Source organism: Embiotoca jacksoni, unplaced genomic scaffold (genome assembly GCF_022577435.1).
Source record: "Embiotoca jacksoni isolate LCO1_2020_lvr unplaced genomic scaffold, fEmbJac1.0.p SCAF_9, whole genome shotgun sequence".
Taxonomy (NCBI): Eukaryota; Metazoa; Chordata; class Actinopteri; family Embiotocidae; genus Embiotoca; species Embiotoca jacksoni.
Window position 1 is genome coordinate 20,575,562 of NW_027185447.1, and position 125,301 is coordinate 20,700,862.

The 125,301-nt window shown below is 44.1% G+C and overlaps 5 protein-coding genes across 10 annotated transcripts; 3 read left to right on the plus strand and 2 right to left on the minus strand.

Moving 5' to 3' along the window:
* Positions 1-10,091: 10,091 nt before the first annotated feature.
* olfml3a (olfactomedin-like 3a) lies at positions 10,092-15,786 on the plus strand. The gene is made up of 3 exons (XM_069141650.1): positions 10,092-10,387; positions 12,880-13,192; positions 14,715-15,786. The coding sequence occupies exons 1-3, from the start codon at positions 10,277-10,279 to the stop codon at positions 15,497-15,499; spliced, it is 1,209 nt and encodes a 402-aa protein (XP_068997751.1). The 5' UTR covers positions 10,092-10,276; the 3' UTR covers positions 15,500-15,786.
* Positions 15,787-17,624: 1,838 nt separating this feature from the next.
* On the minus strand, positions 17,625-75,095 carry syt6a (synaptotagmin VIa). Its single transcript, XM_069141649.1, has 7 exons — positions 74,865-75,095; positions 31,161-31,584; positions 29,540-30,101; positions 23,758-23,878; positions 22,488-22,659; positions 20,802-20,952; positions 17,625-19,849 (listed from the first exon to the last, which is right to left on the minus strand). The coding sequence occupies exons 1-7, from the start codon at positions 75,019-75,021 to the stop codon at positions 19,778-19,780; spliced, it is 1,659 nt and encodes a 552-aa protein (XP_068997750.1). The 5' UTR covers positions 75,022-75,095; the 3' UTR covers positions 17,625-19,777.
* An 18,405-nt stretch (positions 75,096-93,500) lies between these two features.
* On the plus strand, positions 93,501-108,202 carry klhl21 (kelch-like family member 21). Of its 3 annotated transcripts, none has more exons than XM_069141576.1 (5): positions 93,501-93,656; positions 101,184-102,266; positions 103,149-103,554; positions 104,600-104,672; positions 105,124-108,202. In XM_069141576.1, exons 2-5 carry the CDS (start codon positions 101,231-101,233, stop codon positions 105,451-105,453), a joined length of 1,845 nt encoding a protein of 614 aa, XP_068997677.1. In that variant the 5' UTR covers positions 93,501-93,656; positions 101,184-101,230; the 3' UTR covers positions 105,454-108,202. The 3 variants fall into 3 exon arrangements, with proteins under 3 accessions (XP_068997677.1, XP_068997679.1, XP_068997678.1); XM_069141577.1 differs by lacking the exon at positions 93,501-93,656 and adding an exon at positions 100,410-100,492; XM_069141578.1 differs by lacking the exon at positions 105,124-108,202 and having other exon boundaries at positions 104,600-105,117.
* Positions 108,203-108,267: 65 nt separating this feature from the next.
* On the minus strand, positions 108,268-116,227 carry zbtb48 (zinc finger and BTB domain containing 48). 4 transcript variants are annotated; one of them, XM_069141572.1, is made up of 12 exons: positions 116,014-116,227; positions 114,862-114,889; positions 113,787-114,523; positions 113,370-113,671; positions 113,186-113,291; positions 113,012-113,104; positions 112,832-112,918; positions 112,567-112,721; positions 111,241-111,377; positions 110,747-110,911; positions 110,547-110,635; positions 108,268-109,761 (listed from the first exon to the last, which is right to left on the minus strand). In XM_069141572.1, the coding sequence occupies exons 3-12, from the start codon at positions 114,501-114,503 to the stop codon at positions 109,327-109,329; spliced, it is 2,286 nt and encodes a 761-aa protein (XP_068997673.1). In that variant the 5' UTR covers positions 114,504-114,523; positions 114,862-114,889; positions 116,014-116,227; the 3' UTR covers positions 108,268-109,326. The 4 variants fall into 4 exon arrangements, with proteins under 4 accessions (XP_068997673.1, XP_068997672.1, XP_068997674.1 ...); XM_069141571.1 differs by lacking the exon at positions 114,862-114,889; XM_069141573.1 differs by lacking the exons at positions 110,547-110,635; positions 114,862-114,889.
* A 207-nt stretch (positions 116,228-116,434) lies between these two features.
* On the plus strand, positions 116,435-123,643 carry nol9 (nucleolar protein 9). The gene is given in 14 exon segments (XM_069141575.1): positions 116,435-116,760; positions 117,097-117,704; positions 117,792-118,002; positions 118,101-118,231; positions 118,382-118,517; positions 118,964-119,060; positions 119,277-119,374; positions 119,918-120,085; positions 120,192-120,444; positions 120,550-120,664; positions 121,241-121,415; positions 122,458-122,573; positions 122,575-122,592; positions 122,708-123,643. Coding segments are annotated over 13 exon segments (2,136 nt in total). The 5' UTR covers positions 116,435-116,760; positions 117,097-117,206; the 3' UTR covers positions 122,828-123,643.
* Positions 123,644-125,301: the final 1,658 nt, after the last annotated feature.

Consider the following 125,301-nt stretch of genomic DNA (forward strand, 5'->3'; position numbering starts at 1 on the left):
ACATTTGGCCAAATATTTTAATCAAGAGTTAACAAAGACTCTCAAAAGACTTCAATTATATTATGAGATAACTTATGAAACTACTTATTAGATGGAAGTGAAAAGAAAAGAAACCCTGGTGCTCCCGAAATATTCAGATAATTTACACAAACCTTCTCTGCAACAATGTTTGTACAATCCCTTACTCGCCCTGCTCTTTTAAATATTACTGACATGCACTTGAATGCATATAAACATCTTTTTATAAGCTGCAAGAAATAAGATATCTTCAGGAAACCCTCCTACAACAGACCAACTTCTTTCACTCCACTGCAAACCCCGGAGATACCAGCGCGCAGACGAGATGGTGGGCTCTCACCGCTCCAAACAATCACCATTAGGTAGGCCATGACAGAGCTTTTCCACACCGTGCAACGGGCTGAAACAGCTGCTGACAAGTCCCGAGTCCGGTCTGCTGCGATGCTGCTTCTCAGGACATACCTCACCATGAAGACTTGATAAACATAAAATATCCAATGACCATCCTTCTGAATCTAATTTAACGTAAGCCCTGGAAATTGTTTCCACGTTGCAGCAGCACACCGCGGCCGACTGGAGCCGCTTCATCGTTTGCGATCTCGGGTTTTAACGCGATGCACTGGATGTCACGGTTGCCGTATTTAAATTTTTTTTTTTTTTTTTTTTTTTTTTTTTTTTTTTGAATGATAATTATAGAGCACTATAAAGTAGATAAATCTCAGGGCAGGATGCATTCATGCTTTCACTGATCCAAACGAGGAGCCACTAAACATGTAATTACCTTATAAAAGAAGTATGCACCATTTACATGCAATCCCCAAAAATGTAAGGACAGATGATGTGGTGATTTTCCAGCCAGATAACAACTTGGATGTGGTGTTTATGCCCTAATCAGTGTTGAGGCCTGTTGCACACAGCTTGCATAATGAACCCGAGTAATTACAGCAGCTGTAATTTCATGTTCTCCTACGCAGACTCTTACCTCATTTTTTTTGTTTTGTTTTGTTTTTTTTGTTTTATTGCTGTGGTGTTTACAGTAAATTAAATATATGTCCTCATGATGTATGGTTAACAAAACATGACGCTGTGTTTTGATGAAAGGGGGGGCAGCTTGGTGAAATTCCCCCCCCCCCTCAGCTTACAGGAACAAATGCATACATTTCTGTTCACTTCATAATTTTGGCAGCCGTAATGTTTGAGGCATTTCACTCAAGTGAGTCATGAGTTGGAGTCGGAGCATGTGTGCCAAGGCTTCGAGCGCCGCGGCGTTTCAGAGATGAGGCGGACAGCATGAGGTGACATGTTTTTGCTGCTATAGAGGACACGGGAGATACTCCTGTAATGAGTGCTTTGTGAGATAATGGTATGCACGAGCCCACCTCATGCTATGTTTCTTCACTCCAAAGGCACACACGAAAAAAAACAAAAAAACAAAACTGCAACAGGAACAACGCCGAAACATGACATGTGGACACGTTGAAGGGTTGGCGGCGTGTGCAGGCAACGTAACCTGATTTCTGCATGGCACACAGTTGTAGAGGGGCTTCGTGGCACTAAATAACACTCAGTGGGGGAAACCCTAGTCCCATTTGTATCTGCCGTGCAAGTTAAAGGAGAAGTTCAAATTTTTTGCATGTTTGTACATTTGACTTCTCCCATCCGTACTGGCATTTTTAAAAAAAAAATGCTATAATCTCTCCTTCTTTTTTTTTTTTTTTTTTTAAAGAAATAACAACAATTTTTATACTAAAAAGACTTGAATTTTGGGGGCGTGTCTGGTTTGATTGACATGCCTGGAATGGAGTGAAGTTGTATAGTTGGGCGGGGCATAGCATCCTCTGATTCTCAGTCAGATCCACTCCCCAACTTGTCCAAATATGGTCACTTGAGGCTCCAGAAAAACAAGATGGTGACAGCTCGGTTTAAAACCTGAAGCCTTTTTATTAACATAAACCTGCAATAAGTGATTTTTGTTTTTGTTTTGTTTTGTTTGGCCACTCGAGGGCAGCAGAAACATGTTGTTTGAAAACAGTTGCTTATTTACATCTCATTTACATCTCAGTCACAGAGGTCACCTGTCAAAGAGTTTACCTCCATTTTTAACTCTGTTTTTGGTCTTTACCAACTTCTCAAGGTGAATATCTGGTTGTTTAGCTGAGAAATACACCCCGATATTCACCAGCTAGTGTCTAGCAATCTCTGTGTTGTTTGATGTTTGCTGTGCAGGAAGCTCAGAGTTTGTGTTTTTTTACAGGTTTTCCCTGAAAACAGCCGCAAATGAAAAAAGTGCGAGCGAACCAAAACTGCGAAGTTGCCGACTAGACGACGAAACGATGAGCCACAACGCGCTAAAAAAAAAGCTCATTTAACAGGTTCATCAGTACAAGTGTCCCAATTTGATGCTCGTTCTTATAAAACCACGGAAAGTGCTTCCTCACGATGAGCTTTGGGATCAATTTTCTACACGTGACTTTTTGTCCCTCAGCTCTCACAAGGAAAGCCCGTTTTGAAGCGATCTCTTGCAGCTCGCCGTCTGTCATCGCATCAAACACGGCGTGAGCGAGCGAAGCGTCCCTTTTTTAAAACCACTTAAAACCCGACGCGGCGCCCTTTCGCCCGCCCGCGACAGCGAGCTTGTGTTTCGCGGTCCGCTCGGCCGACGCCGCGCCGCGAGCGCACGCAGAGAGCAGCGTCTGGACCCGGAGGAGCGGGATGGCCGACAGCTGTGCGCTCCCATCCGGAGACAACTGCCCGTGACGGCATTTCCTTGGATACTCCACTCACATACTGTGTCTTTATTTCCAGCGGTCAAGCTCCCGTGCAGCTCCCACCACGGATAAATGCAGCTTTGTCGAGAGTGACACCCCCCCCCCCCCCCCTCCACCCTCGCAGCTGTCCGCAGCCCCTTGGGTACTCGTCTGCTCGGCAACCCCCCCCCCCCCCCCCCCAAAAAAAAAGCAAGTGCATGTCAGAGAGGGCTAGAAATGAACATTGAAGTTGGAGAGACAGTTTTTCATGATAGAGCGCGGCCTACTTTGGATATCACGTCGAAAAAAAAACCAAAACAACACTTTTGTCACACAAAGCCCCTCCTCCCCCCCTCCCCTCCCCCCATCCCATGCAACACATTCAAATCAGACACACCTGTGTACTTGTGTGTGCTCGACGCGTGTACTTCATGCGCACCTCGTTGAAATCTGGCCGGGGATACACCTCACACCTCAAACCATATTTCACAATTCCTGGTAGTTTCATGACTCACCGATGCTTCCGACGTTCCAGAAGTTGGTTCGTATTCGCGCTAAGCTGTTAACTTTCCCAGATTTTGCAGCCAACAACACAAACACAGAGATCTGGCAGCGCCGCGCCCGAATGTAAACAGAACTTTTACGGAAAATGGGAGATTTTTTTTTTTTTTCTCTTTGCTGACGATAGGGCACAGGCAGACACAGGTTAAAAACGTAACTTGTCCATAGTTACCCTCTATTGATCCCGTAACAGTAACCATACCGGTGCAGTGGTAAGCTGTGACCTGATTTTTCAGATTTAAAGCCGCGGTGCAGGGAAATCATTGAGCTACAATTCCATCATAACCAAACGGTGTGTTGTAGTTCAAATGGTCTGAGGGGAGCGCGAAGACTTCCGCGCCTCCTCTCGGTTCCGTATTCAAGTTTTAGAGACAAATTGTCGAGAAAATATAACCAGGACGGATTTTTTTTTTTTAAGGCACGTGATTTCCAGTTGGCCGTCCCAAAACGTGCAGAAACTAGTGCACTTCAGATATGAAACCTGATTCAATGGCAGAAAATGCCAGGGAAAAGTTATTCTCTAATTGGCAACAAGTAGGAGACATTGAACCTCTCCATTGAACCTCTCCATTGAACCTCTCCATTGAACCTCTCCATTGAACCTCCCCATTGAACCTCTCCATTGAACCTCTCCATTGAACCTCTCCATTGAACCTCTCCATTGAACCTCTCCATTGAACCTCTCCATTGAACCTCTCCATTGAACCTCCCTGTTGAACCTCCCCATTGAACCTCCCTGTTGAACCTCCCCATTGAACCTCCCCCAATTCATCTCTCCTCCTTTTGAGCTGCACGGAGTAGTATGTGGAGTTGGTGGGAGGAAACAGGAGCAGGGACCAAACTAGGGGGTTGTTTAAACTCTGCGATGGTCTGTCTCGCGAGGGCAAGTGGTGGTCTCCACTGGAGGGGGCGGGATGGGAGGGGGGGGGGGGGTTGGTCTGCCGGCGTGGACGAGGGCAATGATAATGGGGAAAGAGGCCCTTGGCAATCTGGAGACAAAGGTGAAGAGAGGCTACAGAACCTTTGCACCTTTGCTTACCCTCGTCTGCTGTTAACTATTTTGGGCCCATTTCTACCCGATTTCACAAAACTCTATTCAACACTGACTTCTCACGCAAACGCTGCAGAATCACGGCTTCAATTGAATAAATCAGTTGATCTATTAAATCTAAAAAGCATAAATGTAATACTTTATTTCTGTTTGAAAATGTAAGACACTGTTTTGCTTCTTTTTTTTAATTTTTTTTTATTCTATCACTGAAACCTCCAAAAACATTGATTATAAACCTCCCCAAGTTGTACATTTTCTGATTCTAGGATGACATATAAAAGCAAAAAAAAAAGTTTTGATGGAGATTTGATGCCTTCGGTTCTTAAAATTCTTTCATTACTTACAAAGTAATCGAAAACAAAACACATTTGAACCTTACGGACTGTAAGCAAGCCTGCATTTATTGGATACAGATCTTAAAGTTTTGGTTAATAAGCAACTGGAAACACATTTTAGATATGATATTTAATGTTGCACCCTGTGGCTCTCAAGATTGATCCCCGCAAAGTCTTTAAAAAAAAAAAAAATCACAAAAAAAAATCAAAAGAAGAAACAAGTTTGGCTTTATAGGTTAAGAAAAACCTCTCGCTGCTGAAAAAAAAAAACCAACCAAAAAAACGTGGCCCTAGCAGCTGAAGGTCTGAAGCCGGGCGGAGCAAGTGTGTCACTAATAAGGCCTTGACTATTACCTGGACTGACAGCCAGAGAATGGGAGGAGAAGGACTGGCTCCACACTGCTCAGTCAGCCAGAAAGCCCCCGAACGGCAGGGCTCACGCAGGTCAAGTGATTTGGCGCCTCGGGTGTATTAAAGCTATTTACAAGGGACTAAAGGATTTACGTTGCTTCACCCATTCGGCCTGCGCTTTTATACGACCTGGCACCGGACTGCTGCGTTTTTTTGTCTGACCCCCTCAATCAATACGAAGGGGTAATAAAGAACGTTGCCTTTACGGGTGTTTGGCTTTTTTGCTTAGCTGCAGAGGAGAGAGGGAGGTTTTTACGGCCGTTCTCCTGATGCCTGGTGTGAAGGCAAACACATGGAGGGACGTGAGATTACATGAGATCCTCTCCGCGCACGCACACACACACACACACACACACACAAAAAGTTACCATTGTTAAGGTCTGGAGCCTTTTAAAATTCACTCAAACTCTTAAACTCTCACCCAATTATTTAGAGTTCATCATCTAACCATGAATCAAACTGTTTTTCATAAACTGTGTTACAAGCGTTGCAACGACTTCACTTTCATAGCATCTTTTTTTTATTGAGCAAATTCCTTCTTTTTTTTTACAAACATCATGGCTTAAACATCATCACAGTGAGTTATGTGGTAACTGATGCAAACTCGAGGGTAGAACAAAGCATTTAAGAACATAAAACAATTTAATCGTAAAATAAAGAAGAAAGAAAAGCCACGTTTTTTTTTGGGGGGGGGGGGGGAGGGTAAATAATATTGTTCCATAATAATATAAGTTTGCATTCTTATTTAAGCCCTTATAGTTTAAGGCTTTTATACAGACAAGAAACTCATCGTTAAACACTTCAAATCTGGGTTCAGCTTCATATATGATTTGTGAAGATTTTTTTCCAATAATCAGAATATTATTGACTAGAAAACCAACTTTTCCATTTTCCATGAAAAAGGTCGTAAACAATATCCTTTTGAGAAAAGTTGTGCAAGTTGGAAACCTCTTCATTATCGTCCCGAAATGCAAAATTATTTGGATATAGGCAAGGAATCATTACAAATTTTAAAATACATTTCTTTTGCCGCTGAACTTAAAGGAATTTTGCGTATTAAGTTTTTAACATTTGACGATTATTTTTTTTTTTTCAGATAGATTTATGAAATGGAATTTCTGTCAGATATTACAGAATAAGGAAATGTAAATCAAACGTATTTCTGATTGTTTTGTTTGGGATTTAAAGTAATGACAACTGGGTTTTTAAATATTTCTTTAAATAAACACTTAATTGAGTCGGAGATTACTTTATTTACAGATTTATATGTGATGTAGTCGTGCGAGCATTTTAAATGACATTAGTTAGCTCGGTAGCATTTTCGCTGCTACATAGCAGGTTAAAGTTTGTTAAAATTTTATTTTGTTGCATTTTATTGCTGTATATGTTTAAGATTGAGCTCATTTTTTAACCGCTTTATACTGTTGGTTGCTTTAATCCACAGCAATTCATCATTATATCTATAAAATAAACGCGTGTTTGTAGCATCGCCGTCCCGGAAGAACCGCGCGGCTCTAAAAAGTCAACTTTTCAGAAGCTTAGAAACATATTTTTTTCCAGCTGATACGAGGGATTTTTAAATACTTTATTTAGCTAAAAAAAAATTAAATAAAAATTTGGGAGACTTTTCTCAAATTTGAGTTTATCAGAAACAGTCAAAAATCAACACGGGAAAGGTGTTTAAAATAATAATCTGCCAGCGGAGTGGAAGTATAAGGCTGCATGGGATGGAAATACTCAAAAAGAAGTACCTCGAATTTGTACTGAAGTTAAAGTACTGCAGTTAATGTACTTGTTTTATCTGAATACTTCCTCTACTGTTCACTGGGCTCCTTTTGTTTTTGTTTTTCCACATGAAGACCGACGCTGCCATCTAGTGGACGACTTTGTAAAGTGCAGAGGGTTTATAAAAGCTCGCCACAGGACCATCTGTCTTCTTCCCCTTGAATTAATTGAATCAACAAGACCCACCCCTAACAAACCGCCTGAGCGACTGGTACACCCCCTCGTCACCCCCTCGTCACCCCCCCCCCCCCCATCACCCCCCCCCCCCCCCAGCCGAAAAGTTATGAGTCTCCAATATGCCAATGTTTAACAGAACATAATGAATGCTGAATGATGCTTTGCCCTTTGATCACATCACAGTAACTCAATGGTGCAATTAAGCCGGTAATTAATAATAGATTAAAAAAAAATGCTCACTGAGTGGCAGGCGTCACGAGACTCACGCTTCAAATCGATTTAGCAAAATGGGAAAGGGGGGGGGGGAAGAAATAGCGGGGCAATAAAACTGTAATTACTCGCATCAATCAAAAATGAAATATGACTATAAACCTCCGGGGCATAAAACACACACACACACACACATAAACACACACACACACACACACACAAACACACATGGTTTTACAGCCGTTGGCCTGTTAGTGCCCTCGTCCGCCAGCTCCAGACAACCTATGTATTCCAGATTAGATCAAACTCCAGGTTGCCCATTTCGAATCTCCTAAAAGCAGCAGTTCTGCACTTTGTTACCATGACGACACTGGCAGGCAGGTCTGCCGGCATATAAATAGCCGGGGGGGGGGGGGGGGGGGGGGGGGGGATAAGGAGGGGGTTCAGGACTCGCTGACACATCATCACCAAAGGATCATAAAAAGAGCATGATTAGACCGCAGTCGCCGGTCCGTCATCAAACTTTGATGGTGCAGCAACAAGCTGCAACAACTTCCTGGTTTGTTTCCTGGTTTGTTTCCTGAAGTGGCCCCGGAAGCTGATTGGACACCTCGGCGCTCCTCACCAGCAACCAAAAATAGATGCAAAACGACGACAAAGACGTACGAAATGACTACAAAGACGAAACACAACCAGGTGTGGCCCCGACTAAAGATCCTCCTGGTCGACCAGAAGTCGTTAATTCGAGCGAAATTGTCGGCACGTGTTGACGACATCAATTTAAATATTCAAATATATATTCGGAGCGTCAGAAAATGGGGCCTTTTATTTCCTTTTCTGGTGCAGAAACCACAATATTTGAATAACTGCTAAAACTAAAACTTAGGGCTAAATACAGTCACCAAAATACCCTAAACTCTTAAATCCAGCTCCGGGGTCAAAGGTCACCCATGGGCGGTAGGTACCAGTGTAATCAAACCCTCATGCACCGATATACGCTGTTTGCTCACATCAGAGAAACGCAATTTCCTCCCGAGTCTGTGGAAACCAGTGGAGCCACAAATGTTTGAATCTTGTTTAGTGAAGCAAATGTTGTCTTTTTAAATAACTGCAGTTCGGTCCAAGTTCAACAGATTGATTTCTTTTTTTTTTTGTCATCAGACTAAAACCTGAAAATTTTTTTTTATATATAAAGGAACGATGATCTGTGGTGATTTTACACTATATATTAATTGTAGTTTCTATGTGTTAATTGGCAGCAACAGCTGCGTCATGGAAAGTGAAACAACATGAGGCCGGTTAATACATGTACTTTAGATAGATGGCCATATTATCCAATAAACTGCAATAAAAGTGTATTTCTGAGTAGAAATGACTTAGATTTAGACTTTATTAATCCCACAGTGTTGAAATTGAGTCGTCACAGCAGCATAGAAACACAAAAAGGCGCACACAATAAGAACAAATGTACAAATACGTATACAGTGGGTACGGAAAGTAGTCAGACCCCTTTACATTTTTCACTCTTTGTTTCATTGCAGCCGTTTGCTAAAATCAAAAAAGTTCATTTTATTTCTCATTAATGTACACTCAGCACCCCATCTTGACAGAAAAAAACAAATGTACAAATTTGTGCAAATTTATTAAAAAAGAAAAACTGAAATATCACATGGTCATAAGTATTCAGACCCTTTGCTGTGACACTCATATTTAACTCGCATGCTGTCCATTTCTTCTGATCCTCCTTGAGATGGTTCTACTCCTTCATTGGAGTCCAGCTGTGTTTAATTAAACTGATTGGACTTGATTAGGAAAGGCACACACCTGTCTATATAAGACCTTATATAGCTCAAAAGGGTGCTTCTACTCAATACTGAGCAAAGGGTCTGAATACTTATGACCATGTGATATTTCAGTTTTTCTTTTTTAATAAATTTGCACAAATTTCTACATTTCTGTTTTTTTCTGTTAAGATGGGGTGCTGAGTGTACATTAATGAGAAATAAAATGAACTTTTTTGATTTTAGCAAATGGCTGCAATGAAACAAAGAGTGAAACATTTAAAGGGGTCTGAATACTTTCCGTACCCACTGTATATAAAATAAGATAGAAAAAAAAAAAAAAAAGAGCAATGAATAAATACACACACACAAACTATATACACAAATAAAATGATTAAATACAGCTTGGGATGAATGAAAAGTGTCAGAATATGCTCATCACCATGGTGACGTGTCGATGACGGGACGTCAACACACATTTAAGTTGTTCTCTGAACAACTGGAAACAGCCGATCTGACGTCATTTTAACAAAAAAAAACAACGATCGACCTCGGGTTCATTTTTTTGGAAACCGTCGGAGTCGTCGACCAACGTTCACCAAACTGGTCTCACCTGGCCGCTGTGGAAAAAAAAAAAAACTAGACTCGTGATTTTAACACGTAAAGAAATTCATGTCCTGAAAAGTTTATGACTTTTACATTTCAGCGTGTGTATTAAGTGATGATTTTGAATCTCAAATTTGAACTCCCATCAAAGCCACGTCACGTCGAGCGCAGCCGTTTCGTTCGGTTCTTGCTCGTGCTGCAGCTGTAAGTTTACACGGCTGAGAAACTGAGTGCAACATGTGCAACAAGCACATTCACTTTTTTTTTTTTTGGGAGGATAGAAAAGGGGTAAAGAGGCACAAGGCTCCTCCCTGAGAGTTTGTGAAAACATTCCAGCAAAGTGAGAGCGGTCAAAGAATTGGAAACTCTCAGAGCGGCCTCTTACTCTCTCCGTCCTTCTCACCTTTTTTTTTAATTTTTTTAATTTTTTTTTAAAAGCACCCCTTTCTGGCGCCGCGTTCGGGTCGTTCATCGGTTCGCGGCGACGCTCTGCTTCTGCAGAGGGAACAACATCAAAGGAGGGAAACCTGAGCGAATCCCCTGGAAATCTGAAACGGACAAAGAAGCCGAGCCGTCCCCGTCGATCGTCTCACAATGAAGCCGCTGTTTGTCCTCCTCGTCTCCACCGCCTGGACTCTCACCGGAGCTCAGCATTACTACCAGGGGCTGATGGATTATCTGGAGAACAGATTGTTGGCTATCGAGGTAGGAAGCAACCCCCTTGTTTTAAAAAGGACTCGCGCTTTACGTCGTAAGTCGGTTTAAAACGCTGGAAAAATGATTATTTTGAATTTAATGTCTTCATTCAAACCAATTAATGCAATCTCTGCCCGGCTCATCAACTTTGCGGGGGGCCCCCTGGGGGAGGGAGGGGGGGGGTCAGTTGATGCATGCAGAGCTCTCCTTCTTCTCATGCATCACACAGCTTCTGCAGTGTTTTTTTTTATTTATTTATTTTTTTTTAAGACAATGACACGCGAGTAATGAGTACAAGCTCGACAACATCCCGACGGCATAATGGGAACGACGTGTTCCTGCAAAGGTAGAACGACGCCGCGTTAAAACACGAGCGCCTCGAGGGAAGAATCAAATTACAGAAGAGTCCGGTATTGTTTTTCTTAACCGGCGGTTTTAAGGCAGCAAACTGTGTCGGTGTCATGAAAGAGGGCAAGTAAACTTTTTTAGTGTGAAACGAAATACGTGTTTGCTTACCGCGGGGGAGTCATTTAAATAATGACTTTTTAAAGTCTTCTTTTTGCAAGACGTTTACAGAATCAGATTTTTTTTTTTTTTTTTTTTTTTTGCTCATCAACTGCGATTCAAAATAAAATGACGATCTGTAAAAACAGTTACAGGCATGAAATGAATTGTCTATTTACGGCTAAATCCGTCGTCCCCCCCCCCCTGCGGCCTCCCTCCGGTCTCGGCTCCAATAACGCCGGCTCAAACTCCCGCATCGATATGAGAACGCCGGCAAATTCATCACCAAGCTTTCCTTGAAGTTTCATTTTCCATTTGACCACAGAGCCCCCCCCCCCCCCCCCCCCCCACGGCAAGCGGAGGAGGGAAATGAAACCGCGGCGCTGTGAAGGAGCAGTCGGTTATTGCGTCTGAATAATTCACCTGTCACTCTCGCCGTCGTCGATCAGTGAAGCACAGTGGTTTTCTGTTTGCCGACGGTGACGATGCTGTGATTCGAACACCCTACGGGATTTAATAAAGTTGGTAAATTAGTTCTGTGAGGCTCTCTGGTAAAAAAAAAAGAAAAAAAAGATCCCCCCCCCTCCTCCACCCCGATGGTTAACCTGGCTTCAGCCAACTATCGCTCAGAGCTTCAGTCCTCTGCTGATTGTAGTCTGGAAATCCTGTTTGCGTGGAGGTTCGCTCACCCAGTCTGGAGGGTGGACCAATCAGGAACCAGCAGGGTAGAATTTCAACTCACGACATACTCGATGCCGATTGGTTAAAGGCCTCTTTTTCAAGATGAACCCGGGGTCTCCACCCAGTAGGATGCAACGACTGGAAACAATCTTAGGTGGAGCGTCTCCAGACCCAAATATTTATTCCGTGAGTTTGGGTCGGGTAACACCAGGCTACCGGGTGGCCAATCAAATTGGCCCGTTTTACAATGACAACTTTAGCCCACCTTAAACCTCCATTAAAGCACCATACGGTGCCAAAAAAAACCAACCTCTTCTAGCTACTGTACAACAGCTGGATACTGTTCCCAACTTAGCGAGTTTGTTGCTGGATTTAGCTTTTATCAAAAGTCGCTTGAGCTCGGTGCTTATGAAAAACAAATTGAGCAAATTTAGCGATCTTTTAGACGAACCTTAGATTTCATTTAATTGTTTTGACTATTATTAGTCACTATTCCAGAGGTTTCGTTTTGGCAGCGCGGCTCGCTCGTGTAGTCGGGCTGTTTGTTCAGCTATTCCAGGGTCTCGTGCCGGCGTCTGTGCTGAACTGAAACAATAAACACATGAACATATTTTAAAACGTTCCTTTATATCCGTTATGTGAAACGCTGCATGTCATTTTTTTTTTGTCAACAAATATCATAACAATAACTTTGTGCTGCATTTCTTGTATGAAGGGTGAAAGTTTATTATTATTATTAGTATTATTATAAAAAATGTTTCTAACCAAAGTCAAAAACCAGGAAGACGGTACCAAAGAATTGTGGCTGGTCAGAACTGCCGCAACCCCCCCCCCCCCCCCCCAAAAAAAAAATCAAGATAAAGACATTGCGGTGGAGATAAGTTGGCGGAGTGGAGCTGGTCGGAGCTAAAAAGAAAAAAAGGTATAAAATAATTAAGTAATGCACCTAAAAATTCCACTTTTGGTGTTTCCCAACCAAAGTGTCTCCTGCTGATCGGCTCCAACGGAAAAAGAGAGAAGACCGCTGATTCTCACTGTCTTCGGTCCTTTTGATTCCTTGGATGACTCGGTGTCGGTGTCCAAGCGAGCACTGGGATCCAGATTCATTATTGTTTAACTTGTTCACTCGCAGTTCATCTCCGAACGCAGCTTTCAGTCTGCACCAAAGCGACGACACCGAAATGGAAAAAGCTCAACAAAGTAAACATAAAATTTTTGTTCGAGTGAAAAGTGGAAAAAAAAAACAAAAAAAAAAAACTAATTTCCGCCGTCCATCGTAACCTTTCGTGTTGTTTTCATCTCTCCGCGTCTCACAGGACGGCATGCAGCTGTGGCACCAGCAATCCCACCGGTACCACGCGGAGATGCTGGATTTCGGGAAGCTGACGGCCGAGGTCGTGGAGGGGCTGAAGAACGAGCACGGCGCGCTGCTCAGAGACCTGGAGGGGGCCGGCGTCCGGGTGGACCGGGCGGAGCGGGAGATGGACTTCGTGGAGGCCCGGACCTCCCCGCGGGCCTGCGCCGCCCGGGCGGACAAGGTGGTGGAGCAGGAGGCCTGGGGGCTGGAGGAGAGCAGGGGGGAAGAGGAGGAAGAGGAAGCGTGGGAGGAGCTGACCTCGAGAGTCTCTGGTGAGCCGCGTGCCCTACGGAGGTTTTCTTTCTTTTTTTTTTTAGTTCACGACGCATTCAGAACCTGTCGAATATGTAGGATATACGGTCTGCACAGTTACATATCCCGACTAGGAACCCCCACTCCCCTCCTTCCCCTCCGCCCCCCCCACCACCACCGCCACCACCACCACCACCCACCTCCTCTCCCTCTGCAGAGCTGCTGTCTTGGAAAAGCCATGCCACTGGAAACTGGGAAACAAACACGGCGCTGTTACAAGTCATTTAGCGGAGCGCTTTGAGTCATGTTTTCCGAGCAGGAACGAGGCTTCGCACAACTCATTTATTTCTGCAGCGCCCCGTTTGAGCACACGCGTTTGTCATTATAATCTTCAGACCCCGAGGCGCGCCGCCATAAGCGACGCCGAGATAACCGCCGCTCTGAGTCATTTACTCAGGTAATACGAGGACTTAAAGCCAATTAAAAAAAAAATTAAAGCGCGACGTCGGGAAATCGGATTCAAATTTCCTCGCCGCGTGTATTTGCGCCGAACGCGAAGCAAAAACAATCAATCTTTTTATTTATTTTTCACTTTTAATGTTCCCCGAAGAAACTCAAATCCCCGCCGACGAATCGTTGAATTGCTTCGGTGCCATTTACTCCTCTTGCAAAAAGCGAATGAAAAAAATATCGACCGCCGTGTGATACCGGCGGACTTAATAAGACGATCGATTAACGCATAAATTTCAAGAAATTACGCAGCGATATCATAAACCTCCTCCGAGCGGAGTCCAGTCTGTTAAATGCAACGTCGATAACGGTACAATGCCCAGGACGGCCGTCTCCGTTGGGATTTCTTTTTTAATGTAAGTGCGCGTGTGTGTGTGTGTGTGTGTGTGTGTGTGTGTGTGTGTGTGTGTGTGTGTCTTGCGCGGTAGGAGGGACAGGAAACTGGCCCGAGGTCAGTGACGTTACTCTCCGAGCTCATGTTCGCAGCACAAAGCGATCCATTGTGAAGAGGTGACCCAGAACGAACCTCCGCTGCATTGTAAGGAGGGGTGGAGGGGAGGGGGGTAGGAGAGGGGAAGGGGGAAGTGAAGGGGGGAAGGAGGGGGGGGGGGGGTTCAGATCTGGGAACATAATGTTAATCTTTGCCCCCCGGACACATCGAGACGGGGGGGGGGGGGGGGGGGGGGGGCGTCTTCTGTTTGTGTGTTTTAGAGGCGGAGATGAGCGTCTCCTCGTACGCTCTCCTTCCACTTCTTGGTTATGAGTCTCGGGTCCAATTCCCCCGACGCCGCATTTTTAATGTCGTGATTCGGAGCCTTCGCTGAGCTGAATAATGATCATAATTGTTGTTGTTGTTGTTTTTTTTAGCTAAAATCAACCATATAATAATCATCATTTTCAATTTTCCAGTATTGTCATTTTAAACGTAATTTTTTTTTTTTTTCCACAATTGTTTCCGTAATCACGAAACCAATCTCTATTTTTCTTCCCCCTCCTCTTTTGTGTTTTTTTTTTGTTCCTCCGATGCTGCAGACTGCGTGGAGATCCTCTCCGGCATCCGGTCGGTGAAGATCCTGAAGCGGGCGGGCGGTCCTAAAGGCATGTGGACCAGAGACCCGCGGTCCTCCACGGTCTACGTCTTCAACGGGACATCAGGTGACGCGATCTACCAGTTCAACTCCGTGCGGGACTTTTCCCGCTCGGCGGGCGTCTCCGGCAGCAGGACCGTCCGGCTGCCCTCCGAGTGGAGCGGCCCGGGCGGCGCCGTCTACAACGGGTACCTGTACTACGTAACGCAGGAGGGCGACGCCGACGTGCGGGTGGTTAAGTACGACCTGCTGAGCGGCTCGGTGGCCGACGTCACCATGTTCCCCGCGGAGAGCCGCGCCGGCGTTTACGGCCTGAACCCGGAGACGGTGGCCGACCTGGCGGCGGACGACGAGGGCCTCTGGCTCCTGTTCGCCCCCAGCGACGACGGGCCGAACATCGGCCTTGCCAAGATGGACGCCGCCACGCTGGACATCGAGCGGATCTGGGACACCCGGTGCCCGCGGGAGAACGCGGAGGCGGCCTTCGTGGTCTGCGGGACCGTCTACGTGGTCTACAACACCCGCCTGGCCAGCCGCTCCCGGGTCCAGTGCGTGTTCGACGTCAACGACGTGGTGGTCAGCGAGGAGGCGCCGCTGCTCTACTTCCCCCGGAGGTACGGAGCCCACGCCAGCCTGAAATACAACCCGGAGGAGAGGCAGCTGTACGGCTGGGACGACGGCTACCAAATCATTTACAGACTGATCATGAAGAGGAAACTTCTGGCTTGACAGCGGAGAGATAAAAAATTTTTTTTTTAAAAAACCTCTCCCGGTCCCGTGTTCCTTTCACTGAGCCGACGTCGGCAACGTAGCGTCTTTTTTTTTTTACCGAGCGGTTTAATGAACGCAGCTCGTCACGACCTTCGAGGAAAAATCTAGTTTTCTCAGGATCTAGTTTGAGGTGATAAACATCTAGTTTGGGATCTAAAGGTAATAAAATGTTTCCTGACCAACCTGAAGCCTAAATTTCACTAATGAACATGTTTTACCCCTTTTTTTTTTATAAAAAAAAAAAAACAAAAAACACTCCAATAATTGTTCATATTTGGATGTAACATCAGAATTATTGAGCTTGATTTTTTTTTGTCCTAAACAAGTTAACAATCGCAGCTGTCGCAATTTATAAACGACAACGGTGCAATTTCTTAAAATCTATTATAAGAAAAAGGAAAATTACAACGCGCTTCGCTCGACGCAACGACTGCGCTTTGTTGAAACGTTGAAAAAAACGCAAACACGCGAGTGCAGATGTCGCCGAGGGATCGAAACATCGCACCGAATGTCGAGGCGCTTCTCCAACAAGAGGACGGCAGCGATTTCAGTCGGTGCCCCGAAATGATTGACGTTCGGGCGCTCCGGAGAAGTTGCCTTATTTTTGCGGGAATAAGACGACGTTTGGGGCGAAGGCCGCTTCTTTTACGTCGCCGTCCCGTCCCGTCCCGTCGCGCGCTCCCGGCGGTACGATCACGTCGTCCTCTTCAGGTCGCGACGGGCTTTTCGATTCCTCCGCGCCGACTCGCCGAGTCCAGCGAAAGGACCGTCCGGGTGCCGCGGGGATCGTGGGAATCGGATGGACACCGACGTCTTTCAGCGACATCTGCATTCACCTCGCGTCCCCGTCGACTCTTTCATTCATCGCATATCCAAAGCGGAGAGAATTCGAGCCGATTAAATCGGCATTTGAACTATTATTTATTCATTTCGGTCCTTATCGAAAGGCCGAACAATGAAAACGTCCTTCGGTTTTTTTTTAATCGCAGCCCGTCAGGTCCCCTTCGTTTCATTTGGCCGTTTGATTCAGACCCAAATCTCCATTTCCTCGGCGCGACTCCTCGCTCGTCGTCGCATGTTTTGCCGGAGGGAAAAAAAAGACGCAGCGCAGAGCTCTGTTTTTGCATAAGTCTTTTAATCAAAGGAAAAAGGAAAAAAAACCATGTCACAGAACCGATAACACGTCACGCCCCGCGGGAGAAAATAAAAACAACAAGCAATCTTCTGACGCTGAGTTTTCAGACTTGTCGGAAAAAACAAAAAACAAAAACCAAACAAACAAACAAAAACAATGACAATTTGGGGTGGAAAATACTGAACGCTACGTCGGTTTACTCGGTCACACACCGGGTCACTCCGATAATGAGTCTCGATGACGATCTAGAATCTAAAAGGAACTCGTAGTAGACGTTTTTTGATTTTAATTTTTTTTTTATATCTGAACTAACATTTTCTCAAACATTTCTATTGGTACAAATACAAAATGTTCAATAAAAAAAAAATTGGAAATTCAGTGCTATCGTAACAGTTGGAAGGGATACGAGATCATATCAAGAAACATTACAATAGTAGGCAAAAGCTAGAGGGTCTCGAAAACGGGCCGTCGACTGAGGCGATTGATTTAACAGGTTTCATCTACCGAGAAAAAAAAAAAAAACACACACACACACACACACACACACACACACACACACACACACACACACACCGTCAGAGAAACACATGATCATCATAAAGCATGTGTTTTTATAAAAGGAGGACCAGAAACCACGTTGTTATTATTATTATTATTATTATTATTCAACCACTTGTTTCAAATTGTACACTTAAAAATAATAACAGAGTAAAAACCGACGAGTTGTTTTTTTTTTGTCCAGAGAGGAATTTCACCGTTTAAAAAAAAAAAAAAAAAAAAAAAAAAAAAACGACGACGACGCGCGAGGCCTCGAGCGGTCCCGCGTCGATGTCGCGAACCGCAATGCGCCGACTCACTTCTCGCCGTCGCAGGTGCCAATTAGAGAAATGCCGCAGCTCTGTAGATGCTGACCCCCCCCCCTCCCTTCCCTCCCCCCTCCCTCCCCCCCACATCTCCGTCGTCTCGGCCTCGAACGCCGAACTGCACTGAACTGGGTAAACTCGGCCCGTTGAAGGAAATGGCTTAAACAGACGCCGGCGCGCGTCTGCCGAACGCATCTGGGGGTGTTTGGTTTGTTTTTTTTCCCCTTCGATGACATTTTCAGGAACTCGGTGATATACGGCCGCGTGTTCGCCGTTCATCGCCGAGCGGTCCGGACCGGTCCGCACGGCAGCGCCCCCCGACAACGTTTGTCGCACGTCAGATTATAAAGTTTGAATTAAAACGCCTTTTCAAATCGACAGAGGAGGCAGAAAACAACTAAATGACGAATAATCCAAAATACTGAGCCTGCGTCGCGTTATATTTTTTAAATTAAACCAGCTGCGTTGATGCTTTTTACTCGAATAAGTGGGAAATCCCTTTCGGGACAGTGAACGAGGACCTGATTTTGTGAATTTTTGTTTTTATCCAACTTTTTTCTTTCCTTTGCCGGGACCCGTGAAAACAATCACAGTAAGAAAACCTTTTTTTTTTTTTCTTTTCATCATCGTCGTATCGAATATCTTTTGTAAATTTGACCACATGTTGTGGATCGGCACCGCGCACACGGCGCCCAACAGTACATCGAGTCACAGAATCAACATCGAGAGAGTTGCACGTTTCTAAAAGAAGACTATGTTCACCTTCATCACCACCAACGAGGCTACATGAATGGAAAATCTTTTTATTTATTTTTTTTAAATCTATTCCTATCGTTATATCTTTTCTGATTTTTAATTTAGATAAACAAAATATACATATAATAACCAGCGGACAACTGTACGTGAAGCTATACGCGTCCACCAAAATCTGAGAAAACAACAACAACAACAACAACAACAACAACAACAAAAAAGCACAATTAGACACAAAAAAAAAAAGTGCTTTTGAAGAGTCGTTTTTTTTTTTTTCTTTTTCTTTTCTGAACGTGAGCGTTTGTGAGGTTTGACCCGGAAAAGAGGGCGAGATTGCTCGGAGGCAAACATCCAACAGAGAAAAGAGGTAAAGGTGTGTAAAGTGTGCTCGCGATTTCCCCGTTTTGCAGAAACCTTCGACCTTCGTTCATCAAAACGACCGTTTTTAATTTTCTGTCTTTTCTATTTACGTTTTTTTTTTTAAATTATTATTATTATTATTACTTAGCAGTCGTGGCTACGTGTGTTTTCGTCAGGAAGTATAACTGCTCTTGCGTTAAAGACTCGACAAAGATTGAAAACCATTTCTCTGAAGCCCCGCTCGTCGGCGGATCCCAATAATCGTCTCCCGTTCTGTGAAACGTCTGCTTTTGAAGACGCGCTGAAGCCTGAAGTCGTCGCGTTGGTTAACGTGTCCGTTTCGGCCCGACCCGGCTTCTCCTTCGACAAGCCGGCGATCGGATAAATTGCTTATTTGAGTGATGAAACTGGAAGTACGGCGGACTCGGCCGCGGCGTCACAAAACAATAGCGAACAATGGAGCGCTTTTCAAGTTCCACGATGCCGCGGATCGGTATCGTTTTCCGCTGACGCAGCACTTTTTAAAATTCAATGCGAGTGAGCTGTCGAGTTTTTAAATAGCTTCAGATCCCCCTTTGAGATCGTCTCTCTTTCTACCCCCGGCCGTGTCCTCGGCTTCCCTCCGTCAAACTTCCCCTCTTGCTTTCAGAGAGAGAACGATATCCGACTGAGGTTTTTCTTTTTCTTTTTTTTTTTTTTTTTTTGCATCAAAGCGTCTGCGGTGCAAAAGCTGAATCTTCAGGGCGCGGAAAGTCTCCCGCGAGGAATCGGCTCGGAGAGCTCGATAATAAATGTCTGCGGGCCGGACTTCCGCCCGGCTCCCTTTCCGAGGACGACGGAGCCGACTTTCTGGGGCCGTCGCGACACCTACGTTTCAAAAACCGACGAGCCGACATTTTAAACCCGAAAAGACCGCGACTTAACTGACTGGCGGGAGTCCCAGATCAGTTCTTGGGAAGTGCTCTGGGATCAGATTTGAGGAAGGGAGAAAGAGAGAGAGAGAGAGAGAAAGGGGGAGGGAGAGACAGTAGGGTTGTGTTTTTCTGCTCAATCAGACAGACAGGAAGTGGATCAGCAGGAGGGAGGAAACCCCCTTCTGGGCCGCTGGGTCACAGGTGGCTCTGCTCAGGGACTGGCGGGGGGCCGGGGTGAAGGGCAGGAGCCCTGGCTGTCGAAGCTGGCCGTCCTCGCCTTCCACTGCAGGACGCAAGAGACACAAGGAAGTGATTCACAGGGCATATGTCGGGTCGGTCGCTCTTCGGTACCGGGGCTCGAAACGTCCGCGTTCGTTCGTTAAAGGAGGGTTCGATAAATGTGACAAGATACCGGCGTGAAATCTCCTTTATCAAAAAAAAAAACCAAACAAACATACAAAATGTCTTCAAAATGTCTCGTCTTTTAGCTCCTTGCAACACTGAAATTATCGCTTCTACCTGTCTTTACTGAGCAGCTTGTCGTATTGAATGATAACGCTTTAATATGCGGATCATTCCACAGCTGGTTTCCTCAATATAATCTGAAACAAACGGGTGTTTAGATGTAAATTACATAATACGCCAATGCAATTTGACACGCGTTAAAATGGAACCGGAGAAAGCTTCTGTATTTTAAAAAAAAAGTTCATAAACTGACATTAATATCTGTTGTATTTGCCTCAAAACGTGAATCGTAACACTTGTTTTTGTATTTTTTTTGTTTTGTTTTTGCACCGAATTCATATTTTAAGAAGAATTTCTCTATCACCTCTATGTTTTATTTTTCCTCTGGCGTATTCATGTCGACGCAAATCAAATGTTCCCGGGCACTTAATATATCCAGAAATCACGCAGTATACTCAAAAGATTTTTGTAGGTGTACTTGGAAGTCTAACAACAACCTCATTTTTCATTTTGGTAGACGATCAAATAAGATAGGTAAAAATACAAGACGAATGAATAAACACACACAAACAGCTGATTTTGCTCCAGTGAAAATAGAAAAATCTGCCAAAACAGAAACACACTTGATGCGTCCTCTAACTTCTTCCCTGCGGCGATATTCTTTCTGAGAATCGGGAGCTAATCCCTCGGGTCGATCCCTCCTCCCAAACCATCGCCACGTGCTCTTTTTAAAAATGCCCCCCCCCCCCCAAAAAAAACCCAAAACGTACCTCCTTCTCAGATTTCTTGGACTCCAGCAGGTGGTGCCAGTGTGCAATGGGCTTCCTCGGATAGGCCAGCATCTCGTTCCAGTGGTCCCTGCCGAGTCCCTCGGCGTGGCATCCGAGCCTCATCACGCCAATGATCTCATTATGACCTACCCTGTGGGGGGGGGGGGGGGACGCGCACGCTGGTATGAATGCGTCTGACTTTAACCCGACCGGACGTCTCGTACATCACGTCGCTGATAATCAAAGGAGACGCGAGTCCGGACGCGAGACGTCGCCGTCGATCGACGCGGCGGACCCGCGGGCCGATCGTCTCCGGCGTGTGAAATGTAAACGAAAGCAGATTTTTATTTATTTTTTTTCTTCTTCATCACGTAAACCCCCAGATTATCGGCACGCTCCGATTTAATCCTCGTATTATAGTAAGGGAAAAACACACGGGGCTCGGCTTCCACTCCTGGAAGTATCCACTGCTTTTATACTGCAGTGAAGAAAAAAAAAAAAATGAAATATAAAAATGTACACAGCCTGACCTTTAACACGTACGCTCTCATTCTGTCAGCACTGCATCCACTTCTTCCCTTTTCCTTTTATAGACTCACTGAAAACATAAAGGTAGCGCTATAATATCTAGCACCGCTCATTTTATGAAGAACCGCACTGGACACCGACAATGCTTTCAATAATAATATAAATCTCTTTACTTAAAAAAAATAAATTAAAAAAAAAAAGCAATTACCTCAACAAAAATCATATCTTTTTTTTATCCAATAAGATATCCAGAATCCATCTGTATATATTTTTCATTTAAAAAAAAAAAATAATAAAAAAGTCCCCTGCTTCACCTCAAATACTCATCTTTTATTGAGCTCCAAACTAGTTTCAATCATCACATTCGCCTTGAATTTAAGGTGAGCGCGAAGCAAAAATGTTCCACCTTCAGCAGATTAATGGAAAAGCAGCTTTCGAGGGTTAAACTCTGCACATATAATATTACAGATAGCAAATTATATCATTTTAAGCGTGATTTTTTTTTTTTTTTAATTTTTTTTTTTGCATCATCTTCTTGGTTTCTTGCCAAATCCAGATTGGTGCAATATATGATTCGTACTACGACACTTTTCATTATCAGTTATTCCACCACTTAATTAATCAAATAAAAAAAAACTCACAACATCACAACTACCGTTTGGCATCTTCAGATGTCTCGTTTTGTTTCGTCAAGATCCACAAACTTTTAAGGATCTTTCGTTTAGATTCATAAGAAAAGCAAACAAAGTTTTATACCCGAGAGAGACAGTGCTTGTCTTTTTGTTTCTCTCGCTATTTTCTGTACGCTGATCGACGAATCATTTCAGTTCTAATATGAACGAGGCATTCGCATTTCAAAAGCAAAAAAATACTGTTCGACATTCGCTGGGATCTTCTCGCCTATTATTTGAAGACGCCACACGTACGAACGCACAAAAACAAAGACCGTATGGCGTCTAATTTCAAAGCGCCACGCCTGCTTTGCCGCAGCCTGGTACAGGCAAAACGGCTTTTAGGCGCACTACCGCCACCTACTGGCAGTAGTAGCGAATTACTACCCGGCGATTTGATTTTTCACGTTTCACGACTGTTTGAAAAATGTAAAAAAAAAAAATAATAATAATAATAATCATCGCCCATCCTTTCTATGTTACTTACAAATCATAGTCCATGACGGAGATGTGCAGGCTGACGTGGTCCATGCTGTCCGGCGGGATGTCAAAGATGATGGCCTCGTTGTAGGTGGGATTCAGAGTGTTCTTTTTAATGCTCGTCTTCTTCTTTTTCAAACGTCTTCCGTCGCAGATGAGCGACACTTTTACGTACGGATCTAAGCGACGAAGAAACACGACTTTATAATTGAACATCATCATCATCATCATCATCATCATCATCTTTTGGACACTCCCCAAGTCGTCATATCTCATTTAGCGACTGCCAGAAGCATTAATTATCATGAAGATCCGGCATCTGGGATTATTAAGAAACAATAAAGCTTCAGTGTTCGACTCGACTGCCAAAATGTCTTTCAAAGATGTCCGCGAAAGATCGAATCATCAGTTTCCTGTTTCATCACCCACTGTGTGTGTGTGTGTGTGTGTGTGTGTGTGTGTGTGGTTTTTTTGGCTTCTACTTAAGCATGAAAGCAACCCTGGAGGACCTGGCAGCAGTAACGCGCATAAAAGTAGTTGAGTCAATGTCTTGTTCTAACAAAGTGGATGGGAGGAACACAGATAGCGGCTAAGTAGCGCGACCGAGAAAAGCTTCCTGAATGCTGTTATCAATCCTCGTCCGTCAGCGATAAATCGCCCGGTACGCTCCATTATGCCACGTTTTTTTTTAGTCGGACGTAAGCTGCCCCGAATCTATAAACAGCAAACAGCCGATTATGCTTGAGGAAACAATTCGATGGCCACGGGATTTTGTTTTTTGTTTGTTTTTTTGTTTTTATGACGTGCAGATTGAAATAACAGCAGAAGCGCTGAAAAACTCAGGGGGATTCAAAAGTATGAGTCACATTAAGATCTTTAAATGTCATTAGACATGGGAGGTGCGGAAAAAAAAAAAAAAAAGGAAAAGAAAATGCCGCGTTCGTTCTGAATTACACCTGAATCCTGGCATTCGAAGCGCAATAAAAGTCACATTTCACAAGTGATATGACTATTTTTGGGAGGCAAAAACCTGGAATTGAAAAAGTGGAAGGAAGTGGCAGTCTATTAAAACAAACAAGGCCCGCCTGCCACTGTTTGCTGACAATGTCTTAATATCGCGCTGAATATTAATAACTGCTGAAATAAACACAACGCCGGAGCACGGCGGGGCTTTCCGCTGTTTGTTCATTTCATTTGCGGTCGGATATTCAAAAAGGGAACGGACGCTTCGCTCTGACTCACCGAAGCTGTGAGTAAATCCCACCCACGCAACGCACCTGAGTATCCGGTGATGTCCATGGCCTTAAGGTTCCTGCACTTGATGACGGTGAGAGTGAGTCTGCCCGCGGTGGGCAAGTAGCATAGTGAGAACATGATCTCGCCGAGGTCGACGCTTTCCTGTCGGGAGAAAAAAAAAAAAAAAAATGAAAAAAGAAAGAAAAATAAATCCCGTTTTGGTTTCACATTTACATTCAGCACCGACGCTTCGATTCCACAATCGGAAGGGATGTACAAGAAGGTCTCCGGCCGAAGGTTCCTGGGATCGACGCCTATGTTTTGTTTACAGTCTGGTCTTTGTAACCGCTACAGCACTCGGCGAAGCGAGGGCTCTCTCATGGATTATTGGGTTATACCGCGTGTTATCCCTCTCGACCTCCGCCGCCAAACTGTAAAAACCTTTTGAAAATGTCCCGGTGGGTTTCTCACAGTTGAGTCTGCTGTGAATACACGGGTCGCACCGAAGGGGAAATCGGGTGCATTCTTCTGGCTTGGGAAAAAAAAAACAAAAGAAGCCTTACGAGCCTGACGATCCTTTTTAAGAGTAGGTGACAGCGAGGATGGATGCAGGCGTATCGTAAACTGTTACTATAGTTTTTACAGTAAGCTGTGTTTCACGATGAATAATACATTTGATCTCTTTTTATTCGACAGAGCCGGCGGAGACACGACAGGAAATGAGAGTGGAGCCGGATTTAAACCGTGGATGTTGTGGTTCATTGTTGACGCTGTAACCTTTTACGCAGCAGAGGAAACTCTCGGTGCTAATTAGCAACTTAAAATATATTTTCCTGAGAAACTAGTCATTTCTATATTCTTGCATAAATTTATTAATTAGATTTATTGCGTTGGAAAGTTGTAAGAAAAGACCTTCGGGTCTAATGCGGGTCTTTTGCTCACATTTGCTTATTACCTCGAAAGATAAAGCACAGCTTGGGGCTGCTGTAAATAGCAAAAGTGTTGTAAAAACTAATTGTGGCCGGATGAAAAGTGAGGCGATCATTAAAGCCGTTAAAATTCACCCCCCAAAGGATCATTAATATCTGTGTCTGAGTTAATGGCGAGCCATCCAGTTGTTGTCGAGACATTTCATTAAAGAAAAACCCAAATGTCATGAAATCTCTAGAAGAAAAGTCAGGAGGATATATCCTCTGGGGACCATGACGTTTTATGTCAATCCATTTGGTAATGAATACAGTCTGGATCATAGATATGCAAAGCCAGAAGTCTCACCAGCATCAGTAGCCAACTTTTTACATTTTTTTTTAAATTGGGCAGTTTTCACTTGAAAAGTTCTTGAAGGTTATCCAGCTGAAACGATTTGGTTTAATTACAAAATGGCCAAACTCCCGATCGAATCAATGATCCGTTCGCCAAACGGTCAATTTAATTATTCTTACTTCCATTACACGTTTAAAAAAAAAACCCCATTCATTTGAATGATATATCCAGATGATCAACATCAACACGAGGTCGGTTGTAAGTTCAGAACAAAACAGAGAACATGTCGGTACTTCGACGCCGCGCGACCCGGTTACCGTCGACGGGAGAAGCCTTAGGGGGAAAAAAAAAGGTTCTTGCCGTCGAGAACTTTCATGGAAGAATCATTTCTACATTCGAAATGACTTTGCAGACAGAAACTTTCCGTCCTCCGGCTAAAATATTAAAACTCCCTCACTTGTATGTACAGACAGATCCGCGGGGGAGTCCTTACCGAACTAATAAGTCTCAAGTGGAATGAGTGTCCGTTATCTGTCCCGCGCGAGGGTCTTAGCTCCATCCCATGAACGGTATTAAGGTCACACAGGCCTCTAATCACGCCGAACGAGCTCGGTGAGAATCCCGCTGATTGGCAAATCCCGACGCGTCTGTCTGAGTGCCGCCGTCTTAACTGTGATTTGTCTTCCTCCCGCTGCGGAAGCGAAGGATTTGCCTCGAAGGGTTGTGAAGGTTCAGTCGCGACGTGAAGAGCACAGCAGAAATGTCGTGTCCTAAAAGCGTAAAGTGACACTTTAATTGTCCTTGTAGAAACACGGGCGGGTTTTGATGCCAGTCAGTGACATCTGCTCTGCTTTAATCTTTTTTTTTTTTTTTTTTTTTTAGCACCGGTCATCTCTTTTGGATAGGACGCCATAAAATGTTGTGAGTACAATCCTTCCGGTAGCTGTTTAGATATTTCACTGAAAGCTATAAAGTGAATATAAAAGAAATGGACACGGTCTCTGAGTCTGAAGAGTGAAGCCAACGCGGAAGTGCAATACCACTAACGGCCAGTAGGGACTAGCTCCAAATAATATCATTCTTAATGTTTCTGACACATGTCAACGATGAGTTATTAGTCATTTAAAACGCCTTTTGTTAAATATTCAATATTGTTCTTATTATAGGTTATTTTCATTTGTCTGTTGCATTAAGTATCAGAAATAGCTTATTTTTCGACGTCGCGGAAACTGCACAAAAAAGTTTGTCGGCCTGCTAAAATTAGCAACGAGCTCAAAGCACTTTGCGCCAAATTCAGCGCGTTCAGAGTCTGGTCTTGCGAACTTAATAACTTACTGTATTTACATGTACATAGCTTTATCTATTCGTACACTATGGCTACCTTAAGAATTCGTCTTTAGTCACTACCACAGTTGGTAGATAATCTCCTCCATTCGTGCCTCCGATTAGCCTCTAAAAACCTTCCCAGAGTAGTTTGTTGACACGAGGAAACAGTCTGCAGTCGAAGTACGTGTTCTCCTTCGGACTCTTTATGACGCTCGTCGGGTTGAAGTTATCGATAAATGTCCCTCATTGATCTTGTGAACCGAGGAGAGCTGCCGCCGGCCGTTTCCCTTCATCCTTCCTCCCTCGCCGCGCCGTCTTTGTCGCTCATTAAGCTGCGCTGAGTCTTACATAGTTTCACGTCGAACAACACTTCTTATTTGTTTTGCTTTGTTCCCGCTGAGCGCCCCCCCCACCCACCCATCCCATCCCACTCCTCCATTACCCCCCCACCATCTGTGCATTCTTTATGTTGCCAATCTTGACTTTAATGTGAGCGAGGGATTTTGTCATAAAATCATTTGGCCGTTCAATAAAGTTTGTGTGCCAAGGAGAAGGCCGCCTGCTTTTCTGCCCACTAAGCAATCATGTTGAGATTATTGAACAACCTCTGAAGGGGTTGAGCAACTGGAGAGGAAAGATTGGGGGGGGGGGGGAGGTCAGGTCATGGGGGGTCAGATGTGAGGGCTCTGAAGCACCTAACAAGGGTCCAGAAACACTTTGTTCCTGAAAATGGCCCTTAGACATCGTCAGCAAACAACAAAGCCAATAAAAAATATATATATATTACATGAGTGAGTTGGAGTCAGAAGGATCCTTTTATGTTTGAGGTGTTAACTTTCGAATACATTTTAATTCGCAGTTTAAAGCTTGACGACGTGGGTTGAAAAGTACTGATTTCTTACAACCGATTTATTTATTTATTGGCCTAAACCGTTTCAATCGCTCAGATTCTTCTCCTAAAATGAAATTATTTGTCGAGACAGAGGCGGCATATAAACACATCGGGCCAAAAAACTGGCAGCCAGTTAAACTAATGACAAAAATATGTAGGTTCAGTCACAGCTGACAGTTTTGGATTTAACATTATATAAGCCATAATGGCCCACTTTGAAAAGTTAGTGCAGTAAATAAGAGATATTGTAAATAATTTATATTCTAAAAAAATTATCGGAAAATCCACACTGCGGCAATGTTCCTGTTTTATTCAGACAAACATTATTATTTAACGTTGATTTGAATACATCTACCAGTAGGAGAGAGTTTAATTGAATAATTTTAGTTACACTCAAAGCATTTTTCTGTGGCAGTAGATTTTTGAACTTCACGTACTTCAAGTTACGTACGTTGAACGCAGAAAAATAGCGTAAAGATGTGCTTTTATTTCACCGGAGCGTAACTCTTGCCGAAGCTGTTTTTTTTTTTTCCTCACCGGTTCTACGGACTAATTAAAACGGCTTATCGGGTTCCCTCTAAACGTGTTTGGAAAAACCTCGACTGAAAACGCCTTCAGCGTGGAACCAGCTTTACTTTTACACTTTCATCAGCTCTTCTAGCTGGCTGGTCGTTAGGGATTATCACTTAAATCTTGTGGCGTCACAGCAGGAAAAGCGCCGGTGTTAACGGCCAACGTTGGTTGGAGCTGGTTCCAGGTTTTGCTGTCGTTCTCGCCGGTTCTCCGGTTCACCTGTGATTTCCTGCTACGACAAACCAAAACGTCTGTCGGGAACTACGGACACCGACTTTGTGGACTGGAGGGCCCGTTTGTCCCTTTGCGGGCCGAACTGCAGAATCTGAACAGCACATGCCGATCTGTGCTTCAAGCCAGCAGCGAAGTTCGACCAAAGGCAAGCGCCGAGAAAAAAACCCCAACACATTTTCAACCAGGGTTTCAATCTATTTCCTTCAATTAGCGCCGGCCGAACGCAGCCTCGAGCTGGAACAGAGGCGCCCGCTTTTTCCTCCTGATTTTTAAATGTATATTTTCAACATTTCAACACTTCGGTGCAGTCTAGATTTAAAGGAAACCAAAACTGTCGCCGCTTGCGGCGTTCGTCGTGCCGCTGTGAAAATAGAGCCCATACGGTCTTAAAAGTACTGGAATTAGCCAATTAAAAAAAAACGCCCAGCTTGTGTACGTTTTAATTGAACATTGTTCCCTCCAGTTGCTGAAGCTGCACAGATACCGTGGTGTTTTCGCTGCTCTCGTGTCTTCTGTTAATTCAGAACTGTTTTAATCAACCTTTCTGCGCGACCTGATTTATAATCCCACGCTTCTCGGGTCAATTTGACCGGCCGCGATGTGCAGCTCAACCCCGCATATAAATCAGCCGGTCCGTTCGGTCCGTAGTTTATTCGGCCGCGTTCTGAACAGCGCCGAATTAAAAGGGATAAAAGGCTGCATCACCGAGGGCAACGAACGCCGGGAGAGGAGAAATCTGGAGCCGCAGATGGCTGTCGAGGGGTCGGACCCTACGTTTTGTCTCTTCTGCAGCAGAATTCAGACTCGCGTCAGAGCCGGCTGGAGTTTTTAGCCACAACATGTAAAATACCGCTCCAATAATATCCAAAACCAGCTCACTTATTTCATAACGTCTCTTTTTGACAGCAGCCATGAGGGTGATGGGAGAAAGGGGAACCGCTGAAACCGCCGACGAGTCAGCCGCAATTACCGTCACGCCAGAAATACCAGCAGTTGTCCGACAGGCGGGTCAAACGTCTGCAGACCTGAGAAATATTACAATTCTCAAATAAATTGGGAGGCAATCAGGCGCTTTAAATCAGGATTAATAGGCGCAATATTCCCTGAGTTTAATCTTCCTGTAAGACTCCAGAAATATTACAGAGGACGTATTTTTCCGGTTGAAACCGTAACGAATGCGTATAAACCGTTTTTTTTTTTTTTCCGATACACAAAAAGACTATCAACGGGTTTTACCTAATTTATGAGCACCTGTTTCTTCTCAGCTCAGTGGGAGAGTTTCTTGCTGCGTTCGAATGAGGTCGTATTTACCGCGTGCACGAGAAGAGTCCGTACGAACGGCGCCCTCTTGTGGTACCGACGACGGTAAAAAAAAAACGCCGAAGCGGGTCGCCAAATATCATAATACGCCCGACACCAACATTTACACTCGAGCTGCACAGTCTGACAGACAAAAAATAACAGGTCAGTAAAAGTATTTCTTACTTGACACCGAACCTAGCAGAGGAATCAGAAAAAAAGTCCGATATTCTTACGGTGGTGGCGTACTGGATGTCCCGCCATACGTTCGTCTCCCTGGAGAGGTCCGACGTCTCGAACAAGTTCTCCAGCACCACCTCCCCGATCATATCGTGCCGTGAAAACCGATCAAAGTCAAAGACGCTCATGTGGAGCTTGCGGGCGGCCAGATCGTCGTAAGGCACGGGGAACTGGAAGCTCTCGCTGAACGTGGGGTTGAGCGTCTTCCGGTGGACGCGGGTCTGGAACTTCTTGCGGTCGGGCAGCAGGTAGATCTTCACGTACGGGTCGGACGTGCCGCACAAGTCCTTGGCGGGCAGGTCGACCGCCTTGAGGATGTTGACGAGGAGGGCCTCGTTCTCGTAGTCGTACTTGAGAGAGAAGTTGATGCTGCCGCAGTTTTTGCTGCTGCCGTTCTTGGACGAGTCCTCCGACTCCGCCGTCTTCTCCTGGTAGAGCTCCGGCTGGATGCGGCCGATGCTGGTGGGCTTTTCGTCCTTGTCCGGCATGTAGTCGTTCCCCAGGTCCAGACTGCACACCTGCATCTGCCTGGGCAGGTGTCTCTTGAATGAATTGTGTCTGTAGGGAACAAAAAAAAAACCAACAACAACAAAAAAAAGACAAGGGATGAAGAAAAGAGTTGTAGTTTGTGTCAACGAGCCGTTTTCACAAGACCGACAGGGAAACCGTTAAATTGAGGAGCCGAGCGACGCCGAGCCGACCTCAAACGACTGAGTGTTGACAAAGGACGGCTGATTGTTGTAGCGTCTTCCGTCGAACCTGCAATTGACCACAAATAACAGCCGGCGGCCAGACCTGTTATTTTCCGCGCGAAGAAGGAAATAATGAGTGACCTTTGACCTGTATTTATGTCGTTTCACTTCAGGAAATCAGGCGACTATTCTCACACCGCTGTCAATCTGGTTGTAAGGTCTGAATACTGATATGTCTGATCGGCATCTGTTCCTCAATTTCGCTCGAGGGCAAATGCTATAAATGGTGTAGGTCAAGGTCCAACGGCGCCAAATTTGTGAAACAACAACAGCTCGATGAGGTCCAGAGGCGGCGAACATGAACGGGAATTTTTGCCTCGTTAGTTCAACAACAAATAGATGATTCTTGGTAGGCAGAATGAACCGCTCGCGTTCACTTATTTACACGCGGTAAACGAACAGATCTGGCGAAGCTTCTCCAAGCTGTGTTTTTTTTCCACTCGATCGCATTCATTCTTATGAGGAAGACGTCACGTATAATTAGCTTTACCAGACGGACCTGCAGAGAGATGCCTCTGAGGCAGAGTTCAACATCCGCAGCGTTTATTGTAATTAACTTTGTAGGTTACCAAATTGCTCCGATAAAAACGGATGCCCTCATTAGAGACGTATTAAGGTTATTTGGTGTCTGCCCTCTGAAAACACCAAGCGCTCCGATTCGCACGCTTTGCTTTGTGCCGGATTGACGGCGCTTTCCACGCCGGACGTCTTGAGCTGGAAATGCACGCTCGCGTGTAACCCCAAAGCATGCTGTCGCGTGGATAACCACGTCACGCAGTCTTGTGTGTGCGTGTGTGTGTGTGTGTGCGCGTGTGTGTGTTTGTGTGTGTGTGTGTGTGTGTGCGTGCGTGCGTGTGCGACTAACCGAGTGGAGGAAGCCGGCTCAGTGGTTTGCCTCTGCATGCGTTGCGTGCGGCGCAGGAAGTGCTCCCTCATGGAGAGCTGCACATCGGTGGGGATGTCGGGGGAAGTGTGGCTTATCTTCACCGCCGCTTCCAGGAAGCCCATCGAGCCCATCAAGCCCGCGGGGTCCTTCGCCTTCTCTGTCGCCATGGTGACCGGCGGCTGCTGCTGCTGCTGCTGGGGACTGGGCGGCGGGAGAGGCGGCGGGAGAGGCGGCCGGATCGGGCGGTGCAGCGGGTCGCGGGCCGGGCTGAGGGACAGCGTGGGGAAGTGGGCCTTCGTCCGCCAAGGCACCCAGCACAGCTTCCAGGAGACGAACGCGAGGAGGCCCAGCAGAGCCAGGCCGCAGACCACAAACACACCGAGCAGGAGGCCAAAAGTAGCGTCTGGTGACGAGCCGCGGGGACCAGAAACGCAGGATCACACAATATGGACAAACAGATGGTGATTACAAGGGTGGACGAGGACACGGAGAGAGAGAGAGAGAGAGAGAGAGAGAGAGAAAGAGACAGAGACAGAGTCTATTAGGACGCGATTTGTCAAACGGCCTGGTGCTATATCAGTGGTTTCTATATAAGACTGAAGCGAATGCACTGGGAGGGCTTCATAAATATTAAAGTAGCTTCCATTAGTCTTTGGTTCATCCGAGGGATAAGGAAAAGAAAGGGAAGTGTAAACAGAATTCAAATGTGGGTATAGTATGCGCTCCTGCACGCACGTGGATGATTCCTCTGACATTATACTCACTGTAGAGGTAAAAGTAATTACAGTGTGACAACGAAACCAAACAATGCAATCCATTTGAATTAGTAAGAAGACTCATGGGAATAGGACGGAGGTGTCGGCAAATCCTCCTCTGGGATTTTTCTTGAACCCAGAAGCAGATCAAAAGGAGCCAGGCACAGTCAAACTAATTTATTTTCCTGGTATGGAAAATGCTTCCTGAGGAACAAGCAGCATACAAAGAGCTGGAGACGAACCAAGAACGCTGACGAGGACTCGGATTCACGTGGACCAGTGGAAAAAATAAAAAAAAATAAGAAAAGGCCAAATGCAGGAAACATACAGTGCTGCATCTCCAGGTTTTTTTTTTTTTTGCCTGCGGGACATTTTTCCTTCAAGTGATTATATTTCTCCACCTGATGCTCGCGGCGTCTCCGACACTCTTCCGCCGGGATTGAATTCAATTCTCTATATTCTGCAGGAGTGTCGGTTTCCCACGTGCCGAAATTGCTCAGATTTATCCACAATAACTTGCACTGAGGAGCGACTCGTGGCCTCTCGCTGGCTCCCTAAACTCCTCTTCTCCCCAACAACAAACGGGCGGATAGCAGGGCGCTTTTTCTCTTTTCTGTTATTTACCCAACTCAACCTTTTCTCTCCGGAGTCAAATATTAGTGTTAACAAGTGCAGAAACCCGCAGGTGAGGTTGTGTTTATTCAGGGTTCGACTTTTAGACACTAAACGGTTTATGTAATTTATTATGAAGATGGACGATCAAAAAAATTGCTTAAAGTATCAGCGGGAATGAACGAAGTGCATTTACATTCAATGCTCCTTTCTGCTTATTTATCTAATCGCTTTAGTTACTGGTTATGGATATGATTTAGAGACACAATTACGAAAGCAAATAAAAATGAAACATTGTGAGCTCATAAATCATGCTATACATTTTTTTTTAAATCAATTGTTTTCAATTCTTTTGGTTTGTGACCTAAAAAAAAAAAGCCTCATAATGCTTCAGATTTGAATGACTCGTTAGTATTTTGTGCCACTCTGACCTGTTTGAGACGTCAAAGTCAAATTATGCCATATCTCGTGCCAAAAAGTAAAAAAATTGCAAATATATCACGATATTTATCCAGATTTGTTTTCTTTTTCTTCTTCTTTCCTCTTCTGCTAATCATCTCCCAACCTCTCGGATTTAATTTGTGACTCTTGGATTGGAAACCACTTGACCAAACTATTAACATTACATCTAAATTATTTAAAGCTATAGCGCCACCTCTAGCAGCTCCAACTGTAAAATCAGTTATTTAATTCGTCATATAAAGTGATATATCAATCACAGGACCCACTTTCCTGCATGATGAGGACTTTTGATACTTTTAACAGTTATTTTGCTGATAATACTTTTGTACTTTTGGAGTATTTTTTCATCGTGAAAGTGGTTTATTCATGAAAAAGATATGCTTCCACCAAAGAAGTACAAATTACGCAGCAGAATGGTTTCCACTGTCACAATAATATAACAATTATTACAGTTATACATTGTAGGTGAAGTTGTAGCTACTTTAAAAATGTTTTCTATACATCTCGGTAAGTGAATCTGTGCAAGTGCATCTTATGTTACAAAGTCATCACCTCTTGTTTGTATAATCATCAGCTAAACGTTTAAAAAAAAAAAGTGCATTCACCTCTACGATCTTGTAAAGTAGGAAAATAAAGCCGAATTAAATGAAGACACTCAAGTGAAGAATATTAGTCATTTAGTCTCCAAGAATAACTCGCTTCATGTGACGACCTACCGCTTTTATTTTTAAACTATTCTTCCTCGTCCAAAAAGTTATGAAAAGGGTGGAATTTGCCACCCGGTTCTGCACAAATGAAGAGCTTTCATGTTCAGAATTCAAACTAAAGGGAGAGTCCACAAAGGAGAATTTATAGCTTAGCCAAGCGGCGGACGTGATTTTCGAGTCTGGAGGATTTGTGCCTGAGGAGGATTTCTCGGCTGTCCGCGGCCCCGGCCTCTCAACGTCATCGGAAATTTCACAGAGCTCTCCTCAAAGCTTCATCTCGACCGGACTGTCGCTGGCAGAGTTTTTCATCCGCCGTCACGGCAAATCGAAGCTGACCCTGCGCCGCGCGCCGAAATATGCCGCCGCACGCCCCCGCGGTGACAATCGCTCGCTGCAAAATACGTCCACAGGTCAGAAATTTTGTATTTTGAGAATTGACAGTGTGGATTGTTTTTACTTTTTCAGCTGCGGCAACAACCTTCAGAGAGACACATCCACTGCAGGTTTTCAGAGTCCCTCAGACAAAAGGTGGATTATTTTTTTTTTTCCCCCACTCCTATTACTCTTTGTCTTATCTACATTTGGCAAATAGTTATCCCCTAATTAAACTGAAGTTCCCATAAAGCTTCGGGGAATATAAACGGGAAGTACAAAAGTTTCCACGCATTCGGTTGGTGAGCTGTCCAAATGGTCGACTCGCGCTAAACCAGCCTCGAAGCGTCAAAGACTAACGGAGCTTTAAGTAAAGCCGAGACGAAAGCCGTCGTCACGGCTGCCTGGCGAGAGCTTCGAGACGTCGGGGAACACAGGACGTCATCTATATCGAATAACCGGAGAGCAAACAATGATATCAAGATCTGAGGTTAGAGCGCAGAGGGGGGGGGTTCACCGGTCCGATGACCTGAATGTGGGAAACATCCATCGGGGCTGCATCGATGCGGATTCGTTAGAAGAAACGGTTGAACGTGTTTATTCGTCGCCGCCGGAAGTAAAGAACACGTCAAGAAAAACTAGCGAAGCAACCAAAGACGTGTGGAGAGAGAGTTTAAAAAAAAAAAATAGGGAGTTAACAGCCCAAATAAAAATGTTCAGTCCGAGGGAAATGGAGAAGTCCAGCAGAGTAGGCTGGGCTGTGATTGGTCCATCAAGACTGTCTGAGCTTCAGCATGAGACTGTCGACCTGTCCGTCAAACTCTTCTTCTTCTGTTTACATCTTTGTAGCCGAACACTTCTTGTTTAGATTATTTGAATTGTAGGTGGTAGTCCGGCGGTTAAATGCTAGATGTCACCCGCCTATAAAAGAAGAAGAAGACGTCTTTTTTTCCGCGATGCCGCTGCAGGTTTTTATGGACGTCGAGCTACGATGAAGATCAGAGATGATGAACGTCACAGTTTGAAAAACCTCTGCGGCAAAGTACGGCTAAAAATAGCAGACATGAAACTTTTTTTTTTTTTTTGAAATGCAGAGTATGCAAGAGTTCGGACTTTGGGAGTTAGAAGTTGACATTTGCAACTCCGGAGTCACAAACGCGTCCGGAGACTCCAGAGGACGGGAGCACTACTTGAAATTGGAGCAGCATCATTCTTGCTGACACCAGCTGGGCTCTGACGAACCCCACTGTGAGTTACTGTGACAAAGAGGTCTCGTCTCAAAGGTCCACAAACAAGACTTTGTTCAAGAAACAGAAAGCCCGTTATCTAATCTCCGTCGATGAAATTTAAACACCGTCCACACCGTTCACTTTTCTTGATGTTTTTTTTTTTTTTTTGCCGGGGCTCTTTGCACATATGAGAACGCCAAAGTCCACGAAGGCCGCCCGTCGTGTTCCCATTCTCATCTCAGGGCCTCAGATGCTGACGATTTGTCGCGTCCTGCCGGTGTTTAAGAAGATACTCAAAAGGTGACCAAAAACCATGAGGTTAGGTCGAGGAAAAGATCGCGGTTTGGGTCAAATGTGGCAGTTGTGTTTGGTTTAGGCACCGAAACTACCAAAACAAACCTGCTCAGGATCAGAAAAAGATGATGGTTTGGGTTCAAATGAGTTGTTTCTTGCAATTTAAAAGAAGTCCATGTTGACTTTGGCTTTCTCACGAACTCAACCATCGGTCTCCCGGGTAAAAGACCCGTGTTTGTTTCATCCAAACTGACCTCCTCCTTTTTCCACTCTTTCTAGTCCATCCTCCATTAAAAACGTGAAACTTCAGACCAGCCGGCAGAAACAAATTACAGAATGCTTGCAGAGATATTGCTGATTGTTCTCAAATAAATAAATTTAAAAAAAAGCAATTAACGGGATAAGCTGAACACATTTCATTAAAAAAAGCTTGGAAGCAGATTCAACAGGTACGTTCCCCCACTGGCAACACAAGAGGTTGGAAACTACCGTTTTGTTGGGTTCACGCTCTTATTACAAAGTAAGGAGCTTCTGTTGCCGTAGTCTCGGTGTTTCTTTTGTGTTTTTTAAAAAAAAAATTTTTAATTTAAATGCTTCACGCAATTTAAATCACGAGGCTTTGCGCTTTTAAACGGTCTAGTTTGTCAAATTGGATCCGGGAACGAGACGAGCGGCGCTGGAAGAAGAAAAAAAATACGCTGAAAAGCTTTCGCGGTGGCTGAAAATCGCCCGACGCCCGACGCGCTCTCGGCCGCGGGCGGACTTCCAACTGGATTTGAACTCTTGATTGATGAAGTGCGCAAGAAGACAGGTTTCCCAGACGAGGCCGCAGATTGAAGAAGAGTCAACCCGTCGCGAGTCGCGGTGTGTAATTACATTTTGTTTTCGTCACAACTCCGGCGATCGCCTTTTTTTTTTTTTTTTTTTTTTTACTTTTACTTTACAGAGATATAAAAAGAAGTAGAAACTGATGTTCTTTTTCTTTATAATAATCGCAGCGACCGGATCCGAATCACGCGCCCTGCCGACTGTTTGCGAGATAAGGTTAATGAGGGAACTCCGGTTTTGCAGTTTCGACAGAGCCGCGAGTCGTTTTCTAACCACAACAAAGGTATAAATAGAAGTGTTGGCGCCGAAACGCTGCTAATTTTCTCAGCCTCCTTATTGCTTTCCGGGCCCGTGATGATGAGATGAACTGCGTGCGGAGAACTAACGATTGCAGTGAGGACGACGCGGAGAAGGCGGCGTGAGCGTCGGTGAGGGGGAGAGGGACGCGACGGCCATTGTTCTTTCTCTCCGGACAGACGGGTAATGGAGCAGAGCTGCGTGAACACATTACTCCCTCCGGACTCAACCTTTCCCCTGACAGCGTGAGACTCGACTGACCTCGCGGGTAATGAATGATCGCACCCGCGCCACGGAGAGGTGGACCGTCACCGCCCTGCAAGTCAATCAAACGGGTCTTTGTCGGGCGCTTTTCAAGCCGGAAACGCCGTTCGCGATCAATACGGCAGAGGCTGGCTCAATCTCGCTGTAAAGCTCCCTGGGGGGGGGGGCTCGGGTTTTAGGGCGAGGAAGGGAGGCGTTTTAATTTGACAAAAAAAACAAGCAAAAAAAACCAACAAAAACCCCGTTCAGGTATGGACCTTCTGAGCCGGGCCGACAGCTCAGTCGTTGTGGCATGCTTACCCTTTCCCACAAGCTCGGACCACGTCGAGCGCCGCGGAGTGCAGCCGGTGGCTCCTCTCTCCGCTGCCACTTCCCATGTTTCAGTTGCGATCTTTCATTGGAACGGCGAATTTCCTTTTTTGGATTTTATTTTATTTTTTTTTTTTTTCAAAAACGTGGCAGGGCTGCATGTGGTCAGGTGTTTCTGAGGTTGCACACATTTAATGAAGGTTTGTTTTGAAGTTGGAGTCACAGAGCAAAGTGAAGCCTCTGGGTTTTTTTTTTTTTAATTGAATGCTGTCAAATCTCACCCGGTTACCATAGTAACCTTGTCATTAGAGTGAGTATGCGGGCCTCTCTGTTTGCCGTTATGAATTGATTCGCCTTTAGATCTTTAGATCATCTGTAGATAACCCGCGGATCATAGAGATATCCAAACGATGCTTGTGAGAAGAGAAAGTTTCGCTTTTCACGCAATTTTGATCGGGACCCACTTTAGGCTTCATGAGATTAAAGCTGTGGTTTTATTTTCACTTAGGGTGTTAAAAGTTTTTTGGCGCCTTAGATTTACATCTCGTTTCCCTTTTGCAGGAATTATTGTTTTAAAAAGGGGTCATATAGATGTTCGTGATGGCTTTAGCGTCGGCAGTAAAACTGCACTTTGCAAACAAACGTATCTCTGTTTGCCAAATCAATTGGAAGGTAACGAGGCGTTCGTCTTAGGGAAAACAGCAGAGTGGATCTTTATGGACAATCACCTTCGCAGCACGAAGAGACGTTAACTGTATCACATTAAAAAAAAAACAGAATTACTGCCTTACGGTTGTGTTCCTCCACCAACCGGTTAAGCTCCAGTTTACATTAATGCGATGTGGGCATACGGAGATAAATTTTGTTCGACTTTTGCTCCACTGTGTGTCTGCTGTAAATTCATTGAGCGAAACATAAACATTGGTCAATTAATCTTGTTCTGACGGAACACAAAGTTGAAGCCGTGGCAGCCGGCAATCCTTCAAATATAAATGTGGCTGAGAAGAAGCTACAAATTGCAAAACATCTTTAACCCAACGGCACAGAACATTCAGCGAATCAGCGACGTTTTAAGGTGGACGGCCAAGATTAGTTTCATCAATTCAGTATCCAACCAAACGTGAAATATGGTCACAGTCTCCCGTTCTGTTTCTGAGTTGCGGCGTTGAATAATGACCTTAAAAATTGTTTTCTGAAGAGCATTGTGTCACAATGAAGTTGACCTTTGACCCTTCAGATATAAAATATCATTTTATTTCAATTCTGTGACATTTTGCAGAATTAATTATTGACTTTTTTTTTTTTTTTTGCTGAAAATGTGTTTTGTTAGGTCACACGCACCTTTGAGCTGTAACCTTTCACCACCAAAATCTAATCAATCCATTCTTCAGTCCGAGGGAACGTTGGTGCCAAATTTGAAGGCGTCCACTTGAGGCGTTCCTGAGATAATGCCCCCCCTCCCTCGCTACAAGAACTGCATGATGGACGGGCAACTGGACGACGTAACGCCTTCGGCCACGGCGGTCGCCGGCGGACTCGTGCGACGCCGCTAAAAGCCGACCGGCCACAAGACACTCAACAACCCGTCGTAAAACTATATAAAAATGCCCAAACGGTCGTATTTTCAATATCGAACAACCAAATCCGATTTGACTGACAACGATATGCGAGTTGGGTTCAGCTCTACTCATCTGCAACCTACGGAGTCGGCCTACATTTCGCAGCACAATTCAAAGTACCGATTTAATGTTTCCCTTCTCTTCCGTCCAGGTCTGACATTCAGGATTTGCGCAAGAAATGTAAAATGACTGCAGAAAAATGACCCCTGCTATCCATCTGTCACATGTCCGTGACAGCTGACATTTCTACGTAAAGCGCTACGGCAGATATGAATGTTGACAGTTCGTGACAAGATTCTGTCCTTGGAGATTTTATTCATTTATTTTTGGGGTTTGACAAATGAATGTGTCGTTGAAGCCCCCTTCAAGCATGCACAGATTTACTCTTTTTTTTTTTTCATGCAACCCAGCGTGCTTTGGTTGCACAAAATAACCCGCGGCGACTTTTAAAAGTAGTTCCAGCCCCAAATATGAAAAGGCAACAAGGATCGCACGCGGCGGACTCGTTATTAATGCTTGCAATTTCCAGAGAAATTAAACTGGCCGAGGAAAATCACACCTGACGCAACAGGCGGTGACATTTTCACGGGATTGGAAATGAGCGTCGACTGATTTTAGCACCAAACTGTCTCTTTAGTCTGCAATCTTCTTAAATTGTAAATGTTTCGCACAAGCACTTGTTCCTCAGCTGTCACTTGTGGTGTCCGTGTCTTCTTTCCCCAGGGGGTGACTTAATACACTCTAATCTTGATGTGGGTACCTCAGCCATTTTTGGATTTCTGTATCCCGTGGTGTCTCTTTCAGCGCAATCAGAAAATCCCATAATCCCCCAGATCCCCAAATCCTAAAGCCACCACCGCCAGCACCACCACGTGAGGAGGAGTTTTTTTAGAGCCCAGCAGATCAGCTGGAGGTGTGAAGAGTAATCTGAAGGATGTGGGGAAAAAATTGAACTCTCACGCTTTACCGAGGTGGAAAAAAAGATTAGCGGGGAAATTCTCAAAATTTGCCTCGATGAAATAAAAATACTTCTGCTTTAATATTGGAATCGTGTTTTTCTATCTACAGTGGAAACAGTAAACTCCTCAGACAGCTTTTAGATGGGACTTAAAAATAACATCAGAATTCAGGGTCAAACGCGCCGGCGCCAGAGAAAACATTTGGGTGACGCGCCTTCTCCGCTGCGGCCGCTCAAAAACCGTTCGCACCGCTTTGTTATTTCAATCATCCTGTTTCTGGTTGACATTTCCAACCCGCCAGTTCGAAATATACTGACAACCGGAAATATATTCCAATATTTTCTAGCTGTCTGTTCCGAGCAGGTGGCGTCGCGGTGTTTGCCAAAATATGCCGCAGAGATGTCGAGTCCAGGAAGCTGTCACGGTCTAAAAGGTTCAAACTCAAGAGACAGCTCGACGGATGCAGGAAGCCTGAGGACAGATTTATCCACAAGGGGTGTACACATACCAAACATATTCCAACTTTTTTTATCCCTAAAGTTTGACATAAAGACAGAATAGGACTCCGTTTGTGCATTTGTAGTTTATCAACGGCTCCAAAAGTTGAGTCTTGTACCGTTGTGTACCGTTACACGGTAACCAAAATATGAGGTTCGTTATGTAACTGGGTTTTGGTTCATATTTCGGGTACGGCAGAGGAAAAAACATCGTGCACAAAATACGATTTTTGGTCATTCATTTTTGAAAGATGTACACAAAAGTCAAATACATCCAACGCTGGCGTACGGTGAACACTTAACGAGAATAAATAACGCACTGGGCTGCTTACTCTCAAGTATCAAATAAATAATGTCAATTTGGTCATTCGCAACATATTCATAGTTAAATAAGCTGCTCCAAGGTCAAATTAAAACTGCCTCCATCATCCATTTTGAGTTTTTGTGTGTCTCCGTGCTGCCCCTTGTTTTGTACCCCTGTATTACCCCCTCCAGCCACCGGGCGTCCTCAGTCTCGAGTCTGCATCTCGTCACCTGTCGGCCACGCCCACCACACCTGCTCCCGATCCTCCAATCAGCTCGCCTGTATAAATACCTGCTCTCTACTTCCTCTTCCTGATTTTTTTTCCCCTGTGTTTTCCCAGTTCCCTCCGTGTGTTTTTTCCAGATAACTCCTTTGCCATCTAGTTTTGTTTTTCTGCCTGCAAGCTTCTGCTTTTTTTTTTGTGTGTGTGCATTCATGGAGTAACCGACTTAAAGCTGCTCCCCGCACCCGGGTTTGCCTCCATGTTGGATCCTCCGCTCTTCTCTACGGACACGCAAACCGTGACACCGAAGGTAAATTCAACTTGCAAAGATGAATTCCAGGATTAAAACATATTTAATGTCACAAATTAACATCGACGCAGACTATCTCGCTCTGGAACGTTAACTTAACTGCAACAGGAAGGTTTCGTTGTTGTTTTCCACCCAATTCCTCCAGTTTACGGCACAATAACCGTATTTATCTCGCTGCCTCTTCCTCTGTCTGTGGTTTTTTTTTTTATAAGCGGGCTTTACAATGCCAGAACATTTGTTTTCACCACCGAAGCTCACGTCTGCCGCTTTAAGGACATCCTTGACTCCAAAGCATCAATCAAACTGCCGCTTTCGTCGCGTCGCCCGTGTCGACGGCCGTTCTGAGAAATCGACTTGTTTTAAGTTCATTCCTCCTCCCCACTCTTCTCTGCCTGTGTTCCCGCTGCCTCGCTACGTAATGACTTGATATTTGCTCGTGGACTTCGGCGGGTTCATGCAACGTGCCGGCGCTCACGCCCAACAATCCGGCGGGGAGAGACTCTCAGAAGCCCGTTGCCGCCTCCGCGATTGCGAAGTTAATCAACGCGCGGCCCCCTCCTCTCTCCGCCACCTCCTCCCAGTCGTCCCGACGGTTCAAATAGCGGCTGTCGTCCATCCGGGAAACTTAAATTATTAAACTCATTACAGTTACGATGGAGATTTTGGCCCGAGGCGACCGTCTCCGTGGCGCCGAATGTCGTGCGGTCGCTGTGTCGTCCGTCGAGTCGTGTATCGGCATTAACCCGCCCGTTGACCGGGAGAGGCCTCGTCTCTATCGCGGCTTTCTGTGTGCCAGGCTGCCTTCACTCACGAGGCGCATTTGCACGGAGCAAATATTGGACTCGACTGCGGAGCTCCACAAGGCCCACATCTTTTTTTTTTTTTTTTTTTTGAAGGGGAAATAAACATTTAAAATACGAATGGAAAGACAATACCGAGCGGTAGATGGGAGGATTGTGTGCGCCGCCAAACTCATTAACTCTACTCTACATGAATTTTCCTGAGGCAAACCACAAATCAACTTTGGGTTACTTCATTATATTCCAATTCAGTTGTAGATTTTTTAAAGTTTGTTATTAATTTACAGGACTAATCTTTAAGATTTTCATTCGAGCGAATGTCTGTTAACAAGGTAACACAATGGTGGGCCTGTGGCCCTCTGGTGAAATCCTTTTGCATTTGCAGTTCCACAAACTAAATGATCTCAGATGTCTACGCTGACTACGTCCCGCCCACCTAAAGCGGAAACCCAACTGTAGCACAGGCCTGTCAATCAAACAGACACGCCCCCCTAATTTGTTTTTATTTATTTTGTTATTTTTTTTGGCCTAATATCTAGTAAATGACGGGATTCTTTTCAGATGGATCCCCAGAAAACTAATAAGAAGGAGTGACTTTAAGCAAATTACACCGTAATGAGGAAAACATGGAATGACTTTGTATTGAAGTTGAATGGGAGTCTATGGAGCCAGAGCTGTTTTGGAAACCAACCCCTAGTGGCCCTCGGTGGTATTGCACTTTAAGGCACTCCAGTTTCTCACCTAGCAGCTACGTCCACTTTTATATACCGTCTACGTTAATCAGCTATAATTACCGTTTAAAGGTGGCGCCAACGAGAACAAAACAGATTTACGAGATTTTATTTTTAAGGAACATTAACATTTAACTTAATTCTGGCTTTGTGAGAGAAATCATCTGCTGCACAATCTGGTGGAAGATGATTTAATGTATAAATCCCTAAATGTGTTAAATAAGAAGAATAAATCCTCGCTTATCATTCAGTACCAAAAATGTTAAGTTATGAACCAAAAATTGATCGTTTAAGTAAAGTTAACGCTTTCAATCCGGGTAGAAATTATTCAAAGTGCTGAGTATTTCTCGTTGCCCTCGGCAACACTTAAAACGCATCGTATCAGCCTCATCCCACACAGTGGCTTCGTATAAACCGGCGCACTATTCATTCCTCTTGGACAACTGCAGTGCTCAACTGTTTCATCCATTTTTCAAACAGAATCTACATATATTTGTTTACTGCGGTGTTATTATTTTCTTACAACCTGAAGCATCAGGCTCTTGAGAGGCGGGACACTTTGTCTCACCGTCCCCTTTTCGCTACATGACGGGCACATTATGTCCTCCATCGGCACGGAACATAAATCACGCAGAATCTCCCGATATAGAAATAATTCCTCGGGATGAACCTAACCTGTCCGGCTTCGTTTGTTCCCTCGGACTTTCTGTTTGATTTGGGAAGCTCCCATCGTTCAGGTGCTGTGAACCTCTGACCTCGAGCCACCCCCCCCCCCCACCCCACCCAAGTAAGTTTGTCAGGAAGACACATGCCAAATCCCCCCCCCCCGGTGGTACATCTGCATCCTGCCTGATCCATCATCCTCCGCTGCCTTGTCTCCGCCCCGTCTCCCTCCAGCCGATGAATTTCTACCGCACGGGAAGACCTATAAATATAATATCCAATATGAAGTCGCGTGATTTGTTTTATGTGACATGTGGAGGGAAGGAAAGTCATAAAGCGTCTGGAGTTGGCTCTTCGATACAAGAAGTCGGAGACCGGCGGAGCAGGTGGACGGCACATGATGCCATCAAACGATAAAGGCAGGCAATTTACAACATTACAAGGGTGGAGGACCTTTATCGATGTGGCCCGTGTGCTTCCTGCATGCCGGTATACGGACGCGTTCATTTCCAGAGTTGTAGCAATAAAACTAACAGGCGGCAATCTGGATCTGTTTAAAAAAAAAAGAAAAAAAAGGAGAAGAAGAAGCTTGAGCTCATTTTCGGTCTCAGTAATTTTCATCACCAGGGATTTGAAATGGATGTGATACATCCATTACAGACAGAAGTTATAAGTGGCTGGTGTTGCTCGACGGAAGTTTTTGCTCCATTCGTACCCTGAAATATTGCACTGTTAATCATGACAAATAAATGTGATCCGGCGCTGCCCCGTCATGTGCGTAGAGAGGATGTGAGGGATGCGTAGGGAAGAGGCCATAGCTTCTTAACGACTCGGAGTACATTTAGGAAAACCTATGTGGGCGAAACATAATTGAAATACTAATGTTTTGGCACATTTTTAAGAGCCTATTAAGATGTTTGATTGTTTACCAGAGGCTGTGAGGGCAATGGATGTTTAATCGGTTGTTTAAAAGACGCAGAGAAGGCAATAAATATTGTTGTAATGTTTTTCATTACATAATATTAATGCGTATTGTTGTTGTGGTGGATAGACAAAATCATTTAAAGTGAGAGTTGGTATTTTTCCTTGTTTAATGAGTCACTTGGACAGAACCAGTTATCTCCCGCTTTATTTACTGTATTCAGTTTGGTATTTTGGGGAATGGTTTGTTTGCTTTCTAGAGTGATGAGGTCATAAGTGTAGTGCTGCCGTACACATGTTTTAAGTGTTTGAAGATCCAAAGTGTCTGACATGCCACAGAGCAAATAAAAAAAACAACAACACTACAGTCAACTTTGTCATCATTAAACATAGATGTATTAATTGGGTCGGAGGTATCGCATTATGCCTTAAGACCAACTCGACACCTCCTGGAGTTCAAATTTAAAGCCCTCCAGCGCTATATTAGACCCACACAATCCCATTTTCGATGAGCAATCCAAGAAGATCCTCTGAGTTTTCTTGTTGCGATGGAAATATACATTACAGACTCGCTACCACTGGAACAGGGCTCTTGAACTTGTGTCACATCTGCGCTCCGGCACTTCAACGAATAGCACTACAGCGCTGAAAAAGATTGACAGGAAGTTGTAGCCAGCAGCTGGTTAGCTCGGCCCGGCAAAAAGACTGGAAGCAGAGGGAAACGACGAGCAAAGGTCTGCACAACAAAGTCCACCCACCAGCTCTTTAAATCTTTCTAAATGTTATATTGTATTTGCACTTAATGCAGATTAAGTCTAAAAATAGCTGGTTTTTAGATCGGGACCGTGTTTGACAGTCTGCTGGTTATTCCCTGAAAACCGGTCCAAAACAAAACAAAAGTCGAGCGCATAAACCCCCCTTAAAAATATTTGTGTTATGTTTTGACAGCTTTTGTAGAGAATAAACAAATTAGATTAAAAAAAAAAAACAACTTTTACGTTGTTAGTGAGCTTTAGATGTCCTCAAAAGAGGATTTTGTACTTCTAACTAGCTGCTGGCTTATATTCACTAGAGTGGTTCGTCTCGACCAAGGTTCTCCTTTTTAACATCAGATGTTTATCTTAATCAGGTTTTATGTGTAATTTCTCACATCTATGCTAAGCCCTGATTTAATTCAGGAAAAAAAAACGCCGCCACATCAGTTTTGTTCAGGGGGGGGGGGGGGGGGGGACCTTGGTTTGACCTGACCTTCGGCCTTGGGGGACCCTGAATGATGGCGACAAACAACTAGTCAGCACAAGGAAATGATGCATGCATCACTCGGACGCTGTTGAATCAACCGAGGCCTGACATTTGGAGCCCACGTGGTCAGAAGCCAGTAGCCTCATGATGCATTATAGCTCCGCTGATAACAAGAAAAATGTCAAGGGCAAAGCGCTTCATCATGAACTCCTGCAGAGGCCACTCATTTCTTCCCTTCATATTCGCGTATTGTATAGTTTTCCGCGATGCCTTCTAAATACTCGTGAAAGCACTTTTCTTTTTTTTTCTCTCTCCCGTAAAACAAATTCACGATATGAGCTCCAACGCATAAAACTGTCCTTATTGACTTTTTGGTTTTGAGGAAAACCTAAATATATATTATTCCGTGTTGCGGACAAAAACAGAGCGAAACATTGCCTGGAGGGTGTTTTTTTTTTTTTTTTTTTTTTTTTTTTTGGGTCAGATTTCTGCTGGTGGTGTTTGGGGAAGAGATCACAGTGTTCAACAACAACAACAACATGCGGTTGTCCTGAGAGCTTTGGTGTACAGCTGCAGTTTACAGGAAGAAGCAGAGCGTCAATGGAACAAAGGCTTTGAATCTCCTTGCAGCTCACGGCCGTTTGTTTTTCTGCAGGTTTAGAAAGTGTAATTATGGAACAATTTGATCAATGATATCTAGAGGAGATTTTGAAAACGCCAATAAAGATGATGTTCGATTGCATCTGAATTGAATCTTCATAGCTTTTTATTTCAGGCAAACGAAGTTGATTACAATTTTAGTTGATCAACAGAAAAAAAAAATAATACGCGACATTGACACGTGCCCTCTAGTGGACTGACGTGGTATTACACGCTATAATGAGATGTCTTGTATTTTTTGTGGCTTCAAAAGGTCAAAATCTTGTTAACTTCTGACACTTGAAATGACGGTTTACAAGTAGACGTTGGAGAGAAGCGCTAACTTAATGTACTTGTCGAATTTTTTTTATCAGTTAGATTTGGCTGGGGCGGTTTATAACACATTTTTCTGTGGTGCGAAGAACCTAAAACACCTTTTTTTTTTTTTATTTCTTTACACGCACTTCGACGAGTTAATCCTGTGGATTTCTGTCTTGTGTGATGGTAAACTGAAAATCTTGCGGTTTGGTGACTGCGGGTCGCACAAAACAAGCAATTTCGTGACACAATCGCGTTGCTACAGGAGACCGTCCCCGGCGTTTATTTAATTGCCCATTCGAGGTAAATGGTCCGATAAATGGATAATGGATATATTACACCTAAAGCGAGGAGATCCTGTGGCGCTGAAAGGCTGCCGGGGCTTTAAGCACATATTTAGTCTCTGCTCTGTGACATCCATTAACCCCTCGCTGGCCTTTGCACCTCGCTCGGGGTGCAGCGCTGCCGCTGCAGGTTGTAACAACAACACAAATGGAATTAGCTTTTCTTCGCCGTTCACTGCAGGAAAAACTGCTGATTTTAACACCTCTACCGCCTCGTCTCTAACACCGGCGGGGCTGCACCCCGCCGCTCTCAAGTTCACAGAACGGGGCCACAAATTCTGACGCAACGTGACGGACAGCGGACGGCGATCGCTATCGGGGCTGTTTTGAAGGAACCTCATCGGCTCAAATAAATCAACATCCCGGCCCGTCTCTTCTGCGCCTGCCGCCGTCGGAGCGCGGCTCGCACCTGTCGCGGCGCGCGAGAGTGTGAAAACTTTGGACTGTGAGCGGTGTTTGTGCACGTCGGGGGGGGGGGGGGGCTTTACAAAACCTTCAGGTGTCGCTGGTTGAACTTTAACATCCGGAGCGTGTCACGTAAGTCGTCTGACATCACGCGAGTCACTTAACGTACCAGTTGCTTTATATATGTCAGTTTATGTACGTCACAAAATGACTTTCTTGACGTACGTCATTGTCAGTTACTTTACGAATAATAACACGGGACCGAACAATCATTTGCTGATTTCTCGCGAGTATCCCGCCACGAATTTGGCGTTTGGCTCGGATTTGAATGAATTATGTCCAAATGTATCGCGGTTATGGAGGTCTGCCATGTTGGTTCATTCGTCCTGTGATAACCAGTGTTTTTTTTTAGTTTTTTTTTTTTAATTATAATTCTGTACAGATACTAGATGAAAGGCAAAGAAAGTATCTAAGAGAGCTTTTGAATGAAAAATTCAATAAGAGAAGTGTTGGCTGCGGTACCTAACAAATTAGGGTACCTCATAAATACATGATTAGGATTTTTCTCTCGGGTGCTTTATTTAATATTAGCTTCTCGTGCTTCCACTAAACAAGTGTGATCATTGTCAGCACGGTTTATTCTCTTGTTTACAAGAGCAATATCGTCTCCCCTCAAGGACAGCCGAGGTATTGATCCAGGGCCGTAGGGTTGTCAAAATTCATGCCAATTTTTTATTGTGTTGAGAGAAATTGCGCCTGTGTGTGTGTGTGTGGTGGGGGGGGGAGGGGGGGGTAGTGGATGAGAGAGCTCAGCATTATCTCAGCCATCCTGCAGCCGGTCTACTCCCAACTGTGTGCTTTAGCGCGGTTTATCACACCGCCGGCGCACTATTGTTCGCCTGCTAAGCTCCCGCACAGGGACATTTTTTTTGCAGCCCGGCCTTAGTGAGTGACATTTTAACAAGAAGTCATATAAACATGTCACGGGAAGAAGGAGGAGGGAAGACAAAATGCCCGGATCCCCCATCCCAATCCGCTCACAAAAGGGATGAGAAACGACCCCCGCGGCCATCCTGATCACACGCGATCATGTCAGCGCTGCTCACTGCACACGTGTATGTCTGCACACACACACACACACACACACACACACAGAGAGAGAGAGCCTGCCAGGAAGGCCACCAGGGTCCAGTAACGGCAGGCGAACAGCCACACAACAGATAAGGCTGGCTGGATTTGTTTAATTCATCCTCCTCCTCCCGAAGCTGCTGCAGGGGAAGGAAAACATAAACCCTCGCCGTAGGAACAGGTGAACGGGAGGCGGCGGGGGAGCCGAGGGAGCCGCAGAGATTAACGCAAACGGGATTGAACCGCTCGCTTCGACAACACAAGTTGAACATCGACGCACTCTCTGGTAAAATTCGAGGCGGGGAATCTCGCCGTGTTGTCGCATGTGGAGTAGTTTGAAGTGACAACGTGGCAGACTGCGATCAGAACAACACATTCTCCCCTCTTGCTGAGGCTGACGTGAAGCTATCAGACTATCATGCTGTATCCTCCCACCACCACACCCGCCCCCCCTATTAGCCCCACAGCTATGGTGCTTCATCAAAGTGTCATGATGCACGTTGATCAAACCCAGCGAGGAGGAGGAAGAGGAAGAGGAGGAGGAAGAGGAAGAGGAGGAGGAAGGGGGATGAAAAAAAAAAAGAAGTGATATAAGCATGTACAAACAGAAGCAGACAGAGACACAAATAGAAAACACACACACGCACACACACAGAGAAAGCCGTGACCTGACTAAACATTTTTACGCTATGCAGCCCGAGTTCAGACTCCTCAACCTCTACTGTACAAGTGGAGCGACGAAAACATGAAGCATTAGTTCGGTTTGTTCAATAATTGATAAAAAGCTAAAAAAAAAAAAAAAGGACAAGTTAATATCTTCCGGCAGCGCTACGATGGGCTGAGATGTGTAAGATAGAGGCTGAAAGTGCGGCTGCACACGTCCAATCAAATATTGAACACGCTGCTTCATAAATGATACAGAAGAGTATGATATAGTCAGAAAAAAAGGGCTGCCCAAAAACAATGAAAGAGAAGTAGTTTGGTGTCAGCGAGTGAATTATTCTAAAGTAAAAAAATATTAGCAAATGAAGAGGTTACAACAGGATTTAAAAGACCGATTAACTAATAATAATAATAATAATAATAATAATAATAATAATAGTAACAACAACAAAAAAGACCTGCTGCTGCTGCATCTGTCTCCGCATCTGAGCGCGAAGCACCGCGAGTCTCACCCTCTTCACACTCCCCCCCCCCCCCCTCAGCCCCCCTCAACCCCCCCCCAACAAAACTGCCAACCTGTTTCAACAACCACCTCAGCAGCCCCCCCTGAAACCAAGCCACGGAAATCAATCGACAAAAAGCGAACAAAGATGAAGGGAAAAAAAAAAAAAAAAGAGGAAGAAGAAGAAGAAAAGGGCGCTCAAAGCATCAGATCTGAACCACTGATTCAATCTGCTGTGACAGCTGCGTACTCACCAGTGACAGCGTCTCACTTTTCCCTCTCTTGATCCTTCACTCACTTGTGTTTCTCTCTTCTTCTTCTTTTTTTTTTTTTTCTCCCCTCTCCTCTCTGTCTCCTTTTTTTTTTTCTCTCTCTTTCTCCTCACTCACTCACTCACTGACTCTCTCCTCCTCGCGATGCTCTCCCTCGCTCGCTCCTGAACAGACTGAGCCTCCGCTGCACTCAGGAACCCTGTTTCTATGGCAGTGTGAGCAAAGCAAAGCAAGTCAGCAGGATGCTCTAGTGCAAATGTCTAGGGGCAGATCATCCTTCACTCAGCCCGAGAGACGAGAGGGGAGTCGGACGGATCTCGGTAGCCTCGCACCCGCGAGCCACTTTTTAACTTTTGGATAACACGTTGTTGAAGTGTGTGTGTGGGGAGGGGAAAAGACACTGTAAAAAATTGTCCCTAAAAACACGAGCAATGCAGCAAAAAAAAAAAAAAAAAAAAAAAGTAGACGTGCATAAGTTTAGGCGCATGAATATGGATGAGGGTATCCTCATAAATATCAAAGCTTGTCTTTGAATAGATGTCCAGATAACACATTCAGAGAGTTGTTATAGAATCAGATTAGGCAAATGCACCATGCAGGATCAAAAGGGAGTCTTTTTCTTTCTTTTTTTATTTATTTATTTTTTATTTATTTATTTTTTTTTGTGGTGGGGTGGGTGAGTAACACATTCAAACCGCTGCTTTGTTCTGTGTCAAGAGAGCCTGCGGTAGGCTGCTGTGATGAACACTTGTACGTAAGGACGGGAGAAATCGCAACCTCCCCCCCCCCCCCCCCCCCTCCCACACACACACACACACACACACCAGTCTGCAGCTTTGACTGTGGTCATGCGACATATTGCAGCACAATCAGTACAATCTTCAACAAAGAGAGGGAGAAGGAGGGAAGGAAGGTGGGGGGTGGGGGTGGGGAGGAAAAGTCCCCCCCCCCCCACCCCACCCGAGTCTTCCCTCTATCTAGATTAGCATCGGTTCCTCTGGTCCACAGGGGATGGTTCTCTGAACCAGAGGCTCCGGCTGCAGGAGCGCCTTGAAATCAATTTTCCGCGCAACACCGACAAAATAAATAGAAATTAATTGCATCTGAAGCACTGCGCACATGTATGAAACGGTGCGGCTGGCAAGCGTTCAAAGTCGTGATCCTCAGATAGATATTGTGCGCGGAGCTATCGGGGGGGAAAAGGCTTCTTTTCCTAACTGTTACAGTAGTCGATGCATTATGCATCACTCAGAAATACTCCTGCAGAATGTTTTAAAACTCCAGAGTGGTAGTGCAATATGTTGGGCTTGTCCTTGATTCATATTTAATCTTGGGGGGGAGGGGGAATAAAAATCAGGACATCACCAAAGTTTTTAAGACCGACCTTTTGTTTAGTTCCTAAACTTGATAGTTGTGCCAGAAAAGAGATTTAGTATTTATACAGTATTAGTATTTTCCTTTTGCTTCAAGCGTTGAGTAAACGAGCGTTGGGTAAACGAGCGTTGGGTAAACGAGCGTTGAGTAAACGAGCGTTGGGTAAACGAGCGTTGAGTAAACGAGCGTTGGGTAAACGAGCGTTGGGTAAACGAGCGTTGGGTAATCGAGCGTTGGGTAAACGAGCGTTGGGTAAACGAGCGTTGGGTCAACGAGCGTTGGGTCAATGAGCGTTGAGTATACAAGCTTTGAGTAAACGAGTGTTGAGTAATCAAGCGTTGATTAATCGTGTAGAGTAAACAAGTGTTGAGTAATCGAGCGTCGAGTAAACGAGCTCAGGTCGAGATTTCTTGCGTCACTCACGACGCGACACACCGTGATGACATCATTTTCAAAGTGAGCAGAATCTATGCTGCCGTTAGCAGAGTGCTGGATGGAGGATAACAAGAACAAACAGTCCGTTGGGACTTTGCTCGCACGTTGGGAAGCCGCTCCACCAGCGCAGCCGTGTGTACGTCGTTACCGCAGCAACCCGAGCAGATATAGGTTGGTGATGTCCGGACACACCAAAATCTGATGCACTCGCTTGCGAAGAAGATCCTAAAGATCTGATTCGAGAGACAAATCCGATTTACCTGCTGGTTGAACAAAGCCCAAGATCGTCCTCTATCCTTAACTGTGGTATTTATTATCGTAACCATGACGACGAAGCTTCCCTCACCTTAAAGCGCTTTGTTTTTAATCCAGCCGTCGGCCCTTTCCTCACTTCCCTCAGACATTAATAAACAACATACTTTGCAGTTTAGTCCGAGGGACTTGTTGAATGCTTCGCGCCGTCTTTAGCGCCCGCAGACATTTTTTTTTTAATCCACTCGAGTGAACGTTGTTGAGAAAATGACCGTCTGGCATCAGCGATCAACTTCAGTAAAACCTGCACCAGTGCACTGTTTTTGTCTGTCTGTCTGTCTGTCTGATACATCACAGCAAAGCGCATCCCGCTGTAAGAAGATTATTGTGGTTCTGACTTGTTTTCGTTTCTTCAAATATTAAAATCAAATCAAGCACGTATAAACCGAACAAGGGAAAAAAAAGAAAAAAAAAAAGCGTGTTATATCACAGAGAGCGACGCACCCGTAATCTAACGGTCCTCTTGTCCAATCACATCATTCGCTTCCTTGTGCTGCTCGTGGCTCGCTGCGAACGGCACGCACCGCATTAGCAATGCATGACAGGTTGGTTTATAAGAAGCGATCGCCATGACAATTGGCCGACAGCAGCTGGACGGGCCTTGATAGGGGGCATTGATGGGTGTGAGCGGAGGGATAGTGATGCCTCAGCTAAAAAGGTAGACCGCTGATGAGCGGCAGCCAAAGTAAACGCCAACGTACGAGACGAAAGAGAAACGCCGTCCCAGACACGATTTGTCTCCGACGGAGGGAATCGCACATAAAAGGCTGAGGGTGATGTAATTAACGTTTTTACAAGACCGACCTGACATCCCGGACGTAAGTGGCCTAATTTGGATTAAATTCGGACGGACGGTTTTCGCAGCGCGTCCCGGATATAAAATCTCAGAGTATGCGGCCCCTTGGGAGCACAATAATTAAAAGGCCAGATATAAACTTTGACAGGCTGTTAAGTCCGTTTGATGCTCACGAAACTTGCCACACATGCTCACCTATCCTTGTAAATCACAATTATTGGGCTAATTACCACGTGATAATTAAAGGGCAAAAATCAAGGCTTGGATTAGTGGCAGTGTTAATTGATTTTTTTTTGTTGTTGTTGTTTTTTTGGGCCTCTTAGCGGAAACAGAAAAACCTGTTGATTACAATATTCTGCAGCTTATTTACATACAATAATGCCAAAATACTAGTTGTGATTGTAGTTTTTATATATTTGCCAGTTAAACCTGCATTCACTGGTTTTTATTTTGGCTTCATCTTCTGATCCTAAAGAAAAAGCTTATGAACACAATTATCATCTTTTAAAGCTGATATGGCAAACATATTAGCAAAAAAAAAAAATGTGTTAAGTTGCATTGTGGGTAATGTAGGCTCTAGATTTTGACAGAAATAAAATGAGTTTTTTGGGAAATATTTTTATCATTTGTTTTGTCCATATCGAGTGTTAATTTTTGCACTTTATGCTGATTTTGTTTAGTTGTTTGGCAAATATATGTCGTACTTCTAGTCAAATTTTAGTGGATTGTAGTCTCTGTCAGTCATATTTTTTTTAATTTTTATTTTTCTTTCTTCTTAGCACTTGGAGGCTACAGCCGTCGTCAGCTTTGTTTCAGTTACCATGGTTACAGGTGTTATGATCGTCTAACACAAGGTTTATGGAAATGGCTTGGTGTCCATGTCCCCTCTGCTTTACAGTGATACAACTGGCCTGATTCTCACCAGTTAATCCAGTTATTGTTCCTCTCTGTCGGTTCTGCTCAGCTAGCATTTAGCATTATTGCAGTTACCTATTTTTTTTTTTTTTTTTTTTTTTTTTTTTGCCACTGAAGATCAGCTGCTCATTCAGAAGATGATTCACTCATCAGAAACCGCCTCGTGCGATTCTCACAATCTGTCTTTATAAAAGTGGACACAGTCTCCGGGTCGCCGAAAAGAGAAGCAAATGCAGAAGTGCCTTAAAGTGCAATACCACCGAGGGTCGCTAGGGGCTGCCTCCAAACAAATCTCTGGCTCTGCGGTCAGGTGTTTGGTACAGGTATAAGTAGAGTCCTCTGGTTATCGGTCACATCGGTCACATCCACCCTTTGCTGCTTCCCAGCTGGTCATCTCTGCTCCCGCCCCTAAAAAAACACAACCAAGATGGCGATAGACGAATTGCCAAACCGGAGGCTTCAAAACGGCCTTTCACAACCCTCCATATTGGAGAATATGTCTCAGTTCTTTTGTAGATTCAGACCGCGTCAGCGTTTTTCTTTCTCTCCGTGTAAATCCCAGACTGACTCCGTGATGTGGAGATCAGGGGACTCTGTCGGTGGCCGTACCATCTGCTCCGGGACTGTTTGCTCTTCTCGTGGCTGAAGCTGTTTCTTTACATCTCCGGCTGGATTGTTTTGCGGTTGTTGTGATGCTGCAGAATGAATTCGGGACCCGTCGAGACGTTTCCCCCGATCGTGTTTAAACTATTCGCGGAGTACTAGTGTATGTGCAGAAAATATAGAAACACCCAGCTTACCACACACCCCACCACCTCCACCCTCCTCCCCACCCAAGGCTCTGTTGCAACCCTGGTAATGAGTTGTTAACGAGCGGAGCCACGAGGGCGTGCGCCGGGGTGCGGCACGGGGTCCGCGCTCGGCTCCCGTCGCTGTGAGCCGTCTGGCTTCGTGCCGGGATTTAACCGGCTGCGGGACGACGTCGGTGTCGGCACAAGTCTTCCGAGTTTTGTCTTTCTAAATGCGGAGGACTAAAGCCGAGTCCGCCCCGGCGCACTGCAGGAAATTGTGCGAGGTGAGAGAGCGAGTTCCCCGTGCGTCCCTGAGTAATGAGGGTCGTAACGCAGCCTGCGGACCCTGAAGCAAAACACACAGGAGCCCTCTTATAGGCCCCTCAGCCCCATTTAGTCCAAATTACCCGTCTTTCATCGCTGCCACAGTCCAGAGTCTTAATGATGCTCACTGCACTTCTTCATTTCCGTTCCGCTAGTCGAGCCTCCGATTGCATAAAGCCCTTTGTTTGGGACTTCACCTGGAGAACGCACACATGTTGAGCCGATAGAGGCACAGGAGAAGATTTCTTCACATGACTGCGGGCCGCAGGCGGCGAATTATTCTCTCGGTTGATGATGATGATGATGATGATGTTGAAGATGGCCCCCGAGGGGTTGTCACGGGAGCGACACCGTCGTGAGCAGAAAAATGCATTTTATTGTCTGGGTTAGTTTTGCAGAAGAAGAAGAAAAAAAAAAATACAAAATAAGATCACCGTGCTTTCTTTTTTTTTCTTTTTTTTTTACATGCCTGTGCTGTGCGACGGAGCCCCGTGTGATAAATGACCAGAAGCAAAGTCACAACAGGGTGAAACAGCAGCGCAACACAAACACAATGAAGAGTCTGTCATGTAGCGCAGGTGGGTTTGCAAGCCTGTAAATAAAAACAAAACAAACAAAAAAAACCCTGGGCAACACAGTGACAACACACAGATACGAGGTGGAAGCTAAAGCAGGCGTGGAGGAGCAAAATAGAAAGAAAGGTTTACAGAAGCAGCAGAGAGAGAATTCACCACTGGATGGATGGATGGAGCAGAAACCTGAGCATGAGCAGCTGACTAACAGAAGTGGATTAACGCTGATTATAGGATGGCACTCGTGTTTCTACCTGAGGAGCCAAATGGAGAAATACTAATTTGAGTTAGTAGTAATGCAACATATGCTGCACCAAAACTCCCTGGAGTGAGGCAGGGAGAAGATATTTTGCTGAGTCGGGGCTACAGTTTTGTTGTACTTTTCAAGCTATTTTTTTTGCGGGACTTTTGAATATAATTGAATGTTTATTGGATATTTAAGTCGTTGCCAAACGAGTTCACGCGACGCTGATTAAACCTATTGTCGCCAGATGGCGTAAATCTCTCAGTATTTCACAACATACAACATTTTTTACATCTGGTGTCCGGTGAGACACTCCTGAACGCATCCCGGGCCTCCTCTATGACCGCTACCTTCCCGTTTAACTTGAATAAGTATAAAATCATTCAATCACGCCGCTCTTATAGACTTTTCCAAATGTTATTGGACCATATTCATCAAATTCTGATTGTAAAATGAGTCATTTTGTTGAGGTTTGAATGCCTTTTTACATAATTTATCATTAATTAAATCTATAGTGAGCTTATAACACTAATATTTCAGCTTTATTTTATTAGTCTGAGATATCTGCAGTGTTTTATTAAAGACACAGTTCCCCTAATATTTTACAATAAAAAAAAAATAAGAAACCGAAAATGATCCACAATTTCAATTCAGATTTATATATTAGAAATGTATTTTTCTATTGCTTCTCCCATTAATAATCTTACGACCCCTCAGCTTTTGTCTTAAGACCCTTTTGAGGGACGCAACCCTTATGTTGACAACCAGTGACCTAAACAATTTAACTACATGTAAAAATAGTTCAAACTAGTTCCATCGCAAACAGCTGCAACAGTAAAATGCTGCCGACACACTGATGCATATGGAAACAATACAAAAAGTAATATCACAACAATATATCAATTCAGCTTATTTTAATACATAAAGTGAATTTTTGCTGATGATATTTCTTTACTGTTACTAACAGTAAATGGGAGTTTGAATGCAGGACTTTTACTTGTAAATGATTTACATAAATGTATCAGTACTTTTACTGAAGTAGAGTAATTGCATACTTCTGGAGCTGTTTGTGAGAGGACAGATTAAAAGATGGAGCGATCCCCTGATCATACGGTCAAATGGTTTCGGCTTTCCTGCTAAGAAATCTCTTGACCTGTGCTCCTCTAAGTCGATCTTATCCACTCTTAAACGCTGCCCTCGAGCGATCAAGAAGGAAAGAGGAAACGGCATTTCAGTACCAATAGCTTCTCACACTTTTTTTTTTTTTTTTTATGTTGGTCTAATTACAGATGAGGGCATCGCTTTGAGAGCAGCTTTCTGACCTCGTCTTTGATCACCACTTCCACGACGGTTCTCCGTCTCCCTCGACACGGACTGTTTTTTTAGGTCACTTCTCGTCCCGTAACTTTACAACCTGCTCGCTCTCAGCTTGATCTACGCGCGTTCGCGCCTCCTCTTCAACTTATTTTTTTGGGGAAGTTTCCTGAGCTGTGCGAAGGCTCCCTGCGTACGCATGCGAACAGACGGAACACGTGTTAATGAAGAAAACGGAATCGATGTGAGCGTTAAGAGGCGGAAAAACGATGCAAATACAAATACAAAAGTGCTTCAAGCTGCACGGAACACAATGGGAAACGGAAGTTTCCGGAGGACACTAAAATTGATGCACGTGCCCAGACATGCCTGGTCGTGCCGTTTGTCTGCAGCTCGCTGAAGTTGACTGCGATGGAAAATGACTTTTAACGTTTTGATCGCATGACTTCAATTAAGTTTTATTGTAGATATTTAATGCTGATGTAGCATTAATCTTTTGCTACCCGAAAATTTTAGACGGCCGGATATAATAATCTGAATTGCAGAGGTACATGGTTAGCTCCTTTCCATTGAGTCAAATAAACTATTTTAACATTTTCCTGTCATGTTGTGTTGCTCGCGGTGTTTTTTCATTATCCGGTTCGTGTTTCTTTTAGCGAACAGAAGATGCATTCCTCATTTGGATTATTTTTTGTATTGTTTTTTTTTTTTGCATGAGTTTTCATAAGCTTACATCCCTTTGAGCTCTCAAGGCCGCTGTGCAGAGGCAGTTTGATAGTTTCGAGTTAATTCAACTTAATCGGGTCGACCACACGCTCAAAACATGAGGTCTTCTAACTCGAGGTGTTTCATCTTGAAATAATGAGCTGAATGAATAAACTGCCGAGGTACACTCAACAACAACAACAACAACAAAAGTTTTCAAAGGAACAAAACCAGCATATAGGCCTTTTTCACAGCTGACGTTATGACTAGTGGCGCCCGGTGGTATTGCAGCTTGAGGCACTTCTGCATCGGCCTTATTTTTCAGACCTGGAAGCTACGAACACTTTTATATACAGTTGGTATTCGGAAGGTCAGACAACAGATGTCTTTCAGTTCGGAGGACCTGTTGATATTATACAAAAAGATGACCTTTCACTGTTATCTAGACAGCAGAGTATGACAGCACTCTGCTGCAGGTCAGTTGTCTCCCTGCTAACCCATAACTGTATGACAAATGTCAAACTTTCTACACGGATGCTCAATTCACTTTTTTTTTTTTCTTTTTTTTTTTATCTAGTTTTCAGTCTACTCAATTCTTTAAATAAATGAGTATTTCTAGCACAGGAAATTCTTCTTTCCAGGAAACGGAGAGAATTGCTTTCTGCTCGCGAGCTGGTTTAATTTCAGATTTTCTCAACGCGACTCCCAGCTTCTCACGCGAGGACAAAGCCTCTGAATATTATCTCAGAGGGGAAGCTCTTGTGGCTCATCCAGTCCTCATGACTCTCTTCATCCTGAAAATGTCAGAGCGCCACGGCACAGTGTGTTCTGCTTTTTTTAAAGGGAAGGAGAGAGAAGGAAGTTAGCTGAACCAGGCGCTCCATCGACTCACCTACGTTCGGCTCTTCACCACAAAAAAATGACCGAAAACCTGTCAGCAGTTTTATATGTGCCCATACAGCCTTGTTTGTGTTTTGTGCCATGTGGAATTGCTCGATAAAACTCAAGCCTTTAATCCTTGTTGGGAAGAGGTAGACAGATCCCTCTTTGAGTGGTGTGAAGTGCTGCATAAATAAACATGGATTTGCTTGATTTTGACGTAATATAGCAACAGATTTTGGCAGAACATTTTAGTTTCTTAAAATCTATGATATTTGTTTTTGAATCTGAAAAGTTCTGGTTCACGGGACATCTGGGGAAACCTTTAATTCTTTTCCGAGGGCCGACGCGATCCCTCGCCGCTGGTGAATGTGGAGAAAGCACTGGCCTGAATACATACGCAACTTCAAAAACATGCTCGGGCCTCATCGGGGGATGCTTTCAGCACAATTCATCTTTCAAATGAACCGTAAATCAAGAGCCTCCTTTTCCTCTTATGTCAAAAAAAAAAAAAGAAAAGAAAAAGCCAAACACCAGATCTGCTTATGGCCGGTAGCCCAGTGTGAAAATCTAAGTCGAGTTCAAAGGGAAGTGGGCTCAGGCTGGAGGACTGTGTTCTCCAGGGACCGATGCCTCGAGAATAAAATGAAATCACAACCTACTCTGGTATTCACCTGAGGAGATTTAACACACCACACACACACACACACACACACACTGAAATCCATCTATGCATCAACACTCTTGACCTGGTATGAGCATTAACTTGGGACTTTAACGGGAGGATGGTTAAAGTAGAGATTTAAGCAGGGACAGAGGTGCAGGACAGAGGGAAGGAAAGAAAAGAGAGCATGAAGGACACCTGCCGCTGCTTTAGTGAAGGAGATAATAAGAGTATCCTTGTTTCTGTTATCGCATCAACTCAGCTGTATTTACTGTGTTTCAAGTCAGCTTGAATGATTTTAAAAAGTCAGCCAGAGACAAAGTTTTCAACCTGCCAGTTTAACTTAGTCGGCTTGAAAGCCATAGTTGGTTAAAAAAAAAAACAACAACCTAGAAAGTACTTTCAGCCAGCATCTGTTAGCATGAGAAACCTGCTTTCGTCGGCCTCAAAGTAATAAAGGACCCATTGTTGAGAAAATGTCCATTATTTCTTCATCTGCTACTGTTATCACTGTTAACGGGGAAGCAGGAGAACCCGAAAGGCAACTAAGGTCTGTCGGGGCTTAGCTAACAGTCAATTAGGTTTCAAATCCACGAGATCAAGTGATGTTTTTTCTTATCAGGACCGATAAAGGTTAAGCACCGAAGGTCTTTTGCCGAGCCGCACGGAGACAAATGAGCTGCTGATCGAGTCGGGCAGATGCCGGATATTACAGGACTTGCGCTTCTAGTGGTTCGGGCAGTCCGTGGAGAGCGTTTCCATTTCCTCTCTCAGACTGACCGGATCCCGCTCTGAATGAAGAGCAGCTCTCCGGCACTGACACGTCCTTCTCTTCAGTCCCGGCCAGAGGGAGCTGTGTGCCGAAACGACGCCTTCCTGTACCGAGTGTATCATCTGCGCATTTTTATCGGACGTTGGGGACGGGACTCGTTCCCATGTTGGACCCGTTTGTAGGCTCTCCCTGATGGGTGTTTTTAAGAGTGCAGTGGAACTCAATTTACGTGACGAGTATACTTAAAAGGGGATTCAGTCACTGTCAGTTGTATAATGATGTTAAATATAAATTTAAAAAAAAGGGACTGTCAAAACACTTTGAACAAAACACGCCTGAAGCTGCACTGTTTGTGGAGGATGTCCGTGTCTATTGAGCAGTGAAAGGTGACGATTTAATTCACACAGACTGTTTTTTTTTTTAATAATTGTGTACACTGTGTTAACTCACACTGCATGTTTTAATCAGGCTTTAATTATAAGAATCATGCACTCGCGCTGTGCTCAGACTACGTCCGAACGAGCTCTTCTTCTTCTTGGTATCGATTTCCAGCAGATGAGACACTGGGGACACAACAGATTTGTCCCGTAAATGTCGTAACGTTTTCAGATTAAAAATGTCAATAAAGTGCTATTCGAACAAGACGGAAGCATCTTCGCCGTAGACTGTATATAAAAGTGGACGTAGCTTCCTGGTCTTGAAAATGAGGCCAATGTGGAATTACCATAAAGTGCAATACCACCAAAGGCCACTAGTTGTTGGCTCCGAAAAGCCCTCCGGCTCCGTAGACTCCCATCCAACTTTTCTCATGAAATACGTAGTCAGTAAATTTGATCCACAAGCCAATTTGGTGTCGTTTGCTAAAGTAACTCCTACAATATCAATGATATAATATATTTAAATAAAGTTTGTGAGTCCAATAAAGTTTTACTCGAACAGGAGTGACGCTATTTAGCACATTAAGCTAAATTCATGCTGAGTCGTGGAAAATGTTATTATAAAATGGCCGGACTGAAATTTCAGACGCCAGATTGGTCATCCGAGACCCACATCATTGATCGATGTGAATTAATCAAGCATTGTGATCCTCGCCAAACTGAAACAACAATCGATCTCGCGGGATTTCAGCCCGCGAATTCATGGGTCCATTTTTTTTTGGGCCACATATCACCGAAGAGAAAGTAACTTATCAAAATATAAAAAAAAAAATGATGTGGTCATTTTCCAAGTAAAACAAACTATTTCTAACACTATTCCTTCTATTTAATGTAAAACCCACAGTAGAGACGTGGTCGTTTGTCCTGTAATATACTGCAGTAGAGTAACAAGACTGCTCAGTCGACGCTCAGTAACAAACCCTCAGGTATTCATGTCATTTCTGCTGCAATGAAGCGATCATGATATGAAATGGATCCTGCAGCACTGTTTATGCCTCGGGCCGGGAACCTTGACTATCCCTCCCCCCCGGCCTCCACGTACTGTTTGGAAATTCACACCGGTGGTTTGTCGCGGTCTCTTGCGGATGAAACTGACAGACTGTTTCTGTCAGGGGTAAAAAAAAAAAAAAAAATTAAAAACAAAAAACAAATATCTATACATGTGATAACGACGCTTTCTCTTCTTCTGGGCTCGTCAAATGCATTCGGGACCCGTGTTTGGTCAGTGACGGGTGATTAGTTCCCCCGCTGATGAGCGCAGACCGCTTGCTTTCACTGTCATGTCACACGCACACACACGCACACGCGTGTGCGCAGAGCGTCTCCCAGCACACCCGACTGTGTTCTTAATTACACGCTTGGCTGGGGATTAGCTTGTCAAAGAGGGGGCGATGATCTACCAGGGGATGAATTACCGTCCGCAAAACTTATTTACATAGAGAGATTTCCATAAGTGACCCCCCCTCCCTCCCCCGCAGGTCAACGGCGATAGCTTGTGAATGGGAGGGGGGGGGGGGCGGGTGTCTCATTTCTGTCAACACGGTTCCCCCTGTTATAAAATGAAAGACATTACAGCATTGATACTCCAACACGTATGTCTACTGTAACCGACGTGTAAATGGAAAATGATTAATAGTGTAATGACAATCGAACCGCTGACCTGAATGCAAATCGGCTATTTTGCAGATGTGGAAACCAAACAGACGTATGATTCTTATTAGTGACGCTTCAACCTCGCTGGGAAGAAGCACAGTTTATAATGTGGTCAAAATTACAGTAAAAAAAAAAAAAATAGAAACAAACTCTCGCTATTATCTCAGTTTTGCTGAGTTTAAAGCAGTTGTTGATCTCCGTCGGTATGCAAATTTTTAACTTTGTGTTAATTATTCATTAAAGGCTTGAAAGCTTTATTCTTCATATATGCTGAATTGCGTGTTTCCCTGTAGACAGTTCGTAGCTGTCATCTTCACTTGAGGCTGATTTACAAGTCTAACCACTGAACACTGTCTTTATTTTTTTGTTTATTTACCAAACTACACTGTTTTTACAGTAGATTTCTAAAAAAAAAAACTAAAAAAAAACCCCAGCATTAACGTGAGACTATGCGCATCACTGAGGCTCAATTACAGTACAATGATAAATCCTAAACATGGTGTAACAGTAGCACAAGATACAAGTCACTGTACACGCTCAGTAATGTTGGTTAAGCAGCAGTATTGACTTAAATAACATTTATCGCCTGAACTTACTGGTTTTACCAAAACAGACCGATGCAGGTTTGTCATTTCTACTCGTTGACATTTGTATTGGAAAGATTCTGCTGTTTCTATTCTCAAAGGCTTTTAAGACGCGTTTGAACATCACACAGATTTTAACATGTGGATTCCAGCACATTTCTATTGACTGCCGTTCATGTAAATATTAAGATTTGAGTGCCTCGAGATAAAACTTTTTTTTTTTTTAAAGTTAGTGGCAATTATTAAAGGTGCTCCTTCACGATTATTTAAAAAGAGCGACTGTAAACCATACAACTTTGATTATGCTTCAATTATTCTCATCAGCTGACTTGGCCAACTTTGCGGTTTTCTTAAAACATGCTGTAAAATGTTCATAAAGTACTGGCACACACCAATTTTCACATTCAAATTCACCAAATAAAGTCAGCAGCTCAATGAACGACATCGAGCACACGTAAATACAAACAGGTCTTCAGCTAGACTGCAAATGTTTCTCCTGCTTTGAAACACTTTTACAACCATTTTTTTTGGACGGCCGACAGATTTTAAATGAACAGCAAAAGCACGGCGTGTCGGGCTCCAGGTGGGATTTTCCCAGCATGCCTCTGAGCTAACGTGTTGACGGACATAAAAACAGGTTTTTTTGCGGTATTGTTTTTCGAGAGTCTTCTCAGTTTGCTGTTGTTGTTGTTGCAGAGTGTTGTTGAAACCTTCCTCTCGTATTGAACACAGCGCACGTGTTCAATGTTAATGAAGGACGCTCTGCTCGAAAATAAACAGCTTTTCCTGGAGGTGTGTGTGTGTGTGTGTGTGTGTGTGTGTGTGTGTGTGTGTGTGTGTGTGTGCGTGCGTGTGTGCGTGTGCGTGCGCGCGAGACACAGGATGAGCACTAAAACGGAAATCAACTGCCTCTCACCACTAACAATCTCCAGCCTGCTCTGATAGGCCGGGGGAGTGATGATATATGATGGTGCGCGATGGGCGAATAGAGCCAGCGGCAAGACGTGTGGGTTTTTTTTTTTTTTCTCACAAGAGTACAAAACTTTTCGTACATCACACATGTAGCTGAGCAGCCGTCCGAATTATTTATAGTTTGCAGAAAAGTTCCATCTCCTCTATTGTTTTCATTCCCTCACATTCGCTGTCACATTGTTGTTGTTTTTTTGGGCACCTCTGCTTCAGAATTAATGAATTCAAGTCATTTTTGTGTTTGAACACAGTATATATATATATATATATTTGCATTGAAATATGCAAATTGAATGGATGCATCTGTTGATGAATAATGGAACACGGCCCCTGGAGTGAGTGAGAGTGAGAGTGTACGAGGTGATTACATCTACCCGTCTGCCTTAATGTAAAAAAAATTCAATCTCTCTGATGCTTATGAGACATTTTTCAGTAAGTTATTATTTTTTTTCCAAGAACTCTTCTTTTTTTTTTTTTCTTTTTAACACCGTGATGTCCCGCGTGTCAGCCGAGCGTCGTCCCACTGATGTAATACGAGCGCTAAAAATGCAACAGGGGTTACGCGGCTGTATTCCCCCCCCCCCCCCCCCCCCCCCCCCCCCCCCCCCCCCCCGCGTCTCCGGTTGTTTCACAGTGAAAACCCACCGGCGGACGAGCCTGTAAGGTCATCCCATCAATTCTTGTCAGCTCGGGCTAACATCATTTCAGACCGGGGCGGCGGCTGCTGCTTTGCAGAGGGCACTAATATAATCGCAGGATGAAATGTCGCAACAAACCTCAGATTGCACCTCGATTTCCTCATTCTGTGCGAGAGGGGGTAAAAAAAAAAAAAAAAAAGGTAAAAATAAAATCGAATTGCGTCTTTTAGTTTTAATGAAACATGATCAACTCGCCGTCCTGAGGCCTCGTGTCCTGCCGACTGAGTGACCCGACTTTCTCAGAAAGAAAAGGCGCACATGTACACGCACACATTGAAATGCACGCGCGCACGCACACACACACACACACACACACACACACGTAGACACACTTTTCTAAGGTTGTTATTCAATTTGCCCCCCTCCCCTCCTCCCCCTCATTGTACTTCTTGTGGGTAATTTTTCCTCGGGGGATTGTTAATGGCAGTATAAGTGAAAACACAAAATAAAGGAAGCTGCAGAGATTCCAGGAAATGGGGAAAAAGATACAGTCTGAGCTGATGGAGGGGCCTAAGGCACCATATGTTCTCCGTGGACAGTGACTAACACTTTTTTTTTTTTTTTTTTTTTTTTTTTTTTTTCCTGGCAGCACAAACAAACACAAAAAGGAGTCCCCCTCCCACCCCTCCCAAAAGAGAAGATATCCTACACTGTGTAGTGGCTAATATATAAATTGCTGCTCTTCTCCTTTGGCGGAACCTCAACATAAACGCAGGAAAAAACATCTTCAATCAATGTCATAACACGCGGTGGCAGAATTGACTGCACCGCTGGCGCCGCGGTTTACAACGCCGCTGCCTTCGCATGCTTATTACACCCTTTGGTTTGTCCCTTCCAGCGTTGGTTTTTGTATTTAATTTAGCCCTCCACACGCGCGCGACATTCCTATTTAATTAGTGAGTAAAGTTTTAATGTAGTAGACCTCCTCCTCGTTATCGCGTCACAGCCCGTGGGCGGCTACAGTTTTAGGAGAATGAAAACATCTCGCATCCCGCGGGCGCCGGCAACAGCTGAAACAACTCGCAGCCTGCCGCTGACTGGACCTCTTCTGGTCAAACGAGAATAACAATAACAAGACAGGAGGAGACGCGTGTTGGCATATCTATATTTAGAAATATGTGAAATAACACCGGGAAAAACACGCGCTCAACGGCGTTCACGGCGACCAGACGGTAAAACCCGACACTCGCGGGTCTTCAGCGTGAATAATCGTTTTAAGGTTTTGGGCCTCGCAAACTGAAACGGTCAGCATTTAAAGTCAAAGTCGCGAACGCGTCAGTCGTCAATTCCCGGCTGTCTCTGGTCTTCAAGTGGTTCCTCAAAGCTTTGCGGAGGAAGACGGGACGAGGAGCCCAAACGCACCTCGAAGGTGCAAACCGGAGGACGGAGCGCGTCTCTGAAGGACAAAGTGTTACTTCTTCGGCTGTCGGAGTGGTTCGGTGGCACTGAAGCAGAATGCGTTTTCATATCAAAACCTAGAAATCAAACGACGAGGAGAAGGGAACAGTTTTTGGGTTTCAAACCCACATTTTCAAGTTTTAATTTTGTCTCTATAAATATTTAAAATCAGTTGTAAAATCAGTGAGGAAACAAAGTCCACGGATGCTCAGGGAGTTGTTTTTTTCCATTTGAAACCAAAAAAAACCAAAAAACTGAGTTGTTTTTTTTTCTTTTCTACTATTGGAATAATAATATTTTCTAAATATATTCAAAAATTTGAAATGATCAAAAAGAAAAATGGCAAATTTGTGAAGCTGGAACCATGAAAATATTTTTGTTTTATTGATTACAAAATGTAATTATAATTACACTGTCGTTGCCAGTTAATTTTTTTTTATTCTATCAGGTAGTTAATTTATAACACACCATTTTAATTTAAGCAATGTTAAGCAGATACACTGAAACTGCTTTGATTAAACCTGAAATAGAAAATACATTATGAAGCCGTGTGGGATCTTAGCAATTAAAGTTTGATATGATTAGTTTTGGTGCAGATTTAAATTAAGACATGTCTCTCATTTTTACAGCCTTGGAGTCATTGAATTATAAAAGTTTAAATATGATTAGAAAGTTGATGGGTCCTCATGCTTCTGCTTCTTACCTGGTGCAAGTTTGAATTCATTTTCCATTAAAACTAAATTAATCAGTGAAAGTTCACCGTTGAGGTATATTTATATATAAAGTTGTACACGCTGTGATCTGTCTGCAGTGTGAAGCTATTTTTTTTTTAAGAGCAAATAGAATTAATATTGTTTGAATAACTTGTTGAAGTGCTGATTACAAACATTCTTATGATTGAACTGAATCACGTCAGTTTCTTTTCACTGATGTCAAGCTGTGCAAAACCTTCACAGTAGTTTAGGAAGTTACCAAGACTGATTGGGAAAAGGAGACTGTCCCAAAAAACAAAATCCATCCTGAGTCTTGGTCAACACGGGGATGAGAATATTTTCGAGAGGGTGAATTTTTATTTCCCTTAAAAATCCATTTTTAAAAACATCTCTCTATCTGGCAGAATTATTTGAGGTTTTTTTGGTGTTTTTTCTCAGATAGCAAATAGGATAACTATAACTTTTTTTATTTGATAACACCGGTTTAAAGAACAACATCCTAAGAGTTTTGTTGTTTATTACTTTTACTGACCCCTGTTGCCAATTTGTAGGAATTACAATAATAAAAAAAAAAAAAATACTTGTCTCCTCTTCGACAAGGGCTGGAAAATGCACGCCCAGTTTGTATTCACCTGGCCAGACACTTAATATTTAGTCTCTGTACTACGAAATACGGAGAGATTTATCTGGTGGTAAAGAGTTTAATCGGTATCGTATGAACTCGTTTATGAACTCGTTTATGTCCCACACATTACGTTTAAGTAGCTGTAATGATACCACAATGTTAAAATATTCCACTACAATTCAAATCTTGCTTTGAAATTAATGTTCAAGACGAGTATAAAACTATTTTCAGCAGGATGTCCCCCTGTAAACACCGCTGTGTAAGCAGTGTTCAATTTAATATTCAGTTAATTCATTCATTTATATTGAAGTCCCTTATGTACAGTACTTCAGTATCTGTGTCTTCACGAGTCTCTAGAACAGACAGCTTCCTGTCTCCGTCGATTGTTATGGAAGTTTAAAACAAACCAATCTGCTCTTTTGGTTTCCAGTGAAACAACTAAGTTAGTCGGTTAAATGCTGACAATGTGACGTAATGTTTTTTCCCATGCAGAACGATATAAAACAACTGATTTCGTACCCTAGAAATCTGAACTATAATGAAGGCTGAAAAGCATAAATCGATTATCTGCTTAGTTGAAACTATCTCGATCGTAAGTTAATCCTTTCAGTCTTTTTTTTTCATGCAAAAAATTCCATCAACATTTGTTGGTCCCAGTTTCTCACGTGAGGATTTGATGCTTTGTTTTGGTCACAAAGTGAATACTTTTGGTTTGTGACTGTCATAAAACTGTTATGGTAATGAGAATCTGTCACATCAGACTCTAGGATATTATAATTGGAACCGGCATTGGTCACTGTTGTCTGACATTTTGTTGGCAAAATGATTAATCAAGAGAGATGCGGCTCTAAATCGCATAACATCAAGCATCGCTGGTTCCGAAGAAACATAAATTACACACTCGAAAATAGATGTCTGTCAACACCGTGACTCCAATTTCCTGTGAGATTGTTTCCAAAGGTTTCACCTCTGATTTCCTTCTCCCCCCCCCGAAGACGCAGTACTTCTCCCGGTGCCGAGCCGTTTAAAGCCGCTACCCTGCAAGAGCGCACATTCATTTGTGTGATGTGATGAAGTGTTCAGGCCCCACGTCTGATTCAACACCATCAACTCCGTAAGCGTGACAGCAGTGTCGGCTCCAGAGGCCCGAAGCTTTCACCGTGACATGACAGCTCAACAGCCATTATTACAAAACAGCCTGCGCGAACCCGAGCGGCCGGCGGAGCTCGGAGGCAGACGAGGTGCAGACGAGGTGCAGACGAGGGGGGGCTTCGTTAGGGAAAAAAAAAAAAAGAGCGAGAGGGGCTCGACATCGGGGACGGCAAATAAGACACAAACAAACTAAAGAAAGAAACCAAAGAATCACATTGTTTTCTCCGTCTCTGCGGAGAATTTTGCCCCCCCCCTCTCCAAAATACAGTTCGGTGTCGGTTGTGTATGTTTGTTATATAAGGAGTGATGAATAAAATAACACTACATTGATTTTCAGTGCGCTCTAAGCTGCAAATGTCAGTATGTCTGGCTCACTAGTGAATTATTAAACCCAGCATCCACCGCCAAAGAACTCTTTAAACTTGGTTGAACTGCAGGTTCTAACTTATAAACCCCCCCCGGCCCCCAAAAGCTTTGGTTTTCTTCAACGTGATTAAGTCTGGAAACGTTGTTCACGTCGGCGTTAGTTCATGGACGGACCGCAGAGGACGTCGAAGGCGAGCAACTTTTTTTCATTTCAGAAGGTAGTTATATAGCGTTGGTGGAGTTTGGTGCGTACCGAGCAGTTGATCGGCTCAACGGACACAGAAATGAAAGGGTTGTCCACTCTCGCACTTTACTCCTCCTCTCATCGACCGTACAAGTCCCGGGTCTCCGTGGCGTCACAGTTTTCTAGTCATACACGAGTAGTTGAAATAACTTCGGTGGAGGCGGCGATGTCGATTCGCTGAACACCCGATGTGGTGTTTGACATATAAACGCTGGATCCCCAAAGCCGATCCGACAGGTTATTTTGTTTTTTCTAAACATGAAAGACAAAACAAATACATTAAATATCAGATCGAATGTCGGCATTAACGAATCGCTGAATGAGTAAGTAAATAAGAATAACAATGTGTAGCTTACGTAGCTAATGCGCCCACAAACTTGGTTTTTCCATCCTCTTTAGAGGTAACAAACATGGAGGTCCAAAGTCATAATAAAGACATTTAGTAGACATAAAACACCCAAAATATTGAACGAACATGGAATTAAAGGTCCATTTTCACTTACAGAGCCTCTCTCTTTTTTTTTTTTTTTCTTGTGTGTGTTTGGAGGGAAAAGAGGCTCTGAAGGCCAAAAAGGGGGCGGAGTTATATCGTTTCCTGGGAGTGCCCATGAAATGAACACACCTGGGATGTGGCATAGACGTGAGGACGTCAGGTCTCTTCAACTTGTGACTTAACAGTAGCAGCGGGCCACATTTGCTGCACAGCTGAGACCGGCTGGCTACAAGAGGCGTCTCTGCCGGAGCTGCAGATCGAATGTGAAGTGTGTACAAATCAAGCGACATCCAGCAGTCACGTCGCCCGCGGGTTTACGAAGCCTCGAGTTCGGATTTTTGGCCGACGCCATCTTGCTGGCTTGGAGCGGGGAAGTGACCATATATGGACGAGCCGGGAGGGGGAGCGAGCGGTGGATCTGACTCGACCTGATTGGAAACCGGAGGACACGACGCCCCGCCTGCCAGAAACCTGACTGCGCCGCGCGCCTGTCAATCAAACAGACACGGCCCCAAAAGCACGGCTTCGTGAGGCTTTTTTTTTTTTTTCTTGTCTTTCCGTCATTATGCATTTGCATTTCCGCCATTACGTCACCCCGTCTGCTCGGTTGCCAAATTGTTAACCTCTGTGGCTAGACCTCGTCTGAGTTATGGTCGCCTGGCGGCGGTGTTCTCACGACTTCCCAATGCTGTAATCATGACCCGACGAGCTGAAATCGAAAGCGGCGTCTGAGCCAAATTACAGTCCAATGTTCAAAATCCAGAGCGGCAACTCGGACAGAGAGAGAGAGAGAAAGAAAAAAAGATCTTCTCGTCGTCCTGTGAATCGCTCACTGCCGCGCTCACTTGCAGCCTGATTCTTTAATCAATAAACCGACGTTGCTGCTCGATACCTCGGCGGAGGATTGCCCGGCGAGACGGCGGGTTTTCTACATTCCTCAAATCCTCACGGCGCTTTTGGGAAAAAAAAAAAAAAAACACAAAAAAAAACGCGCCGACAGAAAGAGGACTTCATCCTGTGAAACACTTCACTTAGGAGATAGCGGAGGTGTCCAAGAAGTCCAGGGAGGAGGATTTCCTTTTCCCATCATTTATTCATGGGGATGGATTCGTGGTAGTTTCGCAGCTGTTCAACCGGGGAGCAGATAACATCACCTGAAATTAGCACCTCCGGGGGACGTCCCAGTTGCCAGTGAACTCCAGTATTAAAGTGTGTGTGTGTGTGTGTGTGTGTGTGTTTTGGGGGGGGGGACACACACACGAAAGAAGCCTTCAGAGAAAGAGACGAAGCCGTTCCCCGTTTATAGATGCGTATAAGAGAGCTGACTGGTATTCAAGCTGCTGTTGGACTTTTGTTCTATAGCGCATACATTTTAGTGAAAAATACGTTCCACGTGGCCGGTCATTATTCCCCCCCCCCCTCCCCTCTCCCCGCCCTCCTCTCCCCCTCCTCCCCCGTCTGTTTGATTTTTAGCCCCCGGGGTCAACTGAAGACCATTAACGTTAGATAACATACCGCCCCACTTCAACTTGCAAAGAAGCGCTTCAACGCTTCGACGGTATTAAAAAAAAATGTGTTTTATTATTCTGATGATTACAGCAATAATGGCAGAAGCCATTGAGGAGCTGGCGTTTGGTCTTTTCATGACAGCTGAGACAGACGTTTTCCCCCTCGTGTTATCTCTCACAACAGGAACAGACTGTCTCCAGTGTTCTTTTGTGGTCTACAGTGAAATGTTGGTATCAATAAAATACCGAGACAGTAGACAGTGGGTATGAATTATTGAAAGGCACGGTGGGGGTTTTTTTTTTTTGTTCTCTTTCCGACCGGGGTCCTAATCTCCGCCGTGCAGTTAATTTGATGGTCCTGGGTTTTTTTTTGTTTTTTTTCCTTCTTGTTTTGGATTCAACCTGCAATGCACCACCCGTCCCTTTCGAAATACCACCGACGGAGAAAGAGAGAGTGGAAGTGGACCGGTGGGAGCTAAATGAATGATCCACTGATGCTAATGTCCTCTGCCAGCCAAGGTCTTGCTTAATAAACCTCAAAATGAGACGGGCGTGCGAGAAAAGAAACGTGATCAAAAATAAGCCTCGTCAATTCAAGCCCACACACCTGAAGCTGCGGCTGATGATGAAAGTGGAATCTATAATGAGGAGGAGGAGGAGGATGAGGAGGAGGAAGGTGTATTCGGCCATTTAGGAGCTACATAGGCTTAAGGGATATGCTTTGTGACCTGTATCTGGGCTCCGGAGTGAATATCAATATCTTAAGGCAGGCAGATGATCAGTGGGAAATGTTCGCTCAGCAGAGTGAGACGCTGATCCGAGCTTTCATTTATCTCCCTGGTAAAAAATTTAAAAAAAAGAAAGTCTTGCATTGCTTTTTCTCAGCAGGTGGGCTCGGCTCGGCGACTTGGTTGGAATACAATCAACCAGCTCGAGAGTCACCAAATTGGTCAATAAAGAGAATGGCTAATTATCTCCCAGCTGCATCAGGGCACGGGGATTGAAATCCCAGGCTTTCTAATTAAATCGTCTTATTTGATCGTAATCGGTTTGAAGGTAGTTGAGATGCTCGCAGCCGACAGCGGGGGGAGTTCAGACGGACGTATTTTTTGCTCTGGTTGAAATGACTCGGCCGCTGTGAGTGAGATAGCTGCAGCTGCAACGTGTCGTGTTGAGCTGTCCAAAATGGGGCAAATGGAAACTAGAGGATTTGTATTCTCAAATCTCCCCAAATGCAGAAACAAGTTGTGGAGGGAAAAAAAAAAAATAAACCTTCGGCGCATGCAGTGTCGCGCCCTTTTACAGGCATCGACAAAGCGCTTAACTATGCTCATTAGAAACACTTATAACTCGCTCATAACGTACAAGGATTCTTCAATAGCAGAACGCACGCTAGACTTTTCTTAGGAACAAATGTAAGAAGTAGATATTGGTGACTGAGTCAAGTTTGTGTGCACGCATGTTTGACCGGCCTGACCCGATTCAAAGATGTAGGTCACGTGACTAAGTACAACGAGTGATAAAGTTTGTGTAGGCAGAAGGTCGCAGGTGATTGGATGGAACAAACACAGGACTTTCAGCCAAGAGACCAGCGTTCCAGTCAGTCAGAGATATCTACCGATGTTAGCGTGCCCGTACTTTGTTGTAGTACCACTTTGTACCACAAGGTGGAACAGTGAGTCACTGCAGTGCAAAATCTGCCCGTTTTATGCTTAAACGTAACCAACCGAACCAACGGTGTGGACTGCCTGGACGCTACAGTGACTCACTACTGCCCCCCTACTGTACAAAGTGGTATTAAAGAATTGGATTTAATTCTTCACGAGTTATACCTTTAAGTAATATAAGCAGGCTTATTTGCATGATGTGAGCTATTTATCTCATATTTGGCAACTTTTTCGACGCAGGTATCATTGCTTGCATAAAATTACGTATTTTAACGCAGACTAGGATTTTTTTTTTTTTTTTGTGCTTTCTGAGCCCAGACCTGACCAAATGGTGAGCGTGCCACATTCAACCCAAAAGGTCGATCTTTTTTCTAAACCCTACCAAAAAGGGTTTTTTTTTTTTCAGTGCCTAATCCTAAAATCATCTTGTTTTTCACACCTCGGCGAGGGACAATGTGACACCGACACGGTGCCCTGCAGTGAAGTGGCGGCTGTGTTGCACATTTTGGCGTGATATCAGGCTGTACGGTGAGAACGTTGCCGTGACTTTCGACGACTACGTGTTATCGGAGAATCGGGCTAAACAAGCTGCGGCTTCAGTCTGGACAAAAAAAACAAAAAACCTTTTTGTTTCAATGACAGTTTCGTCTCCACCCTCCATTGTAGGCCCCGAACACAACCACGTATGACCCTCGGTGGAAACTATGCATGGACGTGGGGAGAATACATCCAACGAGACATTTCTTACAAACCCCTCCAACCTACACATCCTCCAACATTATAAGAAGCAGCTTGTCTTTAGCGTCCACGTGGCAGAAACAATTTACATCAATGGCCGCGTAACACGCAATGGCATTTAATGTCCCCACAGCTCAGTGGCGGATGCCAGTGGCACTGTGATGTACGTTCAATTCCTCTGCTGAGGATGATGCGAGGCGACAGTGGATTTGGTCAGGATTGGTGTGATGTGCACTCTGTGAATGGGAACGCCATCCTCAAAAATAGAAACAAAACAAAAAAAAAGCCGCAACTAATATTTCTTCTTTACGGGGGCACCTGCGGTCAAAGTCTAAATTTTTACTCTCAAACACAAAAACCCCTCAAATCATTGCTCCCAGACGAACTCCACGGTCGGAAGATGGAATATCAAATTTCATTGGAGTTGCAAACGATTACAGATAACACTTCTAGATATATATGTTATGCAACAGATCACATAATTGGAATGAAATTGGATACTGCATTAGTATTTTAAACCCATCGGTTCTGCTAGTTTAAAATTTGCCTTATCTCATTTTGTATGTAAATTATTCCCTGTGATCGGATACAAAATCAATTTCAACTTTTCACAGCGTACACAAACACTGAATGTTTGAGTCCTGCTATCTAAGAAAAAAAATATTCATCCAGCGAGCGCTCGGGGGGGGGCCCGCCTTTCTACATTTATAATGCTGCGATTCTACAAAACGCCCTTCGGCTGCATCTTGTGCTGCGTTGTCTCCATTGTAAGTTTAAATTAAATTCCTACTGTTTACAGAAAACTATGTAATATTTGCCATATTGAACAACATAATCAAAAACTAGAATTCACAGAATAAAGACTTCAAACGGATGATATTGGAGCTGCGTTGGAAGAGAGAGCGAGTGTTCCTTTAAAGTGGGTGAAGCTCCGCTACAAGTGCCGACGCAACAGATGCACGAGGCTGCAACAGATGTGTAAATCAGCCCTCAAAAAAAATAAATAAAAATAAAACCCTGCGGGTGTTGAAACTTTGCGGAGCAGATTAAATATCGACCGCCTCGCCGCTTCTTTGTGCGTTTGCATTGTTTTCCCCGCTCGGGCAACAAAAACCTACATTGCTGAAAAAGGTTGTTTGGTTTTTAACGTTGTTTCTCATCTCTTTTCTTTGTAAGCCTGAGCGGTCGGGACAGCATCAGCTGGCATTAGTCAGCCTGCGGGCTTATCTGTTAACGGTATACGAGCGCCCCCACACACACACCCCCCCTCGACCCCCCACCACCCCCTCCCCACCACCCGCCTCTCCGGAGCAAACTGTGGGAGGGAGTCGATGTGGGTTTGTTTTAAACACCTATTGCTTCCCGTCGCCCTGGGGGGGTCAGAGAAACTCATTAAGGGGTATAAAAATGACGTCCGGTGGAAAGCACGATCCGGGGCGGCCGTCTGAGACCACACGAGTGATGAATACAAGGGTGAAGACGGACGAGCACATGTTGAAGTGACCAAAAAAAGAAATGGCAGATTGTAGCCACCTTTTGGCACTTGCAAAAAAAAAAAAAAAAAAAAAAAAAAAAATCCTGTATAATTAGTTCGCCTCTGAGCGTGGAGCCTCAGAAAAGCAAGGAGAGCAACCCAATATACATTAGATGAGGAGTTCATTGGAGGACTTACCGGCTTCCTTGTGGTCCGAACTCTGGCTGGACAAGAGGAAGAGGAAATCCTGACAGGTGTCCCGGTCCAACAACGTGCTGTTGTGCAGGCAAAGGTCAACAATTAGGGTCACAGCTCTCTGACAGACCATGTCATACTCCTCTCGGTCAGAACTCATGCTCCCAGCTGCATCCTCAGCCGTGTGTGCTCATCCACGGGGGACCAACACCCCCCCACACACACGCACACACACACACACACGCACACACACACACACTCACACACACATGCGCGCGGCAGCCTAGCATGCAGCAGATAAATGCAACTCGTCTCCGTCCACGGCTGATCCTTCTCCTTTCTTCTCTCAACCGGCGGTTACACACAAACACGCTCGGTCGACTGTGCGTGTGTGTGTGTGTGTGTGTGCGTGTGTGTGTGTGAGCGCGTGTGCGGGTTTGTTTGTGTGTTGATGTGTGCCTAAAAGATGTGTGTGCATGGGGTAATACCATCAAGAAATCTACATGTGGTGTTTGTGCTGTTCCATATATATGTGTGTGTGTGTGTGCGCGTGCGCGTGTGTGTGTGTGTGTGTGTGTGTGTGCGTGTGTTTAATGAATCACATTTGTCCCCAGGTGATACGAGGACAGAATTATTGCATCACGTCGACGCTAAAGAAGCATCTCAAGTGAACCGACGATAATCGCATGAAACAACTTGATTCGCTGACAAGAATGTCAAAGCTTGACGACCCCTCCGTGACCCTCCCTCCCGCCCACACACACACACACACACACACACACACACACACACACACACTTCTTCTGCTCTGCCTCCGTCTCCGAATGTGTGCACACATTAAAAAAAGAGAAATCCCCTTTGGAACGACCACTGAGCTTGTTTTTCTCAGGTCGGTCCCCGTCGCGTTCACAGCGTCTCCCGTGATAAATCTCCCCCGAGCTGAGCCACCTGTGACTGCCGGGTCTCGCAACCCCCTCCGCACCCTCGACAATCCCCCACTGCCCTCGATCGTGAACCCGCAGTGTTTACAACCTGTAACGATGATGGCTGGCTGAACTGTTTGTGAGAGGAAGAGACAGACCGGGAGCGAGCGAGAGAGAGAGAGAGAGAGAGAGAGAGGCTGCAGACAACATGTTCAAAAACACACTCGGAAATACTGATGCACACACAGTTGTCAGTTTATTAGGGTACAAATATCTAAAAACGAATGCGGTCCTGCGATAAATCCTCCCGTCGCGGTGGTCGTCGTGTTCATTGTTGAGACGGCGGTGTTGGTTTAACCGTGTGACCTTTCCGTCGGAGGATTTGTGCTGCACGGAAGATGTTCCTATTATTTTGTCCACCCTACTTCCATCACAGACGGTAGCAGAGACAACCTCTCTGTCAAACGCAAACGGTCGTAAAGTTGAATCAGCTCCTCTCGAAACCAAAAGCAGAACTTCGCTGTTGAATTAAACTGCTTTTCGTTTACCAAGGAAACTTTCAACCGTCTTCATTTTTATGATTTAATGTAAGTTTGCAGTCGTGTAAAACTCTGAAATTGTCTTAACGTGCGTGTTTCGGCACTGCAGCTCGTTTTAAAAACACATCCGATCCCTGCGCTAATTCTTCTACAAACCTCCGAGGACTTAATGCAAATGAATGTATTAATTAATAAAATACATTTAATTTATCTGACTATTCGGATGTGTTTATTTTCAAATCAAGGCTGTGAAAAAGTTATAATTGGCTTGACTTTTCTTCTATATTACGTTGAACTATGTGTGAACTTGCTTGAACTTTTCCCTTAATTATGTTCTTAGCAACTTAACCATTAATCCAAATTATTTAATAAACCCCGTGACGAATGAGCCTTCAGGAATAATGAGTTCATGCCTATCTAATAACAAAATGCTGTCCAGTTTAACCAGATCTGGGTTGACTCCCCTCTTTTAATTGAGTCGAACCGGGTCGTAAATACTACGCTGTCGACGTCGGTGGGCTCCGCGACAGCTTACATAATTGAGAGCTCATCAAAGTCGCCCTCGACGGTTGGATTGGGGGTCTCACTGTGCTTCCTGTTGCGGGAGATTGGATCTTCTATTCTTTGGCGATCCTGATTAAACAGGCCAATAACAAATAGTTTCTGGCTGCTGGGTTTCCAAAAAGAGTCGATTACTTTGCTCCCGAACAGGCTATTTCATTTTTCTCCGCAGCCTTGTTAAATGCGTGCAGGTTTACAGCCGGGCTATACCTCTATTCACCAGCTTACACGACAACATAAAAATGACTCGATTATCACCTCCAGCGCAGCGAACACGGCCGATATAATGGTTTTAACGGCGGAGGAGAAGCAGGCGCTGGGCCTAGCCGTTTCTTCCTCTGAGGTTTTGTCCAAAAATGTAGCTACAGTAATGGAAATGGATGGATGTGATGGTTCCTTGTTAACTCATATTGAGTCCCGCCAAGACACCAAGGAAATAACCTGCCGTTAAAAAAAAAAAAAAAAAAAAAAAAAAGATAATGCACCATTACCAAGAAAAGCTTCTTACTTCTTGTAGACTTCATTAATAATCCAAAGAAGAAGAAGAAGAGTCCGAAATAGAATCTAAAGAAGGGGAAGAAACCGAAGAAAAATCCAAAGAGGAAGAAGAATCCAAAGAAGAAGAATCCAAAGAAGAAGAACCTGAAGAAGAAGAATCCGAAACGATCTAAAAAAGAATCCGGAGACAATCCAGAGAAGAAGAAGAATCCGGAGAGGAAGAATCTGAAGAAGAAGAAGGACAGTCTGAAGACCCAGAATAAAAAAATAAAAATAAAAAAAACTAAAGAATAATCTAAAGATGGAGAAGAGTCAAAAGTAGAATCGGAAGAAGAACCCGAAGAAGAAGAATCAGAAGAGGAAGAAGAATCCAAAGAAGAAGAATCAGAAGAGGAAGAAAAATCTGAAGAAGAATCAGAAGAGGAAGAAGAATCTGAAGAAGAATTCAAAGAAGAAGAAAAAGAAGAAATGAACACCTAAACAGGTTAAATCATCGATTAAACAGCTCGACTTTAACTGCCGAGTACATTTTATCCTCTATGTTAATTATTCATGAGGCGCGGTTACAAAGAACACCAAATACTGTCTCTCTAATAAATCTCTAAATAATGTAAAGCCCCGCAGCTACAAGAGGAAAAGTGCTTTAAAGGAAACAAATGGAAGCCCTCTGTATGGTAATGGTGAACGAACGCGGTAATCAAGACAACTGCTGAGAGAGCTCGTTTTTTTTTAAGAAAGCAACGCTGCCGAATAATCCGACGAATAATAAAACCGTCGTTCCGCTGTCGTTAGGGATTCCAGCTACGAGCTATAAATAAAGGAGCGACGGTCGCGGCGGCCGTACAGGTGGTTCTTGCAGCAGGTGCGGGCGTATTTTATTTGTATTTTTTTTTTCCCCCCCCACAGCAAACGAGGGGGTTTTGTGGCACACGGTTGGTCCTCGGTTTGATGTGCAAATCGACTTCATCCGCGGCGAATCTTCCTCCCGGTGGCTGCAGATGTTGAACTTGATTCATCGTGTCGAAAACGCATGACAAAGAGTGGGTTTCACTCAAAGCTATGCTTATCAACGTCAGCACTTCCCAACTTCTCCTGAGGGGCATGATGAGCAGGATTTTTTTTTTTCTGAGTGTGTGTGTGTGTGTGTGTGTGTGTGTGTGTGTGTGTGTGTGTGTGTGTGTGCATCGGTGTATCCTCATGTGTATGTGTGTGTGTGTATGTGTGTGTGTGTGTGTGTGTGTGTGTGGTGTGTGTGTGGGTTTCATTGTCACAACGTGTTAATCAAAGATTTTCCAACTCAGCTGCGGGGCGACGAGAAAATAATATTTCTATTTTGACTCACAGTTAAGCTCGTTAGCAACGGTCTTTAAAATTGTGTAAAGCGGGATTTGATGGGCGACGTTTCATGCGGCTACAATAGAGATGAAGCGATGATCTGTGAACAAAATAGATCTGCCGGTGAATGTTACACAACAGCCCGTCGGATTTACAATGAAATACAGGCGCGCTATTTCAGCGAGGCGTTCAAAAGGGGCTTAAAATACTCACAACGGTTGGTTGGTTTTTTTTTTTTAACAGAGGCCGAGCGTGCGACGCAACGTTGAACTGAAAACGACATTTAACCCCCCCCCCCGCCCCTCCCGTTATCGCCGACGTTATCATCGTGTGAGTCCAGAGGAGTCGAATCCCCTGCAAAAAACCCGCCGTCGCGCGCATCAATCCCCACGCCGGCCGTGCAAATACCGCCGGCCGTCTCAAAAGTTTTTTTTCCTCAAATCACATTTTTAGGACAAATTGTCCACGCTGTTATTTTAAGGTACCGTTTACATCGGATTTGGTGCGTCCAGACGTCGCCAGCCTATCTGCGTGGGTAACGAAGTACGCGCAGCTTAACGGCTTTTCAACGCGGAAGCATTGCGAGCGACCCAAGAAATCTTCTGTAGAAATCAGATTGGAATCGAATTTCAAACCAGCTCCAAATGCGGTTTGGATCCAGATGTGGTTTTTGTTTTTTTGCCGTTCAGACTTTTCAAAAATGAATCTGGATACAATCTGGAAGTGACAAAAATAGGATTTGGGCTGGCAGTTTGCCAAAGACTTTTGAGGATCGTTTTAATGCCACATAAAATCACGTTTGTAAGTATGATAGTACGCCAGTAGGGGTGTTATGACCCCACTGGTTTTCCAACTGATCTCACTTGATCAACATCAGAACCTGCGTTACACCCATTTATGCGACCTCTTCAGCAGAAAGTCCCGAAATCGGCAACAGCTCGCGGTCCACTGTGGCTCCCTGCAACTTTTTCTCTTCCCGGAAATATCTATATATATTAATAAAGCGACATAACTTTGGAATACTTACTCGTGAAAGTTGTGGCTTTCACCTTCTCCGTGCACATTACTGTGCTGTGCTGTTAATCACACTTCATGTAATAATAATATTAATAATCCCAAATGATGTAATTAGGTAAATATATGCATCATGGACCCACAGCGGAAACCACAGTTTTACTGATTCATTGGGTAAAAGAAAGTGAATTAATTCCAGTTCATCCGAGCTCTTGCTAAATCATCAACACTTTGTCTGTTGTAAGAGGACGAGCTTTTTATTACACATCTCATGGTCCTGCTTGGGAAACTGCAGTGCAAGTTTTTCTCTCTCCAAAGATGGTTTCATCCACACATGTCCAAAAATGACAAGTACAAGCGCTGACAATTACCTGGCGCACAGCCAAATAGTTGTCAGCGCTCGTACTTGTCATTTTTTTAATTTTTTTTTTTACGTTTGTGGACGAAATAATCGCAGCCAGCAGCAACAGATTTCTTACAACTTGTTTCTCCTTTGAAAACAGGAAAATAAAATATGATAATTTTTACAACCCACCGTACTGTTTGCATCGGATGCTCACGCTGTGGATGATGTCGAACGCGGTGCCGCTCGGTTCATTAGGGCACACGGCTGTCGTACTCATCTATGCGAGTTACATGAAAAAGGTTGGACACCCTGTCGCTGCTTCCAGACGGTTATCAGCTTATCCGTGTCTTCATTTGTGATAATAAACATGACACCCGGTCGGAAATTGGCTTCAGAAGTTCCTCTTATCAACACTGAACTTTGGGAATACTAGTTTTCCGTATTTTGTTCTACGTTGCTGAAATAATGGCTTGAAATCAGAGACATGATGTTTTGAATGATAATATTTCTGAGTGTTTTAATTAGTGTGGCTCCGGCTCTGATGTCACTGTGATCTTTATGCACTTTGCTCTCAGGTCTCCCCTGAAAATGACATCATGATATACTGTACATTTTAACTGTTTATGAGGGCTGATTAACATTCGAAGTGATTGCAAATGCGGATAAACCCCCGACAGGGCGGCTACAGTAAATACAGCGGTGCCTCCGGTAGATTATTGTTGCAGAGTGCTTCTCTTCAGACGTGAGAGCAAATGAAGGCGGAGAGGATCAATGCCGGCTTTGATCTATTCTTTGGGTTTTACAGAGACACACGCGGGAGAAAGGATTTGCTTTGAAAGTTGCCCTAAAGGACTGTAAGGTCTGTAAGGAGCATTTTAATGCTCTATGCTGCATTTCCTTTTTTCTTTTTTAATATTTGTAATGCATTGTGTAAAGCAGTTTGAATTGCCTTTTTTTTTTGTAAGATACAAAAAAAATAATCTGTACGGATCATAAAAGCTGCTAAAATGAAAAAAAGATTTTCAGTTGTTGAGACATGTTTGAGGGCTTCATGTTATGAATATAAATTTAGACACTAACCATTTTATCAGCTCTCTCACAAGATGTGTTGATTGCGTAGACTGTATATAAAAGTGGACCTAGCTTCAGGCTCTGAAAAACGAAGTCGATGCGGAAGCGCCTTAAGCTGCAATACCACCGAGTGCCACTAGAGGTCGGCTCCAAAAAGCCTCCGTCTCCATAGAATCCCATTCAACTTGTTTCATGAAAATCCCAGTCAATAAAGTTTCTCCACGAGTTATCTCGGTGTTGTTAGCTAAAGTCGTCCTTTCTTATTCGTTTTCTGTCGGTCCATCTGAAAATAATCCCGTCGTTATTTAGAAAATAAGCTTAAAAAATTTTTGGGGGGGGGGGGGCGTGTCTGTCTGATTGACAGTCTTGTGGTGCGGGAAGTAGCATCGCCGGGTTTCCAGTCAAATCCACATCTGAATGAAAACTAAATTTATTAAGAAATACTACTGAAAAACATACAAAGTACAAAAATATGAACATTTTCTCACGTCAAAAACCTTAATTTGACTTTTTTTTCTATGTTAAAGTCTAACAGCTACAGTTGGGAGGTTTGGGAGATGCTGTTCTGCACAGTCGCTTGCACAAGTCGGTCGGTCAAAAGCTACTTGGTAAGCGAGATATGACAGAGTCTCTGTAGTGAATCATCGCTGCTCGCCGGTGAGTGTCTGGTCAACTGTTTACTGTCAGGCCGTCAGCGGACAGGGAGGCCCAGGGACTGAGTCAGTGGAAACATTTGAATTATTTCAACTCTTGATGGAGTAGATGGATGGGTTCATTTATTTTTGACTTGACTTTGACTGTTGTCTTTCTCTTTGAAAGGACGCGGCTCTACGGGGATGGCAGTGTGTTCCAGATGAAAATATCTCTAAAACTATTGAGGGAAATCGCTGTGAAACTTTGACTATTAATGATCTCCAGAGCACCAAACCCAATGACGTCGGTGATCCGTGACTTTTCCGCTACAACGACTAGTAGGTAGAGCTTTTAATTGGGATGGGGTGCAAAGTTTCTGACAACTATTAGATAATTAAACATGAAATTTTGTACAGACTTTATTTTCCTCAGAGGATTAAACCCAGTCACTTTGTTGTCCTCTGACTTTAATCTAGAAGGTCAAATTTTTCACCTTTGCAGTAAAACATGTGCGGAGACCAAGTGACAGTCGTCACCCATCGACGGCCCGTGTCTAGTGGCCATCGGTGGTATTGCAGTTTAAGGCACTGCAGCAAGCTACGTCCACTTTAATACACGGTCTATGTTGTAGACCCAATCCTCATTTTGAAGGGGAATGTTTTGACAACAATTGAATGTATTTTGATGAAATTTGGTAAAGATATTCATGTCCTTTACAAGGTGAATTGTTAACGTTAACCTTTAACTTTTAATCTGGCGTCGTTGAGTGCAGTTTCAAGGGGCTTTCATTAGTGGGCCACAGACTCTACTGTTGTGTTACCCCATTTGGCAATAGCTAATAATAACTTAATGGACATTTACTGAAATGAAAATCTAATACATCCACCTGGTATTATTACATCAGCTCAACTTTATATAAATGTCTGCCTGCATGTTGGTACTTAGTCTCAGCTGTTTTGTTGCAGCTTATTGTCATTATCAGAGTCCACAGATACTGAATCTCACTGAATAAGAGATTACATTAAAACAGTGTTTAGTTCCTTTGTCCATCCATTTGTATTGAACATTTAGTTTTTAATTGAACATTTGTTGATAAAAATGCAGAACAGTTAATTCTAGTTCTTATTTTGAAATATGAACATTGTATTACTTTAGTAATAAATTAACTATCTATATATCTAGTCATGAAAAATTGGTCAAAAACAAATATTTTCAGCAATTCTTTTTTTTTTTTTTTTTTAATCAAAAGGCATCTTTTTCAATCGAAATGTGAGTTTGAGGAACTGGAACTTTTCTATTAAATAAATATTACACTATTAACCAGTATTTCAATATATTCTGTTGTGCTCTGCTCACGCTGCCAGGAGAATATCCCAGATTGTAGTATGATATCGACCAGTTTACCAATCAAGAGCCTGTCCAGACATGTCTCAAGACGAAAACATTGGATTTTTCTTATTTATATAGAAGTTCAAAAACCTGGTTAGAAATGCTTATAAAATGTACATTTCTTTCTTCATTGATTAACTCAGTGTGTGCCAAATATGTAACTACTGCATACGAGATGTCTCAATTTATGTGCAATGCAGGCAAAACAAAAAATATTCTCTGCGACGAAAAAGTAACAACGACTAAAGCATATTTTTTAAGCGCAAAATACTAAGTCTTCTTATTACTGTGGCTGTCGGAGGCTTCTTCTGCTTCCTCCTGAGTCCCAAAATCCCACCCCACGGATCTGCTGCCCGGCAGCCAGTTATTTATGATCTCATAGGTGTGTTGGTAATTTAATGCGCTCGTATCCTCGTATTGGCAGGTGCAGAGAAACACCCGAGCCCGGAGATGACAAACTAAATGAGCTTGTTTTCATTCCAACAGGAGGGAATGTGATCTAGTCGCCACGGCAACTGAACCCAGAGGTCCAGGCGGCGTCAAGAAATTACAAAACAAGAGGTTAAAGGAGCAAGAAGAAAATTTCAATGCTGGATTAGGAATGTGTCAGGGGCACTAAGCAGCATTGTTAAATTACATAATAAACTCATGAACGGGGGAAGGCTACTTATCATGCTGGGAAACACGGAGATGTCTTTGGTGAAACTCTCTCATACGAAATCCAACTATAATTTTGACTGTTGACTAAAATTGTGGGGGAATCGAATCGCTTTTGGATCCTTTCAAGCTCAAAGCTAAAGTGCTACGAGAACAATTTTGGGATGTAACAGCCCCCGCAGCGCTAATAAGGCCACGTACCTGTGCTAAAATGGGATGCAGAGCAAATCCGTTTGTCCGTGTTTGGAGGGGCTCCAGCGCCGGCGCTCTTCTTACTTCCCCTTCCTACCTGATATATTCACCCTAACCTCAGGTTCCCCCGAGCATGAAATCGCTCAGGCAGGATGATATGATGTTTTTTGGCTGGGTAGCAGAGGCATGAGATTTGTTTCTGTGCAGATAAACACAGCCTTGACTGTTGTCTCATCTGTTTGCACCACTTCTCATTCAATTTAAAAAAAAAAAAATGTGCGAGGCAGAAAATATTCACACGAGGAGCAAACAGGTTGAGCAATTCTGCAAACAACCCTGGATGTCTTAGTTGTCGTTTTTCATATTAATCTCCAGATGTGATACAACTCGACAGAAAATAGGATATAGTTGCACACATAGCTAATGACCCACCTATCTTATTTCAATTATGTTACATTTACATGGTGTTTGGCAATTGGAAAACTGTTAGGTTGAACTGCAAGTTAACTGACAGATTGACAAATAGGTAAAAAAAAACAAACAGACGTACCCTTTCTGTAGTGCCTTTAATGGTGCAGTGTGTAGTTTAAGGGGAAAGAAATGGAATATAATATTCAAAATTATGTTTTACTGGTGTATTACCTGAAACTAAGAATTCGCAAGGTACACAGCTTTTGTACATGCTTGGAAAGGGAGAGCGAGTCCTGCTGGATTTTTGGGGCAGTTGTTTTTATAGCTTCTGTATCTTGGATCTACACATATTGTATGTTTTTTTTTTTTTTTTTTTTTTTTAATTCTTTAAGAAAGCAGAACCTTTCAGCTGGGGTGAGTTGCAGCTGAAGGGTTTGAACACGGATGATGGTGTACGCTACTTGAATGAAAATAGTTCGCCTTTAATATATAGGCCAAATAAAAAGGTTCTAGCTTCCAGGTCGGCCTCCGCCATCATCGTGTGTCCCACTGCACATTCATGTTTTATATCACCGGCTCCGCTCGTCGGTTCCTGCTCGGCTCACAGACAGAATAATCTAGTTTTGAATGAGGTTTTCTTATTTCTCTAGTGAAATCCGGAAGTTCCAGTTTCACTTTGGCTCTCTGAAGGCTTACCGCGGACCGCTTCGGCACCGTCAAAGCACCCCTTAAACATAAAAAGGCTCTTTTTTTTTTCCTGTGCGAATCCAATATTGAACCCTCTGGTGGCTTTGATTTGGGAGCGTGAACCCCGCGGTCCCTTCAATCTTTTCATGAGAGAATTCTTAAGAGTGCAGAATAATTGGGCTTAAGCAGGCCAACCCTTAGCAGGCAGCGCTGCTTTTGTTTCCCTAATCATCAGTTGAGGTCTTCTTCTGCCCACCAGCACTCGGTAATCTCCATTCATAATAACACAGCTGCCTCAGAAATGTGGCGGGAGGCAGTAGCCCCCCTAATGTAAGCGCCTTTGGTGAGGAGGAGGAGGCAAAGCTGCTCTTTCGAAGACAGGCTGCAAGGAACATAAGGCTCTCCAGCCCTCCCAGGGTTTAATGTCTTATTATTTTCCACAGACAGTACCAAAATGAACCGTTTTGTCAGCGGGGACGCCGCTGTGTTGGTGGCACTTCCTCCTGAACACGCAGCGAGGTGCGAAGCAGGCTGAGAAATGAAAGAAACTGCAGAAGAAAACCACTTCCTTTTTTTTTTCCTTCATTTAGCCGGCGTCTTACATCCGATGATGACTTTGGGAGGTTGCTGGTGAGGGATCAGTCGTGTACACAGGACGAATTAAATAAGGATTGGAATACACAAACATAGAGCCAAATATAGCATTATCCAATTATTTCTTGCGGTGTCGCCACGTCTGTGTCTCCTTTCCGTTATCGCGCTTTGACTTATTGAATTTTGTTTAACACATCGGTGGATCAGGGGTAGTTTGTTCATTTGAACTAGATGAATCACATGAGTCACGGAGCCCAAATTAACTGCAAGGGATGAAAAATCACTTTAAATTCAGTTTAGTGAGATTTCTTTTGAAATATTTTTTTTTTTTGGTTTGGCCTGGCTCGGTATTGAAAGTGCACAACATCTTTCAGCGGGAAAGCTGATTGATTAAAGTGGACTTTAAGCAGACGAAATAACTATGCAAGGCGAGAAGACTCGTGCATAAATCCACCGCTCTCGTACTTAAAAGTCTCACATGCGATAATGAAAAGCAGGTTGTTTTTTTTGCACATATGAGAGTAGTTAGCATCCTCTGCCATGTTGTTTGACTGTGCCACTCTGTGCCTGGTAACCCTGGGCCATCTAGCACTCATGCGTAGATTGTGTGACAGCGTGATTAATTGTGCCGTGTTCGGAGGCAAACTAAGCTGGCAGATGGATATGTGAGGAGTCCTCGGCGGCAGAAGGGAACTTACTGTTTCTTTTGCTGTGCGAAAAGAAGAGACGACTGGTGCGATGATAAATGAAGTCGAGGAATCTCAAAACAATATATTTTTCAGAAGGAAAAATGGGTTGCATTCCCGCATTTAGGCGCTTTGACGGCCTCCGTAATGGCAGCATAAACTATCACTGTCATATATATAAAAAAAAAATAATAATAATGTTTTTAAACGAGTAGGGACGTCAGCCAGTTTTACTGCCAATGCACAGAGGACAGGGAAGATTTCTGCAAATTCCAACTGTATTTCTCCGACTGTGGACTCAGCAGATGCAGATGTGCCAGCAGACGTAATGTCCTCGAGTAGTAGTGCCCCAGTCATCACCAGCACATGATTGGATTAGACTGCAGATTATTGCGTAGGCTGTGAGCAGCGGGCGAGCAGATAACCGCGCCTTCACAAATTATTAATCACTATAAACTCACACTTAAGTGTTTTGGCCCCAATGAATGCAACAGCAGCAGGAAAGGAAAATAACTAACCTCACATATAGAAGATAAACTAAAATATGCAGCTTGCAAGCACAGCAACACCGAGGCTGTTGCAGAAAATGTGCACGTCTGTGAATTCCTCAGACGTGGAAAGCAATTCATGGCAACCAGACAACAACAACAACGACGAAAAAACCCACAATTGAATCATCGGCACTTCAATCTTCTCATCGCCATCAACTGACAGATTCTGTGATTAGCCTTTGCAATTTTGTTTTTCTTCTGCAAAATTGCTCAGTAACCACATCAGATATGACATTTAATAATGATCGGGCTTCACAGAGGAACGGCCGCCAATGTGTTCTTGTAATTTTCCAGTTTTGTTGTTATCGCAGCGTGGCACGTTGCACACGGACTTGATTAAATGAGGGAACGTGGAGGTGGCCTCGGATGTGTACTTTGGCATTAAGTGCGCATTACGCGTGAGTCATGGAAATATTAGTAACGAATGAATGTTCGACGGGGGGATTTTCAAGTCGGTGCCGGCGCACGCACACAACGGTGATGCTTTGATTGAAAGATGCTCTTTACGGCACGGTTGGCAGCGTTAATGGCATAAAAATTATTTTTTTTAAAGTGTTGCTGGAGCTGTTGCAACACGGAGCAACAAATGAAAACGTGGCTCATGCGGATCCCCTCTTGTGCACAGGAGGTCTCTTTCACAAAAAATTGAACATAATGGCAGCTGCAAAAAACATAAACACCACCTCTGTAATGTTGGAGAAATCTGCAAAACAAACCCAACTGAGTTATGCGTGTCAAACCAAGATGTTCTGTTTTGAAAAAAACTCAAGTTTTTTTTAGACGTGTGGGGGGAATCTGACTGGACCTGATTGGAAACCCGACAATTCTGCGTCCCGCCCACCGATAGCCGTAACCTGACTGCACCACGGGCCTGTCAATGAAACAGTGGAGAAAATGTTATGGATTGAGAATTTCACGAGAGAAGTTGAATGGGAGTCAATGGAGACGAAAGCTTTTTTGGAACCGACCTCTAGTGGCACTCGGTGGTATTGCAGGTTGAGGCACTTCTGCTTCGGCCTCATTTTTCCGAGCCGGAAGCTACGTCCGTTTTTATATACAGTGGACGTGCACAGTTTTAATTTTTTTTTTTCCTTAGGAACGTCTAAAAACAAAGTAGTTTTGTTGCTCTGGGATACTCCTCTTACTCCAAACCTAATTACTGGAAGGTGAGGTCCCAGCGTAACAACCTCTTGAGCTACCACTGCATGCTGAATGCAGATATTCAGGAAACACATCTGCCCTCGGGTGTGTTCCACGCACGCTGTGAACAATTGTAAATAACCCTGAAAATAATAAATAATAACACAATTTTGAATGTATGAATAATAATGGCTTTGTAAAAGAATGCATGCAGAAAAGTTTCCAGGTCCTTATTTATCCTGGGGAAGGGTTTGCTGAGCAAGCCTTCGCAGCCAGCCTCCCAAATAAGGATGAGTTTGGTTTCAATATTTTATGCTGCTACCTAATGTTTTGCTTTTTCCCCGACACCCTTATCCACACACACACACACACACACACACACACTCACACTCTCACTCTCACTCAACAAGCGCAGGATGTGCTATTATCGAGCCCTTCAAAGCTGTCACCCACGGAGAGCCGCCGCTGTGCAACAATAAATTTGGAATTCAATTAACCAAAGCACATCTTGACCTTTGATGTTGTCACACAACACAAGAAGGCACTTATTATCACGTTTTATGTAACTGTTCAGGTGCGATGTGCAGAGCCGGACATGCAACTGAGAGCTTTGTTGTTGTTTTTTTTGTTTAGACCGATTCCGCTTCCCAGTTGTTTTGTTGTTGGGTTTTTTTTTCTCCCTTCGTCGGCAGCCCCCCCCCCCCCGAGCGTTTATTTTCTTATCACCGTGCCCACCTCTTCTCGCTTTCCCCGGTGTCGTTCCACTTCACCTCTCTGGAGCCGCCCATCTGCTCTCTATTGATCAAACTTCAGTAACAGAGGGGGGGGGGGGTTTGTTTGCTTTCCGTCTCCGGGGAGATGTATTGACATTCAAAGCTGCAGGATATCATATCAATAATTTACTGGGTGATTGTGCAGAACCTCGCAAACAACAAATTGTTCATGAAGCATTATTGGTATAGATGTAACTACCGTCCGTTTGATTTAACTGCTGCACCATCGGGAGGTTCAAGAACTGAGCGTTTGCTTTGTTTTAATGCCATGAACCATATAGCAAGAAATTGGATGATTTATTGACTGATTGATATGTCATGAATTATGCTCTTTAAAGTCAGTTTGGAGCCTCGAACGTTGTTGGTCCATTTGAATTAATGACATGAATCAATTTTTGTGCTAATGCATAAATTCATGAAAGATGTTCACTTCCAAAAGGTTCAACAACAAAAAAAAAGAAGCAGATTTGTGCACAGGCCATGGAAAACATTAAAAAAAAAACCTATTAATGGAGATATTCAATACAATGCATCAGATATTAAATGCATCATAATACTTGTGTTTCTCCACAATTACTTCCACAATGGTTCATAAATAGGCGACTAAAATAAATATCTAAGAAACAAACATTAGCCGGTTGCGCAAGCAGTGATTCCTAACTGGCTAATTCTAAACAAAAACTATATAATCTAGTGTTTTGTGAATTTTGTATTAGTTGTTCCCAAATATTTACACTTATTTACACAAACTGGCAGGTGTAACTGTAAACACATTTTTTTTTTTGGACAAAACGTCAGCTCGCGTCAACCTCGACCGAACGTACGCGAAAACGAATAGAAGTGAAATAGAGATTTAAAATGATATTTCATGAAAATAACAATTAACCTCCAAATACAACGTGACGACGTTACGCTAAACGACCGCACGAGTTGGCTCGACGTCGTCGCCTCAACTGCAACGACAAGTTTTTAAAAACATATATTAGCTGGTTTCAGCGTAAGTAAAGTGGCAAATCTTTGCAGCGTTAAATCAAAACGCAAATCAGACGGTTTAGTTCTCGCATCGATTTGAGCTAACCGTGAAAGTGAACGCGACTTAACACGTCAGCTTTCTAACATACGGCGTGAACACGCGAAAGTTTGACAGTTTCGAATAGAATGGAATAAAAATGCGCAAAAACTGGGAGCTTTGGAATTACGTTTTACAAAAATAACACAATATACTTTAAAATACAAACATTATGTGCTAAATGAGCCAATAATCTCAAATAAATTGGAGGCTAAGTTCAAACTTAAGTGTTAGTTATAACCAAAGTTATTATAAACAGAAAATGTGCGAATAGCTGTAAAGAAAACAATCTAGTTATTATATCGATATCAGCTGTTGCTAAATATTTTGTACATTTACAGAGGTTTCGCATTTAGGAATGATTGACAGGTATTTTGCAGCTTTTTTTTGTTGTTGCTGGTTTTATTAGTGCGGCCCACTTTGCAGACTACTCCGAATTTAGGAAGGACTTTACACATAAACCTGGATTTACAAAAAGCTGGTACAAGCAAACCCTGACACACGGCACAGATCGTAAGCTGCCGCTCTGAGAGGCCACAGGCTTTATGTAAACAGCTGTTAACACTATAACCTCTAATGTATTGTTTTACAAGGGCGTAGTTTTGTTTACATTCAAGGGCATTTTGTTCAAGGGTACTAAGAATGAAGTAATTATTTTTGAGAGCAATTTGTCAACAGAAGTTTGTTTGGCTGTAATATAAAAACTATAAAATGTCTCCATCTAGTGGCTGAAGAGTTAACATCCTTTTTTTTTTTCTTTTTTTTTCCATCAGGCCTTGTGTTCACCTCTCACACGGATAGAAGAGAAATGGTTGAAGCTTGGCATGTAAACGTTTTATTTTTCCAAGGTTTTTACATTATTTGCATTCAAGGTCGGACCAAAATTTGAGAAACGGCAGCCGTTGACAGTTTAAGAAAAAAAACTATTAAAAAAAACCAAATGATCTCCCCATCAAATAAGAGACAGAAGAAGTTAGCGACGAGCAGCTAAAGAGACGGATATTTCCCTCAGGAGACAAAAAAAAAAAAAACAGGTGAATTGTGGACAGAAACTTACCTTACGCAATCTTTACAAAAGAAAAAGTTGGTTTTTTTTACAGTTAGTTAATTGTGCAGAGATGTAATGTAGTTAATTAGCGAGTTTTCGAGATGCTTCACATTTGGACGGAACCCAGCGAGCCGTTTTCTCCCGTTTCTGACATTTCCGAGAATGTCACACGCTTTTCTTCAAAAAAGTCTTCACCGGGCGCAGTGTCGCGAGCTGAAAAGGCTTCCTGCGCGTCTCCGGCGAGGACGATAACCGTCGCGCCACGTCGAAAAATAGAATCACTAAAATGAGTCGAATGATGTAAAACTGTCGGTGTGAATTGTCAGAAGTCGGACCTCCTGTGAGCATCTCAATCTGGCAGCGTCCGCGCAGCGTCGCCTCTACGGAAGGTGTCCGTCAGCGGGACTCCTGCATGCGCGTCGCCAGAGGGGACACGATGAGTCCAGAGGAAGTTCAACGGCAGGTCACCGCTAATTGCTCTGCAAAAGGGTATTTCGCTTCTTTACTTTACATTCCAGGCCATCATCTCCTTCTTGCCTCCTCATTATCCCCCCCCCCCTCCTTCTCCTCCTCCTCCATCCGAGCAGCAGGAGTAGATAGGTGTACACGTGTCCCCTATGGACTGAATTTTAAGCAGTTTTATTGAATTAAACATTGTGATAGCCAGAGTGGATTTTTTTTTTTTTTTTTTTCCCTCTCAGGGTTTCTGCTGGTTTCTGACCGAGAAGACACGATGGTTTGAATTCATGACTTCACACGGGGATTTTTTTTATTTATTTTTTTATTTTTTTTATTTAAAAGGTCAATTTCACGTTCATTTTTTTGGGGGACGGTTCTCCTCGTTTGTGCTGAAAATCAAACACCGAAGCGTTTAAAAACATGAATATTTATTCTTTCTATTTACAGAAAAGCTGCTTACAATACTCCTTCGGGCAAATGTTTATTTTTCCAAACATGTGGGCGCTGGGAGAAGGGAAAATGTTGATGATGCCTGCAGTTTTTAATTACGAGATGAGAGAGAACTGCCGACAGTCCAGGGCCCGACGGAGGACTGCTGGGATTTCTTAGCTTCAGGCAACAGAGTTTGAAATACGAGTCTCACTGATGTTCATACATCAACGTTCGCAAACACAGCATTGTTCTGATTTTTTTTTTTTTAATTTCTTTACATTTTGACTTTAAAAGGTAAAGTCAAAATGCAAAGTGGGAAATACAGCAAACAGTAAAACCGAGTACACCTCATTGCCATTTTGATTCCCTCTGGTTTTTCTTTTATCACACGGTATCAGGGGCGTCCATGAAATTTAGAAATTGTTCCGTTTCAATTTATTCTCAATAACCTTTCTTTCAAACAGATTTGACGCTTTCCTCTTAATTTGCAGACATTAAATCGTTAATGTCATCGCTACGTGTTTTAATAAATATAGGTTTCACATGTGGGGAAGTTTTGACATTAAAACATCCTAAACTGTAACACCGTTTGCCTCATATTCATATTAATTTATATTGTTCGCTCAATTTCTCTCTGTTTAGTGATTTCACTTGAAAAATCCCCTTTAATCTAAAAAAAAAATGAGGAAAACTGGTTCTTAACCTTACAAAATCAGTTTAAAAAAAATAATCCTTTACCCTTGTACACAGACATTAGTCCACAAACCGTAGTTAATAAACATTTTTGGTGTAACTCAGAATGTATCTGAGAATCCCTGAAATCAAAATGGTCATGTCTCTGACTTTAATTGCATGTGTTACTGTTTTTTTCTGTGGTGAGCCAGTTTTGACTGCTGCATTCAAGGACCCATTTGAAACTTGTACCTAAAGACAACCAGATGAGTTTACTTGCTTTTTAAAATCAAATGAATTGAAATAAACTCTTTGCAACACATTAACCCCAGTCCACCTTTCCACCTACAATTCTCTTTATGTATTTCTTTATTTATTTGTTTGTCTTGCTGTTTTATTGGTTTTGACCCGGCTAATGGTTGGCTGATCATTTCTTTCAAACCAGGAGTGTTGCTCTTTTTCTGCTTTTTTTTTTCTCTGCTACTACAGCTGCTGCTATCACCGCTAAAGTTCATAATAAAAGTACGAACACCACCGTGTGAAAATACTGCTCAATAAGTTAAAGCCCGGCATTCAAAACCTTACTTAAATAAAGGAATGTAAAAATATCATCAGCAAAATGTAGCCTGCTGAAAGTGTCAAAAGTAAAAGTACACCAATATAGAAAACCGATGTTTCACTATTAAATATGACATTTTGGGAATAATATTACTGCTATATTATTGTGTATTTTGATGCAACGTGGTTATTGAAGGTTGTGCTTATTTTAATGACTTTACTGTCAGACATTAGTTAAAGCTGCATAAAATGGAAACTGTACTTCACGTTGCTTGTTCTTGTTTTAGTTTGTTATTGGTTTTTTTGTGTGTTTTTTTTTATAAATATTGTCTGCGTGTTCCGTTCGGTAGGGATATTTACGACAGCCCGTGAAGGCATCATTCGTTACAGCGCAAGGCTGTCATGGCGCAGAAGAGGCCGGACGCGTCTCGCTGCATCAAACTTTAATTTCGGCACGATTTGCGAGGTGCTCGCTCTTCGTGCTCTCTTAAAAATAAAAAAATAAAAATCATCACCATCATCCTCTTCCTCCTCCTCCTCATCATCATCATCATCCGGTAAGTTGTCTAACAGATGAGTTGCTCTGTTTTTCAAGGTTGTTGTTCGCTTTGAGCGGAGGACAGTTTTTCACATCAGCCGAGACCAGAAAATAAAGAGCTCCGTATGATTACGACTCCACTTTTATTTTTTTTTCGCGTTTTAAACACGCGAAATAGCGGCTCGTGCTTCAAAAATATTATTTCTATTACGTCATCTAATTGTTATTATAAGCACCGCGGCGTGACGACAGCGCTTTCTCGGCACGAGTGCGTTACATTTTTTTTTTTTTTTTTTTTTTTTTTTTTTTTTTTAATAATTGGCTTCCCAGAAGTTGCCAACAGTTTGTTTTTTTTCACTGCGCTGTTGTTGTGATATTATCTTTAATAAGGAGCTTGTGTTTTACTTTCTATTCTCATTCTTCCTTATGTAGAGTTTTGGGCCGAGCGTTTTATATCTGAGCTGAGATTAAAAAAAAAAAAAAAAAATGTTGGTTAGATTTGAATATTATCATGGTTTAGGAGAGGGATGATTGACACGAGTAATTGAAGGAATACGGAGTTTTCAGTAATGTGTGCCATTGTTTATAATAACCTTCAGCTCCTTTAGATGACAGAACATTACTCGGTGTTTAAAATATCGTCCCTGGCGGGTAAAAGTCTGAGTCATAAGACCAGAAACAAGCCTCCCGGGTGCCACTGAAATTCATTCCCAATACGAGACTGATGATTAACGCTGTAATTAGTCATTTGGAGCAAGTCAGACTCTTTGGTGATTTACACAAAGTGCCACTTGCAGGGAAAGTAAATGTCTGTTAAATTACTGCCCATTGCCCAAACGGGGGTAACGGGACATTGCCTTGAGTAAAGAAAGCCCCTTGAAACCGCACTCAAACGATGCCGGATTAAAAATCAAAGGTACTCTATTAACAACTCATCTTGTAAAGGACATAAATATCTTTTACTTAAATGTCAATAAAAATCCATTCAGCTGTCGTCAAAGCATGACGATGCCGAAGTGCGTTAAACTGCAATACCGCCGAGGGCCACCAGAGGTCGGCTTCCGATGAGACCCCGGCTCCGTAGACTTTCCTATTCAACTTCTCTCGTGAAAAGTTTTTTGTTTTTTTTTCCCCCCCACAGGTCATCATTATGGTGTTATTATGTCACGCGTTCTTATAAATTTTCTGAAAAACCCATCTGAAAATAATCCCGTCGTTAATTAGACACTAGGTCTCCTAACAAGCTTCCCGGGGGCCACTGAACTTCATCCCGTATTCCCAATACAAGACTGATGATTAATGATGTAATTAGTCATTTGCAGCAGCCAGACTCTTTAGTAATTTACACAAAGTGCCACTCGCAGGCAAAATAGTGGGTGAGAGAAGCGGAGTAGAGATTATTTATCCAAGTAGTGATACAGCAGCGTGTAAGTACTTCAACTCAAATAAAAGTACGATAAAATCCACTTAAAGTACCACAAGTACTCCTTGTGCAAAGTCCCGCCAGACACTTTGCATATTCTTGACATTTTTTTTATTCTTTCAAGGAAAGACACGTTACATAATCGTTGGTTAGTTTCAAAAACTGAATATATAAGTGGTTTGAAAAGTGAGGCTAATGCGAAAGTGCAATACTACAGAGGGCCACTAGGGGGGGGGGGTTGACTCCAAAAAGCCTCTAAAACTCCTATTCAACTTTTTTCATTAAACACAAAGTCCACAAAAAATATTCCACGAGTCATTATAGTGTCATTAGCTAAAGTCAGTCATCCTTATTTTTATTTTTGTCCAAATATGGTCGCTTCCTGCTCCCGAATAGCGAGAGGGCGGCGGCCGAAATACCAAACTCGAGGCTTCAGAACAGCAGCTTACAAACCGATGAGTGTCGTCCGTTATTAATCCGTCACTGAATCCGTGATATGATTAGCCTCCCACAGATAGAGTCAGGCTATTACATCTGAAATGATAAGGTACCGTTTTATTTTATTACAGTTGTGGATCATTTGAATGAGAATATTTTCTAGTAGTAAATTGATGAACTTTGGGATTTTGATTGCTTTGTCTGACAGAACAAGCAATGTGAAGGCCTCATCTTTGTTTTCTGGGATATTGGGATGTTTCTAAAATTCGACAGACTGCATGATTGCTGATAATCATTGATAAACAAAAATAATAGCTGCACCCCTTTTGTGCTACGACTGGTCATCATGTGATTGCGTAATCATTTTCTACGAACTGAAGGCACACCGCCTCAACATTACCAACAAGTACGTCCACTCTCACACTGCCTCCCGTCTGAGTTGTTGTTGCTCCCGGTGGCCTCGTGTTGGCCCTCCTCAGTAGGGGAATGAGGCGAGTGCGGTGCGGTTTGCCTTTTTATGGCCAGGACAGGCTCAGCTGTGGATGTGGGGGTGGCGGTGGCGGTGGTGGTGGTGGTGGTGGGGGTTCATCATGCCGCTCCACTCTGATGATTGTCTCGGGCTCGGCGGCCTCGATGTGACAGGAGAGAGCAGCTGTCCTTGTGTGGTTGTTAGCCTGCCAGGTGTTGACGGACGGATGTGTTTGCTATTGCAGAACAAGCCTTCCATATATACACACTGTACGTTTATTTATTTTTTTTCATCTTGTGTTATGTATTCGTTATTCATATTCAGAGTGTCCTTTTAACACATGCAAAGTGCAGTATTAATGGCACGGCAGCTCTAGGAAAACAAATTTAAAAAAAAAAAAGAAAGAAAAGCATTTAACTTGGCTCCTAAAAGTGTGAAATGTTCATTTTGGCTTTACTTCTCAGGAGCTGTCCATCATTTCTAATCTATTAGTAGGCTCCGTCCTCGAGCCCTCTTTGTTCTCTGTTTACCGCACATGCTTTCACAAGGACATTGTTAAAACACCATATTCATTATTTATCGTAACGTAGACGCCGCTTAGGTCCATGTCCCCTTAAAAGAATACGTGATAAAGGAAACCTATAGCAGCTTATTTTTGGACTTCTAGAAATCAAGTGCTGGATTTTTGAACAGAATATGATCAATCATTTTTGGCTATAAAGCTTTAAATTACATTTTCTGTGTTGTTAAAACATGTTTTATACATCTTAAATCTGTAATTTTGTACACAAGCGAACAACACGAGTTGTTTTTTTTCACCTGTTAATACCGAAATGACAAAAAAATGCAAAACAGCTGTGGCTCCACTGTAAATTGTATTCGGTGGTAATTGCGAGCTTGCACCAGCAGGGGGCGACACTGGCACTGAAACCAGGAGACTGAGAACACACTGAAGCTAAACTGAGTCTGTTTTTGATTTACTCTTCACATCAACAAAACCAGCTTCCCAGATCAACACCGAACACGCCGACTCCTGGAAGTCGCATAGTTTTACGAAGCTGTAGCACAACGTCCTGCTTTCATGTGAATGAATCCACTTTTTATTTTTATTTTTGCCCTGTTTAATGTTTTTTTTCGTATTGTTTTTGTGCTTTTTAATTGAATTTTTCAGTTTCCACTGCTTTGCTCCGGACTGAAATGTCACACCTACTATTTCATTGATTTTCCGCAAAACTTCGATAATAATACTACGAATAATAAACTTCATCCAAGAAATGCAGCTTAAAGTGCTTCACAGCAAGATGCAGTGTTTCACATGTAAACAGTTAAAAAGGAACGTTTAAAAAAAAATTATAGAAAAGAAATGAGACGCATAAGAAGATAAAATGCATAAAATTAAACACAAATGGAGTTAAGATATAAAATAAACAATATGCATTTTAAAAGCGCGGTAGTTCAAAGTGCAAGAGAGTTTCAAGAGCAGCGAGTTAAAGGTGAAAGTAAAGGGATATTTATTTATTTATTTTTTTTTTTTTAGCTTTCTTTTAAAAGTATTAACTGAGCGAGCTTCCTGTGAGCTTTTCCCCATTTTTGGTAAAAATATGTGAGCAAACAGTTGGACGGATTGATTGTGCAGATGATAAATCTTAGCGACTCTGACTTTTGGTGGTTCACGTTCGTGTTTTTTGAGGGAAATGTCTCGACAGTTATTAGACGGATTGCTCTGAAATTGTGTTTCGACATAAATACCCCCCCCACCCCCCCCGCTCCGAATAAATGTCATCTCGAAGTTTCTATTCGTGGTAGTTGTGCTCGTTTACGTAAACATAGATCGGTGACGTGGGCTCCCGAAATGCCTCTCACCTTTTTAGAGCCAGGAAGGCTGCGTAGGTGTGTGAGGTGGGCGGGGCCAAAGTCGGGTCCTGGCCGTCACACTGCTCCCTCTGTGCTCCTCCGCTCGCAGCGCTGAGGTTGTTTCCACGTCTCCACGGAGAGGAAACATTCCCGTCAGCTGTTCGGAGGTCGCCCGGCTGGTAAACACGCCGGTTGGAAGCTGCTCGACGACCTTTCGACTCCCGCAGCAGCGACAGTTTTCTGGTCGTGATGGTAACGCGCAGTAAAAAAAATAAATAAAATAAAATAAATGAAACGACCAGAACGTGTAGAGATGTTGAAACGTTGGCTGCGTTCTGGACCGCATACTTTTATTTTTATTTTTACTTTAAGCGCTGCAGCCGCCCAGAAAAAGTATGAAGTGTTGCATGTAGTATTTGTACGACTCATCATCTGTTATGATCTGGAGGAAAGAGGAAAGGGATGGAATTCAGAACGAGGACGCTTCTTTATGTTGTTGTTGTTGTTCTTCTTCTTCTTCTCTGTTTTCTTCTTCTTCTTCTTCTTCTTCTTCTTCTCTGTCTTCTTCTTGTCTGGCTTTTTATTCTTCTGTCTTCTTGTCTGTCTTCTTTTTCTTCTTCTTCTTGTCTGTCTTTTTCTTCTTCTTCTCTGTCTTCTTCTTTTCTGTCTTTTTCTTATTCTTCTTGTCTGTCTTCTTCTAGTCTGTCTTTTTATTCTTCTGTCTTCTTGTCTGTCTTCTTTTTCTTCTTCTTCTTGTCTGTCTTCTTCTGTCTTCTTTTTCTCAGTCTTCTTCTTGTCTGTCTTTTTCTTCTTCTTCTCTGTCTTCTTCTTTTCTGTCTTTTTCTTCTTCTCTGTCTTCTTGTCTGTCTTCTCTGTCTTCTTGTCTGTCTTTTTCTTCCTCTCCGTCTTCTTCTTCTGTCTTCTTTTTCTTCTTCTTCTCTGTCCTCTTCTTGTCTGTCTTCTCCGTCTTCTTCTTGTCTCTCTTATTGTCTGTCTTCTTGTCCGTCTTCCTCCTCCTCGTCCTCGTCCCACGGCTCAGTCGACGTGACGTATCTCCCGTTGCAGAGGATTGTGGGTGAAAACAGAGAAACAAGCTGCCCTGCAGAGCGCAAAATCCGAGCAGCTGCAGCAGGACGTCCCGGCATGCTTTTATTTCATGTATCGGGACGCACTGAATCTTTATTTGTTTCTGGCCTGCTAAATAATACTGCAGCATTGAGCTCTTTGGACCGCTGCTTTGTTGAACCTCCCCCCCCCACCCACCCACCCCTCCCTCCCTCCCTGTCCTCCCCCCGGTGAAGAATGTGCGCTAAATCCTCTGGCCGGCGGACCGGAGGGGGGGAGGAGGGGGGAAGCTTTGTTACAACCTTTAAACAAATATCTGTAAGGAGATACCTGTGTATTTTGAGAAGGGAATGATCATCTCCGAATTTTTGACAGTGAGCTCCGACGGGCGTTTAAATGCAGGTTTCTGCTTCGCCCCGGCCCGTTTGTCCTCCCGGAGATTTAACGGGAGGGAAAAGCGGAAATTTAATCCCGATACGAGGTCGAAATAAACTTCTCTGGAAGCGGCCGCGAATAAATGAGTTGCAGGATTTTGTTACCAAATAGTTCAGATTTTGATTTGGTTCATCGACCTTTTATAGTCTTGATTCGAAGACATCGTGATCTTGTGTTTCGTTCAACAGATTTAAATAGATAGAAAAAATAAAAACATGTCTGTGATTTTTGCTGTCACGAGACAAATAAAATAACAAATCCTCAAACGTACGCGTATCATCAATTTCAACGTTTATGTCTTTGCCCTGCAACTAACAGTTATTTTTTTTTTTATTATTGATTGATGCTCAATTGATTTCTGTGATTCATCCTTTGGTCTATGAAATATCAGAAAATAGAAAATAGGATATTCTAAATTTTCAAGAGCCAAGTTAATGTACTTAATTTGACTTTTGTCAAAATCGTGAAGGAACACCAACGTTAGGATTCATCCTCTGGAGACCAAATATATTGGGAATATTTTTTCGGGGACGTGTCTTGTTTGATTGACGGGCGCTGTGGTTACGGCTATCGGTAGGCGGGACGTAGTTTCGCAGCCCGCCCAAATATGGTCACTTCCTGCTGGCGCCGCGCAAAATCCAAACTCGAGGCTTCATGACGGCCGTTCGCAAACGCTGCCACCCCGCAGAAGAATTATCAAACTGGTGGCAGGTTACATTTTCTGCCGAGTTTGTTGTTTCTGACGCCGGAGCTGACCCTGATTGTGTTTGTGGATTTGTGTGGACCTGAGGACATTTGAGGACAGGAAGCTGCGTTTTGGTCCGCCGCCGTCCTGAAGATGTCGAGGCGACCCGGGCTCAGCTGGCTCCTCTCTCAGAGACCACTTACTCACACTGACTGAACACAGAGACATACCAATGTGGTGGAGGTGGAGGGGGGGGGGGGGTAGGGGGGAGGCTTATACTCTCCCTGCTGCTTGTTAGGTGTTCCCCCTCCCTCCCTCCTTCCATCCCTCCCTCCCTCCCAATGGAAATGGACACTGCTGGTGTATTTATAGCACCAGAGCACAAGCGAGCTCTCTTTCTTAAACGCGAGTGAAGGAGCTGGTCGAATCCACCGGAGCTTCGCCGTCGTGTTTTCTAGGCCGTTGAGCGCCGGAGGGGCTCGTCAGGTAGGGGAAAGAACAACACGGGTAGTTTCATCTAAAAAAAAAAAAACCCAAAACAACAACCTTCATTTGTTTGAGTCGGTGGTGTGTTTTTTTCTGAAATGGTCAGCGCTCACCAGGAAACATTTAACCGAAGGGAAAATACTCTGCTGTTTTTTGCCTTTTTAGGAGTTTTGTGTGGCGGGGAGGTCGAAGAAATGTAGATTCATAATTTTGTTTTCGATTGATTTTCTGAAATTGTGAAACTTCCTTAAATCTCACGGCCATTTGTGCCATTCCAGACCGATATATTCTAGACCGATATAGAAGTGTGTACATGGTATTACCTAGACGAGTAACTGGAAATTACTCATCGACTATTTTTATAATGACTTCATGATTTAAGTGATTGCAAAAATTGTAAAACTACTGGTTTCGCCTTCTCAACTGTGAGAATTTGTTGGCTTTTCTTGGTTTATGTGACCGAAAACTCAAGATTTGTTTTTTTTTTACTTTTGTCGGTCAAAACAAGCCGTTAAAAATGTCAACTCGGGACATTTTAGCGAACCGTTTTCACCTCTGTTTTTACATTTTATTTGACCGAGCCTTCGATCAATCCCCCCAAAAAAAAGAATCAACAGATCGTCGGATAATGAAAACAACGGTTTGTTGTGTTGTCATTGAACTCGTGCTCTCGGCCTCTTGTCTATTTCAGATGAAAACGTCATTCTGAGCTCGACCAGCGGAAACCGAGAGGAGACGATGGAGACGACGGAGAAGCCCGTCCTGCAGACGCAGCCGTCCACGCTGCCTTTCTTCGACACGGCGCACGCCTTCAACCTGCTGCGGGGGATCCACGAGCTGCGCGCCGAGCGCAAGTTCTTCGACGTGACCTTGTGCGCCGAGGGCCGCGAGTTCCACTGCCACCGCACGGTGCTGGCCGCCGCCAGCACCTACTTCCGCGCCATGTTCGCCGGCACGCTGAGGGAGAGCGCCATGGACCGGGTGGTGCTGCACGAGGTGTCGGCCGAGCTCCTGGGCCTGCTGGTGGACTTCTGCTACACGGGCCGGGTCACCGTCACCCAGGACAACGTGGACCTCCTGCTGAAGACGGCCGACCTGTTCCAGTTCCCCTCGGTCAAACAGGCCTGCTGCGCTTTCCTGGAGCAGCGGCTGGACGTCTCCAACTGCCTGGAGATCCAGGACTTCGCCGAGGCCTTCGCCTGCAGGGAGCTGGCCGCCAGCGCCCGGCGCTTCGTCCTCAAGAACATAATGGAGCTGGCCAAAGGGACGGACTTCGAGCGGTTGCCGTGGAAGCGCCTCCTCGAGTTCATGTCGGACGACGAGCTCTGCGTGGACAAGGAGGAGGCGGTTTATCAGATCGCGGTGCGCTGGGTGAAGGCGGACCTCAAGCGGCGGCTGCACTACTGGCCCGAGCTCCTGCAGCAGGTCCGGCTCCCCTTCGTCAGGCGGTTCTTCCTGCTGGCCAACGTGGAGAGCGACCCGCTCGTCTACCTCTCGCCCACCTGCCTCCGCATGGTGAACGAGGCCCGCAGCTTCCAGTCCTGCGAGTTCGACCGGCACGACCGCACCTGCCACCGCATGCGTCCGCGGCCCTCCACGGGTCTGGCGGAGATCCTGGTGGTGGTCGGGGGCTGCGACCAGGACTGCGACGAGCTGGTGACCGTGGACTGTTACAACCCTCAGACGGGACAGTGGCGCTACCTGGCCGAGTTCCCGGACCACCTCGGCGGAGGCTACAGCATCGCCGCCCTCGGCAACGACATGTATGTCACAGGTGAGTCGCGTTGGAGACGCCCGAACACGCTTTTGTCGACGGGTCGTTTTTGTAGGTTAGAACGATTAGTCGCGCTCCGTCCCTACGGAGTTCGTGTTCAGAAGCGTGGCTGCTACGTACAGAAGACTCGTTCTTATTAATAATAAACCGAACGCTCAGTCGCAACGTTCGTCTTCATCATCATCATCATCATCATCATCATCACCAGCGAAGACTTGAAAAGAGAGCTTTCCCCCGCTCGGGGAAATCGTCCTCGACCGACGCTCGGAGCTCGCGGCTCCCGCAAGACGCCATAAATGTAATCATGTTTGAGTCACTGACGGAAATAACAGCAGCAGCAGATTATTACATAATGACGACTGGCGGGTTACGTTTTTATAGCCTTTGCTACATCTTTGAATTATCATTTAAGTTGTTATAATTATATATTTGGTGACGGGGCTACTTTCATTTTTTTTTTTTTAAAAGGCTGGTGAAATTTTCAGGAGGACGAAAGTCCCTTGAAATATTGAATATTTGCTGACGCATTGAGAAGGAGGATCTGTAAATAGCTGCATTACAGGCTTGTCTAGAACTTTTCCTCACTCGGGAGCTGAGCTATTGTAAATAAGGATCCTTAAACAGTTTGAAATGAGCATTTTAATTATTTTTTTTTTCATATTTTCGTGGCGTCTGTAATTATGTGCGTTCACAAAGTTTGAGACGTTCGCCTGAGAGCGACGAGAAATCGCATCAACCCGAGTGTCTGGGAAACGTAACGAAAAAAAAAAAAGCCCGACGACCGATTTTTTGCGATTTAGCGGCCGTCGCAATTTCCACGGCCCACGGGGCGACTTTGATTTCGAGAAAGGTGACCAATCACGTTCGCCTGTGTCCCGCCAGGCGGCTCGGACGGCTCGCGCCTCTACGACGGCGTGTGGCGCTACAAGTCCAGCGTGAACGAGTGGACCGAGGCGTCGCCCATGCTGAAGCCCCGCGAGTACCACAGCTCCTGCGTGCTGAAGGGCCAGCTGTACGTGGTGGCGTCGGACAGCACCGAGCGCTACGACCACGCCCTGGACTGCTGGGAGGCGCTGCCGGCGATGGCGCACCCGATGGACAACTGCTCCACCACGCCGTGCCGCGGCCGCCTCTACGCCATCGGCTCCCTGACCGGCGAGGACACCATGGCCATCCAGGGCTACGACGCCGAGAGCAACCGCTGGACGATGGTCAACTGCGGCCAGCTGCCGCCGTGGTCCTTCACCCCGAAAACGGTGACCGTCAACGGACTCATTTATTTTGTCAGGTGAGGAGAAGGAAGACAAAACAACAACAAAAAAAACAGATTCATCTCATTTTTTTGAAGAATTATTATTTTTTTTTTTACATTTATTTGACATTCGTAGCTCCGAACAGATCACATAAATAATATTGTGAATTCTAAATATAACGAGCTTTTGCTAAATATTTTACACATTAAGAAAGATTTAGGAATGAAGCCGTTTCTATTTGGAGAGTTTTTTTGTTTTTTTTTAGCTTTTTATCCACAAATAGACTTCCCTGCTAAACTTCGCAAATATTTCCTATTTAAATAACAGTTTGAGTCTCTCTCTCCTATGTGGCATTTTTTTGGACAAATTAATCTACATTTTTATATCAAAAGTTTTTCTTCTTTGGTCCCCACCGTTTTAATCACGTCTCAGATTTAACTTGCCTTGTGACCCTTTGGAAGGACCAGACCCTTAGATTGGGAACCTCTGAATTAAACTGCCTACACTTGTCTTTAAAGTGGTTGAAAATGAGCTTCACCCCGAGCAGATGCAGCAGTAAATATTCTGCAGCAGATATTCTGTTCTGTACTTAAATTCTTTGAGTAAATTTATCTCTGTACTTTTACTTGAATAGGATTTTAAATGTTATTGTACTGCTGATATTTTTACGTCATGTGAAGGACCCGAGTACTTCTACTTCCAGTGAACATTTTCATAAAAAGAAATTGCATCTTCAGACCGAATTATCTAATCGACAATAATTCCCTTGATCTGCCACACGAGGGCGCTAATGTTCATCATCTTCTTCTTCCAAGTGCTTAAATAATAAATTCAGTGTCTCATTCAGAGATTGGGTTCTTTTGGCTGCTTTAGTCGCACATAAACATGTCACATTGAATATTGATCAGGTTTGTTGTAGATGTCTTTTTACTTGTAGAATATCTGAATATTCAAGACAGGATTTGAACAGTTTAAAACATTTTATTAGTAGTATGACCGTCCGTGACGTGTCGCGCGAATGCATCTGAATCCGCGGTTGTTTTGGCAGCGACTTGACTCCGTTCTCTTTTCTATTTGCAGGGATGACTCAGCCGAGGTTGATGTTTACAATCCTCAAAAGAACCAGTGGGACAAAATTAGTCCGATGACCCAGGTTTGTGTTTCGCAACAGGTGTCAACCACGCTCATAAAATAATAATACATGCATTAAAAAAAAAAAACAACACACAAATGACAGTTTGTATTTTACACTTGAGAAAAGTTACTGGGAAGTTACCGACTTCTGAGCGAGTAGTAAACATCCAAACGATGCACTTTGAAAGTGTTTTGTGTTGTCATTAGAATTAGATCATCTGAATAAGATTCATCTCTGCGTGAGTGATTGTCAAAGTTACCAAAGTGTCAATCAACAGGTCAGGAACTTCCTGCTTGTATAAATCCGACATTAAAAAAAAAAAAAAAGTTCAGTCTGTTCCTCATTTCCAATTTTTGGCTTGGGCATAAAAACTACAGAACAAGAAAACAACAAATTTTGTATATTTTGTTTTTGGAGTGTTTGATTCATAACACGATCAATGTTTTTAAAATTGACTTTCATTTTCCAGGTGCACGTCGGCGGCAGCGTGGCAGCTCTGGGCGGTAAACTGTTCGTGTCCGGCGGTTACGACAACACGTTCGAGCTGTCGGACGTGGTGGAAGCTTACGATCCCGCCACCCGCTCCTGGACTCTCGCCGGACGCCTACCTCAGCCGACCTTCTGGCACGGCAGCGTCAGCATTTTCCGGCAGTTCATGCCGCTGGTGTCGAGCGCGTTCGAACCCGCCGACGCGCCCGACTCGAACGCCGTTCGGCTGCACCGGCACCAGCGGCACCAGGCGCTCCACAACCTCAACAACAATCTCAACCAGAACCAGGACGTGAACCCAGCGCACTGAGTCCGGAAACCTCCGAACCCAGCCGCTCGGCCCCCGTCGTGCCGTCAAGTAGTTCACCGTGAAACTTTTACCTCATCGCGACGCTGGAAGCTGTCCGTGGCCGAAGAGAAGCCTCCTCGCAGGCCGCTCGGCCCGCCGAGCTGTCGGGGAAACTGCTGACCGGAGGAACTGCGGACGCCGGACAGACGGATTAAAACTGAAACTCGGCGTCTACGTACAAAAGACGGAACATCGTACGCGCCTCGTTTTTAAGCTGCCGCCGGATCGTGTTTTGCGAATCTCCGTCACAGCGGAACTCAAGCCTCATTTCCAGGACGTGGAAACCCCAACAGCAGAGAACGATTTCTCCGACATCACGCTCTCCGACGGCTACGAAACAATCGCTACGCCCGTTTGTGAATATTTAGGACACTAATGGAGTGCTTCTACCTGTAAACCATCATCACAGTGACACGTTCATCTTTAAAATGAGAAGTTCATTTTTAAATCATCAAATAGTTTACGCAATTATCATTTTTGTCTTAAAAAAAAAAAAGAAAATTAATTTACTGTTGCCTGGTAGTAGCGCCTTGCATCCAGAAGGTGGCGGTAATATGCCTGAAAGCTGTTTGCCGCTACTTCACTACCGGGTGCCTTTTTTTTTTTTTTTTTTTTAGAAGCTGTGTTGCGCAGTGATTGGATGTTACGGGACAAAACAGGAGAAAACACGCGAAGACTTAAATCTGTTAAAAAGTTCCAACGTGGAACTTATTTTTAAGAGTAAATAAAGGTTAAGGCGGAGCTAGAAGATCGCAAGCCTACCGCAGCTCCGCACACATAACAGTTGAATAGTTCCCGGGAAATATCAGATGGTATTTTTGCATTAAAATTTAATTCCTTTCTACTGATGGATAAAATACAAATAAAAATTAACATTTGAGAGGAAGCTGTCGCAAAAAATGACAACGGATTCTGTGAAATTGACAAACGGTGATTCACACAAACGTCTCACCTTAAATTCACTTTCCTCCTTATAATTTCTGAAGTCTGCACGAGATGCACATTATTTTCTACGTTTATGTGAGAAATGTCGTATGCATGTTTTTTTTTTTTTTTTTTGTGCATACGCACTTTTTTAGTCCCGTTGAGGACCGTATCATCCGCTGCGCGGGGAAACGACCGCGGCGGGTCCCTGAGAAAAAGCTCCAGGAAGCAGCTGCACGTTATCTCGGCGGGGAAGTTCATAAGAGAGCACAAAAACTCCCACTGAAACTGTTGTTGGTGAGAAAACGTGGATTCGACAAAGACGAAATCGAAGATGGCGCCCGCTCGCCTCTAAATTCGATGGTTTTACTGGGTTTTTTTAGACGCTGAGGAGGTTTTACAAATTTTAACTTCCTTGGATTAAAAATAATAATCAAGTAAAACTCACCCTTGTTTGGCAGGTGGACCTTTTTAGAGGCAAATCTTATATAATGGTGGTCTTTGACAAGAACAAATTTGGGGGGTTGCAGGTTTTTTGTATTCATTTTTTTAGTTGCAATACATTTTGTGGCCACCAGGGAAGATTTGCATGCTGAGCGCTGGTGTCTTTTTTCAGCTCTGTGAATACATAATGTTCTGGATGTAGTTTAAAGGGGGTGGTTTATTTCCTTCAGTCGCCACAAGGAGGCAGCAAGGAGCCCATTACACCCGCAAAAACACACCTGAACAATTCGAACAAAGGTGAGATTTAAGTTTGAATCCGAGCTTTTCTTCGGGAACGATCTGGGAATGTCGCCCGCACAGTGGATAAGACGGTCCACGACATCTTGTTGTGTCAGCAGTGAATTACTTTGGGTTGTTGTTTTGTTTGTTTGTTTTAGTTGGGTTTTTTTTTTACAAACGCAGTTAAATTCAAATTGAAGTGCTTCAAGGGGAACTCCACCACATCGACGTCTGTTTACGAGTCTCGGGTCGTATTTCTACACCTGGGAAAGGGGCTAAAGAATGCAATGAGTTGCATTGTGGGTAATGTAGGTTTTGACGAGGAGGAAGTGGAATAACAAAGACGATATTTTTGTGCAAACCAAATCGGTGGAGTGCTCCTTTTAATATTTTAAAGCCCCGAGCAAAAGATCCAATCCACAATATAATCTGTTTACATTCCAAAAACAAAGTGACGGCAATCATAAGTAGACGTACACCAGTTCGGCTAAATATGGAGGGTTGAAACTCACCGGCGTGCCGAGTAATCTTCTGCCATCACGGTCGATTTTTTTTTTTTTTTCAGGATGGTTGCATGTGATGTTTAACTTGTACCGACCCTTTAAAAAAAAAAAAAAAAAAAAAAAAAAGGGGGGGGGGGGGGGCTCCATCAACCTTTATAACCACCAGTCGAATGTGCATGAAGAACTCTGTTTTAAAAAAAAGAAGAAAAAAAAAAGTGTTTTTATGACTGTTTTTGTGTTTTCTGTGTTTATTTATGTATATATCTGTGCTGTGGTTGTTTAAGAAGTCCAGGCCAATCAGCTGCAACAACAACAACAACAACCAGCGGCGGCGTTCGGGAAACGCTCGTGATGAGTCGGCAGTCACAACTGGAAGTGCAAAAAAAATCTCAATTTGCTCCTGTTTAAAAAAAAAAAAAAGTTTTTTTTTTTTTTGTGCTTTAATGGTAGTATTTTTGTTGTTGAATGTTGTTGTTTATGCAGCCTTTGTTTTTCTTAGTTTTCATACAAAGTTTGTGATGTTGAATCCGTTTTGTAAATACAGTATATTCTTAACTACACGTGCCGTGTTTGTATGTTTCCAGACAGCGAGGTCACCACACATCGAACCGGGTCGCAGAGAGTTTATTCTGATCCGTCACATCCGATTGGCTGTCGGCGACAAATATTTATTAGAAACGACGGGCGGTAGCTGCCGCAAAACCACCAGTGCATTAATTCTTCTTTTGAGTTCACTTAAACCTTGCAAAGATTCAAAGAAATTATGACAAAGGAGTCGCCCGAAACGGCGTTTAATCGGGAGCGCGAGCTTCCTGCAGCTTTCCAAAAGACGTGATTTGTTTTACACGAGTCGGTTTTTTTGGTCCTTCCCGTTGATTTAAGGGAGAAACATCATCTCTGGCATGGAAATGTTAATCAAAAGCTTACTTGTAAACAAACGGACGTGCGGGAGCTCAGCTGACGAAGTTTCCCCAGATAAGAGATCCCCGCTGCAGATCGGAAAATGATAATTCCAGCTGGCTTTTTTTTTCTTTTCTTTTCTTCCTGTGTTTACTTTCAGTCTGACTGAAAACAAATGTTTAAAATGATTCGTATAAAAAAAAAAAAATGCTGCCGGGAGCTCGTGCTTTTCGTCCCGACGCGACTCGTCGTTTTCCCCCCAAATCTCTACGCGCGAGCCACATTCCAACGGATCAATAAGAAATACACCAGTTCGAAAATAAATTAGATTTATCCTTTTAAACACTTGCAAAGCAGATGTTGTACAAATATTCGACCTCCATTTTTAGTCGTCTTCTCCGCTGCCTTGGTGAGCTACTTTTTTTTTTTTTTTTTTTTCTTTTTTAGGTGCATTTGTGCGATCGGTGAGCTCGACCGTGAATTATCGCCCTTATTTACATTTTACAACAAAGAGACAAAAGCGGGAAAAACGCCTTTTTATGACCAATCAAACACTTCACTGAAGTAGAATTTGTGGCCGAGCTGTTTCTAATTGTTTTTAATCCCTTCCGGTAACAAAACGCGGCGCTCGGCTCCGGCCGCCGGAGGCACGGCGTTAAAAAAATGTGGCTTTTTTTTTTTTTTTTTTTTTCAAACGAGCCCCAAAAACGTATCGTTTTACAGTCTTTCACAAGCGTGCGCTTTATTTACTGATCCGGAGGAAGTCTCGGGCCTTTTCGCTCCCTCAGGTTTTACCCTCCGATAAATTCTCCACCGTTCCCTCCACGTCCGTCGTGGCCTCGAACGCCTCGCCGACCAGCTGCGTCCGCCGCAGCGCGTCGGGCGCCGAGAAGCCCTCCGCCGCCTCCGCCGCGTGTCCGAGGCTCCGGTCGGACGCCGCCGCCGCCTCCTCCGTCGCCGCGTCGCTCGACTCGATCACCACCCGCACGATGCAGCCGGGGGCGAGGACCGCCGACGGGTCCGGCCGCCCGGCGACGTCCGCCTCCTCCGGGACGTAGCCCGGCCCGTCGGCGGCCGGCGAGCCCTCCGCCGCTTTGGTCGCTTCGTTGTCCGACGGGCTTCCGTCCACGTCCTGCACGATGACGTTCCTCAGCTTCCGCTGCCGCGGGTTGTAGTTCTCGGTGCGCTTGTGGATTTGAACGTGACGTCGCAGGTGGGCCTGGAGGAGGGAAACGGGACGGGTGTGGATACAAAACACGGGTTGGTGTTCGACTCGAGCAGAAACAGCCAATAGACACATTTTTATTTTTTTTATTAATGACAAATTGGGCAAATTTGTGAGAAAATGATAAACGGCTCCTCACAGCTTCTCTTTTTTTTGTGTTTTGTAGAGAGAAATGTAATATTCTTTTGTTTTGGGCCCGTCGGATTTACAAAACAAGACTCCGTTTCCACCTGGAATTAACTACCCGTCCTGACGAGAGCCGATCACAAGTGTCAACTCGAGACGCGTCTTAATGCCAGGTGGGGAGCAGGACCCAAAACTTGGAGCATTATTTTAGGAGGCAATCCCTGCTTTAGGAGGCCGGGAGGGGCGCGGGTTCGAGTCCAACCTGGGGGGCGTGAACCAGTGGAAGTGCGAGGTCAGTAAGACTCAAACCGTCCTCTTCTACTTCAGCTTTCTTTACAAAAAAAAAAGTTTTGATTTTGGACGGCTTGATCAGGAAAAATAAGATACTGGAAGATTCTGACTTCAGAAAATATTCCAAGCTTTTAAATTTTCTCTTTTTTTTGTGTGTGTGTGTGTTTTTATATATCAACCGAGCAAACAACCGGCAGACCGCTGCTACTAGTTTTGACCAGGTCACGCGCGGGTCGTACGTGTCCTGTTGTTATTGTTGCTGTTAAAACCAAAACCCTCACGTGTCTGAAACAATTCAGAGTCGGATCGGACCGAAATTCATCCGCGCCGGGTTTCAGGAAACTGTAAAAGTTCGAACCGACCTGTCGAGTGAACTTGTAGCCGCAGTCGACGCACTCGAACTTCCTCATTCCTTTATGGCGACGCAGGTGGACACGAAGCTGCTCCCTCGCTGGGGAAGCAAAGAGAAAAGTCTTTCTTCACGGACGTTTTCTTTTTGGATCTCTTAAAGACACAAAGCACGGGGTAAAATAAGTCCGCTGGTGTTTATGCTGGATCTGACCTTTGAATGTTTTGCCACATATGTGGCAGCAGTGCGGACGGCCCTCCTCGTGCTTGCTGGCCTTGTGGCGGACGAGGGCGCCTTTCTCCGTGAAGCGCTGCTCGCAGACGTCGCAGCTGAAGGGACGCTCGCCGGTGTGCGTCCGGTGGTGTTTGTCCAGGCTGGCTGAGAGATGCAGAAACACAAGGTCGCGGAGATGCAGAAACACAAGGTCGCGGTGACGGAAAGCAAGTGTTGGTCAGAAAAGGTGATAAATTCGGTCCCGAAGCCGTAACGAGCGTCTTTATTTCTGAGTTCCAAGTGGATTTATGGATGTTTATTTGCGGTGGAAACTTGAAGATAATGACATATTTGGAAAGTGTAAGTCACAGTGAATCTAAAAAAAAAAAAGATGTGTATGACGTGCGCTCAGATTTGACTTGGCTTGGACGAGCAGGCCGTCGCCTCTCGCAGTGACTTGGCCTCCTGCAGAAGGAAGCCGGCGAGCCGTTTACCTTGAGTCCTGAAGGTTTTTCCGCACAGGTGACACTGGTAAGGTCTCTCGCCGCTGTGGATACGCAGATGCATGTTGAGGTTGTTCTTCTGGGAGAAGGCGTGGCCGCACAAGGTGCATACGAAGGGGCGCTCGTTTCTGAGGTGGAGCGAAAAACAAACTCGCGTCACGGTGACCGTTTTTAACGAAACGGTATTTGAAAGGCGTCTTTTCAACAATTATTAGGTCCTTCTAGTCTGAAACACGGGCAAAGTACGTCCTCAAAGGAAAAAAAACAACCCCCTTTCCCCCCCCCCCCCCCCCCCCCCCCCAAAAAAAAAAAAAATCAATAACAGGCAGGAATATGTTCATACATATTTGCGGTGAAATACAATTAGTCTGTGCTGCTATTTAAACCAGAGTCCAACAGAGGGCGCTGTTCACCTTTTAAATTGAACTAAAATAGGCCTCAGGCGGACTTGTTCACCTCGAGTGAGGCTAGTTTGGATGAATACTAAATTAAACGAAAACAAAATACCAAAACCAAACTTCTAAATATTTTGTCATCACAAAGAAAGTATCACAATGGTCAAGGAACACAAAAACATGTTCATTATAAAACAAAAATTTTTTTCCTCATTTACTGATGCGGGCATGTACTCTCATGGTAGATATAAAATATTTATTATTGTAAAACTAATCTGCCTCGAGTCCATATCTATCAGTGACCTCTGCGTGACCTCTGACAAGATGTAGGCTAACTTAAAAGTTTTGAATTGTTTTATGCGAGTCATATTTTCATTTTAAGCTTATGAAGGTAGTTATGTGTCTTTATCAAGCAAGCACAAAAAAAAAAAAAAAAGAAAAAACAGTTTTGAGAGCAAATTTCTCGCACTTCAATCAAAAGTCAAGTGTGTCAGTAAAAATCTATGAATTGAGAAAACAAACTATTTGGTTTGCAAACAAATTTGCTTTTATGGATTTTTCTTAGTTTTGGTCACAGAATTCAGAATTTTTGCTCATTTTGTTGGGTTTGATTTTGCTCCACGCAGCAGAGGAAACCAGATTGACACATACAGCTGTAAAAAAATAAATAAAAAAATAAGTCAACATTTTCTACGAAAAAGTTCAAATTCCCGCTGTGAAGGAATCTGTCACGTCTACCAAATTAATTCAGTTTAATTCAGCTCTATAAGTTTTAATGGTTTAATTAACATTTGATTTAAGTCGGGATGGCCCACTGGAAAAAAAAAAAAAAAAAAAAAAAAAGTTGCCCTCTTCATCTGCAGTCTGATTAAAATTAAATAATGAAAAAACAACAACAACAACAGAAAACACGCCCGTCTACCTGTGAATAGCTTTGATGTGCATCTGCAGGCCGTTTCGACTCGACGCCCGATGGCCGCACTCCTCACACACGAACGGCTTCTCGCCTCGATGTTTGGCCGCTTCGTGCACCCGCAGCTCCGTCCGGGTCAGGAAGGTTTTGGGGCACTGCGGACACTTAAAAGACGAAACGTCGGTTTTAGTTTTTTTTTGTTTTGTTTTTTGTTTACAAAAATTTGAAGCTACAATCTGATATATTGGAAGTTTAATCCGCCGTAGAGACTTACTGCGTGCGGTTTGGGATAACCGTGGGCCTTCATCATGTGAATTGTCAGGTTCTTCTTGTACATAAACTGTTCAGGACAAGTTGAACACTGAGAAAAAAAAAAAAAGAAAAGACCTCGTGAGTTGAAAATGTAAACATTTTTTTGAAAACAATTCTTTTCTTTTCCGGTTTAAGGCCGTACCTTGTGGGGCATCTCTCCCGTGTGGGAGACGACATGCAAACGCAGCTCTTCTTTGGCGTTAAACGTCGAGGAGCACGTCGTGCAGGTGTAGCTCTGGGGAAAAAAAATTAAAATAAAATAAAACACGGATGTTTCTTCATCATCTTAAAGAGATCGGTACTCTTCCTCACTCACCAGCACTTTGGAGCAGTCTCTGATCTCGTGGATTAAAAGATTCTCCTTCCTGAAGTACCTCTTCTCACATTTCAGGCAACCGAAGGGCCGCTCGCCCGTATGACGCCTGCGGGGGGGGGGAAAAAACCATCAGCGACTGATCTTTTAACAGAAAATTCCTTGAAAAGCTGGCGAGTCTTTGTACCTGTTGTGGACCTTCAGGTAGTATTTGCTCTTGAAGGACTTGTCGCAGATGGGACACTGAACCGAGTCCTTCCTGGAGTCTTCCTCGCCGGCTTCGCCGTTCTTGTTCTTGTTTGTTTTGTTCTGGGCTTTTCGCTTCTGCGCCGTCGACGTGGACGCGCCCGAGGAAGCGGGCTCGGCGACGGGGACGTACTCTTCGTCCGTGTCTTCGGGGAGTCCCTCAAAGTCGTCATCGTCCAATTCATCGTCTGCGGCCGCCCGGCTAGCTTTGCCGTCGTTCATGTCGATCTGCAGCTCCGCCGCCTGCGAAACAAAAACAAAAACACAGAGACGAGTGTGATAATGACCACCGGATTCATCTTTAAAAACGCAATCCCAAGAAAAACCGAAGCGTCCGGGCTAACTTTTTCAGGCTTACGTTCATGTTTTCTGCTTCCGTTTCACCACCCGGATGTTCTACGTTTCGGTTCTCCGCAACAACTTCGCCGCCGTCTTTCTCCGTGGGGATATTCGGCGCCCTCTTGCTGTCGGTTGTGGGACTCTCGTCAACTGTCACCAGTCTCTTGGGGCCCTTCACGACCCGACCTGAGCGCGTGGTGGTCCTGGTGGTCCTGGTGGTCCTGGTGGTCGTGGCGGCGGCGGCTGTAATTAAACTACCTCTCGCAGCATCGAAGCCGGACTCCTCTTTTGCGGCGCCCGTACACAAGTTATCCTCTTTGACTGCGGTTGCGTCCGACTTTTTCGGTCGGCCTCTTTTGCGCTTGAAAGGCGCCGGTTCCACCGAGGCGTCCCTGAACCGCTGGCAGAGCGCGAGCGCCTCCGGCACGCTCAGGCTGGTCGCCGCCTGCTGCACCTGCTCCAGGTTGTCGGGATCCAGCTTCAGCTCTCCGGTGTAGACGAAGTTGAGGAGCAACTCCAGGCCGTCGTTGGGGCAGCCCTGCAGGCAGAACTCCATGCAGGTCGCCGTGGGCATGTTGGGCTGCTGGAAGAGTTCGCTGAAGCACGCGAGGATGTTGCGATGCGCCAGGTAGACCGCGCCGTCCCCCACGTTCAGCATCGCGTCGCAGAACTTGCCTACCGCCCTCTGCTGGTTGAGGGAGGACAGGACACGCTGGGCGTGGTTAGCTGCGGACATCCCGCCGACTTCTTTTCAGGCTGCAAGAGACACACAGGCAGACGGACATCACACTGTCATTGCGGTGGTGATTTGTATAATAAATAAATAAATATCAAAATCAAAGCTCAAATTCAAACGGCCGCTGAGGCACCGCTCTTAAGCAGCCCAGCGCCTTCAAAATAAAAGCATGAACAATTAGTCAAATTAATTAAAGTGGTGATATTAATGATCTAGTCAACAAATTCATCTGTATTATTAACAGCAACAAAATGAATAGATATATGGTTTTAATTAGTAAATGCCACTATTAGCTCCAATACTAAAATGAATAGCTCCAACAGTCATTATTGCAATTAACAATATAGTAAGAGCTTACTTATCTGGTAGAAACATCAAGAGTGCCGCTGAGATCAAAAACACATTTGCACTTACGAAGGTGTCACATCAAGGGAAATACCGACATTAAAATAATATAATAATTAAAAAAAACAGTGAAAAAATAGGTGTTAAACTACATTTTATAATGTAAAAATGACACTCAGGATTTAGAAGAAACCGGTGATGTGTTTCAGAAGAATAATTGGAAAGTCTGGATTCAACAATAAATGATGTCGTCTGTAAAAAATATTGATGAATGCCAATAAGGATTTCCAAGTAACACATTTTTAAGACAGTATCGGCCTGAGTGGAGCTAAAACAACTGAAACTTTTCTCATTCATATTTCATTACGAAACACTAAACATTTCATGCTTCCAGCTTCTCAAAAGTGATTATTACCCGCTTTTCTTTTTTTAATAATTAATGTTTCTCGTTAGTTATTTAGAGGTTTGGACCTTTGGTTGGCACAAAAACACAGTGTGAAGGTGTCGCTTTGAGTTCAGGCTGAGGAATTTTTTTCCAAATTATCCAAAAGAAAATAATCAGCAGATTAATCCATAATTAAAACGGTGAATCATTCTTTACAGCCTTGATTAAAACACTTAATCCTACCAGCTACAGCAGCAAAAAAGATGCCTGCACGTGAATGCATTAGAAATAATAATCAGATATAATATGTCTTACAATAGCAGGGGCCGTTTTTCTGCAGTGCTTTTTCATTTTCAATGATCTGAATCATATTTGCATATTTGTTCCTCAAGCAGTAGTTTTAAAAGCAGGACTTTAAAAAAAAAAAAAAAAAATTATGTGTAATGAAGTTTACATGCAGAATAAATTTGAGTACTTTCACTTAAGCAAACTTAATATTCCCTGCTCATTTCGCAGGATGACGTACGAAGCTGCAGATCCTATTTATAGTGTTGATTTGAAAGAGTTTGAACACGTGTTCAATAGAAGCGATTTCGACATCACTTCAAATAAATTAACCCCCATTATTTGTACTTGATTTGCATTTGTTGCGATGATAATTACATTATTAACACTTCTAAATATATATATATATATATATATATATATATATTAAAAAAATAAAGCCTCAATACGTTCTACGTATATTTACATTATAATTATATTATTTTATATACGCACCTCGACGTTTATTTCCTAGCACGTATCTTTAAAGACGCTCCCTTAGCGCGGTGCCGCTCCAGACAGCCGCATCCGAAGACCCGCAATCCGCACCGCCGGTGAAAAGTCCTCATTTACCCGCGTGTCCCTCGATTAAGCTGCACCGGATCCGGGGCGTAATGTCGGTAGGTTTGTAAAACAGCAAAGCACTTAGCTCCGTGCACCTTGTTTTCGTTTCTCGTAGGCCCCTAAAAAAAAAAAAAAAAAAAAAAAAAAAAAAAAATCTGCAACTCGGAAGAGGAAGTGACGTTGTTTACGCGACCGAACTCCGGGAAAGTTTTTTTTTTTGTGTGTGTGTGTGTCTCGTCCGATATTAAATCTTACAATCGCACACAACAAACAAAAAAAATGTAAAAGAAGAATTTAGTATTTGTAGCTACATTACTTTTACAGGGTTTTTTTTCAGCATTATCATAAATCTAAAACAAATACACGTTAATTTGTTAAACGCTTCCTCGTGTATAACAACACTCCGGGAAACGTTATGGTCGACCATCTCAGACGCGACGTCTGTTTTGCGGCTCACACATGTCAGCTAGCAGCAACAACTGTCCCGCTCCTCGGATTCTGTAAATTATATTTAAAAAAAACAAAACAACCGTATCCACTTAGTAAAAAAAACCGTTAAGGGGGTGACCTTTTTTACAGCCCGGCTTTTTAGTTTTTTTGTTTTTGTTTTGGACGTTTTCTCTTTCTGGCTGCAATAAGGTTAGCTCGCAGCTAATGCTAACAAACGATAACGGTTAGCCGTTATAACTTCAAGTCAAGTTTTAGGATTCGTGTTGTTGTTTTTTTTTTATTTTATTTTTTTTATTGTTTGACTCTTTAGAAGGTAAAATTATTCATTACTCACGTGTTTGGGAAATATATAGGTAGCTCGTTTTACGTCTTATCGTGTATAGCGTAGCTTCCTCCTGCTAAGCTGCGTATTATTATTATTATTATTATTAATATAAATCTGTATATTTAGTAAATGTTGTTGTTGTATTATTTGTTTTTAAGCTCATTCTGATGTTTACGTCCTCTCCTCCTCCTCCTCTTCAGGCTCCTCCCTCTTCATCAGGCCCCTCCCTCTTGCCCAGGCTCCTCCTCCCCCCCTCCTCAGGCTCCTCCCTCTTCTGTGTCCCAGATGACTTGTCGCTGATCCCAGGACCATGAAGGTGAGCAAACACAGCCAGGTGAAAGGCAAATCTCAGAAGTGGAAGGACGTGAGGGGCAAACGGTGCCGTCCTCCCGTCGCCGCTCCCTCCGACTCCTCCTCCTCCTCCTCCTCTTCCTCCTCCTCCTCCTCCGGTCCCGTCGTGGCCGAGATGGCGAAGGAGCACCGGCTGGCGGCGAAGAAGAAGAAACCCTCCGTGAAGAGGCTGAAAAGCAAAGCCAAACCCGTCGCGCGCCCGAAGGCCGTCCCGCCCGAGTCCGGGTGTAAAAAAACGCACGCCCGGTCCAACGGGGGTTCGACGTTCGCCCCGGACGCGGAGGAGTCGGAGGAGGTGCGGGACTGGAGGGAGTACTCCCGGGCGTTCCACGGGAACGGCGTGGAGGCCGACGCGGACGTCGTCCCGCCGGGCCGGCTGGACGGGGACGCCCTGCATCGGTGCGCCCAGAGGGACGATCGACAGAACCGCGCCGTGCTCGTCATGCAGATGGATCAGGTAACGCTCCGGGAGTCGTCCCGACGGACGCCGGGCTCTCCTTTTCTACGACTAATCACGTCCGTCCCCCGTCCCCCTTCCCCGCAGACCCTGTGTTTCCGAGGGAAGTGCTTCTTGACGTGTCTGTACGGCCGCGTGGAGGTGATGGGGTTCACCATCGAAGAGGGCCAGCAGTCGTACCCGCTCTTCTCCCCGGCGTCCCACTGTCCTCTGACCGTCAGGGCCTTGGAGAGCGCCGACAGCAGCAGGAATGACCGAACGGAGGCGTCGCACATCCTCCAGAAGTATCTGCCGTCAGGTGAGCGCCGAAAAGATTTTTTTTTAAAGATCCCGCTGAGATGCATCTTTCTGTCATTTTAAAACTCCCTCTGGATGTGATTTTTTTTTTTTTTGCAGCATCACGTAAGAAGTTGCTAAAGAAGGTGTCGTCCAACTCCTCCGTCATCCTGCTGGAAGCCATGGAGACGCCTCTGACACGCTTCCTGTCCAGCTTCGCCGACCTCGGCGAGCTGTTCAGCCCTCCCGTGGTAAGCTGGCCGACGTCTCTCGCGGTCGGGTACGGTCGAGGTTTTTGCTGTATGTTTGAAAAGTCCCAAGTCAGCTCTTTTTTTTTTTTTTCTTTCTTTCTTTCTTTCTTTCTTTCTTTCTTTCTTTCTTTCTTTCTTTCATGTTCGTAGAGCGAACTCATGTCGGCCGTTCTCGACACGCCGCTCAACGGTTTGGGGATGATTCCTCTGGCGAGCGCCGTCGAGGGCCTGAAAACGTCGGCGAGCTGCAGAGACGCCCTCAACGCGGTGGTCAGCGCCTGCAAAGGTACGACGCGCGTCTCTTTACATAAACGTGACTTTTACATGTGTGTGTGTGTGGGGGGGGAGGGGGGGGAGGTTGTCTGTACGAAACAAGAACAAACTGGACAAATGATGCTTTAATTATGTTTTATTATGTTTTCGTTGTCTCGTCACGGGGGGACAATAAAGGTCCAAGAAAGACTTGTTCTGGGCTCAATTTATCGCTCCGTCTGCCGTCTCTCCGACCCAACAAAAAAAAAAAGAAGATAAAAACGCGTTTAATAAAACTTATTAAAACGCTCGTTAGATGTCAGATGGGGCCAATTATAATAAAATTGATAACAAAAAAAAAAGCGTGTTTGAGTGAATCATCAGAGCAGAACTTAACAGGCAGTTTGTGTGTTTATGTGTATATTTATTGTCTTGTAAACAAACGCACATTCTTATCGGAGACGTGTGTTCGGTCGACAGGAGACATGGACAGTTGTGCCGTCATCCTCGTTTGCGGGACCAAGAATGTGGGCAAGTCGACATTTATCCGCATCCTCATCAACACGTTACTGAATCAGTAAGTTCTCACGAGGCCGACGACACGGCTTTTCGTAAGAAATGTAGATTTTTATTGACCGTCCCGTCAAAGTTGTTGTTTTTTTTTTTTTTTTCCGATCCAGTTTTCTGTTCGCTGACGTAGAACGTTTCCGTGGCGACCATCACCGTTAATCTGAGTCGTCTGTTTGCCCGATTTTGATTTATTGATTTATTTATTTTATTTTTTTTCTTGCAGCACCGCCAGCGTCGACTATTTGGAGGGCGACCTCGGTCAGACGGAGTTCACGCCGGCCGGCTGTCTGTGTCTGTCGACGGTCAGAGAGCCGCTCCTGGGTACGTTTTCATCCTTCGTTTGGATTTTTTTTTTTTTTTTTTTTTTTTTTTTTTGGTAAAATTGCGAATTCACTCTTTTTTGCATACGACGCCGCGTTCATCACACAACGTTGACGGCGTCCTCGCAGTTTATCCACAGCGGCCTTTTAAAAAGACTCGCAGTGGAACGTCGTATCTTTCGTTTTGTTCAAATTACGTATACAAATCAAAGTGGAGGAAATTTATGCCGGAAAACTTTCCAAAAAAGTTCAGCACGACTTTATATCGTTACGCGGGCTCGTCGGTTTCCGCAGCGATGAAACAAAAATTGGATTTAACATGTTAATTATTGAGCTTTAGACTTTGGACGCAGCTAAACAAGCTACTTTATTAATCTATTTATTTTGTTACCGACACGAGACTAGTTTTGACTTCTCAATTAAGGAGTTATGAGCATATTTCCCAAAAACTGTTTGAACTGTTCCTTTAACGTGTATCTAAAACACGAGGAAGGATCAGTACACTTATATTACGGTTTTTTTATTTATTTTTTTTTTATTTCAGGTCCTCCTTTCACACACCAGAACACCCCGGAGCACACGATCTACTACGGCCAGTCGTCCTGCGAGTCCGACCTGGACCGCTACCTGGAATCTCTCAAGTCCCTGTGGCGCCGACGCTCCCAGAACCGAGAGACCCCCGTCGTCATCAACACCATGGGCTGGGTCAAAGGTCAGCTCCGGCTGCTACTCCGTCTGCGAGGGAGCTTTTTCCCCCCCCCCCGCCCAGATTTCACTGTTCTGATCCCGTGTGTGTCCGTCGATGCCGTCTCACGCAGGATTCGGGTTCCAGCTGCTGGTGGACATGGTCCGCTTCTTCCCCGTGACCCACGTGGTCCAGCTCAGTCACGGCGCCGCCGCCCAGTGTCCCGCCCTCACGCCGGAGTTTCTGAGGACGGCGCACGGCTGCCAGACGCGCCCGCCCGCCCAGACCGCTCTGGACGAGTTCACGGAGAGCCACGGCCCCCCCAGGAGCTACTCGCACCTCGGCGTGCAGTCGGAGTTCGAAGGAGTGGCGCGTCAAGGGACAGCGTGAGTTCACCGCTATCGGCCGCCGAGTCGGCGCTTTTTTTTTTTTTTTTTTTAAATTACTTTTTTTTTTTCACCGGCGTCATTTGGTATCGTTGTGTTCGACAGGAAACACCAGCGCACCAACGAGCACCGCGAGCTGTCTCTGCTGGCCTACCTGAGTCAGCTGCAGTCTCCGGACCCCGGACCGGTCAGACCTCTGCACAGCCTCACCCCGTACCAGGTACACGAGCAGCGCTGCTGTAATGATCTCAGACAGGAGTTCTATTTTTTTTTTTTGTATAATCCTCCTCGTTAACAACTGAACTACTTCCCCAAACATGACCTCGCCGTGTTTATACGGTTCCCCAAATCAATGAAACGGAACAATCACAAAATAAATCCCAACAAAAATACATCTCATCTTACGTTGGAATCCATTTCATGTGCTGCTGCCACCAACGTTTTGAATAGCAGCACAAATTCGATTGAATATTTTTTTTTTTTTCAGTATTACTTTTTTATTATTTTTTTTATTTAATGACACTTTAGAAGACATGACGATAACATGTTTCTGCCCCACATTTAAAGAAATACTGCCTCATTTTAGGGGAAGGAGGGGGGGAGTGCTTTCTTGGTGAGTTAGGAGAGGATATAAAAGAGGGGAGTCAAGTCTGTTTCCTAAATATAAAACTGGAGCCTGCAGGAGCTCAGCTCCCGTAAAACCTCCCACTCAGTCTTTTTTTTTTTCTTTTTTTTTTTGGACGTTTTGTTTCGTGTCGGTATGGAAACATAACGCTTCTCCCGCTCGGACCCGCAGGTGCCTCACGCCGCCGTGGCTCTCGGCACGGTCCACTGCGAGGTGGCGCCCACGCACACGTTCTACGCTGCCAACGGCGGCCTGGTGGGCCTCTGCTGCCTGGCGGAGAAAGTGGCCAGCAGGGGGGGTCCGGTGCTGCTGGCCCAGCCGCCCATCTGCCCCTGCGTGGGATTCGGTAAGTGTCCCGACCCGCCGCTTTTTGTTTTTGTGTCCACTTCTGTGAAAATAATAATAAAAAAAAAACCAAAAAACGATAACTTGTGAAAACCCAAATACGTTGAAAAAATATTGATGCGGAAAAGTCGTCTCAAACTGAGGAGCACATTTGATGATGTTCAAAAGACTGAAATGATTATTGTGTAAAAAAAAAAAAAGGAAATAGTCCAGAGGTTTTTGTATTATAACAGTCATGCATAAACAAAAACAAAAAATTCCATACAGTTATTCACAGACAAATAAATATACATTAGTATATAAAAGTACAATATTATTTTTTTTTTAAATCCAGGTAAATTTATGTGTAACCGGAGATCAGGGAGGAAGACGTCCCTGAAAACACTTTTAAACACTTATTTTTTTTTTTTTTTTCATTTTTATGATTTCTGCCTTCAAAGCTTAAATAATGAGACAAATCACTGTGTATAAAACGCTCCCAGATTTAAGACACCTTTTCCACACAGTTGTTACAGACGTGTGATGTGCGTGATAATCACTCGGCTATTGGGTCAAAGATATATCCTTTATTTTTTTTCTTCTTATATTTCTGACAAAAGTGGCGGGTTGTAAAGTCAGCACAATGTTTGAGAACAAATTTGCTGTGCTTTCACAAATGGATTCAGACTCAACGATAATGTCGCACAGAGAAACTATGATCATTATTTACCTGAAACCAGGACTTTAAAAAGATCAGTTCAGACGTTAGTTAAAGATGTTACTTTGCAAGCTGTTTGATCTGGTCCGGTCACAGATTTGTTACCCACGGTCACCGCAAAGGTCCAGTTCTGCTCTTTTCTTCTATATTTATTTATTCAGTAATAGGTTTGTGATTTAGTCGGCGATTTCTCCGGCCAACACTTTGTCGCGCGGACGAGCTTCCCTGGAAAAGTTGCGCCGTCTCGTCGATGCGAATTTCGTTTCGCCCGTTTGGCCTCCTGAAGTTTTCGAGCCTCTCGTCGTTTCTGACCGGCGCGTGTGTCCCGTGTGAACGTCCCCCGCAGGTGTCCTCCGAGGTATCGACGCGGCTCGGGGTCTGTACTTCCTGCTGACGCCCGTCGACCCCTCCGTCCTCCGCAAGGTCAACTGCCTCCTGCTGGGAGCGATCTCGTTGCCCTCCGTGCATCGTCACGACGCAGGTCAGACGCGACGTTGCCGCCGACGTGCTTCACAACATCCGTCCGCAGCTCTTTCTTTTTTCTTTTTTTTTCCTTTCTTTGTGTCTCACGGGTTGTGTTTTGTCTTTCGCTTCAGTCCGGCTTCGAAGGGGAGATGCCGTACGTCACCACGGACTACAGTTTTGACGTCACCGGCGCCGGAAAGCTGCGGGTCTTCAAGGGACTGATGAGGCCCGGTCAGACGGGGACGCAGTGACATTTGTTTTTCCAAAACGCGGCGTCGGTTTTGTCGCCCCTTTTTTTGCATTTCCTCGGCCCGGCGTCTCGCCGGAAAACCGGGCAGGACTGGGAGGAGGACAGTTTTTTTTTTTTATTCTTAATTTACAATTCAGACTCTTGCAGGCGGAGCTGGCCGACTCTCTCTCACCGGACTCTCGAGTGTTCTCGCCGTGTCCTCCTCGTGCGTCCATTAGGTGGCGCCGTGAAGGAGTTTTCTGTGGGGGTTTTTTTTTCCGACACATTGGACGGAAACATAAAAACAATACTCGGTAGTTGAAGCTCTTGTTTGACGTCATTCCACAAACTAAACACCTGCCAGATATTAAACGGACAAACAACTTTTGTTCGGACTTAGATTTGTGTCTCTGGTGCTTGTTTTAACTGATATTCAACATCATGTTGTCACGTATTCATGCAGATTTCAATCAGGCAACGGCTGTTAAACTAATCTTACCACAGCAGGCGGTACGGTCCCCGAATCAGACTAGTTTGTACATTTTTTTCGACGGTAATATTAAGGGATTAAATGTCCACTGCCAACATTGTTTACGCTTTCAGTCGACAGCACAGTAAAGAAAGACGGTGGATGTACAAAAGAAAAAAATACCTATTTTGTCAGTATTGTGTTCATAAGCCGGTAAAAAGTTGTCTCCACTTTTCTTGTTTTTGTTAAAAGGGCACAAAGGTGTGACCGCACTTAAAAGGTCATTCAATAGGTTTTGTTTACAATTTGTGGGATATAAAGGATAAAAAAAATAAATAAATAAATAAAGATGTTGTTTCTAGGTCCTAACATTTGTGTCCTCTAGGGGGCAGCAGACGCTTCTGGTGTGATTTATTTTATTTTTTTTTGCTTTGAACAGCAGCAGACGATCACTTGCAAAAAGTCTCAAAGGCAAGAAAGCCGCAATAAAAAAAAAAAAAAAAAAAACTGGTCAGGACACCCGTCTGTAATCCTGAACAACTAATTGAAGAAACGAGTGAACTCTCTGGAGTGACTGCAGACTGACCTTTTACGCGATCCGACCGGAGGACCTGAAGGAGGCCTCGGTCGTAAACAATTGTTAATTTGTTAAGTGGGCTGTTTTAACATCCCCTCTTTGCCCCCTCGCTCGTCTTTGTTCGCCGTGGCACGCTCCTTTATTGAGGGAGGAGCGTACAAACACAGCGCAGCCACATTTGGTCAGAGTCATTGTTTTGGCTTTGTCAGGTCAGATGTTTTCCCACAGGCCTCGTGAAAAAGCAGCGTAGAGGTGCCACGAGGCCGTCAATAACACATCTGTGAAACCTGTTCCAGTTCACAACAGTTTAGTTTGCTTCCCCCCCCCCCCCCACAAAAAAAAAATTCTCAGTTGCCCAGATAATAAATTTATCATTTTGGGGGGGGTGGGGGGACGGGTTTCTGACATTTGGCACATTTGTCAGTCAAGAAAACAATTTGCAGGTTGGCTGACTCGGGGAAATATTTGTTATTTGCAGTCTTAAGAGGCCACATGGGCTATATTTGAAGTTTAAAGTTGTTTTACGTCGCAGAATCAATGGTTAAAGCTTGGAACATCAAACCAGATCAGATTTAAGTATTAAAGACATCTGCCAACAGTAAAAAAAAAATAAAAACATGCAGAAATCTTGGTTGTGCAGCTGTGAGCCTTGTGTTGGCAATAAAGCCGTGAACTGTCACACTCATGTAATATCTGTTCATCTGCTGCCTGCAAAAAACTATCACTTGTAGTAAAGCTTATTTCTAAAGACGAGACGGATGTTAGTTAATTACTAGTTTTCAGCTTCCATGAAAAAAAAAGATCTCTGCAACACACGAACATACAAATAATCATTTACTGTGTGTAACGTGCATATTTAATATCATATTTTTTCCCCCATTTTTAGCACATTTTTAAAACAGGACTAGCTCAACACTCTAACACACAAAACATGCTACGTTGCTCCTTCCTTATTTCTATTCTGTGCTGATCCAGGATCAAGTTTTATATTATTTCAGCCAAAATCATTCAGATGAGTTTGGCTTGCAAATTAGCTAAAGAAAAGAAAATCCTGTTTTTGTTTACTAACTTGTGGAAGGTACAACCCCAAATGTTTAAAAAGTATATTGACACTTTTGAGTGGTAGTTAAATCTATAATTATCTTTGTATAGGACTAGGTGCGCCACAAGGACTACAGTTGACAGGCATATGCAGGGGGGCCCCCCCGGGGGTCTGGGGCCCCGGTAGTAGCCTCCTTTGTTGGGTTGGTAGTGTCCATGAGTCCAATTTTACTTTCTGTTCTCTCTTCTTTCAAGGTGGAACAAACACAAGTCGATATTTTGGATAAAGAGCTCATCCCACATCTGAATGTCCTGCGGATTAAAATCACTCAAAAAGCGAATGGACTTCCGCGCAGCTTTGAATGGACGTGTTGCTGTGATCTCTGGCGCCTCTAGCGGCCACGTAGCG

Coding starts and splice junctions, on each gene's coding strand:
- olfml3a (XM_069141650.1), top strand. CDS start 10,277: ATGAAGCCGCTGTTTGTCCTCCTCGTCTCCACCGCCTGGACTCTCACC. Junction 10,388..12,879: donor ACAGATTGTTGGCTATCGAG/GTAGGAAGCAAC, acceptor CGCGTCTCACAG/GACGGCATGCAGCTGTGGCA. Junction 13,193..14,714: donor GCTGACCTCGAGAGTCTCTG/GTGAGCCGCGTG, acceptor CCGATGCTGCAG/ACTGCGTGGAGATCCTCTCC.
- zbtb48 (XM_069141571.1), bottom strand. CDS start 114,503: ATGTCCGCAGCTAACCACGCCCAGCGTGTCCTGTCCTCCCTCAACCAG. Junction 113,672..113,786: donor CGGAAGCAGAAAACATGAAC/GTAAGCCTGAAA, acceptor TTTGTTTCGCAG/GCGGCGGAGCTGCAGATCGA. Junction 111,378..112,566: donor CACATCAAAGCTATTCACAG/GTAGACGGGCGT, acceptor GCTCCACCTCAG/AAACGAGCGCCCCTTCGTAT.
- syt6a (XM_069141649.1), bottom strand. CDS start 75,021: ATGAGTTCTGACCGAGAGGAGTATGACATGGTCTGTCAGAGAGCTGTG. Junction 30,102..31,160: donor GAGCCGGCTTCCTCCACTCG/GTTAGTCGCACA, acceptor TGTTCCCTACAG/ACACAATTCATTCAAGAGAC. Junction 19,850..20,801: donor CCAAGAAATCTGAGAAGGAG/GTACGTTTTGGG, acceptor TGCGTCCTGCAG/TGGAAGGCGAGGACGGCCAG.
- klhl21 (XM_069141576.1), top strand. CDS start 101,231: ATGGAGACGACGGAGAAGCCCGTCCTGCAGACGCAGCCGTCCACGCTG. Junction 102,267..103,148: donor CAACGACATGTATGTCACAG/GTGAGTCGCGTT, acceptor GTGTCCCGCCAG/GCGGCTCGGACGGCTCGCGC. Junction 103,555..104,599: donor GGACTCATTTATTTTGTCAG/GTGAGGAGAAGG, acceptor TTCTATTTGCAG/GGATGACTCAGCCGAGGTTG.